Raw genomic sequence first — 142,521 nt, 5'->3', positions numbered from 1 at the left:
CCGAAGGGGCGCAACTTAGATTTCCAGTCAAGCGCACATACCTCGGTTGCAGGGTTGATCCTGACCGCGGTTGGGGTTTGTGAGAGAGGCAACCAGCGGATGTATCTCTCTCCCATCGATGTTTCCCTCTCTTGCTCTCTCCCTTCCTTCACCTACATCCTTCCATCCACTCTCTCTCCAAAGACCAATAGAAAAAAATCCTCCCGTGAGGACTTTTTAAAAAGAAGTATTATGACTGAGGAGTCCAGGTGGACTGTTTCACTGCATGCAGCAGGCCAGAAACATGCCACTAAGTGTTTGGAGAGGAGCAGGATTTAGTTGTGTGTGAGACAGGATGTCAGGGAGCCTGTCATTAAAATGGATGAGTAAGCGCAGCTGGTGTGGCTCAGTTGGGTGAGCATCATCCCATGAACCAGGAGATCACCTTCTGATTCCCGGTCAGGGCACACTAGTATGGGCATGCAGAAGACAGCCGATCCATCTTTCTTGTCATTGATGTTTCTATCTCCCTCTCCCTCCCCCTCTCTGAAAATCAATACAAACACATTGGACAAAAAAGCGGATGAGTAAGGAGAGCTGCCCCCTATATCAATAAACACCCTTGCTTAATAATGTAACCCATGGAAATGGAGAAGCAGTCTAAGACATCGACTCCTTGAGCAGTACAGAATGCTTCTCTCGTGCTACGTGGAGCCCTGGCTCCAGCTGCCACTCCAACACTTGACTGGAGTCTGAGCAGAAAGGGTTCACAGGGCCCTGATGCTGGTTGTGCTGGGGGGAATGTTGCCATCTCTCCTGGGCTGGACTGGATTCTGACTTCCCCAGTACATTTGGCGAATGTAGCGTCATTTGTCCATTATTCAGTTCATTGATTTGCTGTTTTCTGTGTTTTTATCCTTCCTCACTTGGTTATCCGGGATGACAATTTAGCAATGGAACAACGAAAGAGTGCCTTTTGGAGCAGAAAGAAGCATGTTGAGGTCAAAGACAAGCCTCCAGTGGCCAGCTCTGCTTGGTCTAACGCCATGAAATGCTGCATTTAATGCACCCACCCTCTCCTCCCTAACTTGCCTCTCCCTTTTTTCCGACCACGAAGATTTATAATCCTTTCCCTTTATCCCTGTCTTGATCATATACCCTTTGTTATTTTTAATAAGTAAATTTTATTTTTATTGGTTTGAATATCTGTAGTTTATTTAAAAATGGATAAAATTGGTAAAGTTTTGGATCCACACAATTTTTCTCATTTTTTAAACCAAAGCATATAACTTTTATAACACTCCTTATTCTTTTTTTTATTGTTTAAAGTATTAGACAGGGTAGTACATATGTGTCCATTTCCCCCCCCCGCCCTAGACAGTCCCCTAGCCTCCCCTATCCCCCAGTGTCTTATATCCATTGGTTATGCATATATGCATGCATACAAGTCCTTTGGTTGATCTCTTACCCCCCTACCTCCTGCCCCCGAACCCTCCACAGCCTTCCCGCTGCAGTTTGACAATCTGTTTGAGGCAGCTCTGCCTCTGTATCTATTATTGTTCAAGAGTTTATAATGGTCTCTGTTATCCATGAATGAGTGAGATCATGTGGTATGTTTCCTTCATTGACTGGCTTATTTCACTTAGCATAATGCTCTCCAGTTCCATCCATGCCGTTGCAAATGGCAAGAGTTCCTTTCTTTTTAGAGCAGCATAGTTTTCCATTGTGTATATGTACCACTGTTTTCTAATCCATTCATCTACTGATGGGCACTTAGGCTGTTTCCAGATCTTAGCTATGGTGAATTGTGCTGCTATGAACATAGGGGTGCATATATCCTTTCTGATTGGTGTTTCTGGTTTCTTGGGGTATATTCCTAGAAGTGGGATCACAGGGTCAAATGGGAGTTCCATTTTCAGTTTTTTGAGGAAACTCCATACTGTCTTCCATAGTGGCTGCACCAGTCTGCATTCCCACCAGCAGTGCACGAGTGTTCCTTTTTCTCCACATCCTCTCCAGCACTTGTCGTTTGTTGATTTGTTGATGATAGCCAGTCTGACAGGTGTGAGATGGTACCTCATTGTTGTTTTGATTTGCATCTCTCGGATGATTAGTGACTTTGAGCATGTTTTCATATGTCTCTTGGCTTTCTGAATGTCCTCTTTTGAAAGGTGTCTGTTCAGGTCCTTTGCCCATTTTTTGATTGGATTGTTTACCTTCCTTTTGTTAAGTTGTATGAGTTCCCTATAAATTTTGGAGATTAGGCCCTTATCAGATATGACATTGGCAAATATGTTTTCCCACATGGTGGGTTTTCTCGTTGTTTTGTTGATGGTTTCTTTTGTTGTGCAGAAGCTTTTTATTATGATGTAGTCCCATTTGTTCATTTTCTCTTTAGTTTCAAGTGTCCTAGGAGCTGTATCAGTGAAGAAATTGCTTCGGCATATGTCAAAGATTTTGTTGCCTTTGGATTTTCTAGAATTTTTATGGTTTCCTGTCGCACATTTAAGTCCTTTATCCATTTTGAGTTTATTTGTGTGTATGGTGTAAGTTGGTGGTCTAGTTTCATTTTCTTGCATATATCTGTCCAATTTTCCCAACACCATTTATTGAAGAGACTATCTTGGCTCCATTGTATGTTCTTGCATCCTTTGTCAAATATTAATTGAGCATATTGGTACGGGCCAATTTCTGGGCTCTCTATTCTATTCCATTGATCTATATGCCTATTCTTGTTCCAGTACCAGGCAGTTTTGCGAACAGTGGATTTGTAATACATCTTGATATCTGGTATTGAGATCCCACCTACTTTGTTCTCTTTCAGTATTGCTGTAGCTATCCGGGGTCTTTTTTTATTCCAAATGAATTTTTGTAGAGTTCGTTCTAGTTCTATGAAGTATGTCGTTGGTATTTTAATGGGAAGTGCGTTGAATTTATAGATTGCTTTGGGTAGCATGGACATTTTAATGATATTGATTCTACCAATCCATGAACACGGTATGTTCTTCCATCTGTTTATGTCTTCCTCTATCTCTGTTTTCAGCGTCCTGTAGTTTTCTGAGTAGAGGTCTTTTACGTCTTTAGTTAAGTTTACTCCTAGGTAGCTTAATTTTTTTGGTGCGATGGTAAATGGGATTGTTTTTTTAGTTTCTCTTTCTGAAAGTTCACTGTTGGTGTATAGAAATGCCTCAGATTTCTTGGGGTTAATTTTGTATCCTGCTACATTGCCAAATTCATGTATTAAGTCTAGTAGCTTTTTGATGGAGTCTCTAGGGTTTTGTATGTATAATATCATGTCGTCTGCAAATAAGGACAGTTTTACTTCCTCTTTTCCAATTTGGATGCCTTTTATTTCTTCTTCTTGTGTAATAGCAATGGCTAATACTTCCAGTACTATGTTGAACAGGAGTGGTGAGAGTGGGCATCCCTGTCTTGTTCCAGTTCTTAGGGGAAATGGTGTTAGTTTTGTCCATTGAGTATGATGTTGGCTGTGGGTTTGTCATATATGGCTTTTATTATGTTGAGGTATGATCCTTCTACTCCCACCTTGCTGAGAGTTTTTATCAAAAATGGGTGTTGGATTTTGTCAAATGCTTTTTCTGCATCAATTGATATGACCATATGGGTTTTTTGTTTCAGTTTGTTTATGTGATGTATCACGTTTATTGATTTTCGGATATTGTAACATCCTTGCATCCCTGGAATAAGTCCTACTTGGTCATGGTGTATGATCTTTCTGATGTACTGCTGGATCTGATGTGCTAAGATTTTGTTGAGGTTTTTGGCATCTATGTTCATGAGGGATATTGGCCTGTAATTCTCTTTCATTGTGTTGTCTTTACCTGGTTTTGGTATTAGGGTGATGCTGGCTTCATAGAATGAGCTTGGAAGTGTTCCTTCCTCTTGAATTTTTTGTAGTAGTCTGAGGAGGATAGGTTTTAGTTCTTCCTTGAATGTTTGGTAAAACTCCCCTGTGAAGCCGTCTGGTCCTGGGCTTTTGTTTGATGGAAGCTTTTTGATGACTGCTTCAATTTCTTCCATAGTTATTGGCCTATTGAGATTTTTAGATTCTTCCTGATTGAGTTTTGGAATGTTGTATTTTTCTAGGAATTCGTCCATTTCCTCCAGGTTGTTTTGTTTGTTGGAGTAGAGCTGTCCATAGTATTTTTTAACAATCATTTGTATTTCTGTGCGGTCTGTTGTTATTTCGCCTCTATCGTTTCTGATTTTGTTTATTTGGGTCCTCTATCTTTGCTTCTTGGTGAGTCTGGCTAGAGGTTTGTCAATCTTATTTATCCTTTCAAAGAACCAGCTCTTGGTTTCATTGATGTTCTGTATTGTTTTTTTGTTGATCTATGTCATTTATTTCTGCTCTAATCTTTATTATCTCCTTCCTTCTGCTCACTCTGGGGTTTTCTTGTTGCTCTCTTTCTGATTCTTTGAGTTGTAGAGTTAGATGATTTACTACCATTTCTTCTTGTTTTTTGAGATAGGCCTGTAGAGCTATAAAGTTCCCTCTCAGGACTGCTTTCATTGTGTCCCATAGGTTTTGGATTGTTGTGTTTTCATTGTCATTAGTTTCCAGGATGTTTTTAATTTCTTCTTTGATCTCATTGGTAACCCAATCAATATTTAATAGCATGCTATTCAGCTTCCAGGTGTTTGAGTATTTGGGTTGTTTTTGTTGTAGTTTATTGCTAATATTATGCCATCGTGGTCTGCGAAGATGCTTTTTATGATTTCAATCTTCTTGAATTTGGGGATACTTTGCTTGTGACCCAATATGTGGTCTATTTTTGAAGATGTCCCATGAGCACTTGAGAAGAATGTATATTCCCTGGCTTTGGGGTGAAGTGTTCTGAAGATGTCTATTAAGTCCATCTGATCTAGTGAATCATTTAGGATTGCGGTATCTTTGCTGATTGTTTATCTATAGGACTTATCCAGTGCTGTCAGTGGTGTATTAAAGTCCCCTACTGAGATTGTATTGTTGTCGATCTCTCCTTTGATATCTTCCAGGAGTTATTTTTTTAATTTGGGTGCTCCTGCATTGGGTGCATATATGTTTAGCAGGGTAATATCTTCTTGTTGTATTGATCCCTTTAGTATGATGAAGTGGCTTTCCTTATCTCTTGTTATGGCCTTCACTTTGAGGTCTATTTTGTCTGATATAAGTATTGCTACCCCAGCTTTCTTTTCCTTTCCATTTGCCTGAAAGATATTTTTCCATGCTTTCACTTTCAGTCCGTGTGAGTCCCTTCTAATGAGGTGGGTTTCTTGTAGACAGCAGATGTATGGGTCATGTTTTTTTATCCATTCAGCCACTCGATGTCTTTTGGTTGGAGCATTTAGTCCATTTACGTTTAAAGTTATTATTCAAAGGTACTTGTTTGTAGCCATTTCTTTTTTTGTGTGTGGCTGTTTTCTTTCTGAGCTTTTTATTCCTTCTTTTTATACCAGACCCTTTAGCATTCCTTGCATTGCTGGCTTGGTGGTGATAAACTCCCTTAGCCTTTTTTTGTCTGTGAAGCTTCTTATTTCCCCTTCAAGTTTGAATGGTAGCCTTGCTGGATAGAGTATTCTTGGATTCAGCCCTTTGCTTTGCATCACTTTGTAAATTTCTGTCCATTCTTTTCTGGCCTGATGTGTTTCTGTTGAGAAATCCTTTGATAATCTAATGGAAGATCCCTTGTTTGTGACTTTCTGTCTCTCTCTTGCAGCCTGTAAGATTTTCTCTTTGTCCTGAACATTTGCCATGGTAATTATGATGTGTCTTGGTGTGGGTCTTTTTGGGTTCACCTTGTTTGGGACTCTATGGGCTTGTGTGACTTTTTTCTTCCCCACCTCAGGGAAGTTTTCTGATAGTATTTCTTCGAATAGGTTTTCTAATCCTTGTTCATCTTTCTGTTGTTCTGGTACCCCTATTATTCGTATGTTGTTTTGTTTCATGGTGTCCCAAAGCTCCCTTAGGCTCTCCTCCTGTCTTTTAATTTTTGTCTCCAATTGCAGTACATTTTGCGTGTGTTTTGCTTCCTTGTCTTCTAATTCACTAATTCGGCCCTCCGCTTCTCCTAGTCTACTGTTAATACTTTCAATGGTGTTTTTTATTGCAGCTATATCACTCTTCATTTCTTCTTGGGTCTTACTTAAGTTGTTGATTTTTTCATCTGTTTCTTCTAGCTTCTTCCGTATGTTATTAATTTTTTCATCTGTTTCTTCTTGCTTCTTGCATAAGTTGTTGATTTTATCCTCCATCTGGTTTATGCACTCTAGGACCCTTATTCTGAATTCTTTTTCTGTCATGTTGCATGCAGTAGAAGCAAAGCCTTCTGAGCTCTGGTAACTGTAGGAACAAATGAAGAGATTGAGGACAGGGAACTGCAGATGCCTCCTGTCCCCTCCTCTGCAGCCAGGACTCTCAGACGGGAGAGGGGGACACACAGACACTGGGGTTAGAATTGGAGGGCTGAGGACTGCTCCCCTGGGATTATCGGGGCAGACTGGGAGCCCCCAGCAGGGATGCTGCATGTCCTCACTCTCTGGGTGAGTAGAACTCCAGAGGGAAACTTGGAGTAGGACCCCACACATGGACCCAGACTAGCTACTCCCTGAGCGACAATAGGAGATACAAAGACTCTGCCCCTGTTGCCAGAAAACCAAAACAGTTCCACCTCCCATCCCATATAACACCAATGGGAAAGGCACTGTGTTCATTTAAAGACAGGATTCAGTTCATGAGGCTGAACTCAGATATTAAATTGAGCTAAATATTTTCTTTTGCTCCTCTCCCCTCTATCCATTGGTGGGGGACTCAAAAGCAAATTCATTTAGAAATAAGTAAATAAGCTACAATTATTCTGCACATTTAACATACTGAATATATTTGCTACTTTGAGCCGTACTTATCTTTATTCATACAAAACTGCAACTATATCTGACATTTCTTCTTAAAGGTTTTTCTTCCTCGCTACAATGTGCAAAGGAAATTTCTTATTATAAAAATAGTGCTATTGTTTCAGCTGTTGTGTTTCTGTAAAGTAAGCTGACCTTCTTTCACTAGATACTGAGCAGGCGTCTTGTGAAAATAGCATAAAGGCTCTTGTGATGGGAGAACCCTTCCTACTATCTAGTGATAAAAGTAATTCAGAATTTGTATATATTTCTTAAACAGAAACCTTCAAAAGTCATTGCTGAATTCCCACTCAGCACTGGGGACTCTTTGGTCCTAGCACAGGCCTAGGCACCTTCTGAGAGGGAGATCCAGTACTGAAAAGGTCAGTTCTAGAAATGTCTGCAAAACATACATTTGGCAAACGAATGAACAAAGAAGCAAAGAAACACTCATAGAGAAGATGTTCCACTCTGCTGACTTAAAGTTCGCTTTCCAAAGGAGGTTTGAAGCTTCCTACTGTTTTTTCAGCTTCTTTGGATTTTTTAAAGGCAGGACCTTTGAAGTCTAATGGGAGAAAGACAAGAAAGTGCCCCCCACTGCGGGTCTGCTCATCCACAAATGGCCTCCAATGCTGGCCTGCTCGCCCCCAATTGCCCACAATTACCGGCCTTCTTCCCCCCTCTGCCTTTCCTGCTGGCCTGCTTGCCACCCAACTGACATCCTGATGGCCTGCTTGCTCCCAACTGCCCCCTACTGCCGGCCTGCTCCCCTCCGACCTTTCCTGCCAGCCTGCTTGCCCCCAGCTGCCCTCTCCTCCTGGCCTAATCACCCCTAACTGCCTCTGCCTCGGCCCCACTACCATTTTGGGGGATACCTTATGTTTACATTCTGTTGGTGTCATTTTCTATCACGTGTCTGACCTCTTTGGATCTGTTTTGGGGGACAGCCTCTATTTACATTTAATGGGGATTCATTGTCCATCAGCAGCCTGACCTCTTATAACATTTTGGGGGACACCTTATATTTACATTCTGTTGGTGTCATTGTCCATCATGTGTCTGACCTCTTTGTACCTGTTTTGGGGGGACACCTTATATTTACATTCCGTTGTTGTCATTGTCCCTCATGTGTCTGACCTCTTAGTACCTGTTTTGAGGGGACACCTTATATTTACATTCTGTTGGTGTCATTTTCTATCACTTGTCTGACCTCTTTGGACATATTTTGGGGGACAGCCTATATTTACATTCAATGGGGACTCATTGTCCATCAATAGCCTGCCCTCTCTATATCTTTTTGGGAAACATCCTATATTGACATCAATTGGCATCAATCTTTCTCCTGGGGTAGGGGTGGGCAAACTTTTTGACTTGAGGGGCACAATGGGTTCTCAAACAGGACTGGAGGGCCGGAACAAAAGCATGGATGGAGTGTTTGCGTGAACTATTATAAATTCAAAGTAAACATCATTACATAAAAGGTTACGGTCTTTTTTTTTTAGTTTTATTCATTTCCAACAGGCCAGATCTGGCCCACGGGCCGTAGTTTGCCCATATCTGTCCTGGGGTCTCACCTCTAGTGTGTATATGGCCGGTTTCCTGACACATAGTTTCCGGTTTACTAAGGTGCTCTCCTGGGATGGGCTTGGCCTGGGGACTGGGGCTCTATAAAGAGGTTTTCCTTTGGAGTTAATGTGCTGACAAAGAACTGGGTGTGCAAATGTGTTCTGTCTCCGAGTGCTGTGACATGTAATAATTAGCCATTGATTCTGGAACACAAGGATGGGTTTGTAATAAAATGAGTTGGAGTAGAATTGAGTCCTGGATTTCCTCACCAATCATCATGGGCAGCGATGTCTGGGCTCAGGGCTCTCCACGTCCGCCCCCGGGTCCTGGGCCCCTGGAATGCAGACCTCCCTCAGCCAGGAGGCCAGAGAATGGGAAACCAGGTTTCCTGTTTCCCAGGCAACCGATCTTCCCAGGACTTGGTGTATTTTAAGTCACTCTAAGCGGAATCTCATTTTGATTTGGGATTTATATCACAGCAGGAGCTCAGCTTACAATGATCCTTGGGTTTTCCAAGGCCATGCAACTAGGAAGAGGCTGAGGAGGGAGGAGGACGGCAGGTGAAGATCCCCCCTGACCTGACCTCATGGCGGCCCGTCCAGCTGCCGCCTGCGTGTCCCTCCTCCCTCACCAGCCTCTTCTTTAAGGTGCCTCCTGTGGCTTCCTTTCCCCTTCTTTCCCAGGCCCTGTCCCTGGGGGAGCCGCCCCCTCCGCGAGCTGCCTTCCCCAAAGCTGGGAGCCAGACTGAGCATGTGGACCCCTGCAGGCCGCCTCCCCTGCGCCATTGCCTGCTGCAGGGTCTGAACCTGACCGGTCACCCCTGGGAGCTTTCAGCCTCTGTCCCCTGATTCTCTCCCATCTGGGACAGCTCTTCTGGGCGCAACTGGCCGGTCCCTGGGCCCCCCCTCATCCTTTCCACAAACACTCATTGAAGCTCCCTGTGTGTTCGCTCCCGGGTTCCACCGTGGAGGCAGCCCCCTCCCTACCCCTCTGCTGGGCTGAGCCACCTGCTCCCCAGCACTGACTGCTCCTGAGCTTCAGGCCTGAGGTCGCTGCCTTAGACCCCCTGCCTGGGCTGCGGGCTTCCCACTCTCCCTGGCTCCTCTGTGCTCCCTGCTTATCCAAGGCCACCAGCTGTAAATCACAGAAGCCAAAACCTGGGGTGCAGGCTGGACCCTCCACTCTCTACTTCCCACAGGTTGTTGCTCCCCTGAACCTGGGTCTGGAATGCATCTGGAATGTGCCAGCCCCTCTTAGCTGACTGTCCTCATCGCAGGTCTCCCCGACACCCGTGTCCCTGGGTCTTGGCAGGGACTGGCCAACTGCTCTGCCTGCCTCCCACAACTTCTCAGGCCCCTGGCACCTCTGGCATCCACCCTGCTCATCTACCTTTGTGAACCTCCCTCCCTCAGCCTCCACACCAGCTACACCCGTCCTTCTGGGGACTATGTGTTCCATGTGACTCACTGCGGGGTGCACCCCACCCACTCCCACCCCCCTCCAGCCCCAGACAAGCTGGTCGTACACACAGCTTTCACTGCCATCTTCCCCAAAGGCTCCCAGCACTGCTAGCCCAGGCCTCTCCTGGGAAACCCAGATCAGTTCCCAGCTTGGAGGTCCCAAAGACACATACACCCCACAATGCTCAGCACACCGTTCACGCTCCTCCCCCACCAAAGGCTCTGTGCTCCTCCTCTCATCCGCTCTGACCCCTTCCCCCAGACCATGCTGGGCATCGCCCTCCCTTCCCCGTGTCCTATCCCTCACTCCCCCAGTTGCTCCCAACTCTGACTTCTCACTCACATACCACCCAACCCAGGGGGTGGTCCCCCCGGGGCGGTGCCACAGGGTCCTGTTGCTGAGGGAGCACCCAAACCAGGCCCTCCTGAGCTCCAGGGCCCCACCTCTCTGCACTGGCTGGGAGCTGTGCGCTCTGGGGGGTGGTAAATATCCACATGACCGCTCAGGCTCAGGGCTGAGGTCTGCCTGCAGAGAGGGCGGGGTCACCTGTGGCACCAGAGGGGCTCTCCCTGGGGAGAGCAGGAAAGTGGGAAAATGGGAAAAGGTCACACACACCTTGGGAAGGAAGCATCCAGCCAAATTTTATCAACCAACCAGAGGAAGAGGAGGGAGTATATTTATATGTACACACACACACACACACACACACACACACACACAAACGCACACACACACACAGACTCATACACACACACACAGGTATATAAACATGCAGATACACAGCCCATTGACTCCCTTGGAAAGCTCTCCTTCATTTTTGCCAAACAGGTGAATTTATAGCCACCTTATGCTTGCTCTCGATGACGGATGAGTGTCATTCCAATGAGAATGTTGGGTGATGCTTGCTGTTATGTTAGTAAGTCAGACAAACTGGAGGTGCCTATGAGATCCTCACTCTTTTGTTCATGATGTGAGTGACTACTCAGTCAGGTAGTGCTTTTCTGAATGCCAGCCAGTCCCTCAATTCTTATAATGTGTTGGCACTGCAATGCCTACAGAGGTCTTTTTAAAAAACAGAGAGACAATTTATGTGTCATAATATTCACCCAGGACACACTTTTAGGTTTAATCTTCACTATTAACATTTTGTTCATCACTTTCTCAAGTCTAGAGACAACAGGCACAGACCTCCCACCCACCCTTTTTAATAAATATTCCAGTTTTTCCTCAAATCTGCCAGCCCATGCAATGTTTAATCTTTGTAAATACTAGCCCCTGAAATGAGTCTACTGTTACCTGGCTTTCATTTAAATCCACTTCCTAAGAACTTTTTATGGCGATCATATTTCATTGCATGTATCACACTGTCGTAATCTCTTTTGCTTAACTGTCTGTCCAGAATATTTTACTATTTTTAAATGAATTTATTATTTTAACCAAGAGGAGGAGAGTGCAGACTCTAACACATATACTTGAATTTCACTCAATGATTTGAGTGACTTCTCTGCCATAAGAACTATTGGTTTTGAATGCTAGAAGAAAAATTATTTTTCTCAATTTTTATCCTATGTAGAATTAAAAGCCCACTTACTAGTATACAATATACTTATAAGTTCAGTCTGCATTGTTAACATTATCCATACTCTTTTTTAAGTCTAAGAATTCAATAATACATTAAGCGAAGTCTAGATTTCTAGTATTTGTCATTTTCCCTCATAAAAATATTCTCATCATTGTCTGTGTTAAACTGCTAAAATGATGGTATCGAACATGGATATGATAAGATTTGAATAGCACATCATTGTATCTTCTTTCCAATGTACTGATACAGTAGTGAAAAAATATGCTCAAGAAATTTTATAATTAAACAATAAAATAAAATAATTGGGAAGTGGCAAGTTTTATACATTTTTAAAAGGTTTTTTAAAGTACAATTGTTTTAAATGTACATTTTTTAAACATATGCTTTTGATGGTTCCATACATGCCTGCATCCCTGAAACCAAATTCATCTACTCTTCTCAGTCTTTCTTTCTCTGAATGTGGAATAACTGATGCAATGACAAATTTTGTCTTATATTTTGACATATAAGTCAATAAACTAATGATGCATTTGAAATATTTCCATGTAAAGAAAACACTTATGAATCATATTATAGACTTTCCTTATTATATGTCATCATGGTGGTTCTCCTGTCTATCTAATCTCAGGTACCTTAGTGGGTTATTTTGCTTAAAATCCCAGTATGTCTGGCCATGCGCGGATTGTGCAGTGAGTCACAGTCTCCTCTGGATAACCCCAACGCTGCAGATTCCATCAAAGGTGAGAGCAATTACAAGAATCAACCAACGAATCTTTAAAATCAGTGGAAGAACAAAGAGATGTTTCTCTCTCTCTCTCCCCATTTTCTCACTCTCTAAAATCAATATATTTGTTTAATTCACCCTGTCAATCCATGCACATTAGAACACCTGCACAGCCCAGGGACCCCATGGTGACGAGAAGCCAGGTTTCATGAGGGCAGAGCATGACATGACTGAGGGAACATGAAGGGAGGTACCTCTGCTGTTAGTGTAGCAGGTAGGGAACCGGGGTGAGCTACACAGTCACCCACAAGAAATGATGACGTCAGTGTGCTCCCTGGAACTAAAATCAAAGCAGCCAGAAGAAGCTCTGGGCCTGGACAAGCCCCTGTGGTCTCTGCACCCTCCAGACAGGTGTTGAGGTGGGGCTCTTTCAGATTCAGGTGGTTGAGGAGCCCAGATTGCTCTCAGGTGTCAAGGCTGGGAGCCACGGTGGCAGCTGGGCAGGTGGGTGTGGGCAGGCAAGAGCCCTGAGCAGTTGCCAGGGAGAGTTGGTGCTACGTCCTCGTGTGTGACTCTGAGGCCCTCTCTAGTCCAAATCCAGACTGCTGGCCACTCTGTCCCATGGTTAGTGCGAAATGGACTGAGTTCTGCTGCATGAGTTACAGACGGACCTGACCTAGGAGCCAGCATGTGCTCCAAATAAATCAAGGAAGGTCCCACCTATTCCACTGTAATAAATTGCTTCCAACATTGACCTGCACAGACTGATTACCTGACCAGCAGGAGGGTTGCTGGCTGCTGAGCCAAGTGAGCCTCTGGTGTGATGGAAGTGTCTTGAAGTTTAGCAACTAAAGGAGGCGATCAATCAAACTACTAAGAGAGAATGGCCCTGACCTTTCCTTACGGGGTAAACATCCACCCCAACTCGGCCAGTGTGGTTCAATGGTAAGAAGGTCATCCTGCACACCTGAGGGTGGCGAATTAGATTCCCAGTGGTGGACATGTACCTGGGTTGCAGGTTGGATCCCCAGCCCCGCTTGGGGTGCGTGGGAAAGGCATCCAGTCAATTGGTCTCCCTCACATCAATGTTTCTCTCTCTCTCTTTCCCTACCTAACTCCTACTTTCCACTCTCTGTAGAAGTCATGAAAAAATATCCTAAGTTGAGGATTAACTAAGAAAGGAGAGAGAGAGAGAGAGAGAGAGAGAGAGAGAGAGAGAGAGAGAGAGAGAGAACCATTTACCCACTGCCCTGAGATTGGATGTCTGCCTGCACAGCGCCCCCCTCCTCACTCTTTCCTGCCTTTGCTGGGGATGTTCCTACTGCAGTTGGCACATTGTCTGTCCCTCCCGGGGGTTGGCAGAATGAAGCCCAAACAGGTGGCCTGGTAGGAATTTGGGTTCTGTGTCTGCCTAAGAGGAGCTGGCCAGGCACCGTCTGTCTCCACTCAGTGCTCTCTCTAGCCTGCTCTTCCCCATCCCGAAGTCACCTGACCCACTGCGGCTGCACCTCCTTCTGTATGGGGGGCACCTCCTGATTCTTTGGTCTGATCGGTTCATCTTTGGAAAGTCCTGCCTACAACCATCCCACAGCACCACTGGAGTCGTTTGAGTCTCTGTTTTTGCATTCTGGGGGTAATTTCCCACTTTGACTTAATTAAAAATAAAGCCCTGTCCTTAAAGGTTCCTGGAGGTACCATGGATTTTCCAGGAAATGGTGCTGTTTTTTTTCAATGGCGGTAACATTCTGCAATACCAGGGTTTCTGGAAGGAGAGGCTTGGCCTTTACATCATAGCACATTGTAGGGATGCATTGTGGCTAGTGTCCCCCCTCCCTAGGTTTGGCCTGTGCAGAGCACACCCCTGATCCTGTAGTGAGGTGATGAACCCTGACCTCTAGGGGACAGTGTGCTGCTGGGCTGTGAGGTTGAACATGGTTAGTGAGGGCGTTTACTGCCAGCCCATGGGCCTGGGTTCTTGAGTGGGTGGGCGGAAGGAAGGCTCTAGAGACCAGAACTTGAATCGGGCTGGATGGAGGGGCACCAGCCAAGGGCAGGCACACATGAGATCTGTAGTGTCTGAGGGCATGGATGTTGTTGAGCCCGCCTCTTCCAGACTCTGGAAGTACTGAGTCTCCTTCCTTTGGGAGCTGGGGTTCTAGTGGGGGACAGCCCACAAACCATGGGCAGGAGAGCTGGGACAGAAGGCGGGAGCTCGGGGGAAGGTGGAGCCAGGGCCAGTCAGTGGGTCCTTCCTGAGCAAGTCTAGGAAGGGGTGGCAGAGTCCAGGTGGAGGGGCTTCAGGGAGCAGCCAGGCCCTTTTGGGAGCTGAAGGGTGGCCCTGTGGCTGGTTTGAACAACAGGATCAGAAGGTGGGGTCCTGGCTGGGCTGTGGGTGCTCGGTGAGGACTTCACTTTCCCCTCGGGAAGACTCGCAGTTTATCTCAGCCCCCGGCTGCCTTCAGAAGGGCTGCTGTGGGCACCTCCAGCAAACTCCATGCCCAGAGGTAACCTTGCAGGACTGAGTGCAAAGGGAAGGTCCAGGGGCTGAAACAACTTTCAGGGGCTGAAACACTGCCAAATTGTAATATCTCTCCCATCCTCTAGCTGGCCACTTCCATCTCTATTATGTGCTGCGACACCTGACTCCCACAAACTGGGAGCCAAGCAGGAAACCCAGTCCTCAGAGTGACACTCTCCTTCCCAAGCTACCATTCTCATCCTGAAGTGATTCCGCATTTTAAAGTAATCTACAGCTCAGGTTGGTGTGGCTCAGTTGGCTGAGCATCGACCCATTCACTGAGAGGTCACTGGTTGGAGTAAGCCCTGGTCAGTTCACTTGTCTGGGTTTCCTGCTCAGCTTCCAGTAGGGGGCTTGCAGAAGGCAACCGATCCTTGGATCCTGCTCATGGATGATTCTCTGCCTCTCTTGGTCTGCCTTCCTCTCTATCTCTAAATTCAGTAACAACATATTTTTTAGAAAAAGGTGATCAATACCTCCACTCTGGTCCATACACTCTCCACTACCTTTTTAAGAAATCTTCATCCTGAATTGCTCCTCAGAGTTCCAGACTCTGGTGAAATACCCTTAGTACTATGTTATACCCTAACAGCCTAAAAAATAAAGTTTTTATATCCCCAATGAACATTGCTCTACCTATACATTTACCCATCTCAGTTGGTGATGTCCATACCTCCAGCTGCTAAATCCATGACATCCCATCATCCCTGACTCTTACCTCTCTCTCTCGACCTCAAAATTAGAAATCCAAGTGGCCACACCTAAAACACTAATCCAGAAACTAACTGTTTCTTCCATCTCCACAGCCACCCTCCTGGGCCAGTTACCATCACACTAGCACGACTATCTCAGTAGCTAATTTCCTAGCCATCCTACTGCCTCCCTCACACCCACATTATTCATCATGCTGCAGCCACAGGAAGTCTAATGAGACCTGGGTCAAGTCACCGGTCTCCACTGCTCTATAACCCTCATTGCTCCCATCACCTGCAGCACAGACACCCAAGTAGTCACAACATTCGACTAGACCTGACTCCTGTCCCATTGTTAGCAGTTCCTATGTAAGAAAAATAAATGGACACTTTCTAGTCCCTGAATTAGTTCAGCCTTCACTCCAAGCCTTTGCACATTCTGGAACCCAGCCATGGAAGGTCCTATCACATCCAATTCCACTGAATTGCTTGCCAAAACCAGGGACCACTTATGTAACTCTAAACCTGGACTTAGGATTCTGGGCTTGGTGTCTCTTCAAGTTCCCCAGATCCAAGGACTGGAAGAGTGGTTGGACAGTACCAGGATACCACTATCTCAGAGGCAACAAGAGTGTGAGGCCGTGAAATAAGCTCCACAAACCAGTAGGTCTAAGCGATTGTGTATTTGCAGGAATCTGTGGAAAGGGAAAGGGCTGTTGAGAGCCTGGAAACCACCTCCTGGATCCATAGACTCAGGCTGCTCCTTACCCTTGCCCAGCCTTGGGCCAGGTGATCTAGAGATGACTGCATTACCTCAGGTCTCAGGCCTCAGTGCACACTCTTGACAAGTTCATTATCTTTCAAAGGACTTCACTTTCCTTTGGGTATCCTCTCTCTTCCTGTGTGTTCTTCTTCTGAGTGTTTTTGGGAAAAGTTTAGAACCCTACCTCAGACAATGTCCCTCTTTTGTTCACACCCATCAACTGCCTCAGCTTCCTGAGAATGAAAGGAAAACTTCTCGCACAAAACGTTGCCTCATCTTCTCTATTGCCTTTAGGCACAACACAGGCCCAGGATTCCCGAATTCTCCCAGCTCAGCCACACCAACCAAAACCTCATACATTGGCATTGCAACCCGTCACCCTCTTTCACCATGTCCCACTGTGTGCCACCCATGAGGAACTCACTGTTTTGGACAATGCGACCAGGACTGCAGGACCTGACAGGTGCCCACACCCGAGGCTGGAGGATAAATGGTGAGGCCTCGTTGAAGTCTGTAGGAAGAACGGAGACTCAGAGATGCGGAGGCCTCAGTCCCGCCTGTTTCAGCTTACCAAGCCTCAGACACACCGCTGCTCAGTGGGGACACTGCACCCGATGCCTCGTCCTAATGAGGACTCTGAGCGCTGGAGCCTCTGCCTATGATTACAGAACAAGGAGGTGAAATGACCACCAGGAGAAAGAGGAAGTCACGCCCAAACCAATGAGCCTCGGAATAGTGCACTGGTCCTGGGCTTTCATTGGCTAAACCCAGCCATCATTAGGCGCAGTGCCCTTTGGGTGATGTACTTATGCAGGCTCCACAGGTGGCATTAGGATCTGAGGCACTCACTCACTGATCATTGGAAATATTCATGTTGGGGTGCCCACCTGGTGTTGGGAAATAACTTTAGGTTTCAGGGACTGGGCACAGGTTTCTGGGAAGTGTTGTCTGCAACTGATCTCTTGATTTGAGATATTATTTCAGATTCTATAAAACTGATAATCCTCACTGAGTTCAAAAGTATTATTTCAATATTCCTGAAGGGTGCAAATCTAAATGGATATATAATTCTTAAGCTTTTTTTCTTTTAAATTTGACTTTTAGAGAGAGGAAATGAGAAGGAAAGAGAGAAACATCGATCAGCTGCCTCCTGTATACCCTCCACCCACTCCCTGGGCATCCAGCCAGGAAATCTGGGTTGTGCCCTCACCAATAATCAAACTGGCAACCTTTGTGTGCATGGGAAGATGCTCAACAAGCTGAGCCACTCTACCGGGCTGATTTTGTATATTTAATATAAAAATATCACATTATTAAAAGGAAAAGCAGGCTATGACAAAATATATGTGATCTCATCTTATTAATAAAAACAAATTTGAAAGGATACATAGTCCAAGTTCACATGTCGCACATTGTCAGAATGTCTGTAGTCAGTGCACATTGTAAAGCTATGGGGCTAAGAGTTACTGAATGTTTACCACATGTGCCAGGTTCTGGATTCGGTGCTTTACATGCATTATTATTTCAGGTAACCCTGTCTGCCACCTGAGGTCATTTAACCATCTGTTTTACAGAGAGGAAATCCAGGTTCAGAGACTCAATGTAAATTGCCTGATTGTAGAGTTAATACAAGGCAGGGCTGGAAGTCAAACCCATGTCTCTCTAATAACAGAGTTCTGGCTTCTAATGTGAGGCTCTGCTGGCTCCTAGAACTTAGAATAGGAGATGCGTAGCCATTAGGATGGATAGATGTTATTGTGGGTAACAAACAGTCCCAAAGCTTTAGTGGCTTATGGTATAGAAGGCATCTTTCTTGTTCATAACACATGCCCACCCTCATTCTCCTTGGAGCAGTTAAAGGAAAAGCCACCATGTAGGTACATGTAGGTATTATCAGAGATGGGCTGAGAGGGTAGGCATGCTCACTGGTTCCAGGCTCTTCTGTTACAGGTGACAGGCTTCCCTCCCACCACATTTCATTGGTCAAAGCACATAACAAGGTTGCAGCCAGCTTCAGGGGGTCAGAAGGAAAACCTGGCCTATTCGGTGGGCCCCATGAACTCGACCACACAGTGCCAACCTCTTTGGGGGCTGTGCAAGGGCAAAGGGGAGGAATGGGGAGTGGTAGGAAATGACAGTGGATATCAGTCAAGATGGTTTTCTTTCTCTTCATCCTCATGGACTTTGTCACCGAGCTTCCTAAAGCCTTCACTGGCAGGATTCAAAGGAGTGACCTTCAATGAGAGGAGTTTGGTCAGATGTCATTGGCAGCAAACTCAACCCACTTCCGAGTGTGGCCTAGTGTAAATAAATCCCTGAGAGCCTCAGTCCACCCACTATTTGGAGGTGAAGATGCACATGTTAGGAGTGTTGATTGGGTACAGGAATGCAAGCACTCGGCATCTATGTTCTCTTATGTCAACATTCAGTCACTACCTTGTCTCCAAGTCTCTGTTCCTTTTCCATTGCCAGGTGAGTGTTCCATCAGGTGGGGCTGATGGTAAGAATGCTGACTTTAACATCAATGGTGAACCTGGGTTTCCATTCATTTTGTGTGTGAACCTCTGCTAAATGTGGTCCCTCCATCTGTCTTCTCATCCCCATTGGAAAGAGAACTGCACCTCATTCTCCCTCGTGGCACCAGTATTTTCCTGTGGCCATGCACGCCCAGTGGATGACCAGATCACAGAGGTCAGACAGTGATGCCCTGTGCAGCCCCACACACCTTCCTCTATTAGGTGTCAGCCTAGCTTTCTCAGGGGCAATGGTGTTACCTGCTCTCCAGGGCCTGAGATTCCCACAGGACTCTCCCAGCCCTCTCTTGGGGTATCCAGTGTCTCAGTTTTAGGGGGGGACTTGGAGCCTAGGATTCTTCTCCCTCAGCTTTCCCCCATATTTGCCCTTCCACTTATTCCTTTCCAGGAATCCTGGATCTTCCAGCTCCTCACAGGTTTAGAGTCCTCCCCAAACACACACCTCCACACTCTAAAACTCCTTTCTGCCCTCTGAGTCTCCCACAATTCCCCACCTTTTCTCAGCAAGACCCTTTACTTCATCCATCCCTGGGGCCTGAGGTGGGTCCCCCTTGGGGACAACCTCGGTTTGGATGAGCAGGGGTAGAAGGAGCTCAGCCTGGAGGGTGGGGAAAAGAACATATTGTCCTCTCCCTCATCCCTCAGGAGATTGTCTATGCAGCTGCCTGTTGCCGGGGTGCATAGACGCACAAACTCACAGAGAAACAACAAACACAACAGGCACAGGAACACACAGTACAGAACACCCCCAGCCTCAGCTGGGCACTCAGGTGCAGGGCTTATGCCCAGGCTCACAGACCCACATTGTAGACATGTGCAACACCTTGAGGGGAACACACAGACACACAAACACACACCGACACAAACACCCTGGGCCACCCAGTCAGTACAGGCCATACCCCCACACACAATAGACACACAGAGGCACATACCAGAACAGGCATACACAGACACAGAACACTGACACCAAGAAAATACAAACCCACACAGATACAACCAGGAACACCCAAGGGTGCAGCAAATTTACACATACAACCAACAGCCACACATGCAGACTGACACTCCCCCAAATGCTGAGTCAAACTAATACTCTGTTCTGAAGGAAACATTAAGAATTAAGGTGCTGCCTGGCCAGGGGGTTAGATCCTTGGTGGGGCATGCCCGGGAGGCAACTGATTGATATTTCCTATGACACTGTTTCCTTTTATCTCTCTCTCTCCCCTCCTTATTCTCTAAAATAATAATAATAAAAAACATATCTTTAGTTGAAGATAAAAATAATAAGAATAAATAAAATGTTGACTTTTCAAAACATACCATTAAATCTAAAACAATCTCTCTTAAAACAGTTATCAGAATCATTTGAACTCAGGGCATGTGTGTCTCCTTTCACCTAAGAGGCTACTAGAATCCATATCATGGATCTCAGAAAAATCTCACACTATCAGTGTCATTGTCATGCTCCCCAGCTTGCTTTCATTTAAGCACTAACTCCCATGGTTGCTGAATAAAGTCATCTCTTTGTTTTTCATTTAGGTTAGACTTTGAGTGTTGAAAATTAACTTACCCATGGGAGAAGGTCATGCTGAGGGATCCAATTTGCTTTAGACACTGGAGTGTTAGAGCCCATAGTGAACTAGAAACTGTTTTTAAGAAGAGGTACCCAGGCCCTAGCCGGTTTGGCTAGGTGGATAGAGCGTCCACCTGTGAACTGAAGGGTCCTGGATTTGATTCCAGTCAAAGGCACATGCTCTGGTTGCAGGCTTGATCCCCAGTTAGGGGCGTGCAGGAGGCAGCTAACCAATGATTCTTTCTCATCATTGATGTTTCCATTTCTCTCTCCCTCTTCTTTCCTCTCTGAAATCAATAAAAAATATTTTTTGCAAAAGAAGAGACACCCAGGTTTCTAATGTGTAAAAGCACTGCTGTGACACAGGAAGCACGAGTCAGCCAACTTGCAGGGCTTCTTACAGCAGAGAAGCCCCTGGAGACCATGTGGAGGCTGATGCCGGGTTTGTAAGGATGATTTCCTGACACTGATGTACTGTAAATGTCTAAGGTTACTCATTATCTCAAATATGATTTCATCTATTGCATACCCAGCCCATATTTGTGACCTTTGGCCAGATTCTTTTTTGAAATTCTGTGGAAGCTTACCATTATTACTGGCTTCTCGTAATTTCTGCATTTGTCATTTCCCTTTGGAGAACTGTCCTTGAGGGGAATATAGTGAAGTACTTTACAGATAAATGTTTAATCATAATAAGCAAAAATGTTTAAGCCCCTGGCGTTATTATCTGCATTCAGGTCTGTGAATGTCCCTCTGGAAGCTGATTTTGCTGAAGGGGCCACATACCAGCCCTTCAGGAGGCAGCCTGGGGATCAAGGCAAACTGTGGGGCTTCCTGAGAAGGTCAAGTCCTTTCACAGCACCCACTGCCCAGCCATGGCCCACTTGCTAATCCTGGTTGTCCAAACCAGCCACAGGGACTTATCTCAGCTCCCAAATGTGCAGGGCAGGCTCCCTGTGGGCCCCCAACCTGCCCTCCGCCACCCTGTCCTGGACTCTCTTAGGGAGGCCCCCACTGACCACCCTTGGCTGCACCTTTCTGGCTGAGCTTCTCTCAACTGTGCTAGCTATACCACCCATTATCTATGGGCTGTCCTCCACCAGAACGCCAGCTCCCAAGGACGGGGGGCTCCATACTTCCAGAGTCTGGAACAGTCTGGCTCAACAGTGTCCATGCCCTCGCTCCTTACAGGTGCTGCCCACCCTTACCTGCTGCCTTCCATCCAGCCTGAGCCAAGTTTTCATCCCTAGGGCCTTCCCTCAGTACACCCACTCTCAGGCCCAGCTCCATGTGCTGGCAGGAAACCCCCTCACTGACACTGTCCAAAACCCCAACTTCTCTGCTGTCTCAACCACATCCCCCATTAGCAGACTGTCCCCCAGAGTCCTGGGTCCATCACTTCACCACAGGAGCAGGGGCCTGCTCTGCACAGGCCCATCTTAGGGAGGGGACACACCAGCCACAATGCATCCCCTTCATGTGTTATCTTCTTGAAACCAAGCCTTGCCTTCCGGAAACCCTTGTATTGCAGAATGTTCTAACCATTGAAAAAACTCAGAACCATTTCCTGGAGAGTCCATGCTATCTCCATGACTGGCTAGGGAAGGGGACCTTTATCCTATCTAATAAAGAAGGAATATGCAAATTGACCATAACTCTGCAACAAAGATGGGTGCGCTCACAGCCAATAAGGAGGGAATAAGCAAATTGTTGTGACAAAGATGGAGGCGGCCGGGCCAGGAAGCTTGTGACAAGGCAAGCGGGTGAGCAGCATGATAAGCGCCATCAGCAGGCCCATGCCGGCCGTCCACTGCTGCGACCACAGCACAGGGCCCTCACTGGCCGGGGGCAGCAGTGAGGTGGAAGGCGATGTGGGCACCAGCAGTCTCACTGTGGTGGCCATGCCATCAGGGAGAGGTGCGGCAGATGACAGGTTTCAGAGCTTGGAGGTGCCCAGGGCAAGCGCCCCCTGTGCCCATGTCGAGCTGCGGAGGCTGAGGGCGGGGGGTGTGGCAGGGTTGGACCGCGTTTGGGGAACATCCCAGAGGTCAGGGTGGCTGGGCCCATGGAGGGAAGTTATTTCACCTCTACCACCTGGCTCACCTGTACAGTGTGCATCAGTCACAACCCCTGCTTGCTAAGGGAAAATGAATTATGTCTTCTCACTTCTGAGTGATGAAATTATGAAAACTTCTAGCTCTTGGCAGTATCTTTATATATATATATATATATATATATATATATATATATATATATATATATATATATATATATATATATATATATATATATATTAGAGGCCTGGTGCACAAAAATTTGTGCACTCGGGGGGGGGGTCCCCTCAGCCCGGCCTGTGCCCTCTCACAGTCTGGGACCCCTCGGGAGATAACGATCTGCTGGCTTAGGCCTGCTCCCGGGTGGCAGAGGGCAGGCCCAATCCCTAGGTGCAGCCCCTGGTCGGGCTCAGAGCAGGGCCGATTGGGGAGTTGGGGTGCTGCCCCCTGTCACGCACAGAGCAGGTCAGATTGGGAGGTTGTGATGCCAGCCTCAGTCACGCTCAGGGTAGGGCCGATTGGGGGGTTGGGGCACAGCCCCCTGTCACACTCAAGGCAGGGTTGATGGGGAGGTTGTGGCGCCACCCCCTGTCATGCACAGAGCAGGGCCAATGAGGGGGTTGGGGTGCTGCCCCCTCTCACTCACAGAGCGGGGCCCATCAGGGGGGTTGAGGCTCTGTACCCTGTCACGCACAGAGCAGGGTCAATTAGGGGGTTGGGGAGCTCCCCCTCTCACACAAAGAGCAGGGCCCATCAGGGGGTTGGGGCGCCACCACTCTCACACTCAGGACAGGGCCAATGGGGAGGTTATGGCTCTATCCCGTCACACACAGAACAGGGCCCGTGGGGGTGGGGGTTGGGGCGCCGCACCCTGTCACACACAGCCGCAGGGCGATCAGGGGGTTGGGGAGCTCCCCCCTATCAGGCACAGTGCAGGGCTGATCAGGGGGTTGGGGTGCCTTCCCCTGTCATGAACGGAGCAGGGTGGATAGGGAGGTTGTGGCCCCGCCCCCTGTCACACACAGAGCCACAGAGCGATCAGGGGGTTTCGGTACTTCCCCCTGTCACACTGACCCCGATGCCGGGAGGCCTCACGGCTCCGCTGATCTCGGTGCTGGGAGGCATATTACCCTTTTACTATATAGGATAGAGGCCTGGTGCATGGGTTGGGGCCGGCTGGTTTGCCCTGAAGGGTGTCCTGGATCAGGGTGGGGCCCCAACTGGGGTGCCTGGCCAGCCTGGATGAGGGGATGATGGCTGTTTGCAGCTGGTCACACACCCTTCAGGATGGGGGTCCCCACTGGGGTGCCTGGCCAGTCTGGGTGAGGGGCTGAGGGCTGTTTTCAGGCTGGCGGGTGACTGAAGCTCCCAACCGCTCCTTTTTATCTTTTTTTTTTTTTTTTTTTATTCTGGGCCAGCTTTAGCTCTGAGGCTTGGCTCCAGCTCTGAGGCCTCGGCTGCTGAAATCAGGTATCTGGTTTGTTTGGGTTCTATAATCGAAACAATGTTTCAACTCCAGCTCTGAGATCCCGGCTGGCTGAAAGCAGGTTTCTGGGGTTTGTTTAGCTTCTATATTTGTAACAATGTTTCAAACTGCAAGCTCAGAGGCCAGCAGCGGCAGGCAGGGAATGATGGAGTCCTCCGTCACTGAAGCAAGCAAGCCTCATGTTACCTTCAAGCTGCCTGGCTGCTGGCCACCATCTTGGCTGGCAGTTAATTTGCATATCGCCCTGATTAGCCAATGGGAAGGGTAGCGGATGTATGGCTAATTACCATGTTTCTTTTTTATTAGATAGGATAATATACAAAGTAAATCTATTCCCAGATTGTAAATACAAAGTATTTAGCCATTTACAGGCAATAAACATTAACATTTCAAGAAAAATTATTTTAAACATAATATTACATGTCGAATGCTTTTTCAGTGTCTATTGATATGATCATGTGATTTTTGTCTTTCAATTTGTTTATGTGATGTATCACGTTTATTGATTTGTGAATATTGTACCAGCCTTGCAACTCTGGGATAAATTCCACTTGATCATGGTGTATGATCTTTTTAATATATTGCTGGATGCCATTTGCTAATATTTTGTTTAGGATTTTAAGCATCTATGTTCATCAGGGATATTGGCCTGTACTTCTCCTTTTTGTAGTGTCTTTATCTGGTTTTGGAATTAGGATAATGCTGGCCTCATAAAAAGAGCTTGGAAATGTTCCTTCCTCTTGGATTTTCTGAAATAGTTTGAGGAGTATACTGGTAGGTGTTAGTTCTTTTTGAATGTTTGGTAAAACTCCCTGTGAAGCCATCTGGACCCAGGCTTTTGTTTAGTGGGAGTTTTTTGATTACTGCTTCTATTTCATCAGTTATTATTGGCCTATTCAGGTTTTCTGATTCCTCCTGGTTCAGTTTTGGGAGACTATATTTTTCTAGGAATTTGTCTATTTAACCCCCATTGTCCAGCTTGTTGGCATAGAGTTGTTCATAGTATTTTCTTACAATCCTTTATATTTCTGTGGTGTCAGTGATTACTTCTCCATTTTTATTTCTGATTTTATTTATTTGGTTCCTCTCTCTTTGTTTCTTGATGAGTCTGGCTAATGGTTTATCAATTTTGTTATCCTTTCAAAGAACCAGCTCTTGGTTTCATTGATTTTTTTTTTTGTATAGTGTTTTTAGTCTCTATGTTATTTATTTCTGCTCTAATCTTTATTATGTCCTTCCTTCTACTTACTCTGGGCTTTTCTTGTTTTTCTCTTTCTAGTTCTTTATGTTGTAGGGTTAAATAGTTTATTGCTGATTTTTCTTGTTTTTTGGGGGGAGTTTTTTTCTTTTTAGGTATGCCTGTAGTGCTATGAACTTCCCTCTCAGGATTGCTTTTACTGTGTCCCAGAGATTTGGGGTTGTTGTGCGTTCATTTGCATTTGTTTCCAGGCAGTTTTTTCTTTCTTTCTTGATCTCATTGGTAACCTATTCATTGTTTAATTACATGCTATTTAGCCTCCATGTGTTTGAATGTTTTTCAGTGTTTTTACTATGTTGATTTCTAATTTCATTGCACTGTGATCTGAGAAGATGCTTGATATTATTTCAATCTTCTTGAACTTGTAGGGACTTGTTTTGTGTCCTACCATGTGGTCAATGTTTGTGAATGATCCCTGTGCACCTGAGAAGAATGTGTAGTCTGCTGCATTGGGGTGAAATGTTCTATAAATGTCCATTAAACCCATCTGATCCAGTGTGTCCTTTGGAGTCTCTGTTTCCTTGTTAAGTTTTTGTCTGGAACAACTATCCAGTGAAGTCAGAGGGGTGTCAAAGTCCCCTGCTATGATTGTATTGTCGTCAATCTCTCCGTTAAAGTTCTCTAGAAGTATTTTTTATATACTTAGGTGCTCCTATGTTGGGTGCCTATATGTTTACCAGGGTTATATCCTCTTGTTGGTTTGATCCCTTTAGTATTATGTAGTGACCTTTGTTGTCTCTTGTGATGGCTTTCATTATAAAGTCTAATTTGTTGGATATGAGTATTGCTACTCCAGCTGTTTGTTTTTTCCCCCATTTGATTGGAAATTTTTTTGTCTTTTGTTTTGAGGTGGGTCTCTTGTAGACAGTATATGGCTGGGTCATGTTTTTTTTTTTTTTTTTCAGCTACCTTATGCCTTTTGATTGAAGCATTTAATCCATTTACATTTAGGGTTATTATTGAGAAGTACTTATTTATAGCCATTTTAATTCTGTATGGCTAGGTTTCTCTCTCTGTTTCTTCTTCTCATTACAGCAATCCCTTTAGCATTTCCCTGTAATGCTGGCTTGGTGGTGATGTACTCCTTTAGCATTTTTTGTCTGGGAAACTCTTTGATTTCTGTTTTGAATGATAGCCTTGCTGGATATAGTAATCTTGGTCTCAGATACTTGCCTTTCATTACCTTGAGTACTTCATGCCATTCCCTTCTGGCCTGTAGAGTTTCTAATGAGAAATCAGGTGTCAGTATTATGGGAACTCCTTTGTAGGTAACAGTTTTCTTTTCTCTTGCTGCCTTTAAGATTCTTTGTCTTTTATTTTTGGCATTTTAATTATGATGTGTCTGGACATGGGCCTGTTTGGGTTCTTCTTGCTTGGGGTTCTCTGGGCCTCCTAAACTTGTGTGATTTTTTCCTTTACCAGGTTAGGGAAGTTTTTTGCCATTATTTCTTCAACCACCTTCTCTATTCCTTTCTCCCTTTCTGCCTCTTCTGGCACACCTGCTATTCTAATATTGTTACATTTCTCATTGTCCTACAGCTCCCTCAAGCTGTCCTCCTGTTTTTAAATTACTTTTTCTTTCTTTTTTTTTTGTTCTGTGACTGAGCAACATTTTCAACTCTGTCTTTTAATTCACTGATTTGATCCTCAGCTTCCCCTAATCTGCTGTGTATTTCTTCCAATGTGTTCTTTGTGTTAGGTCATTCTTTATCTCAGACTGTTCTTTTCTCATAGTTACTATATCTTTTTTCATGCTGTTGAGCATCTTTTTTTTTTTAGCAAACAATTTTTTTTTATTGCTTAAAGTATTACAAAGGGTATTACATATGTATCCATTTTATCCCCCCTCCCTAGACAGTCCTCTAGCCTCCCCTATCCCCCAGTGTCTTATGTCCATTGGTTATGCTTATATGCATGCATACAAGTCCTTTAGTTGATCTCTTACCCCCCTACCTCCTGCCCCCAACCCACCCTGGCCTTCCCGCTGCAGTTTGACAATCTGTTTGAGGCAGCTCTGCCTCTGTATCTATTATTGTTCAAAAGTTTATAATGGTCTCTATTGTCCATGAATGAGTGAGATCATGTGGTATTTTTCCTTTATTGACTGGCTTATTTCACTTAGCATAATGCTCTCCAGTTCCATCCATGCCGTTGCAAATGGTAAGAGTTCCTTCCTTTTTACAGCAGCATAGTATTCCATCGTGTAGATGTACCACAGTTTTCTAATGCATTCATCTACTGATGGGCACTTAGGCTGTTTCCAGATCTTAGCTATGGTGAATTGTGCTGCTATGAACATAGGGGTGCATATATCCTTTCTGATTGGTGTTTCTGGTTTCTTGGGGTATATTCCTAGAAGTGGGATCTCAGGGTCAAATGGGAGTTCCATTTTCAGTTTTTTGAGGAAACTCCATACTGTCTTCCATAGTGGCTGCACCAGTCTGCATTCCCACCAGCAGTGCACAAGTGTTCCTTTATCTCCACATCCTCTCCAGCACTTGTCGTTTGTTGATTTGTTGATGATAGCCAGTCTGACAGGTGTGAGATCGTACCTCATTGTTGTTTTGATTTGCATCTCTCGGATGATTAGTGACTTTGAGCATGTTTTCATATGTCTCTTGGCTTTCTGAATGTCTTCTTTTGAAAGGTGTCTATTTAGGTCCTTTGCCCATTTTTTGATTGGATTGTTTATCTTCCTTTTGTTAAGTTGTATGAGTTCCCTATAAATTTTGGAGATTAGGCCCTTATCAGATATGACATTGGCAAATATGTTTTCCCACACAGTGGGTTTTCTCGTTGTTTTGTTGATGGTTTCTTTTGCTGTGCAGAAGCTTTTTATTTTGATGTAGTCCCATTTGTTCATTTTTTCTTTAGTTTCAAGTGCCCTAGGAGCTGTATCAGTGAAGAAACTGCTTGGGCATATGTCTGAGATTTTGTTGCCTTTAGATTCTTCTAGAATTTTTATGGTTTCCTGTCGTACATTTAAGTCCTTTATCCATTTTGAGTTTATTTGTGTGTATGGTGTAAGTTGGTGGTCTAGTTTCATTTTCTTGCATATATCTGTCCAATTTTCCCAATACCATTTATTGAAGAGACTATCTTGGCTCCATTGTATGTTCTTGCCTCCTTTGTCAAATATTAATTGAGCATATTGGTTCGGGCTGATTTCTGGGCTCTCTATTCTATTCCATTGATCTATATGCCTATTCTTGTGCCAGTACCAGGCAGTTTTGAGAACAGTGGCTTTGTAATACAACTTGATATCTGGTATTGAGATCCCACCTACTTTGTTCTTTTTCAGGATTGCTGCAGCTATTCGGGGTCTTTTTTTATTCCAGATGAATTTTTGGAAAGTTCGTTCTAGATCTCTGAAGTATGTCGTTAGTATTTTAATGGGAAGTGCGTTGAATTTATAGATTGTTTTGGGTAGTATGGATATTTTAATGATGTTGATTCTACCAATCCATGAACACGGTATGTTCTTCCATCTGTTTATGTCTTCCTCCATATCTTTTTTCAACGTCCTGTAGTTTTCTGAGTAGAGGTCTTTTACCTCTTTAGTTATGTTTATTCCTAGGTAGCTTAATTTTTTTGGTGCAATGGTAAACGGGATTGTTTTTATAATCTCTCTTTCTGAAAGTTCACTGTTGGTGTATAGAAATGCCTCAGATTTCTTGGAGTTAATTTTGTATCCTGCTACATTGCCAAATTCATGTATTAAGTCTAGTAGCTTTTTGATGGAATCTCTAGGGTTTTGTATGTATAATATCATGTCTTCTGCAAATAAGGACAGTTTTACTTACACTTTTCCAATTTGGATGCCTTTTATTTCTTCTTCTTGCCGAATTACAATGGGTAACACTTCCAGTACTATGTTGAACAGGAGTGGTGAGAGGGGGCCTCCCTGTCTTGTTCCTGTTCTTAGGGGAAATGGTGTTAGTTTTTGTCCATTGAGTATGATGTTGGCTGTGGGCCTGTCATATATGGCTTTTACTATGTTGAGGTATGATCCTTCCACTCCCACCTTGCTGAGAGTTTTTATCAAAAATGGGTGTTGAATTTTGTCAAATGCTTTTTCTGCATCAATTGATATGACCATGTGGTTTTTTTCTTTCAATTTGTTTATGTGATGTATCACGTTTATTGATTTGCGGATATTGTACCATCCTTGCATCCCTGGGGTAAATCCTACTTGGTCATGGTGTATGATCTTTCTGAAGTACTGCTGGATCCGATGTGCTAAGATTTTGTTGAGGATTTTGGCATCTATGTTCATGAGGGGTATTGGCCTGTAATTCTCTTTCATTGTGTTGTCTTTACCTGGTTTTGATATTAGGGTGACGCTGGCTTCATAGAATGAGCTTGGAAGTATTCCTACCTCTTGAATTTTTTGTAGTAGTCTGAGGAGGATAGGTTTTAGTTCTTCCTTGAATGTTTGGTAAAACTCCCCTGTGAAGCCATCTGGTCCTGGGCTTTTGTTTGATGGAAGCCTTTTGATGACTGCTTCAATTTCGTCCATAGTTATTGGCCTGTTGAGGTTTTTAGATTCTTCCTGATTGAGTTTTGGAATGTTGTATTTTTCTAGGAATTTGTCCATTTCCTCCAGGTTGTCTAGTTTGTTGGAGTAGAGCTGCCCATAGTATTTTTAACAATCATTTGTATTTCTGTGGGGTCTGTTGTTATTTCGCCTCTATCATTTCTGATTTTGTTTATTTGGGTCCTCTCTCTCTGCTTCTTGGTGAGTCTGGCTAGCAGTTTGTCAATCTTGTTTATCCTTTCAAAGAACCAGCTCTTGGTTTCATTGATGTTCTGTATTGTTTTTTTTTGGTCTCTGTGTCCTTATTTCTGCTCTAATCTTTATTATCTCCTTCCTTTTGCTCACTCTGGGGTTTTCTTGTTCCTGTCTTTCTAATTCTTTGAGTTGTAGAGTTAGATGATTTACTACCATTTTTTCTTGTTTTTTTGAGATAGGCCTGTAGAGCTATAAACTTCCCTATCAGGACTGCTTTCATTGTGTCCTATAAGTTTTGGATTGTTGTGTTTTCATTGTCATTAGTTTCCAGGATGTTTTTCATTTCTTCTTTGATCTCATTGGTAACCCAATCAATATTTAATAGCATGCTATTCAGCTTCCAGGTGTTTGAGTATTTGGGGTTGTTTTTATTGTAGTTTATTTCTAATATTATGCCATCGTGGTCTGTGAAGACACTTTTTATGATTTCAATCTTCTTGAATTTGGGGATACTTTGCTTGTGACCCAATATATAGTCTATTTTTGAATATGTCTTATGAGCATTTGCGTAGAATGTATATTCCCTGGCTTTGGGGTGAAGTGTTCTGAAGATGTCTATTAAGTCCATCTGATCTAGTGAGTCATTTAGGATTACTGTATCTTTTCTGAGTGTTTGTTTGGAGGGCTTATCCAGTGCTGTCAGTGCTGTATTAAAGTCTCCTACTATGATTGTATTGTTGTCGATCTCTCCTTTGATATCTTCCAGGAGTATTTTTATGAATTTGGGTGCTCCTGCATTGGGTGCATATATGTTTACCAGGGTTATATCTTCTTGTTGTACTGATCCCTTTAGTATTATGAAGTGGCCTTCCTTATCTCTTGTTATGGCCTTCACTTTGAGGTCTATTTTGTCCGGTATAAGTATTGATACCCCACCTTTCTTTTCCTTTCCATTTGCCTGAAAGATATTTTTCCATCCTTTCACTTTCAGTCTGTGTGAGTCCCTTCTAATGAGGTGGGTTTCTTGTAGACAGCAGATGTATGGGTCATGTTTTCTTATCCATTCAGCCACTCGATGTCTTTTGGTTGGAGCATTTAGTCCGTTTACATTTAAAGTTATTATTGAAAGGTACTTGTTTGTAGCCATTTCTTTTTTTGTGTGGCTGTTTTCTTTCTGAGCTTTTTATTTCTTATTTTTATACCAGTCCCTTTAGCATTCCTTGCAATGCTGGCTTGGTGGTGACAAACTCCCTTAGCCTTTTTTTGTCTGTGAATCTTCTTATTTCCCCTTCAATTTTGAATGATAGCCTTGCTGGATAGAGTATTCTTGGATTCAGTCCTTTGCTTTGCATCACTTTGTAAATTTCAGTCCATTCTTTTCTGGCCTGATGTGTTTCTGTTGAGAAATCCTTTGATAATCTAATGGGAGATCCCTTGTATGTAACTTTCCGTCTCTCTCTTGCAGCCTGTAAGATTCTCTTTTTGTCCTGACCATTTGCCATGGTAATTATGATGTGTTTGTGTGGGTCTTTTCGGGTTCACCTTGTTTGGGACTCTCTGGCCTTGTGTGACTTTTTTCTTCCCCACCTCAGGGAAGTTTTCTGATATTATTTCTTCGAGTAGGTTTTCTAATCCTTGTTCATCCTTCTGTTGTTCTGGTACTCCTATTATTCGTATGTTGTTTCGTTTCATGTTGTCCCAAAGCTCCCTTAGGCTCTCCTCCTGTCTTTTAATTTTTTTCTCCAATTGCAGTACATTTTGGGTGTGTTTTGCTTCCTTGTCTTCTAATTCACTAATTCGGTCCTCCGCTTCTCCTAGTCTACTGTTGATACTTTCAATGGAGTTTTTCATTGCAGCTATATCACTCTTCATTTCTTCTTGGGTCTTACTTAAGTTGTTGATTTTTTCATCTGTTTCTTCTAGCTTCTTCCATATGTTATCAATTTTTTCATCTGTTTCTTCTTGCTTCTTGCAGAGGTTGTCGATTTTTTCCTCCATCCAGTTTATGCACTCTAGGACCCTTATTCTGAATTCTTTATCTGTCATGTTGCATGCCTCTGTATTACTTAACTGCTTTTCTGGAGAGTCCTCCTTCTCTTTCCTTTGGGGGTTTCTTTGTCTACCCATGTTTGATCTCACTGACATATCTAGACGTTGAGTCGTTCAGTGGTTGATCCCTTGGTGGCAGTGACTCCTTGGTCTGCCGTTGCTCTTCGGGCGGTTGCGGTAGCAGCTGCTCTTCAGTTGGCAGCAGCTCCTCTGGTGGGTGCTGTTCACAGCTGTGGTGGCTCTTATGCCTGGTGGGGCGAGGTTTCACGTACAGCTGCTGTTCCTCAGCAGAGGATGTGGTGCTCAGGAGGTTGCTGTTGCTTGGATCTGCTGCGTTGATTTAAAGGCACAAAATACAACACAACAAGGCACCATGTACCAGGCACTAAACACAAATATATTCACGATATTAATAACCCCAAATAAAGGTGACCACCTGAATTAAGAGAATTAGGGGATAAGGAAGAAGGAAGAGAAAAAGATAAAAGAGAAAAAAGAAAAGAAAAGTAGGGACCAAAAAAAGGAGTGCAAAAATGAAATTGGGAAAAGGGAGGGGGGAAAATAAGAGTGAGAAAATAAAATAAAAAAAAAAAAGACCGAAAAGAGAGAATGAAGTGGAAGAGGGGAAGAGACTTTTTATATGAGGAGAATACTCCTATAGAACAGCCATTAATCCCAACAAATTCCAGCAACAGCTCCCTGGATATGAATGCAAACTAGAAACAACCAATAATATAACGATGAAAATAGAATGGAGAACACTAATCCCAAAATAAAATAAAGAGAAAATAAAATGGCACTTTAAAAAATGGTAAAATGGTAGCAGTAATAATACTGGTTAAAAATAAGAAGGTAGTAATTAAAAGGGTAAAATCAGGTGATGGAAAAGGAAGAAACAAAAAAAAGAAAAGAAAAAAAAAGAAAAAAAAAGAAAAAAAATTGGTTTCTTAGTTAAAAGGTGAAAAAAGAATAAAAAAAATTGCAGTAGTGAAGGTCCTTCAGTTCTTCTATTCTTCAGTGTGGCTCGCCTTAGACCTGCCTGGTATTCAGGAGAGTGTTTAGTTTCCCTGCAATATACTGTTCCTCTGTGTTGTAAACCACAGTCCTTATTTTAAAGCAGTTCGTATTTGTTTCCCAGACTGCCTTATTTTGTGTTTAGCAAAGAGTCAGTTTGTGGGTCAGCCTCTGGGTGGCAGTGCTCTGGGGTTGGCCTCTGAGGCTATAGGGCCTCTCTGTCCAGTGGAAGTTCACTGCCTGGAGCTGACTGCGTAATAGTTAGTTACCGGCGCTATGTTGTTGCTGGGATTGAAAATCCCTCTATAGGCCAGACCCTGTTAACTCTCAGGGACTGATCAGGTTATTTTAATCCTTGATCTCGTACAGGGTGGAATCTGGGTGTGGCTGTGCTCCTTGCCTGGGGGCTGGAGGGAGGAGTCTCACTCTCCAGAGAGGATGGCTGCCCCAGTCCTGGGCTCAGGGGTGTCTCAGCACTCAATTCCCTGCCACCTCTCCCGGCTCCCCCTCTCTCCCCAGTCTCTCCCCAGATTCCACTCCTCCGCACACTCTCCCACTCTTCAGCACAGGTGAGTGTCTGTATCCGAAATGACCCATGAACAGGATTCGGTGAGAACAAACAAACAAACGCTGGCCGCGGAAACGGGGAAGGCTTGGTTTCTGTAAGCTTCTTCTCTTACCGGGACTGCATGGTCAGGTCAGCTCTTCAGGCTGCCCCCTTTAGGCTCAGTCCTCCGTGATCACAGAACCCAGCTCTCAATTCCCCTGGCGGCGCCAGGAATCCCGTGGTTCTGCTTTCCCCCCCGGCAGGGGCTGTGCCTGTCCCAAGGGATGCGGCTGTCTGCCACGCGGTCTCCCTGCGACTCTCTGGGCTCAGAGGTCTGGCAAACTTTCCTGCCCAAATCCCTGGTTTTTTTACCTTTCCAGGGGAGTTCTGCTCTTCCCGGCTGCAAACCGTCTCACCAGCTGAGCAATTTCACCAATTCAGTGTGGGTGTTACTAGTTTCAGCTGCTCACTCCATTTGCTCTGGGACACGACCTGGGACGCGTCTGCCTATATCGCTGCCATCTTCCGTCTCCCTCAATAAATCTTTAAGCAAACAATTTTTGATCGTTTACAAACAATGGGAAAGATTTTAAAGGAAGGAAAATGGGTGCCACATCAACTGAACGAAAGACAAATGGAAAACCAAAAAGTCATCAGTAAAATGTTGCTTCATTGCCATGAAAGAAAGAAAGTCTTTTTTGCATTGAATTGTGACTGGCGATGAAAAGTGGATTTATTTTGAGCATTTGTCCCAAACGCACAAAATCATGGGTTGATCCAGGTCAACCATCAACATCGACTACAAGGCCAAATCGCTTTGGAAAAGCTGTTGAGCATCTTTACCATCATTACTCTGAACTCTATTTCAGATAAGTTGTTTTTTTTTTTTTTTTTTTTTACCTTTGCTTCATTTATCTTTTCTTCTGGAGAATTTTCTAGTTCTTTCATTTGGGGGTTGTTTCTTTGTATCCTCATTTTGGGTGTCTGTTTGGGTTTGTGACTATGTGTTAGGTATAGCCTCTACACCTCTCAATCTCTAGTGCAGGACAGTGTTAAAGGCTGTTTCTGACTAATTAGATCAGGCAAAGACTCAAAGCCTCCTGAGACCACCTCTGCCTACAGACTGATAGGATTCCAACTTGAATTGCGCCCAGGCAAGTGTCCTCAGGTGTGGCAAGGGTTTTTGTTTCAACAGTGTGGGGCAGTTGCTTCGACCTGGAGGCTAATTGTTATTTTTAGTCTCTTAAGTGGCCTCAGGGAATGGTGTTTTCCAATAGGGTGTGTCAACTGTCTTCCCTGCAGGCAAGGTAAATGTCTATGTGGGAAAGATGTCCTTTGCTGCATGAGAGAATGACTCAGCCCATGAAATTTGGGGTATCTGCCTTCTGAGCTCTATCCTCCAAGTCCCTAGTCCTGACTTCTTCTCTCAACAGCTCCAGTCCACTTCACCCTCCCTCTACCAGAGGACAAGGTGGGTGGCTCCACAAGGAATTTTGTGTGTTGGCCCTTTAAGAGGGTGTCTTAATTTTCAGCTTTCATCTCCTGGCAGACAGCACCCTGCTGCTTTGCATTGTCAGATCTTATGGGCTACCCTTCTCAGTTTTGGTACTCACTGCTGGGGGACCCAGCTTGGGGATTAGATCCCAGAGTTGTCAGTGGCAACCCCCCACAGCTGAGATATCTCTCTAGACTTCAGTTGCTGTCTGTGGGTGCCTGGCCAGCCCGTTTTGCATCTCCAAATCTCCTACCAGTCTCTATGTGGTCTCCACTTTCGGTCCTCAGGTATCAGGGTTCTCTCTTGTGAATTTTCCATTGATTATTGAGGAAGTTTTTCTGTATTTTAGTTGTAATTAAAGTTTTTTCCTGGGAGCATGTCTGTGCTGTCCTTAGTTTCCATTGTTCTAGGACAGTGATGGAGAACCTTTTGAGCTCGGCGTGCCAGCAGTTTGAAAAACCCTAACTTAACTCTGGTGCCGTGTCGCATATAGAAATTTTTTGATATTTGCAACCATAGTAAAACAAAGACTTATATTTTTCATATATATTTTATATATTTAAATGCCGTTTAACAAAGAAAAGTCAACTGAAAAAATGAGTTCGTGTGTCACCTCTGACATGCGTGTCATAGGTTCGCTATGACTGTCCTAGGAGCTATATTGATAAACATATTGCTATGAGATATGTCTGTATGTTGCTGCCTATGGATTTTAAATTTAAAAAAATTAATTTCTAATTACAGTTTATAGTCAATATTTTTCATTTATTTTTTATTAAGAATAATGAATAGAAATCCTGCCAGACATTGAAGCCATCCCAATCCCAACCTAATTGAAGCCAGAATATTTTAAAGCCCAAAGACGGAGGACCTGCTGGGCCCATTCTCACAAGTGGCCTCTGGGGACAAGGCATCACATAGTTCCCTGGACCAGTGCTTCCACTGGCACAGTTTGCCAGCCAACCATGGCATGGTAAGCAGAGAAATGGAAAGATATTGGAAAATGTTATAGCAATTTGACAGATTATTTTTAAATATATTTTTACTGATTTCAGGGAGGAAGAGAGAGGGAAAGGGAGATAGAAACATCAATGATGAGAGAGAATCTTTGATCAACTGTCTTCTGAATGAGCCACACTGGGAATCAAGCCCACATGTGCTCTGACCTGGAATTGAACCATGACTTCCTGGTTCATAGGTGGTAAGTGCCCTTGACCAGAATCAAACCGGGGACAGCTTAATCTACAGGCTGACACTCCAACCACTAGCCAAACTGGCTAGGGCTAAAATGGTTAGTTTTATGTTATATGACCTCCATTTCAGTAAAAACAACAAATGAGAGGAAAAACCAGGCAATTCTTTGCCAGAGATCTGGGAGCATGGGAGTGGGCAGCGGTTCCCTTATTGGATTCCCTGGCAGCCTCACAGCTGTGGCCCATTGGCTCTCTCCTAGCATCATCCTGCTCCACCACCTAATGGCCAGGGCCTGGCCACCCTGCTCTGCGCCCGGGGCTGCTCATGCTGTTCTACCCTCCGTGTCCAGGTAAGGCAGCCCTGCCAGGGAAATGATGGGCATGCACTTTCCCTTCCCTATTGCTTGCATTTCCTGCCACTGTCCCCCTTCTGGCCTGACCAAACACAAGGCGTTTGCGTTTTTGTCATTCCTCCTTCCGTGGCCAGGGGCTTCCCCCTCACACCTGCTTTCCCACCTCCTTCATGGCCTGAGCAGTCCTCTCTCCCCTTTGCCTCAATCCTCTCTCCTCTTTGCCATTCTCCCTCACATTATGCATTTCTTACCCAGTGAGTTCCCACTGTGGTACCGTCCCTGTGTGGCACTCAGCACGCCCTCTGGTGATGTCCCTGAGCATCCACAGGAGTCCTGGCCCCTCTCCCTGAAAAGAGCCGCTGACATGATTGTTCCCACTGACCTTGGGAACCCGTGTCCATTGGAGTACCAAGCGTGGCCTCCAGGCTGCTCAAGGAGACGACCTGCATCTCTCCGGGGTCAGGAATTGAACCCGTGACCCTTACGTCCCTGGGCCAATGCTGTAACCACTGTGCAAAACCAGCCAGGGCAACAGTTTTTAACATCTAATGCATTCTACCACTGAGAATACAAAATTATTACAGCTCTTTGGATCACTCTTCATATCTACACTTAAAAATAGTGTCTTACATATAATAATTTTAACAAAATTGCATAAAAGCAGTGATTCAGTTGTATCAAACAAATGAAAATGACAGAGAAAAGACTGGAAAGAGACATATTGTGAAGTTAATAATGATGGTGGCTGGATGGACCACAGCTCATTCATTCTTGAACGTTTTTAATATCTCCCGACTTGTCTATCAGGTAAAGTTTTAAGTCTTTCAACATTTTAAAATAGTCAGTATGCATCTTTTGTTTCATTTTTTTTGTTAATCCTCACATAAGGATATTTTTCCATTTTTAAAAAATATGTTTTTATTGATTTCAGAGAGGAATGGAGAAGGATAGAGAGATATAAACATCAAGATGAGAGAGAATCATTGGTTGTCTGCCTCCTGCATGCCCCATGCTGGGAATTGAGCCCACAACCTGGGTACGTGCCCTGACTAGGAATCAAACTGTGACCTCCTGGTTCATAGGTTGATGCTCAACAACTGAGCAACACTGGCAAGGCTCCATTGGTTTTTAGAGGGAGTGGAAGGGAAGGAGAGAGGAAGAGGGAGAGAAACATCGATGTGAGAGACACATCGATCGGCTGCCTCCTGCATGTGCTCCGACCTGGAGCAGGGGATTGAGCCTACAACTGAGGTACATGCTCTTGACAGGAATTGAACCAACAACCCTTCAGTCTGGGGACCAAAGTTCTATGTATCTGAGAGCCAACGCTCTAGCCACTTAGCATCACCAGCTAGGGCTCCTTTTTATAATAGAAAATGTAAATCTTTAAAAACATAGTTCAAAATTGAGCCTCTGGCTCCAAGTGGGCTCTGCATATTCTTAGTGCACCACAAGAGGGTGTAGAAGAGGCAGGTCACATAGGAATTCAGCATTGGGACCCCTTGTGGGGCTGCGTGTTCTTTGTACCCCACAAGAGGGCACAGAAGAAGTAGCTACCATTAGGAATTCAGGCTGTTACACATAGGGGCTTCACATTCTCTGTGCACCAGAAGAGGGTGCATAAGAGACAGATCCCATCAGGAATTCAATCTTTGGTCCCTACTAGGGCTCCATGTTCTCTGTGCACCACAAGAGGGCGCAAAAGAGACAGCACCCATCAGGAATTTAGTCTTTGGTCCTCACATGGGGCTGCATATCCTTCGTTCACCACAAGAGGGTGCAGAAGGAATGGCTCCTATCAGGCGTTCAGCCTTAGGTCCTTTTGCAGGGCTGCAAGGTCTCTGTGCAGCACAAGAGGGTGCAGAAAAGACATCTCCCACCAGGAATTCACACTTGGGACCCATTGCGAGGCTGCATGACCTATGGGCACCACAAGAGGGCTTAGAAGAGACACTTTCCATCAGGCATTCAGACTTATGTTGCCACATGGGGCTGCTTGTCCTTCATTCACCACAAGAGGGCGCAGAAGAGGCAGCTTTGGTAAGTAATTCAGCCTTTCGAACTCACATGGAGCTGCATGTTCTCTGTGCACCACAAGAGGGCGCAGAAGAGGCAGCTTTGGTAAGTAATTCAGCCTTTGGAACTCACATGGAGCTGCATGTTCTCTGTGCACCACAAGAGGGCGCAGAAGAGGCAACTTTGATCAGGAATTCAGCCTTTGGTACCCACACCTTTGGAATACCTTTGGAATCCTTAGAACCTGATTTATGCTCACATCTTTGCCTAGGTCTCCATCATTCTATCAGTTGGAAAAATATACTTATCTTGGCAGAAATATTGCAATGTGTTGGAGTTGTAAGCCAGCTAGGTGTCTGTAGCAAAGCAAGAGTGTTTTGTGAGGACATTGAAGACACCTCTGCCATGTGACACCTTTAAACACAGCCAGGACTCCCTTTCACTGTAGAGAGGCTCTGCAGGGAGCTTTTGGGTTTGTGCTTCTGGAGTGGCATGGCCACAGACAGAGCCAGGGCATTGTCAATATGCTGCCCATGCCTGCACATTCCTTCATGTGGAGCTGATCCCAATGGGACAGGAATGGGGGGGTGGTGTCTGCATTCTTACTCTCTGTATTGACAGTCTGCCCCCAGCATCAACAGCCTCTTCTATTTGAGGATCCCCTACCTGAGGGGCACAGCCCCACCCCCACTCTAGGGGCAGGGCTTGGACAGCACGGAGGCTCGTCCCAGTTCTGCTGGTGTGTGCACAGGTATTCCAGTGAACACGGATGAGCACAGGCCAGTCTGCAGGGGCCGGTTTACACCCACAGCTGGTTCGCAGTGAGGGATAAGCAGGTGAGAAGTCTGGTTGCTGATCCACTTCTCCTGGTGATCGCCTTTCTCCAGTCTGGAGTCTCCAGGTGTTTGCCCCTTTGCAGAATCTGGGATCACCATAATGATGGTCTCAAAATGCCCTTTAATGTAAAGGGATGAAATGAGAGTGTCTTTTTTGAAGTCATGGTTTTCTTAGGCCATGTCTGCCATGTACACTGCCCCCACACAAGGATGGGCAAGGTTCCCACACCCTTTCCATCCATTTCAGGAGCAGATAAGTTTCAGGTAGCTGTGAGAGAATGTCATGCAGGACAGTGCACAGTTCTGCCCTCATGACCTTGAGAAGACATGTGACATCCCTAAGCCTCATCTGTATAATGGGAATATTTTTTGAGGACTCAACAGAGATAATACGCATTGTACAGACTAGTATTACAAGGAGGTTTGTTGTTCCTCAGTTTAAAAAGAATACCTAGCAGGTCACAATTGTAGGAACATCCCCCACCCACCGAACTAAAGTGGAACTTTGAAAACCTAGAACCTCATTCAGCCTGGGCCCTCCTGTCCCTGAGGGGCTGGGACTCCTGTGTGAGCTCCAGACCTCCCTCCTCCTGGGAATCACGGTGATGCCGCTGACTGGATGTCCCTCCCTGTCCCCTCAGTGTACAGCTGAGTTCACTCTGAGACTGTGTGAGGCCCGCAGGATGCGAGCCCTGCAGAAAGGCACCTTGGAGAAGGTGGCGGTGTCCCTGGTACCAGCTTTCCTGGCTGGAAACATCCCCCAAATCTGCACCCTGATGCCCACCACCCGGCCTTCTCCAGAGCCCAGTGGTTCCTGGACGAGCTGTTAACTAGGTGAGCACGGTCCCCTCTTCAGCACAGTGGGGCCTCTGCCCACTGCCAGCTGTGGGTCTTCACAATGACACCCTCATAGGGCTGTCGTAGGCTCTGATGTGGGGACCAGCCATGGCAGGGCCTACCTGCCGCCGGCTCTGTAGAAAGGGCTGCTGGACCGTCTATGGTTGTTCGTGCCAATTATGTCTCTCTGTCCCATGGAAAGTCCCCTGACACTCCCATCAGGGGCCTGTGGCATCAGAGTGTGGAAAAGCACATGGGGAACAACCTGTCAAGCAGTGAGAGATGTCACCTGGCTGTCCGTGTCCTGGTCCTTGGTGGAGCCACATGGGGGATGGCAGGGGAGAGCAGGGCCCCAGGCCCACTCCGATGCACTTGACACCGTGCGTTAAACTCTTACTCCCAGCAGGCAATTTTGGAGACACTTAGCCTGACTTAGTGAATGAAACAGACACAAACCTTGGGCCTCAGTTCTAGGCTGTGGGTCCAGCCGTCACGCTGTCCACCATCCATCAGAACTGATGCCATCAATGTGTTTTTTCCATCTGGAGGCACACCGCCTTACAATGACCAGGGTACACATTGCAGGACCAAGTCATAAAGTGAGTGGTTTCTGGGTCCAGAAAAGGCCCCCCTGTGTCAGTAGAGTGGGGAATGTGGGTGGGGGGAGAGTGCCTGGCAGAATCCTAATCTTATACATCATCTGTTTCCCAAGAAAGGCCTGGGCTCTGGAGTCTTCTATTCCAGGAGGACAGGAGTCAAAGATGACAGTGGGTGGGGTCCCGGGCCTTGTAGACCCAGAGGGGACGCTGTGCTGAGTTGTCCCTCACAGTCCCCTCCCACCCCCCCACAGACCCACCCCGCTCTGCCTGCCCCTCTCCATATCCATCTTCCCTGACCATGGTGGCCAAGCTCAGAACAGGATTGTGGTGAGCAGGCTGCTCACAAGTCTGTCTCAGTCCTCAGCCCAGATGCCCAGGGCCTGGAGGGTGGGGGTGGGCAGTGCACTGGACCTTCAGGGGAGCTGCCAGTGGGAAGAAGAGCCTCACACAGACTCTGTGTTGAACCTGCTGGATCCCACACCTGCTACAACCAGGACAGCCACACAGGGGCCGGGGGTGGCATGGGGCTGTTCCCTGGGTGCACAAGGGGGGCCTGCACAGAGGCTCAGATCTAAGCAACTGTGCCATGGGAGGGCAGAGGGAAGGAAACACCAGGACTCAGACTCTGCTGCCCACCTGCCTCTCCCCAGGGTCTTTGCTTCGATGGTGGGGACCTGGCTGGACCAGGTACAGGGTTTTGGGCAGCCCCTTCCTTTCACCTGGTTCAAGTTGAAGCAGGCCTTGGTGCCTGTCAACTCCCCTGCCTCACACCTGGTGGGCCACGCCCAAAACCTTTGGGTTGAGCTAGAGCATCTGGAGCCCATTGAGGCAACTCAAGAAAGTGAGGGGGACTGAACACCTGGGCAGATGATCTGGGGAGGGCAGGCTCATGGGCTGGAGTTCCCTCAAAGGCGGTGGCATCTTTCCTGTCCGTGGAACGTCATGGGAAAGCCAGGTTTGTGAGTAAATCTGTCTCTTCCTCCTGCTCCAGGTAAACGCCCAGAGCTCTGGAGCCTGAGGAGGGGCCTTCCCGGGAGCCAGCACCTGGTCCAGCACCCACCCCAGCCTGGCCTGGCCTGGCCTGAGGCAGTACCTGAAGCTATTATGGCGCCAGCTACAGTAGAAGCCTTCTCTCCCTCTGTCCTAAGAGTTCTAGGCATTACCTCATATAAATAAGAGGAATACACTATTTACTAGAGGCCTCGTGCACAAAATTCATGCACTCTGGGGTGAGAGGGGGTCCCTTAGCCTGGCCTGTGCCCTCTCACAGTCCCGAAGCCCTGCAATCAATCGCCCCAAAGAGGTAGGCCTCGCCCACCAGTCAGGGCTCCGTGATGTATTGCCCCCACAGAGGGAGGCTCTGCCACCCCCCGCAGCCCGCCAGTCAGTGTCCTGGGCCTCCCTCTGCAGGGCAATCATGGGGTGATGACCGAGCCTCTGACCAATTGCATCGCATCCACCTTTGCTGGCCTGGTGCCAGTGGGTGTCATAGCGTGGACATCTGGAAGGTCAGCTGGATGGTTGTTCTGCTGTTCAGTCATTCGGTCAATTTGTATATTATGCTTTTATTACAGACTAGAGTCCCGGTGCACAAACATTTGTGCACTGGGCGGGGAGGGAGGTCCCTCAGCCCGGCCTGTGCCCTCTCGCAGTCTGGGACCCCTCAGGAGATAACGACCTGTTGGCTTAGGCCTGCTCCCGTGTGGCAGAGGGCAGGCCCAATCCCTAGGTGTAGCCCCTGGTCGGGCTCAGAGCAGGGCTGATTGGGGAGTTGGGGTGCCATCCCCTGTCATGCACAGAGCAGGGCGGATTGGGAGGTTGCAATGCCACCCTCAGTCACGCTCAGGGTAGGGCCGATTGGAGGGGTTGGGGCACCACCCCCTGTCACAGTCAAGGTAGGGTTGATGGGAGGTTGTGGCTCCACCCCCTGTCATGCACGGAGCAGGGCCAATCAGGGGGGTTTGGGGCTCCTTACACTGTCACGCACAGAGCAGGGTCGATCAGGGGATTGGGGAGCTCCCCCTTGTCACTCACAGAGTAGGGCCGATAGGGGAGTTGGGGCACCGCCCCCTGTCACACACAGAGCAAGGCAGATCAGGGGGTTGGGGAGCCACCCTCTATCACCCACAGAGCAGGGCCGATCAGTGGGTTGTGGCACCACCACTCTCATACTCAGGGTTGGGGTGCCGCCACTCTCACACTCAGAGCAGGGCTGATGGGGAGGTTATGGCTCTACCCCATCACAGACAGAGCAGGGCCCAATGGTGGGGGGGGGTGGGATGCCACACCCTGTCACACATAGAGCAGGGCCGATCAGGGGGTTGGGGCACTGCACCGTGTCACACACTGAGCTGCAGGGCAATCAGGGGGTTGGGGAGCTCCCCCCTATCAGGCACAGAACAGAGCTGATCAGGGGGTTGGGGCGCCTTCCCCTGTCATGAACAGAGCAGGGTGGATAGGGGGGTTGTGGCCCCGCCTCCGTCACACACAGAGCCACAGGGCGATCAGGGGGTTTGGGCGCTGCCCCCTGTCATGCTGATCCCAGTGCCGGGAGGCCTCGCGGCTCCACTGATCCCGGTGCTGGGAGGCATATTACCCCTTTACTATATAGGATAGAGGCCTGGTGCATGGGTGAGGGCCAGCTGGTTTGCCCTGAAGGGTGTCCTGGATCAGGGTGGGGGTCTCGCTTGGGTGCCTGGCCAGCCTGGGTGAGGGGATGATGGTTTTTTGCAGCTGGTCACATCCCCTTCAGGGAGGGGGTCCCCACTGGGGTGCCTGGCCAGTCTGGGTGAGGGGCTGAAGGCTGTTTTCAGGCTGGCGGGTGACGGAAGCTCCCAACCACTCCTTTTTTACTTTTTCTTTTTTTATTCTGGGCCAGCTTTAGCTTTGAGGCTTGGCTCCAGCTCTGAGGCCTTGGCTGCTGAAAGAAGGTATTTGGTTTGTTTGGGTTCTATAATCAAAACTCTGTTTCAACTCCAGCTCTGAGATCCCAGCGGGCTGAAAGCAGGTTTCTGGGGTTTTGTTTAGCTTCTATATTTGTAACAATGTTTCAAACTGCAAGCTCAGAGGCCGGCAACAGCAGGTGGGGAACGTTCGCTTCCCCTGTCACTGAAGCAAGCAAGCCTCATGTTCGCTTCAAGCTTCCTGGCTGCCGGCCGCCATCTTGACTGGCAGTTAATTTGCATATCGCCCTGATTAGCCAATGGAAAGGGTAGCGGAGGTATGGCTAATTACCATGTTTCTCTTTTATTAGATAGGATGAGAGAGAGAAAGGGAGAGGCAGAAAAAGAAACATGGATGCAAGGTGGAACAGTTGCCTCCTGCCCATCCCCCACTGTAGATAGATCCCCCTAAACCCATTCATGTACCCTAACTGGGAGTTGATCTGACAACCTTTCAGAGCAAGGGACAGTGACCAAGCAACTGAGCCACATCAGCCAGGGTAAGACTAAATGTATGTGTGTATATAGCCTATATAATAAAGTGGTAATATGCAAATTAACCCTCATGCCATCATGCCATCACAAGATGGCTACACCCACAGCAGAGGCGGGGTTCCCGTAATGAGCCTTAAGGAGCTATCAGCAGGGTCCTGAGGCTGCATGGCACTGGGCTGGGGCAGGGGACCTGAAGCTGCACCTTCTGCCAGGCTGGGCTTGACGGGGGACCTCAGGTCATGTCCCTCACCCTGTGGGGTTTGATGGGGGACCTCAGTCCATACCCCTCACCCTGTGGGGTTTGATGGGGGACCTCAGGCCATTCCCCTGCCCTCGGGGCTTGATGGGGGTGGCCCGACTGGGTCTGGATCTTGCCCAATGGGGGTGGGGCCAACTGGATCTAGGTCTCGTGTGATTTCGAGGAGCACACAGGTGGGCAGGGACTTGACTCTGGGTTCCAAAGCACACTCCAGACTCTGACAGGAGAAAGATTTTCATATACAATTTACCAAATTTCTTTCAACTCTGACACTTCTATTATAGAGAAAGGGCAAATAACAATATTAAAATATTTCCTCTAATTAATTCCCTTTTAATGTCCATGAATTTCATGCACCAGGCCACTAGTGTATGTGTATATATCTATCTATATCTATATCTATATCTATATCTATATCTATATCTATATCTATATCTATATCTATATCATCTCTCTCTCTCTCTCTCTCTCTCTAGATATATCGAGAGAGAGAGAGAGAGAGAGAGAGAGAGAGAGAGAGAGAGAGAGGGAGAGAGAAAGAGAGGGGAGGGAAAGGGAGAAGGAGAGAGGTAGAAACATCAATGATGAGAGAGAATCATTGATGGGTTGCCTCCTGCATGACTCCTACTGGGGATCTAGCCAACAACCTTGGCATGTGCCCTTGACTGGAACCTCTAAGCTAGGGTGGGAGAGTGTGATGCTAATGAGGATCTCAAAGTGTGACCAGAGAAAAGGGGTGAGGGAGAGACAAGATTGGAAAAGAAGCTAAGGTCAGATCACGGAGGGCCTAGACGGACACGCTGAGGATTTTGGACTTATTTCTAAAGGCCATAGGAAACCATTGTTAGTTTTCATAAGAGACATGATCATATTTACATTTTCAAAAGATCCTTCGGGCTGCCGGTAGAGAATGCTTAGGGACCCGGCAATACTAGAGGTTGACAGGTCAGAGAGAACACATGGGATCAGGAGGCCCTGAAGTCAATGTGGCTTAGTACTCTTGGTGCAAACCTTGATGGCTTCACACTAGAATCGTTGTATCTGGAATGTCAAGGTGGAAATCGATCCCACTCATGGGACTTGACAGGTTATGTCTACAAGTTATAATAAGGTAAGAAAATATGCTGTATCTGTTCTCAGACCAAGAGACTCTGAGAACAACATGGAGAACTTGCTAAATACCAGGATTTACTAAAGTGCTAAGGAAAAGGGTGTGGACTCAGCTCAGAGATAGAAAAATAGGTCAGTGGCACCATTATAGGCACCAGAAACAAACTCACATCTAGAAACTTGAAAAATAAAGGTGGCATTGCAGATGGCTGGAGCAGACACGTATGAATCAATAAGGAGTGTGGGTGCCACTGGGGAGACATGGGAGGGTGAGTGACATCAGACCGAATCACAGTGATGGTGAAAATCGGTGCCATGTGCACAAGGATTAAATGCATACAGAAAAAAACTAAACATCTGGAAGAGGACATAGCATAGTGTCCTCATAATAATGTAAGGATTGTTTAAACAAAACCCAAAACAACTGAGAAATCTCACCAAATTAAAATGGAAACCTCTGTTGAAAGGACATGGTGAGGAGGGAAAGGGAAGCTTCCTGGTGCACAGAGCTAGAGGAGGCTAGAGCCCAGCATTTAGAAAGAAAGAACTAAAGTCCATCAGGAGAGAAGCAGAAAACCACTAGAGCAGAGGCTCTCAACCTTCTGGCCCTTTAAATACCGTTCCTCATGTTGTGCCCCAACCATAAAATTATTTGCGTTGCTACTTCATAACTGTAATGTTGCTACTGTTATGAATCATAATGTAAATATCTGATATGCAGGATCGTCTTAGGCGACCCCTGTGAAAGGGTCGTTTGACCGCCAAAGGGGTTGCGACCCACAGGTTGAGAACCGCCGCACTAGAGAAATGGGGAGGACCTAGCCACCAGTACCTCCCAGGAAAAGGTCCTTTTCAGTGGCTGAAAAACACGCAAAAAGATGCTCAACATGACTAGTGACCAGGCAATGGACACTAAGACCAAAAGGACGCCCAGTTTCACTCCTGCCAAGATTGGCAAGGATACTGAGCAATGAAGCACGGCCCCTGTGCTGATGCCTAAAGTAGAGCAATACTTGTGAAGCCGCTTTCCTCCTGTTACATCTGAAGCAGCCCCTGCCCAGGTGCCAAAGATTTCACGGACAGGAATGTTCACAGCACAGATCTTAGCAACAGCAAAAAGCTTCACATAACCCAAATGCCCCTCCGCAGGAGAACAAATGTGGTGCAGCCATAAATGCAATTCTGCCAGGAGGAGTTTGCTCCAGTGACAATAAGTCAGCTACAGCCATGAGCACTGAAGGTGAACAAAGCTGAGAAAAAGCGCAAGAAGCAGAGAGACACTCACAGCATGACCTCATTTACATAGAGTTGGACTACATTCATAATTTAATGAAGTATTGTATAGAGGTGCATACCTATGAGGTGAAACTGAAAGGGAAATCAAAGATATGGTAAACATAGTATTTTTTATCCACAATAATATTTTACTTTATTATTTATAACACAAATATTTCTAAATATTCAAAATTTGGAAATTATAGCATAGCCATACAATTGAATATGATGTTTTAGAACAATATATAATGACAGAAAGTGCTTAATGATCAGGTGACTTGGGTAAACATAATATTTCAAATAGTGGTTGCCACTGGTGAGGACAGAGAGGGCTGTGATGGGTAGGGGGCATTCAGGGTTTTAGGAGGGTAGCATTCTGTGTCTTACACTGGGTGCTGGGTAAGCATATGGCTGTTCATTTTTCAGTTTTGAAATTTTATATATACATATAAAGATACTCAAATAAATGTTCCCAGCCCTGGCCGATAGGTTTCGGGTTTGATCTCCGGTCAGAGCACATACAAGAATCAACTAAATGAATGCATGAATACGTGGAACAACAAATCAATGTTTCTTACTCGCACTCACTCTCTCTCTCTCTTCCTCTTATTCTGAAATCAATCAATAAAAAAAAACCACAAATAAATATTTCCTTGCAAAAACTAAATCAAGAAGTAAAGATTCTCAGGATTTTGTTTGAGGGACTAGTTGGTGTCAACACTGTGATAATAGCATCTAACCATCCAAATATGTTTTTCCTTGAGAACAAATCTTTCAGTCATGGGACTAACCATTGATGGACTGGCTGCAAACCCGAAGAGGACGTACAGAGGGCCAATCGACAAGAAAAGATGCTCAATGTCACTAATCATCATGGAAATGTAAACTAAACCACAGTGGGTATCACCTCACACCTGTCAGAATGGCTATCGCCAATCAGTCAACAAGTACCAAGTGTTGGTGAGGATGTGGGGAAAAGGGAACTGATGGTGGGAATGTTAGGACTCAGCTGAGCCATAGCACAGTGCAGAGGTGTCACTGAACGTGCAAACTGCCACTGCTCCTGTGTGAGTTGCACTTGATTTTGGACAGCGCACATTGGCATTATTGATTTTTAAAAAATATATATTTATTGATTTTTTACAGAGAGGAAGGAAAAGGGATAGAGAGTTAGAAACATAGATGAGAAAGAAACATTGATCAGCTGCCTCCTGCACACCCCCTACTGGGGATATGCCCACAACCAAGGTACATGCCCTTGACCAGAATCGAACCTGGGACCTTTCAGTCTGCAGGCCGACGCTCTATCCACTGAGCCAAACTGGTTAGGGCAGCATTATTGATTTTTGTTAGAAAAATACACGGGACATATAGTTGGCTGTGCCACCTTAGGTTGATATTTGCTTTCTAAGAGGGCATTGAAAAGGGGATCTTTCCTATTTTCTTATTCCCAATTTCTGCTTTTAACTTTGTAGACATACTGGGGACTTTATCTCTTCACATGTATTTATTTCATATATGAAAGGGTACAGACCTGTACAGTTCTTTCTTAACACTTTTACTTTATTAGTAACTTTCTCCAAGTAAGGGATTCTGACTCTTTTTTGCTTCTTACCATCCCCTCTTCCTCATCCCCTTTCAAAGCCCCACATGTACAGCCCACATATCTTAAGTGTGGAGATGTTTGCTTATGACTCATCATATGTTTAAAGCCTGTAGTTCAACTTTCCCCAACTAGGAGCCTGATTGTAGCGCTATATCTATTGATTAACAATCCCACGGCAGAACATTCTGAGGGTCTGACTCAGATGGCAGTAAAGCTGCTTGCATACTAGTAAATAAAAGAATTGAATTGTTAGTTTGGGTCAAGGTATTCTCTGAAACTATTGGGAATTTTCATAGGAATTTATAACTAATAAAATTTGAAAATTACCTTCTAAGATCTAATGGAGCCAATTTTCTTTTAATCCTAATCCGAGAATATATTTATTTATGAGAGAGAGAGAGAGAGAGAGAGAGAGAGAGAGAGAGAGAGAGAGAGAGAAAGAGAGAATATCTTCAATGTGGTGAGAAACATCAATTGGTTGCCTCCCATAAGCACCCTGACTGGGGATTGAACCCACAACCTAGGTATGTGTCCTGACTGGGAATCAAACCCACAACTTTTCAATGGAATGATGCTCCAGCCAACTGAGCCACAGCAGCCAGGGCATGGAACCGGTTTTCAGGAAAGAAAACCTTGTAATTACTCCTAGAATTTCTGCATACCTGAGGTCCAAAGTTCAGCTAAGACATTGGGAGTTGATGGAACACCTTGAGGCCTTTGTTGATTGACCTATAATGTATGCAATGTGCTCATCACTTGCCTGGCTTGCACTCACTCTTTTGTGGTTTCAGTCTGCCTGATCCTGTTTTCTATGTCACTGTTATGTGTTTTCTTTAAAACAGTTCTAGGCTCATAAATTTTGCTGCATTTCTCTGAAACCTTGACCCTGAAATTTGGAAGCAGAGAGTTTAAAATTTTAGCATCCAGTTACTATCTCATTGGCATAAGCTCATATAGTCAACAGTTATTGAAATCTTGATTCATGTAATTATAAAAGAAGTAATTTTCGATATATCAAGATTATTTAAATTGTATGTCATTTGCTGTGTTCTCAGTTCAGGTAACTACATTTATAAATTTGTTTCCTGTTTAGATCACATTTTGTTTTACATTATTTTAAATCTCATCATGCTTCCCACCAATGAAGGCTACTAGATTTATGTGGTAGGTTCTGTAAGATGAATTGATGTAGGTGATTATGAAAAAATAACACCTTCGGGAGGGGTTTTGTTTTTCATTTTTGTTCTTTGACTTTAAGCAATTTGATACTATTCATTGGAGCTGGATGGTTATTAAAAATGCTGATTGGTACCCGGCCCCCATCATAAGTCCATGTACTTAAATTTTTTATATTTATTTTTAAATTAAAAAAACTTTAGTTTACCAAAATAAAACCATTACTAGTTCAGAAAATAATTTAAACCCTTTTAGTTCATTTATTGACAGCCTAGATGTTTAAATTTTGTTCTGAGAATCCTGCATATCTGTTCTCTAAATGTCTTTTTTTTTTTAAATATATTTTATTGATTTTCCACAGAGAGGAAGGGAGAGAGATAGAGAGTTAGAAACATCGATGAGAGAGAAACATCGATCAGCTGCCTCCTGCACATCTCCCACTGGGGATATGCGCGCAACCCAGGTACATGCCCTTGACCGGAATCGAACCCGGGACCCTTCAGTCCGCAGGCCAACGCTCTATCCTCTGAGCCAAACCGGTTTCGGCTAAATGTCTTTCTTGCATGTGCTAGCATAATGCTCCTTGCACAGAAAGTTATGTACAAAATCTTTGTGTTGAAATATTTTCCAAATACACAGCTTCATTTTGTTCATGTTTCTTTCTTCTAAATTACAGATTAGCTAATATTCTAACAAATCGTTTTAGAACATTCGACTGGTGGAGCTTAGGTGTTGTATGAACTACTGACTGGAGCATCTCCTTTCACTGCCAATGGAGAGGAGAATTCCCAAGCTGAGCTACTAGGTCAGAATTAACAAAATAAAATGAATGGTTACCTCAAAGGAACTGATCAAATTTCTGTAAGTTGGCTGATGGAAAAAAATAATTTTTAAAATGGAAATTGGCAAAATTACGTTTAAGTGGTTAATTTCCACTTATAATCCTATAGGATGTAGATATAGAACCTTTATATTTCCTTATATCTTATGTGCCCAGAGAGATTTTAAATTTCATAGAGATTTTTTATTTAAATTACATAATGTGTGTGTATTCCGAAGCACTTAGCATTGGGTAGGAGCTGCCAGAGCCCCCGACCCAGCTGCGTTCCCTGCCAGAGCCCTTGGGAATATGGGGCCCAGAGCAGTTAGGAATACAGGCTCAAGAGCCCTTTGGAATGTGGGGTGAGGAGCCCTTCGGAATGTGGGGTGAGGAGCCGTTTCGAACGTGGGGCGAGTAGCCGTTGGCACTGCTTGGCGCAGAGCTGGTGGGCACAGAGACGGTGGGCCCAGAGCCTGTGTGCAGAGCGATGGACGGTGGACACAGCCTCAGGATGGACGTTGCTGTCCGCGAACTCATGGAGCTCTTTCTGCAGAGCCCGCTGGTGGCGGGGGTGAGTGCACCTGCCTCCCTTCCCATTGCGGGTGCCCTGGCTCCTCTCCCGCCCCCCTGGGGTCTCCACAGACCCCACCCGCCTGGGCCCTGGCAGTCCCGGGACTCGGGAGTCTTCCCGGGTTTCCGAGCTGGGGGCGGGGGTCCAGGCCTGGGGGCCTGAGGGGTTTCCTACTCTGGACCCCATGCACCGGGTGCAGGACCCCGTGGCGCTCCCAGCCCTGGACTGAGATGAGTTCACCTGCTCCTGCCGGGGCGCTAGGCTGCGGGTCCAGGAGCGGACGGGATGTGAGTCGTCACCCCGGCCCACGTGGCTGGACCACTCGGGAGAAGCACTCACTCCCCCCAAATACCCTGATGTAGTGTTTGAACTGAGAGCAGCCGGTGGATGTCCCTGACGGGTGAGGGTTGGGGGGGAGGGGTCTCCAAGTGGGAACGTGTACCGGCTGGGATGGGTGCAGCCCACAGGGCCCTGCTCGCCGTTTCCACGGGAGCCTCAGAATGTGCACATGGGGTGACCTTTCCTGCCTTTCTGTCCGCACCCCCCTCCTCGCAGGTGAAAACTTTGAGCCCAGTCGCCAGCGGCAACGATGAACACCTGTACATGCACTTGGTGGATGGCATTTTGTTACACCAAGTCATGTCGGAAATGTAAGTTGTCTTCACAGGCAAAGGACAAAACTTTGATTTAAGGGTGTAGAAACGGAAGCATTTGATTTAAGGTTTGATTTAAGGGTGTAGAAATGGAAGCATTTGATTTAAGGTTTGATTTAAGGGTGTAGAAATGGAAGCATTTGATTTAAGGTTTGATTTAAGGGTGTAGAAATGGAAGCATTTGATTTAAGGTTTGATTTAAGGATGTAGAAATGGAAGCATTTGATTTAAAGTTTGATTTAAGGGTGTAGAAATGGACGGTTGCTATGGGAGGGTTTCTCGTGGGCCAGGGGTCCCTCAGGATATGGGCCCTTTGACTGCCATTCGTTGGGGATGAACTGCAGGACACTGGGTTGGCAGTTTGTCTGATGAAGGATATTCAGAACTGAGGGACTGGCAAGCACTTGGTGTAGATGGTTCAAACTCAGCTATTAATGTGGTTTAAGCGATGACATTTTAAAAATAAAGCTTTTGGGGGGTCATGGAACTGCAGCGGACAGTGTCTGGCTACAGGAAATGTTGGGTGGGTCGGGAGCACTGAGCGTGACTGAGGTTTCACTCCTGGTTAGGACGCCGTGTTTCTGAGCCACGTCATCTTCCCTGTTCAGCTGCCCCTCAGGGAGTGCAGTCGGTTAAGTGGCTTCTCCCGTTCTGGATTGAAAGCCACTGTGTTAGGAGAGGCACAGGGGTCAGGATGCTGAGGGACCCATTTAGCATCTCAAACAGGGTCCGGTGGAGGTTGCACTTGTTAGCGTGCATGCGGGACCACATCCTCTCCTGCTGCTGAATTCTGCAGAGCCTGCCTGACTGCCAGCCTGCCCCACGGAGGTGGTGGCTCCTACCTCTGCACTGTGTTTCAAACTCAGAAACGGCAGGGGAGGTGCTGGAACTTAGTGTCAGTGTGGTTCTGAGGCACTTGAAGGAAAAGAGAACATCCCAACGTTCTCCTTGGAGCAACCTCACCTACTCACCTGCAGCTAAGCTGTCAGACTTGAGCGTAAACCCTCTGGCTAATGAGAATCAGCTCCATTTGTGGCCCACGCAGTGGGAGGAGTTAGCTTTGGCATATTACGTGTTTTAAATGGACTTACCTCAAAAGATCTGTTTAAGAATTTCCCAAGCACATAGCTCCTTCTGTTTTAATAAGTCATGTGCTATCATGCTGTGGGAGAGGCACTTCAGTACTACTGTGTTTTTTTCAAAAGCCCCACCAACCTTACCAACCCACCAACCCTGTGTTTGCTTAGATCATAAACAACAAATCCGTTAGCTTTGGCAGAACTTCTCTGAGAACACTGATGGAAATGAGTTTTCCTGGCATTGTCCAGGGGCAGAGTCAAGTTCTGGCAACCACCCTTCCCCCTCCCCCACCCATGGTGTTAGACCCTGAAAATTACTGGATTCCATTGGTGCGGGGGAGGGGGGGATGAAACTCCCACCTGCCCTTACCCAAGCCCAAGACTATTTAAAGAATGAGCAGCACCCCAGCCTCTTCCCTCAGCTCTGACAGGGGGAGGGAGGACGACAGCCCGGGGGCTGTGGCTCTTTCTTCCCTGGCTTTGGAATCCCTGAGCTTTCACCACTTGTTTGTGGATCTGGAGGAAAGAAAGCCTGTTGGACGTTCCTGTGAGAAATGCCAGCTCATCCCTCGTTCACACTTGGCCTGTGGCTAAATTCAGTTGGAAGGGCTTTTCCCCTCCCCTTGACAATTTCAAATGTTATTTTCTCCTCAGTGATGTGCCCAGGGAATCATCCAGAAGTGAGAGCCCACCCATTTGAGGGTCTTAAGGCCTTAAGCAGGGCTTCTGGGTCTTTCTGGTGAGGGCAGGCACTGAAGAGGGACAGCGGGGAAGCCCTCTGGGTGGCGTTCCAGAAGGAGGAAGTGCAGGCGAGAGCGGCCCCAGCAGCAGAGCTTACTGCTTGGGGAGGAGCATGACCTGCTCCAGGTGTGGACATGAGGACATTTGTGGCCTTTGGAAGTGGTGGGAATTGACTGGGAAAGGGGTGCAGGAGAACTGGGAGGGGGAGGGGTTTTCTATATAATGACTGGAGTATGTTTCATTTTTAAAAACTCATCAAGCTGTCACTTAAGATGTATGCACTTCACTCTATGTAACAATCCCCTCAATTAAAAAAGAAAAAGAACCCCAGCCCTAGTGTCCACACGTAGGGAGCCAGCGGGGCCTGAAGTCCAGGTATCTCGCTTCCTAGCTCCCTGATGCTGGGCGGGGCGCTCATCACCTCAGTTTGCTCATCTGTGAAATGGGAAGTGAAGTGCCTCCCTTAAGAGATGGTTGTGAGGATTAGATGAGATGATGTGTTAGCATGTAGCGCTGTGCCTGCCACGTAAAAGGTGTTAGTGTCAGTCACTCACTTATGTGTATACCCTCCTTATCCAGGAAGGATTTGAGGCACCCCGTAAGAATTGTTTTTGTGTTTCTTCAGTCTTCCTCCCACATTCTTAGTTTCCTAGATGATGATAATTCATAGCCTTAGCCCTCTCCCAGTGAGGTCTAGGACAGAACTGGACTCTGGGACCCACGCCCTAGCCCCACATCCGACACTGTACTGAAGCTAAGCCTGTTTTCACTTCTGCCAAGTGGAGAAATGTAACTGCCCAGCAGGGAAGGCTGTTCTGCTTTCCCAAAGCCCGTGCTGGGAGCTTCGACTGAGTGCTGTTCACCTGTTTGGACCAACTCTCCCCAGGTTGATGGGACTGAGGACAGAGAGCAGCAATCTGCTCACTGGCTTGCTGGAGCTCAGATAAGAGGTGTGTTACCTAATGCTTCAGAGCCACCAGGCGGCTGGCTGGAGCTCAGGTGACTGCACCTGGGCACTGAAGAAGGCTGAGGTAGGGCAGCAGTCTCTGGGCCGTGGCCTCCCAGTGACATGAGAGCCTGGAAGCAGAAAAGCCCTGTGAGCTCAGCTTTCTGGGGAGGCCCTGGTCTAGGAGAATCGCTGAATGAACATGAGGCGTTGAGGGGCGTGGATGGAGATGCGTGGGAAACTTGCTGAATTGCTCCCCTGTAAATGCAGAATCTCCGGGTACCCACTGATACCCCAGGGAAAAGAAGGGGTCTGATTCACGTTACACACATTTTTCACTGTCTTGTGGGAAAGTCATCTGAGAGCTTTGACTCTGGCATCAGGCAGGCACATTTTAATCCCCCCTTTGCCACTTACTAGTTTATTACTTTGGGCAAATTCCTTAAACTCTCTATGCCTCCATTTCCTGATCTGTAATAAGGGATGGAATTTTATAGACTTGGGGAGGATTAAAAAGATCACATATATAGAAAATGCCCAACAAATGTCCATCATCATTGTCATTAGAGTGAGGCCCAGAACTGGTGTGTGTGTGTGTGTGTGTGTGTGTGTATGCGTGTGTGTGCGTGCACACCCGTGTGCCCGCATGCCTGTGCTGGTGTGCATGTACTTGTGAGAGTGAACACCATTTTGAGTTGGCCCAGATTGGAATCAGCAGCATTAGATCTGTTTTTCCCGCAGCAGGAGAGGAGGGGGTTACACATCCTGGGCAAAGTGGGATAGACTTTCCTTAGCAATAGTTGGCTTGTTTGGATTTGGTTCCAAATAACCTTTCTCTGCCTTGAGAGCCTTAAAGGAGGGAGTACTGATGGATGATCATGGTAATTAGTCTGATTGCTCAGGTAGGAAATGCCAGGGCTCTTTGGAGTGGAGTTTCAGTTAGTACTGCTCTTCAGAGCTTGTGGGAGAAGCAGGGAGTGAGAGCCCCGGCCCCACCCTGGTGCATGGAGTGTGCCTGTGTGCTGAGGCCCTTTGGTTCCTGGCACTCCTGGGGAGTTCCCGTGTGACTCACTACAGAAAAAAAATGAAAGCTCCGGCGACAGCAACAACAAAACAGGAAAAAGCCCTGCATGTTCCCTAAGCTCTGGTATGTTAAGAAGCACATTTGTCAGTTTATGAACTTGTTTCTTATTTCTTAACTAGAGGCCTGTTGCACGAAAAGATTTGTGCAACAGGCTTTCCCTTCCCCTGGCTGCTGGCACCAGTTTTCCTCTGGCACCCGGGAACCAGACCTTCACTCTGGCCACCGCCTTCCATCTTCGCTCTGGACACAGTCTTCTCTGTGGCTGGAGCCTTCAGTCTTTGCTCCTCGTTCCGGCGAGAGTCTTCAGTTTCTGGCCAGAGCTGCTCCTGTAGCTCCTTCCGCCCTCCACCCTCCCCCTCATAGCTTGATCGCGCCTGCAGACCTCACTGTGGGGCTCCTGTGTCCCGGGGGTGCTGCCTTGCCTGCGGCCCCGCTTTTGGATCACGATCAGGATCACGGGCCGCAGGCAAGGCAGCTCCTGGGTCCCAGAGGTGCTACCTTGCATGCGGGCCAGCTTTCCATCGTGATTACCGGCTAGGGGGCAGGCAAAGGCAGCCCCGGTTCTCCAATCCAGGGCTGGGAAGCAGGGCAAAGGTGGCCCCTAGAGCTGCCTTTGCCCTGTCCCCTGGCACTTGCCTACCGCCTGGGTTTCCAATCACCATTCTTCCATCCTTCCCCTTTCTCCTCCCATCATTGCGCCTACGTATGCAAATTATCTGCCATCTTTGCTGGCGGTTAACCGCCATCTTTCTTGGCAGTTAATTTGCATATAATCCTGATTAGGCAATGGGAAGTGTTGCGAAGGTACGGTCAATTACCCTTTTTGTCTTTTATTAGATAGGATGTGCTCTCATCCAGGGAGAACTGCACCCTGCAGGTAAATCATTTTGTGATGCCAGGCACACTTCTGCAACCAAAGAGCCTTTGTGGTTCGAATTCTGAAAGCCGCCTTTGTTCCTAAATTAATTTCCACTGAACCGCTCACCTTTATTTCCTCGGTAATGAATGGCTCCATGGGAAACATGTAACGTGAAGGTGGCTTGGCCAGACTCTCCTACTGTGTGGGGTCAGTAAGAACTGTTGTCACCTGACAGTTGAAAAGCGGTCCTCTTGTTTCCTCATGTGACTATTTTCGGGGACCCAGGGCAATTGAATGAAGCCCTTGGCTGAGTATTGCCTGCAATGGATAAAGGGGTTTGCATACATGCCATGCAAGGTGGGGACTCCTAGTGTAGCTAACAAATATGTACTTCATGGCTGCAGTTAATTTAATTAATCTAGTTTTTAACTAAAATGGTGCCATGTTAAGACTTTGAAAGAACCAGGCAGGAAAGATTGTCAATCAGAAGAGCCTCAGCCTTCTCTTCAGACAGAAGATTGCCAGGCTCCGCCCCTCCCCAGAGGCCCTTTGTTGCGCCAAGTCTTTCTCAGATTTTTCCTTGAGATTCTTTTCTTCTCCTGTGTTTTCCTTGACCTATAGGACTCTTCTCGCTCTCTGTGTCCAGCACTGCAATGATGTATGCAGGGACACGTTCAATCCAGGGGGTGATGACATGTTCAGTGGCATCTGCACACCTGTTGGTTATCTTCATAGCTTCATCCCAAGTCACTAAGGAAGGCTGCCAGAGGCCAGATCCACCAGTAGTCCCATTGCTTTGGCATAATTCCTCACTTAATTTCGCCAATTGTTCCCCACCCCTGGCTAATCTCGTCAGTTCATAGCTGTCAGTTCCTTCATGGGCATGTTCAAATACTGGCCAAGTAACACCTGCTACATCCTCTTTCTTCCCTCACATGTTCACTTGGGCTTTGTTTACATCTTGGTGCTCAAGTCCCCTGCTGTGAACTTGGCCTCAGTGAGTGGGAGACATATTCTCTCATTACTTCACCCATCAACATTTAAGTCTCTACAATCTTTAGAATCTGTGGGAATCAAAGGTGAAGGCATGGGATTCTTTCTTTAGGAGGTTTATGACCTGTCGGTGCTCCTTTTAATCGGGCCTTCATCATGGTCTGTGCTATTTGCCAGGGAAAGATTTCAATTCGGTCTTTGCAGACACTGTATCTCATTCGCAGACATTCTGAGGGTTACTGTTTTCTCAGGTTCCCAGCCGGGCAGTGGGGGCTGCCACAGCCCCAGCCCCAGTGTCCTCCTCTCCAAGTCAGCTGCTTGTGTCTTGGTTGACTTTCAAACAGCTTGTGGTGGTGGTGGTTTTTAAATTGTACTTCCAGTGACATCTGACATGTTTATTTGTAGATATTTTTCCTATTTGTCAATTTTGTATTAATTATTGGCTTCAAATGAGCAGAATGGCATTGATATGGATTTCCATGCCTCCCCCATCTCCCCTTCGTTATGGAGGGGGGCAGGTTACTGCAGAAAGAGGAAGAGGCCTGCCTCTCTTCCATCAGACCAGCTCCCAGGAGGCTCAGTGCCCTCATGAACCCAGGAAGACAGCCCTCATTTGAATTATCACCACTCCCTGTGTCCTGGGACAGTAACTATTGGGGGGGTTGTTATAAAAAGCAGGCAAGGTGGCAGCTAAGGCCTCCTGTTGAGTCTGTTCTCTTCAGATAGGAAAACTTTTTGAGCCTGAGAATTTTGAGAAGTATCCTGAAAACATATCGGTGGATGAAGTTATATGTCGCTTGATTGAGATTTCCAGTTTTATCACGACCAGACCTGACTTTTGCTGGAGAGTGAAAGTTAATAATGCTTTGGGGGTTCCCACATGAATTGCTTGTCTCCACTGCTAGAATGTCTCCTAGGCGGCGTTGTACACCATATAGTGCCACAGACTGATGGTGTCGGTTTGTCCAGGTGGAATTGTGTCCCTAGAATGTAAAATCACAGGACCAGCCCGAGACCCAGGCTGGTGACAGAGAAGGGGAACCCATGTGAAGTAGAACATTAATGATTTTATTGATTTAAGTTAGAAAATGTACCATGTTTTCCCTTTTTCTTTCTTGATGGTTCATATATTTTGGCGTGTTCAGTTCCTAACACTCATAATCTTTAAATATATTTTGGGGTGGATTATTGATTTTCACACAGTGTAACCTTTTGGGTCTGCACTGCATTTGGTGGCGGTTTGTGGGTGCTGCCAGGAGTGGGATCGGGATGACTTTGACTAAGGGCCTGAGTAGGGTTTGCCGTGGGGTTGGGAGGGATGTGTTTTGTCTAAGGTCCACAGCTCGGCAGGGGCAGGATTAGGGTTTGACTTGAGCCACACTGGTTTCAGCCTCACACTGACCTAGGCTTGGTGAGGGCTACCCAGGCTGGGGAGGGAAGTGTGGCAAATACTGGGAGATGCCGTTTCCAGTCTCGTGTTTCTTCCCCTAGAGACCCCAGGCCTAATCAGCACTTCCACCAGCACGTGAACAACGATGTGAACCTCCGTATTGAGAACTTGACCATCTTGGTCAGACACATTGAGAACTTCTACCAGGTAAGGGCAGCTCTCTGTGCCCCAGGACTTCTGTGTTCCTGGCAATGTCGTCACTCAAAAGGTTTCCCCGCAGGAAGCCCAGAGGAAATGGTGTTCACGGTGAGGCAGCTGCTCGCTGGCACTTGGGGGTTTATCACTTCCATCTTTTATTTGCCCCCGCATTGTGAGAAGGGTCAGATGTTGGATTGCTTTACTTTGTCCAGCTAATGTCCTTTGACCGGTGTGCATGGCATTGGGTCTGGTGCTGTGAGGGCCTCAGAGATGAGTCGCCACTGCGGCCCCAAGCACCAGGCGCATGGGGAGTGTCTGGAATGGACTCTGGGAGGGGCACGCTGATCTGGTTATTGTCCACAGGTCAGCGAGTCTTTGTACAGCAGTAATTCAAGGTGTTGACGGAGCTATGGGACCACAGAGGGTTATGTTGGGTCAGGATCATAATGGATGAGCCCCCGGGTGCAGATGGCAGCACTGGAGTTCAGCGTGTAGAGTGTTCACTTGTCATGCTCTCCATGTCTCTATCTCAGATAGTCCATGGCAGGAGGACCTGATGATGAAGGGCTGTTAAAATCCCCACCCCAGCCTTGGGAAGGTGGGGTGAAATCTTTGATCTTTATGGTCTTTATATGACCAGCACAGATGCCATATGGACTGAAACTGCCCTACTGGGCCCTGATTTTCACACATTTTCTGAGCATCAATATCCCCCCTATAAGTTTTTTTAAGATCTCAGGTGAAGCCCAATGACTCTGATTGACTTGGGGGTTGGGGAACCCTAATGCCCTCTGCTCAGCCCCTTCCTTTTCCCCTAGGCGATCTCTGTGGGTTCTTGGGACCTCAGGGAACATGGTTTAAGAACCACTCATTGGCCTGGCCTGTGTGGCTCAGTGGTTGAGCATTGACCTATGAACCAGGAGGTCAATGGTTCAATTCCTGGTCAGAGAATATACCTGGGTTGTAGGCTCGATCTCCAGTGTGGGGCCTTCAGAAAGCAGCCAATCAATGATTCTCTCTCATCTTTGATGTTTCTATCTCTCTCCCACTCTGAAATAAATCCTATATAATAAAGAGGGAATATGCAAATTGACTGTCACTCTGCCACAAAGATGGCGGTGCCCACAGTCGAGGCGGGGGGTGGGGGTGGGGATGGGGGAGGGTTCCATAACACAAGAAGGCTGCACCCAGAGTGGAGGCCAAGTTCCTGTAATGAGCCTTAATGAGCAATCAGCAGGGACCTGAGGCTGCATCCCCCAAAACCCTCCCCCATGAGGCTTGACAGGGGTCCTCAGGCTGCCCTCCCCCCATGCCATGCCAGACCTGAAGCTACGACCCCACCCAGCGGGGCTTGACAAGGGTGGGTCCGGCCAGGTCTGGATCTAGCCCAATGGGGCAGAGGGCGGCCTGGTCTGGGTCTCACACAATTTCGAGGCGCACGTGGGTTGACTCTGGGTCCCGTGGTGTGCCCCAACTATGACAGGAGGAAGATTTTCATATACATTTTACTAATTTTCTTTCATCTCTGACACTTCTATTATAGAGAAAGGGCAAATAGCAATATTAAAATATTTCCTCTAATTAATCCCCTTTTAATGTGCATCAACCAGGCCAAGAGAGAGAGAGAGAGAGAGAGAGAGAGAGAGAGAGAGAGAGAGAGAGAGAGAGAGAATATATATATACTTTTAGAAACACTCACTGCCCAACAAGTCCCAGATTTATGACTGGGTTTCACTGAGATCTTGGCCAGACTCCGCTTCTGAGCCCTGTCCCCAGCATGCAGCTGTACTCATTCCATCGCCTGTTGGCAACAGAGCACCATGACTATGAGCAGCCTCTGGGCAGGGCCTTTGACAGCTCAGATGATGGGGCTGAAGTGGCCTTGTTTCTTTGTCTGTGGGGAGCCACACTCAGCGCCGGGCATGCTGTAGGCTGGTGGGTTTCATCTAGTGCTGCCCACAGGCAGGGGGCAGGGGTGGTGCTGCCATTGAACTTGGGTCTGGGTGTGGAGTGGCTTGATTCCTGGCTGCAGGCACCATTGGTGGTTAGCAGGTGCTTTTGATGCTGTGTGCTAAGTGCCAGGGAAGGCGGATGGTGCCAACAGGTCAACAGACAAGACTCCTAACTCAGGCTGCGTGGGGGCAGTTGGGCCGGCTTCTTGGAGGAAATGACACCTGAGTGGAGTGACGGTGCACAACTGAGTTTCCAGTTTGGAGGGTTGTGGGCGGGAGACGGGGGAAAGGGCATTGAGGGGCAGTAAATCCTGTCCACGTCTGTCATAGTCAGCACTTGCCCCAGTTGCTGGGATGACGGCCTGTTTTCCTGGTTTCACATGAATCAAAACCAGGGAGATGCCAACGTGAGACTCTGGACAGGCAGGCCTCCCGCCTCAGGTGTGGCTTGGAGGACAGCACCTCTCCCTGGGGCTGCGATGGAGGCTTCAGGGGCGGGGAGGTGTCTGAGGCTCTCCGTGAGCAGCACAGAGCAGGCAGGCTCGGGCGAGCTGTGTGGCCATGAGCATGCGGTCCTCTCGTCTCGGTGGCCGTGGAGGGTGCACGCCACTCGGGTCTGGGCTGGACAAGGGGGCTCAACCATGTGGAATTGCAGGCAGTTTGCTGCTCTTGGGCACTGGGTAGCGCTCCAGAACACGGGAACCGTCCCAGGAAGGAAAAGACAGCCAGTCTACCCTCAGGGCCCAGAGAGAAAGGCAGGTAGAAAGAAGGACCCTGCCTCCTGGCCCGGCTTCCGCACTGGCAGCTCTTTGAGGGCAGGGCAGGTGTGCATGGCAGCCTCAGCCCCTCGGCCTGAGAGTGAATGTTTGCTGCAGCACTTGCTAAGGGCTGCAGGGCGTCCCTGCCTCAGTCCTTTTCATGCTGAAAAAGCCACAGGCCACTTGCCTCTGGGCTGACACGGGCAGGTGCGGGCAGGGTTGTGGTGTGTATTTCCTTCTGATTTATTGGAAAATAAAGCTAAGTTCTGCCCATATAAGTAATATGTGCTTCTTACAAACAGCTAGGAGAACATACAGGTAGTAAGAATAAGAGCCACCCAGAATCCCACCACTGAAAGACAGTCACTATGAGCGGTGTTAGTGTTTCCCCCCAGTTTCTGCATGAGTAGTTTGTGTTTCACTCCCTGCCTTTCATAGTCTGCCTTTTTCCCTCCCAGCTGATATGATAGCATATGCATAACTGGTTACTGTCGTGAAGTGACAGTCAAGAAAGTTTTTCAGAAGAAGTACCACCCAGCGTCACCTTGTTGTGAGGGCTTGGACGAAGCGAGACAGTCATTCCTTACTCTGACCGGGGAGGGTGAGAGGTCACCCCCACGTAGAGTGGGATCCCTCTGCCCATGGCTTTTCAGTGAGACACGTCACAGTCACAGAACTCAGGCCTGGTCTTGTTTGCCAGGCAACACTTCAGCCACCCTGGCTGTCCTTCTCTGAGGCTTCAGGGCAGGGCACTTAGGAATACCAGGGGCCCCTCTGAAAAGCACCAGCTATTCAAGAAGCTCAAGTTTTGCCTCTGAAAACCTGGGGAGACTTTGTCCTTGACCTTTTACAGAGGACAGGAGCGGGTGAGAAGCAGCATGGCCAGGCTCACCTGAGCGCTGGTGTCTCAGCCAGTGTCTCCGGGCCTCCTCCTGGCCCGCTGCTTGGACTCCTCTGGGCTTGGGGCCAGGACTCTCATAACCAGCCGGTGTGGCTCAGTGACTGAGCATCAACCTATGAACCTGGAGATCATGATTGGATTCCCAGTCAGGGCACATGCACGGGTTGAGGACTCAATTCCTCAGTCGGGGACGTGAAGGAATCAGCCTATTAATGGTTCTCTCTCATTATTGATGTTTCTCTCCCTCTCCCTCTCCCTCTCCCTCTCCCTCTCCCTCTCCCTCTCCCTCTCCCTCTCCCTCTCCCTCTCCCTCTCCCTCTCCCTCTCCCTCTCCCTCTCCCTCTCCCTCTCCCTCTCCCTCTCCCTCTCCCTCTCCCTCTCCCTCTCCCTATGAAATCAATAAAAACATATTTAAAAAATTAAAAAGACACTCACACCTGATGCTGCTGTCCTGGCATGTAGCCTATCTTCTTCTTCCCAGGGTCTCCGCTCATATGCAGACATAATGTTTATTTGATTATGATGAGGATTGGAAGTCCAGGTAGCTCTGACTTTTCACATTTATTTATATTCTAACTATTCCTTCCTCTTACATAGCATGTTCCCAGTTACCTTGTAGTGGCTGTGCGCTCACCCAGTGACTGGATAAGCTGTCATTTTGTTAGTCATTCTTTATTTTCGTTTCCTGTTCTCAGTGGTATCTCTCCTCTTTGTTTCTGTAGGAAGTTCTCCAGCAGCGGATCGTAATGAGCCTGCCGGATGTTTCAGTGATTAGCAAAGACCCGCTGTCTGGTGAGTGAAACCACCCCCCCCCCCCCAACCTCGGCGGGCTCGGCCAGTGCCAGTGGCTCTGGGAAGCTGTTGGACACAGAGCTCTGGCTGCCAGCTTGGAGCCAGCAGAGTGAAAACACGTGATCATTCCGGTGAGATTTTGAAGGGAGGGTGTTTCCTCTGAGGCATGAAGCCAAAGCCCCTGCTTCGGTGGGCTTAGGGGCCCGAGTCTTTGTGGCCTCTCTGGGGGTCTCTCCTCCTCAGTAAATGTGGGGTCAGGGCCACCTTCACAGGGTGGGTACCTTTTGGTAAGAAAGGAGGAATCTGTGGAGGAACTCACATCTCTCTTCCACGGGGACCCTGTGATGCCCTTTTCAGTCCGTGGTGGGTCTCACCAGGAAGTCCTGGCATGTCTGTCACTGGGCCCTGAAGCCGGAGAGGGCAAGGGTTCCAAGTCCTAGCCTCGGACATGCGCTGTGACCTTGAAAGACAGAATGAAATGTGCTCCTGGACATCTTCCAGAAAGTCAGAGTTAATTCATGCTTGTCAGGTGGCTCCCTGGGAGTTAAACAGGGCGGCGGATCTCCTCCCGCCCCATCCTGTGTCTCTGCCTGCACCACGGCTCCTGGACAAGCACCCTGTTCTCTTACCTCTGGGCCTTTGCATGTGCTGTTCCTGTGCCTGCAGCGCTCTCGTCCCTGTGTCCTAAATCTCCCCCCTCACCCTGTGGGTCTCAGCTCAGAGGTCACTTCCTTTAAGAAGCCTTGCCTGAATCTCACTGCAGACTAGAGGTCCTTCTCTCAGGTTCCCTTTCCAGCTTTTCTTTGTGGATTTTCTTGGTCTGAGCCAGAGGACTGTGTTGATTACAACAAAGCTCCCAGCAGCCAGAACACATGGGTGCCTGGAAGGGAGTTGTCTGTAGGTTTGTTTCTTCTTTGCCTGCTTAAATGTCCCTGAGCCAATCTCACTGACAGGGACCCACTATCTTCTCTATGTTTGAAACTATTCAAAACCCACAATCTGGTAGATTTAAGAGAATAACAGTTCTTCTTACTTTAAATTCCTGAGAGAAATCAGCCTCCCATAAGGAATTAGAGAACTTCTGCTTTCTCTCTCTCTCTCTCATAAGTTTCATCGGAATCTGTGTAGGGATAAAAATCACAGGGTGCTTTGTTTGCACCACATGTTTTATTCCACTCACCTGGTGAGAACAAACAGAGCACTGCTTCACCCGAATCTCCTAGTGCCCTGTTTGTTGCCCCAAAGCTTATTTTAAATCATTTTTTCCATGAAGATTTTTTCTAAAATTAATTCTCTACCTTTAAAACCTTCCCCCTCTAACCCCGTGTTAACAAAACTTAGCAAACAGAAATTCTATACTTTTCTAACAGTGCTCTGGTTCAGATTTAGTTTTGTCTTAATGCCTGATGGGTGTGAACGAATGAATAGAATGAATGAATGAATGGCTCATGGTTGTCATGTGTGTAACTGCTGGTGCTGAGGAAGCGGAACCCTTTGCTCTTTCATTGAGCCGCCTCACACTGTAGATTGAGCTCATGTGTGTCTGTGTGTATCTGTGTGTGTCTGTGTGTACAGGGTTTCTAGTCTCCTCCTTGCTTATGGTCTTGCTACTAGCAGTGGGCCTATCCTACATGTGTTTGCACTTTTAATGCTGTTTTCCTCTGCTGTGACTGGGAACAAAGATTCTCAGAGCTGTTGGAGTTATTCTAAAGTATGGTACACTTAGACCCTCTGCTGTGAACATCAAGATTTTCTGTGTGAACTCTGCCTTCTGTTTCTGCTGTCTGAGCCCTCCAAACACGTTCTTGCTTATGTGTCAGCTCTCTGGTGGCTACAGCACCATGTACAATCCTGGGGGAAGTGAATTGCTGTAGGAAGAGCAGCTGGTGATGGCTGGGAGGGTCTGTGCCTGTAATATCCACCAAAGGGCTTACAAGAGGCACTTGCCTGTCATGTGGGGACTGACTGGGGGGACCCTGGGTGGGAAGGTCACTTGGGCACACGGGCTGGTGGGCGAGAGCACTGTGGCCATGGAAAGGTTTTAGTGGGACTGTTTGGAGGCTGTTAACACTCCTATGCTCGTTCTCTTTCTTTTTTATCAAAACTGATATTGTGGCTGATCATCAGCTCAGCATTAATAGAGAAGTGAGTCAGGGCTGTGATTCTATTTATGAATGACTATGGATTGGAGCCTCTTGGGGCAAATGAAATGCCTCAAGTGAAAAAACAATCATAAGGCTTTGAGAATTATTCCATTTAAACACTGAGAAGTTCTACTCTTACTAGCAAAGGGAGTTTTTGACCGTAGTAGTTGGATCTGCAGCACCCACCCTTACTGAGCATATTGCAAAGAGCTGGATCTGGATGGTCTGAGGGGACCCTGTGTGATTTTTTTTTTGGTCCTGATTGGCAGGGCTGAGAAGGAGAAGTGTGATAGTGTTGGTCTGGGTCTGGGGAAATCGGGCTTATCATACGTTGGTGTGAGAGAGTGAAATGGCAAAAGCCTTTCCTCCTGACAATTTGGCAGTAGGAAAAGCTTAAAGGATGAGTTTTCCCTTAAGAGGTAAATAAGAATCTGCTTTATAAACCAGCAGCCAGGGGTGGGGAACCTTTTTTCTGCCAAGGGCCATTTGAGTATGTATATAATTCGTGGGCCATACAAAATTATCAACTTAAAAATTAGCTGCTATATTTGGTCAAACAGTTCATTAACTCGCTCCTAATGCCTTGGGAGGGCCAGACCAAATGATTTTGGAGGCCTTATATGGCCCTTGGGCAGGACATTCCCCACCCCTGCTTCCAAGCCCTGGCCTGGGTGGTTCAGTTGGTTGGGCATCGTGCCATGCATCAAAAGGTTGCTGGTTTCATTCCTGGTTAGGGCACATGCCTGGGTTTCCGGCTCTATCTCAAGTTGGGGGGATGGGGGTGAGTGGGAGGGGGTGTGCAGGAGGCAGCCTGTGCATCTCTCTAACACCGATTTGTCTTTCTCTCCCTTCCTCTCTAAATTTCTTTTTAAATAAATTGCTCTTATTTCTTCTAAAACCAAACAAACTAGCCACTGAGATGTTGTTTAGCATCATTTAGATCAGCGGTTCTCAACTTGTGGGTCGTGACCCTTTTAGCGGTCAAAGGACCCCTAAGACCATCCTGCATATCAGATATTTACATTACGATTCACAACAGTTGCAACATTACAGTTATGAAGTAGCAACGAAAATAATTTTATGGTTGGGTCACAACATGAGGAACTGTATTTAAAGGGCCAGAAGGTTGAGAACCACTGATTTAGATTAAAACATTGAAAACTTGAGCCTCTGGAAGGAAACTGGTAAGTTTGTGGCCTTTGTACAAAAGTGACGCCTTACGTTGTCTGGGTTTTCTTTGGAACATTCCAGCCAAACACTGACAGAAACAAACGGGAGGAGGAGGGCGGCGGGACAGATGTGCAGGATGTTGGCAGCGTGAAGCTGGGGGATGCGTCGGGGCTTGTCTATTTGCAATGCTGCAGGATGAACAGGGAGAGTTGTGTGCACCTCACCTTAGAGCCCACTCAGCACTGCCTGCGGAGACGCTTCTCTGCCACTGGGCTTGCTTCCCGCACACACTGACAAGAGATGCTGACGCTGGAGTTCCTGGATTATCATGGGACAATATTTATGACATATTTGAGTGGGAAAGGACCACACATACTTAGGTATAGAATTCTCATTTGGCTTAAATAATATACAAGCCCATACATAGAAAACAGATGGCGGGGTACACCCAGGTTGAAATGATTTTTTTTAGCTTATCTGATTTCCCCCGCAACAGCAGAGTGGTGTATCACCGGTGAGATTTCATGAGAAGATGAGTCTATTAAATATGTTGCTCTTTTGATTTAGGACAAAGTATGGAGGAAATGGAGAAGATGCTGATGCTGGTGCTGGGCTGTGCTGTCCAAGTAGGGCTTGGGCAAGGGTGGAGCGGGCCTGCCCTTGGCCATCTTGTGTGTGGGTTTGTGGGGATAAACTCCCCCTTAGTGAGTGAGGTAGGAGGGACGCTGCCTTCAGTCCAACATGACACATCCCAGCTTCCCGAGAGAAGGGACCACTCATTAGGTGGCAGCCGATTCTACTCCCAGGGCACCTTTGGCAAGAAGCAAGTGGGGATTCCTCAGCCCGGGGTGCCCTTAGCAAATTGTCCCCAGTATAGGGACACCTAGACCAAAGACCAGAAACTCCATCCAGCCTGGGGGCCCCATCTGACCACCCCCTGATTTTGGAAAAAACTTTCATGGGCACAGGGCCACACTCAATTCTTCCTGTATTATCTCTGGCTGCTTGCACAGCACATGGCAGAGCTGAGACTGAATGGCCCGCAGACTCCGAGATGTTCCTACATCCGGCCCTTTGAAGACAAAGGTTGTCACCCCTGATGCTCTTGACCTTTATTGGTTTAAGAGTCACTGGAGCTTGTTTAACGTGCAGACTTCTGTGCTTCACCTCCAGTGTTTTCAACCTGATGGGCTTTTTGAAAACAAGTTCCCCCGGTGATTCTGCTGTGGGTGGTCAGAGCAACTTCTGGAGAAACCTCTGTCTAAGGGACAGGAGGGAAGGCCAGCTGATGGTTATAAAGGAGGAAGCCAGGGGCTGGGTGGGCAGCTCATTTGGAAACTATTTCTGTGGCTGTGGTGGGCCCAGGTTGCCTCACTTGCAGAATGCTCCCATTAACACGCGTTACCTCTGCAGTGCGACAGGAAAGGGGAGTTTATTGAAAAAATCCAACAGCTTGACATTGAGACCCAGGTCAGGATCCTGGCTCATATCCGGCAGGTAGGTGTGAGGCTGGCTTTGTGGGGCTTAGCCGTGGAACCCTCTACCGTGGCAAGCAGGAGGCAGGCTCTCACCACCAAGGAAAAGTTTAAAAACTACATCACCCACTAGTGATTTTCCTAATTTTAGGTTTCATACACGAGACATATTGAACCTGTTTGGAAAGGTAGTCATCAGCAAGCTAAAACAAAATGGGGGAAAAAATTTTTTTTTAAAAATTTATACACCCAAATCAAGTCTTCATTTGCCTCCTCTTCTTGCCTAATATGGAGCCAGACTGGTTTTGAGTACTGTCAAGGGGCTTGGGCTCAGAATTTGATGTGCCCTGAAAATGTGTTCTGGTCAATGTGGCTCTGCTTCCCATGGCTGATCTTCCTGGGGAAAGGGTGTCCGTTTCTGTCAGGGATGTGGCAGAGAAACAGGCTGCCAAGTCCCAGAAGGGCTGTCGCTGTAGACTGGGCCTTGGGGTGGGGTCGGGAGGGCTGTGCACTGAGGGCAGCCCCTCTGCATGCACCTCGGTGACATCAGAGAAGTGGTTTCCCCGGAAACCGGGCCTGTGGGGGCAGCACTGACCTGAAAGTATATTTCCCTGACACCCCCCTCCTCCCTCCAGAAGAAGCCTTGTATGATTTAGTTATCTTAGGGGATGTGGCTCAGCCTTCAGTCTGATTGGACAGCTGAGATAAAGGCATGAAAAAGGCATGAGCAGGAGCACAAAGGAGCAGGTGTGGGTCTGGCAGGGGCCGCTGCCATACCCCAGGCCAGAGCCAGGGACAGGCTGGGCTGATGGGCACCATGGGTGGTGGGTGCTGAGTCAGCACTGGAGCAGGAGTGAGAAGCCACTGGTCGCAGTCAAGGGGAAGTCTGCATTGTCCTAAATACGCTCAGCTATTCATGACGGTGAGCGGCCACCTGTTAGCCTGAGGACCATTCTGCTTTTTATTTTTTTTAATCCTCACCCCAGGATATTTTCCCATTGATTTTGAGAGAGAGAGGAAGAGAGAGGGAAAGACTAAGAGAACTATCAATGTGAGAGAAACACATGAATTGGTTGCCTCCTGAGTGCTTCCTGACCAGGGCCTGGCCAGGGAGGATCCAGCAACTGAGGTACATGCCCTTGACCGGAATCTAACTCGGACCCTTTGGTCTGCAGGCCAATGCTCTATCCACTGAGCCAAACTAGGTAGGGCTATTCTGCCTTTTAATTATCCTTGTGTGTCCTTGTGTTTTGAACATGTATGTATCTGGGTACTAGGTCTTTGCTACTCACTGTTTCCCTGCTCAGCCAGCAGGATAATTAAAATAAAGGAGGGGGGAGGGTTTATAATGCAGCCAGAGGGTCTTGAGTGATAATCACATTTAGGCCTGGCCCTGCGAACGGGGCTTCAGAATTATTGGTGCTTCTCAAGCATTCAGGTGCCGGGCCCCATAAGAGACCCACCGAGTCAGAATTGGGGGAGGAGCAACACGAGCCTTTAATTAAGCTGCTCCTGTGGCCCAGCTGGTGTTGCTCAGTGGTTGAGTGTCAACCCAGGAACCAGGAGGTCATGGTTTGATTCCTGGTATCAGACTCCATCCCCAGTAGGGGGAGTGTAGGAGGCACTTTCTCATCAATGTTTCTCCCTCCCTCCCTCTCCCTTCCTCTCTGAAATCAATAAAAACATATTTTAAAGAAGTAAAACATTTTTTTAAAAAGCTGCTCATGTGACTGCTGTGTGGCTGGGTTGTGTCCCAGGATCCCCTGGGACATGAGAGGCCTTTCCCCAGCACTGGGGCGGGGAGGCCTAGAGCCCAGCCTAGGAGCCCCACATCCCTGCCTTTCTGGTGCCTCTCGCCACAGGCAGAGATTTCTCTGAATTCTCTGAGACCCGCTGAATCCCAATGTTTCCTTTGTGAGGTGGGAAAGGTGAGAAAGTGGATGTCAGTTGAGGAACTGAAAGGTCCTTTTTACTTGTGTTTTTTTTTTTTTTTGGTGGGGTTTTTTAATCCTCATCCAAAGATATTTTTTACTGCTTTTTAGAAAGGGTGAAGAGGGGAGAGGCAAAAGGAGAGGGAGAGAAACACATTGATGTCAGAGAGACATAGACTGGTTGCCTCCCGCATGGGGCTGGGGATCAAACCATCAACTGAGGTATGTGCCCTTTGACCTGGAATCAAGCAGGAGACCCTTAGGTCCACAGGCTGACGCTCTAACCACTGAGTGAAACCTGCCAGAGCAGGGTTTTTTTTAAGTTACTCTCCACCTCCACTTACCCCTCTGGAAATTGTGAGAACGTTTGTGGTGCACATCACTCAGTGGATTGCCATTTGTTTTCCCCTTTTGAGGCCCACGTGCACAAACACTCACCTTCCCAAACTGAGAAGACAAGGATGGAAACAGCCCTTCTGCCTCCTTAGCAGGTCTGGGATCAGGTTGAGAAGGTGAGGTCAGGCCGCAGCCGATTTTGCTCAGTGGTTAGAGTGTCAGACTGCCAACCAAAGGGTCACAGGTTTGATTCTCCGTCAAGGTCATGTACTTGGGTTTCAGGTTTGATCCCTGGCCATCTTCACGTTAGATTTTATTTGGAGAATAAGATGCTATCCCTCCTCACCCTCCACTCCCAAGGCTTACCCTCTTTGTGTGACACATGGATAGATGTGACTGAAATCCCTGGGACAGTTGAGGGAGCTCCCACCCTGGGAGGAGTGCTGTCTGGTGGGAAGTCAGTGTCCTCCTCGAGCTAGTGTGAGAGCAGCAGTGGTGTGTGAGGAAAGAGCTGGGCTGCAGAGTGTGGCTGCACTTGCTGAGGAGCCTGCCCGCCCCCACAGGAACTTGGTGGCTGAGGGTTAATAATGTCAGTGAGGTGGGTCAGCTGTGGGAGAATGGGGACTAGGTCCCAGGGGGCGTGGCCTTGGTAGGTGGGTGCTCTCGGGGACCCCAGCGCTGCTCCCTGCCCGGCCTCCGCAGCACCTTACCCTTGTGTGCCCACAGGTGACCCGCCACCAGGAGAGCCTGTTTGACATGCAGAGGTTGGAGGTCCCAGACATGGCCCTGGAGGAGCTGGAGTCTCTCTCCAGCAACACGACTTTTTGCCTCAGGAGGCTCGTAACTGAACGAGACAGTTGCAGGGAGGTGTGTTTGCGGGTGGCCCAACAGCCTGGGGGATGGCTGGGGAGGGGCCTGGGTCCGGGGCCCTAGTTATGGCCGCGCTCCTCATCCTGACTTCCTCTCAAACTGCACACTGTCTGTCCTCCTGGTCCATTTCTGAGGGGGCAGGGCGTGGGCACTTTCCCTGCAGGCCCAGTCCCCTGAGACACCTGTGTGAGGACAGAGGTTGAGCTTGGGGAGCCTGATCCATGCCCTCGGCCCTTCTGTCTCACTAAATATATCCTCGCTTCTTAAAAACTCCCCACCTTCTCCTGCCTCCCTCCTGGCTTTGCAGTAGCGGCTGCCATCTTCTCTTTTACTTTCTTCCATCTTTTGGTCATTCTTTACCACGTTCTAGTGCGGGCACTGTGCCGGGCACAGGAGCATGCCGGTGAGACCCCTCTGTCTGCCCTCCTGTAGCCGGTCGTGACCATGACCCAGGAGTGGAACACCAGCAGCCGCCCCAGCGAGGACACGCAGCCCCTGGCTGTGGAGCTGGCGGACACCAAGGCCACACTGCACGGCGTCAGGCAGGAGCTGTGAGTCCCCCAGTGACCCGGTCTTTCCACTCTTGTGCCCTGTGTCACCACCCGTTGCTCGCACATGTGGTTCACTGCCATGCGGTGCAGCAAACGGGGCAGCTCTCACAGTGCCCTGGGGTGACGGGGCTCTGAGGCTCTGCTTTGAGCTGGGTCCCTGTTGGGCCTGGGCTAGCGCGCCCCCTCCCCTCCCCAGGCCTGCACATCAGGGTTCTGCTGGGCCTGTAGGGCTCCGTCCGGTCCAGACCTGGCAGACTAAGAGCAGCAGCCGGCCGCTCAGCCTCGGGCCCAGTGTGGGTGCTCTTGGCTGGAGGGAGGATGTGTCTCTCCTGTCCCGTCCAGTGGGCCTGCTCCCCCTTTCCTGCAGCTGGTGATGGCACCATGCCCGGTATCTGGGAAGCTGCCCCCTTCACCTCCCTGCCAGGGGGCCTCCCTGCCTGCCTGGCTGTGGAGGGAGCAGTGGCTCTGGGGGCTCCTTCCCTGTCCGCACCTCAGAGGAAAGCTCAGGTCTGTGGTGTAGTCTGAGAGCTGAAGTGACAACTTAAAGCTCACCTTGGACTCCAGAGCGTTATTGCAGCCCCACGTGCAGACGCCCTCCTCACGCCTAGAAGCCAGGACCCCCTCCTTCCCTGCTGTGGTCTCCCAGGTGGTGGGCTTTCCGGATGCTTCTGAGGAGCCCTCACCACGTGTTCTCATCGCCCCCAGGGAGGAGAAGACGAAGCAGCTGGCGGACGCCAGGCATCAGTTGTACCAGCTGGTGCTGGAGCTGCAGGAGGCCCGGCGCAATGTGAGCAGGAGGCCTATCATGTGGGCCGGGGGTGGGGGGCTGGGACGCCCCAGTCACCGGGGCCACAGGCCCAGGAACATGACCTGGGACACCTCTCCCTCCCGCTCAAAGCAGCGCTGCCTGAGAGCCAGCTGTCCTGGGAGCTGCTGGGGGATGACATGCTGCAGTGAGAGCATGTGGGGCCCCCACACAGGGGCCTGCACACGGACCAGCTTGGCCGCCCCTGGCTTCTCCTGGGGCTGCAGGGACTTGGGCCTTTCCCCAACCCCGACGGTGCCCTGAGCCAGGTCCCCTGCCTTTGCCCACCTCCCAGAACATGGAGCTGGCAGCCAGAGCCCAGGCTGCCCGTGCCCCCCTCCCTGAGCTGGACTCCCTGAGGGAGAAGGCGAGGCACGTGGAGAGGCTGGAGATGGGCCTCAGGCAGAAGCAGAAAGACATAGACTTCTATGCAGCCCGCATGAAGGTGAGTCTGACCCAGGTTAGGTGGCCGGTGGGCACTTGGGTCCTGGAAGAGTGGAGAGGAGCCGTGATGCCTCCCCAGCTGGCCCTCTCCCTGCACTGCAGACTGTCTGCCAGACCCCTGGGCTCCCTCTGGTAGTGGAAGGAATAGGATTCAGATTGTGGCTGAAAGGCCCTGATTCTTCTAGGACTTTTCCTTCTCCTCCTTCATGCTGTAGTGATGACTTTCTATTCACTAATCTTTTTCTTTAAGACTCCTTGTAATTTCTATGACTAAATCTTACCAGGACTGTTTCCTCATCTATAAAACAGAGATAACTGTGCTAGTCCGTGAGGTTTATACAGTGAAATAGGAAAGATATATGGTATTTGGGCAAGTCCCATATGAAGCTCTCCGTGGTGTAGCCTACTCAGATCTCAAGGTTATGGGTCTGTTCAGGGGAGGGTGTCAGGGCTGAGGGGGGGGATGGAGACCAAGACCCAGGCAGGGTTACTGACACTCTGACCATGCATCCGACGGCTCACATCACCAGCGGGTTTGGGACCCTCTCTTTGAGGATTTGGGAATGCTGCTTCCTCTGCTGAGCCCAGGGTTAGAGGCAGTCTGAGGGAGTGGTGTGAAACCAGGATGTCAGCACACACTGAGTGGGCTGCTGGGTGGTAAGAAATCATCCCGCTGCCAGCAGGAAGCTTGTGAGGGGAGCACAGGTCTGGGAGCACAGGCTGTCCGTCTTCTGGCCAAGCAGCTGGTAGGCAGGTGCACTTGGCCAGGCAGTTTGGCCGGAGACTTCAACATGCTCTCCTGCTGCGGACCGGCCCAGGGGTCCCGGGGCCAGGTGGTGCGGGTTGGGGATGACTGTGGTCCAGGCTTGTTGGTTCCTCCCACCTACTCAGGGTGTGTCTGTTCCCCCAGGAATGTTGGTGGCTCACTCCCCTACCCCCTGGGGAGAAGGCGCCCTGGGTGCTGTGCCCAAGCAGCCCGGCCCAGGAGAGGTGGGGGTGGGAGGCCAGCTCTCGGCTTTGTCCTGGAAATGGTCCCCTGGCCCTACTGGTGATGAAGGGCATCAATCTGCAGCACAGACAGGTGTGGGGCACGGGCACCCTCACTCACAGGTAGGAGGGTTGCGGAAGGTCATGTGCAAGCTTCCCCAGGCTGCCGCCTCCGCAGCCTCCTGCACACGGGGAACCTAAGGCAGGCCCACATCTCAGCCAACACTCTGCCCCGTGGATGGGGGTAGGTTTCAGGGCTCAGCCTCTGTCTCTGTGTCTTTTCTGGGCCTGTCCAAGCAGCCTCGCCCAGTCATGCGGACGCAGTGACTGAAGGCCTGTGTGGCGCCAAGCCCTGCGCCAGGAGCAGGGGATCTAACACAAAGCAAGACTCGCTCCTGGCACTGGGGAGCTTCTGGGCTTTTGCAGGGTTTCCCGTGGGAACCCCTTTTTCGTGTTCTCAAGGTGTGTGCCTCTGGATAACAGCAGCAACATTTCTCATATTGATTAATAATTTTGCTGTGAAACTAGTAATGCCTTACACATGGCATTAGTAAATGAATTACAAGAGAAATAGAGTGGTCCGTGAAGGCCAGGCCACATAGAGAATGAGTCACACTGTTCTCCGAGGCCCATGTGCCGGGGCCCAGGGATCAGCAAGGACAGTGCTCACGCCCCCAATTCCGGCTGGGTTTTGAAGGCTGGGTAGGAGTTGGTTGTAAGGGTGAAGGGGCAGGCTGTGCTATGGAACTCAGGGCCTGGGATTATGGTGATACTGGTGAGTACTGGTGGGTAGACCGGCTGGAACACTAGATCAGAATGCTGGGGGCAGTGGCCAAAGAGGGAGAGCTGGGCCTTCTTCCTGCGTGAAGCCCCTCCATGTGCTCCAGCTCACATCGCTGATACTAGTCCGGGCTCCTTGAGGATGGGGTGCAGGCTGCTGAGGGCAGTGAAGAGACAGGTCTGGAGCTCTCCAGCCTGAGTTCAAGCCCAGCTTCACCCCTGGCTGGCTTTGTGACTTGGGGCTCATTCCTTAATTGACCCAAGTCAGCCTCTTCGTGTGTAGGAAGGGACTGTCCCTGCCTCCCTCTGGGGGCTGTTGTGCAGAGTGAATGCGGCAGAGACAGAGAGCACCTAGTGCAGGGCCAGGGTCAGGCAGAGAGGGGGCCGCCAGGTGAAGCCAGAGTCAGTCACCAAACCCTTCCTGCTGCCAGGCTTTGACCAGAGCTGTGTCCACTGGCGGTAGGTATACGGTTTCCCCTCTACCAAGAATCCGGGGTTCTGGCCCGTGTGGGGAAATGAACACGTGATGGATAAGCAGGAGCTACTGGCCCGCACCCATGAGTGGGGCAAGCCTTGGAAAACTGCTCCCTGAGAGAAACAGACACATCCATGTGTATCTGTGCTCACAAACTGTGAGGACATTCAGGGGAGACTCAGCCCCCTAAGACATGAGTGGCGCTGGGAAGACTCTGGAGGGCAGGACCAGGGATGAGGGGAATGAACTGCACGGTTCCCCTGTGTGCTGGGCACTGGGATAGGAGTAAGTGCCATGGACTCCTATGAGGTGGCCTTCGAGGGCCCAGCCACTGCGTTCCATTCCCAGCTTGTGCCTGACACACAGAGGCCCATAGTACTTGTTTGTTGTGTCTTACAGACCCCTCATTTCCAGGAAACTGCTGAGAGTAGGTGTGTGAAATGTTCAAATAGGAAGTGCATATTGAACAAAAGCTCATCTGAATTTTGTTCCAGAACCAAGATCAGTGGAGTGACTGTGAGAGGCCTAGCCTCAGTCCTCAAACCCAGGACTCTCAGCCCCACCCCTTCCTTCTTAAGTAAAGGGGCTCAGCCAAGTCCCACACTTGTCCAGGTGCACTCATTTAACCACCCGAGGCTGTACATGTCAGACACTCTCACAGTGTTCCCTTCCCGAAATTAAATAGTGTCTTGCTTCGGGGATTTTTCCATCTGGCTTGGCCTAATGGAGAAGGGCAGGGGCTCAAAAGTGGAGACAGAACTTCCCATGGCAGCAGGGTCACCACTAGGCTGTTGGTTTGGGTCCAGGTGCCTGGAAGAGCCCTTGTCATGACCAGGGGCCTTAACCTCATTGCTCTCATGTGTGTTCTTGCTGACCAGGAGCTAATTGAAGACAACTACACCTTAATGGACATCAAGAGCCTTCTCCAGGAGCAGCTGACTGTCGCTCGGTCCCGGGTCGATAAGCTGTATGAGCTTGAAGAGGAGAACGTGCAGCTGAAATCAAAGCTGCACCGCCTACATTTGGTAGGACAGGCTGTTGTCGCCACGTGTAAAACTGTTGGGGCAGTTTTCGGTTCATGTTGTGCCCTTCTCTGATGTTCAGCTACTGTGTCGGTGCTGCTGCCAGCACAGTGACTCGCTGACGGTGGAGAGTCGCTTGCTAGGTTCAGTGGCTTGAGTGGGCACCACTGAAGCCTCCAACACAGAGAGGGCCTGACGCTGTGTTGCTTTCTTGTGAGGATGGAGGGATTGGGCCTCTGTTGCAAAAAGGGTCTCCTCTGGCATTTATGATGTGGGTTGAGCTGTGATGTGTGAGTCCCTACGGCCTTTCCAAGGCGTTAGGCCTGCTAAGGGGCGACGGAGCTGCCATCATTATAGCATTTGCTCTAAAGCCCTGTGCTGTACGTCACTTTGTTCAGACACCGCTCAGAGAACTTCATCCCCTAGGACCTAGTGCTGGGGTGGGCAACCCCTGGCATACGTGCCAAACATGGCACGCCAGTAACTTTTGCTGGCACGCGAAACCCTCTCTTATAATCTTTCATTTACAATTGTGAATCTTTGTTCTCAGTGATGAATTTTGTTAAGTCTCATAATAGGAGTAGCCTGACGGATGAAAGTAGTAGCTCATGCATATCTCTGAAGGTCACGAAATAGAAACCTGATGTAAAATCTCTGTCATCAGTGATGCAGCAGCAAAAGTTCCACTGATAATATCAAACAGAGTCATAACATTTTCTGTCAGACTATCAGTGTACATGTATACATTAAAAAATAAATGTATTTTTCATCATCATATACTGTGTTTTTGTTACTCAAATGAATTTTATTATTTCTTCAAGGTTCTTCACATATGTGCACCTTAAGAGATACCAAGTAGGCATAACATGTTCTCAAAAAATTAGGGTTGGCACACAGAAGAATTTTGAGTCAGAGATTTTGCTGGTTTTGGCACGCACTCACAAAAAGGTTGCCCACCCCTGACCTAGGGCCTTGGTCACTGGGTCAACATACTTTTTAGTGGTTGTAACTCTCACAGCTGGGCCGTGTGTTGGAGTCATTTCTGTGCAGCTGTGTTTTTGGAAGTGAGCAGGGGCATGGAGGCCCTTCATCCTGGGGAAATGAGGGCAGATGCACAGGGGCCGGGATCTGTCCAGAGCGTGCCCCAGTCAGCATCCTCACCCCACCCCCTTTTCTGCACATTCAGGCCCGGGACACAGACCAGCAACACCTTGAGGAGCTGCGGGAAGAGAACTTGGCCCTCAAGGCTGCACAGGGGCAGAGTGTGGAGGAGTCCACCCACCTGCGCTGGGAGCTGGAGCAGCTGTCAGAGGGTAGGCAGCAGCCGATGGTGCCATGGAGCCAGCCTGATTGAAAACAATTACACTTTAATGGATACCAAGGGCCTGCTCCAGGAACAGCTGACTGTTCGGCTTCTCCATAAGCCAGGGAGCTGAGCCCTTGGCTCTGAAACTCATATGTCAGCCCAAGTAAATAGGGTTTTATTCAAGGGCCATTTGAAACTGTTTCATTGCAATTCTCTCCAAGAACATGAAGGGCCTGGCAGCCTTGAAGTCAGGACATGAAATGCAAAGGAAGTGCTGCCAGATTTCTCAGTTCCCATTCAGCTAGACACAGGAGCTTCCAAATGACAGCACGCTGACACCCAGAGGGTGTCTTAGATCTCTCCGTGGAGCACTGGAAGCTCTGGATGCAGGAGACGTCCCCAGTGGTCACTCGCCTCCATTATAGTTGTACCCGGGGCATGGTTTCCTCCATTGATTTCATCATCGGACAGATGGGTGTAGTCTGCTCTCCGTCTTCCTGGGCTGGGGCTGCTCAGTGGCTGCTGTTCAGGGGACCCAGGCCTCTTCCACTTCCTCTGGTGTTTTCCCCCTCCCAGCCCCCAGAGGAGGTGAGGGGTTGGCCAGGGAAGGTGGGTGGGGTGGCCATGCAGCAGGAGCCTCAGCACCCAGCAAACAACAAGCCAGTTCCTGTGTCCAACAATAGCACGCGTGCACCTGTGAGTGCAGGTTAGGCTTTGCTTAGAGCCAGGAAGGCCTTTGGCTGGGTTGGGGAGGAACTATTTCTCAATTCTGAGCAACATTCCTCAGCATCATGGAAAGGCTGTTGAAAGCAGCTGGGTATTCCTCTCTTCAAGGTGTCCCATCAGCTCCAAACCTAAAATCAGTTCATTGAACTATGAGTCTGTGTGAGAAGTTAGTTCTTTCTGTGGTTTGGTGTCTCCTCACTCCTGGGAACCCAGGCTCTGGGAATTCAGGTTCCTGGGGAGCACCACTGCCCCCTGGTGGGACACAGAACTGGTGCTGGCTGACAGGGAGTGGCTCAGACCAAATGTGCTTGTTAGAGACCAAGGTGGCTGATGGGGTTGGAAAGCCTCCCTGATTCAGATGCTCAGTGTAGCTTATGAGCCCTTTCAGGTCAGTGACTGACTTCTTGGTGTTCCCAACTCCTACTGCTTAGCTGGGAGCTCACGAACAAAGTGTGTATACTTATGTGTGGTTGGGGTGGTGGCTTCTTGAATCAGAAAGGCCTGGTTTAAAGTCCTGGCTCCTCTACTTGTTAGCCAGGTGACCTCTTCTGCACCTCAGTTTTCTTATCTGCAAAATGGGGGTAATGAAGCTGCCTCACAGGATTGCTATGGGTATCTTGTGAGAGAAGGCAGTGAAGCATTAGACTGTGCCTGGCCCGCAGGGTGCCAACAAAGGATGGCTGTTCTTCTCGCCCTTGTCTTATCCAAAGATACCCATTGCTCTGCTTCTTGGGGTGCTCATGAGCAGCCCTATTAGCAGTACAGTGTGATAAGGCTCCCAGGGCTGAGTGTGTGGCCCTGGAGGGACAGGTGAGGGAACAACCCTGACCCCTCATACATTCATGGTTTCCTCCTGAACAAGCCCTGGGATTTATCCAAAATCACGCACCTCCTGGTGGCAGGGCGGGGCCAAGAACGCCCGTTCTTCTCAGGTCTGTGCTCCCTTTTCTGTTCTGCATTCAAGCTGTTTAAAAGCAACAGAGGAAATCTGCCTTTTTCTGGCTTTACCTTATGTTTTCATCTCGCTTAGAATTTTTTAAGCAATTTGGATATATTGTCTCATTCTTTTTATTTATTTTTCTTAAATTTTGCTGATGAGAATGAGCGGAAGAACTCGTCAGGGGAGGACTCGACCTCGCTTGGCTGAAAAGGTGGTGCGGGCTGATCCACGGAGGGCTGTAGAGTAGATGCAATCGGCTGTGGATCTAAGCAAGGTGTTAAGTCAACGTGGCCTTGTGGTGCACATGTTGAGACGTACGATGACAGGCTGAGTCGACTTATGTGCCTCTTAATGTCAGCTATTTCTTCCTGAATGTCCTTTAGGTCTCTCAAAACATGGTGTATCATTTCTATAATGACCTGAAATTGAGGAGCAGATGCTTCAGGAGGTTTCTTTAACATGTGGATCAGCTGGAGAAGCGCGGTTCTAATGCTGCAGCCTGATTCTGCAGATTGAGTCTGGGCAACTGACAGCATGCCCTGTACTTGGCTAACTGTTTGCTCCATTATCTCAGGATTCAGTGTCACAGATTCTTGAGTAGTTGCTATCTCTATTATTTCCATTGTTTCGGATTCTGATATAATCTTTGTGTGGCTGGATCGCTTGAGAACCTTTCCTTGTCTCCACTACAGCAGCATGTGCTATTTCCTGGGATAATTTGGTCTTCTTCTGTCTCCTGGCAGCTCTCACTCTCGTCACTGGATTGGACATCGTAGTGGCTGGTCTCTAGTAGCCTATCGGCAATTATCGCAAGGGCGCTAGTGAGAACTCTTAACGACATTGTGTCCCTGTCTCATTCTTTTTCAATGCAATTGTGAAAGTACAAAATGAAATCTCTGACTGAAGGAATTTACCCAGAGGTGGCAAGTACTGGGCATATGTGCCCCATAGCCTCTTCCACCCACAGACATGCGGGTCAATGATCGTGTCCCCCCTAAACTCCCGGACACCCACCACTCTGAGGCTGGCACAGAGAACACACTCTCTTTGCCATCTGTTAGTCTCTGCAATCCTTGACTTGATGGTCAGGTTACAACTTTGTAAAAAAGTGGTTCCAGCAGTTCCACCATCTTGAACTTTTGCATTGGCTTCTCTCTGCCATCACCTGCTTTCTTCTAAGTTCTGCTTGCTCCCCTAACAATCCCAGCTGAACCAGCAGAGGGGCCATAACCGCCCGAGGAACCCTCATGTGCAGACAGCAACAGCACCCTGGGAAAAAGGGATGGCACCCAGCTGACACGCCCAGCCCCCCAAACCCAAGGCTCAGGCTAATGGCCATCTCAGCGCCGGGGGCAGAGAGCAGAAGCTGAGGCCCCTGGAATATGGGCTCTGACTCCACTTTGCTCTTCAGCCTCCAGTTGCTTCCTGAAGCTGGACCAGGAGAAGCAGAGCCTCCAGGGCACCATCCAGGGGCTGCGGGACGCCTCCCTGGCCATGCAGGAGAGCAGCCTCCAGCGCCAGGAGCTGGAGAAGGAGAACCAGCAGCTCAGAAAGCAGGTACCCGTGGGTGCTGTCCGGAACATACGGGCATATAAGTGGCCAGGGGGAGCACCTAGGTGTTGGTGAGCATGCACAGCTGGGGAAAGGCAGAGTCCAGTGCAGCCACGGTTATGGTAGGGGGACAGGAGGCCTCCTGGAGAGGCGTCACGAGGCAGCATGAGGAGTCCCTGCAGCAGTGAGACCGCACACGATGGACCTCTGTGTGCCTCGTTGCCTTCATCTGTGAAATGGGGTTAGCGATGCACCCACCAGTAGGTGTGGTGAGGATGGTGTGAGTTAGTGCAGGCAGAGGGTCCCGCGTGTGGTAAGTGCCTCATGGAAGGAGAGCAGCGCCCTGTTAGAAAGCACCGGGCGGGGCCCAAGTGCGGGCCGGGGTCACACAGTGGCCGGTCACTCACGCAGCGTCCTGCACCCCGAGCTCCGCAGCAGGTCCGGTTCTGCAGGGGGCGGGGCGGGTACAGGGAGAGTCTCACCTCGAGGCCTTGGCACCGCCCATCTGGGTCCCTTCCCTTTGCTGAGCATCATGGGCTCCAGCCGCTGCCAGTCTCTCAAGGGCTCTGGTCCAGATGCCTGGCCATGTCCTCTGCAGAGGAGGAGGTCCCCGGTGGGTCGCCTCTGTCCTGGCACGAGGGCGCTGTCTGCAGAGACTGTCGCCGGCCCTGAGGCCAGCGGGCTGAGGCCATTGAGGGGAGCGCGAAGGGCCACCGTGTTCCTGGTCACCAGGCACAGGGACCCCTCCTTCAAGGCCACCTTCCAAGGCGGCCGCTGTGTCCGTCCCACGTCCCTCGGTCCAGGGAGGCTTCCGCGCTCCAAAGGTCAGTCCAGCCGGTGTCGGGCACGCGGACTCCGGCTCCGCGAGCCTCCCTGGGAGCCATGGCCTTCACAGAGCGCTGTCCTCCGAGCTTGCGCACTCGGTCAGTGCACTTTGACGCAGGCCAGAGGAGCGTGATGACGTTTACGTAGGCGACGCCTGGTGGCCGAGGACCTGGGCTCTGGAGAGTGCGCAGTGGGAGCGTCAGGAGGCCCCCCTTGGCCTCACACGGGAGGGCGGCGCCCGCAGGGGCAGTGGCGGAAGCGGATCTGCTCGCTTAGGTGGCGACCTGGACACTGCAGTGACCGCGGGGCTCCTTTTCCCGCCTTCCCGCCAGGCGGGGCCAGTGATAACAGTGAAAATCCCAGAAGGTAGGATGGCAAAGCAAAGCAGTTTGCATTTGTGAATCTCCAACATGCATTATCTGTTCTTTATGCAACGCATCTACTTAATGCAATAAAACTCTTTGGAAGGCCCAGCAAAACCCAGTTTCTCAGGAAGTAGCCATGCCTCCCAGCGTCATGTGAGAATTCAAGCCCGGCCTCGACATCTCCTCACAGACACGGAAGGGCCTGGATAACATGGCTCCATCGCCACAGGCAATTGAGAGATCTCTCTCTTCTCCAGAAAACGTTCAGAAACAAGCAGTGATGAACGTTCTGAGACAGATGTCATAGGGCAGGAAATGTGGTTCTCCACAGCTGGATCAGTCAGGATTTCCCCATCAGCTCAGTCACACAATCCTGGTTATCACGAGTCTCCAAGCTCCCAATGGCGTCAGGACACACCGTCATCGCTGCGCCAACCAGGCAGAGCTCTCCTCCCTGCCCAGGAGCAGACACGATAGCCGTGAGCAGCACCCAGAGGACACGGAGATGGTCACTTCCGTGAGGACAGGAACCACCTGGCTGGATCCATGGCCCCGACAACAGAAGAGGCAGCAGGAGAGCTGGGAAGGGGCTTCATCTCCAAACGAGCAAGTGTCCAAAGGACAGTGTTTTTATAGGGTCGCCCTAGGCTGAGTTGGTCTGTGAATGTTTCGTTAAAACTGTACAGAGCAGTTTTATAAGTTGCCACATTTCTTTATAAAATTTTTTAAACATATAGCTATATTCTAATACAGAACTGAGAAGACTTGTGATGGCAGCTTTTACATGGATAGCCTTTCACCTCAGGGTTTCATGAAGAGGAAAGGGTTTTATGCAAAAGAAAGTTCCACAATTCCTAATCGTTTTAGAAATTGAGGAAGGCGCGTGTTCTATGTATCGGTTGTATCATAAAGAAAATATTTTAATGCTCTGTTATCTATGGTATTGCAAGAACCTGCTTATTAGTGAATCACATTTTGTGTATATAATAGAAAACATTCAAGTTGGTAGTCTAAAATGCAGTAGTATTTTGTTAACAAATGAGAAAATGTCATTTCAGTGATTCATTTTACTAACATTTGAGAAAGATTATTGGTGAAGTTTGGTATTAATCATATTGTTTAACTTCATAGAGAATGTAAGTGTAAGTTCTGTGACATGCTCTTTGAGTTTTGCCCTAATTGGTTATCAAGTGTAAATCTTCACTTCCTATTTCTTTCTAAAACATTAGAATTTTCTTGTTAAATCATATTTAAATAACTGAAGTCACTCAGGAAGTTAAATATCTCTAAATGTATTTTTTTAATTAAAAATTCAGTGCTAGTGTAAATTCTCCTTTTCAGGAAGAACAAAAATGCAAATGCGGAGTCAGATAAAATGATTTACTGAAAGTATGGTTGTTTGGGAAAAGGTTCACAAAGCCTTTCAGTGCTGCCTCTATTACTGAAACTTTTTTTTTTTCTTTTTATTACTGAAACTTTAAAAGTTTACATTTTTTAAAGTCCCTAGGGTATGTGTGCAAGGACACATTTTATTATAGGGATTATGCATGTTGTCTTTCTGTTTGAACATTTGAAAGAGTTAAGACTTATACACGTTCTAGTTTTAAACATTTTAAATCCTGTTAAAGCTTTTATGTATCAAGATGTTTCCCTTAAATTGTAGAACTAGTTTATAAAGGATATATTTGGATCCTGTTTAATAACTATAGCATTTTGTACTGTTACTTTTTAATATATTGAAAACATAAAACAAACAAACAAAAAATAAAACAGAAAACACTGGTGGGTCCCGAAGAGAAGCCGGGGTGGAAGACTCGCTCCCGTGTGGAGACCATGGATGGGCCGTTTCAGGGTTTGGCTGCTGGTGACAGGAGTGCAGTGCCCACTCTCTCCTTTCGGTTGAGGGGATGAGGAAGAGGAGATGGCGGGACTGCATTGCCTTTCTGGACAAACCAGGTCTTCCCAGTAGCGCAGTAGAACAGACATCTGGGAGGACAGACAGGCTTCCCAGCCAGGTTCATCCTACAGTTACCAGGACCCCATTCACATGGCAAGAAGGGCCCCGAGAGGCTAGCAACAGCCTCCCTGTGCAGGTCATTCTGGGTCAGAGGGCCTCAGTCCATGTAGCCACCACGGGTGACAGAACTGCTTTGTGGGCTCTGAGCACACCTTGTCGGGTGCCTGGATTCCGGATGAGGGAGGCGCAAGGGCACTCTTTCTTGCTGACCACCTGGCAGGACTGGTGCTTTCAGGTGTCTGGTGTCTCTCCTGACCTGCCCAGCGGTCCTGCCAGCGTCATTTGCTGAGGCGGCCCCGGCAATGGCAGGGACGTGGGCTGCAGACCGGAGACCTGGGTCCCGGAGGTCATGGCTCTGCTGGAACTTCATCTCTGGGTGAGGCTTGGGACCGCCTCTCCTCCTGTGCAGTGGTTTCTCCAGGCCTCTTGTGGGACATCTGAGGTTCGGTGACTCAGGCTTCTCGTCCTTTGAGGCACCGTGTGTCTTCTCCCCGGGGGCCAGGAGGAAGCCCCTCCTCATGCCGTGTCTCTCTGTGCAGCACAGCTCAGGGAAAGCCACCAGACAGTCTGGGTTTTAGATTCATGTGGGCGGGGCACAGGGTATGTCTCTGTAAATGGCAGCCTGACCTTGGCCGAGATAGAAAGGCTTGACCTTTAGAAAGATGAGAACCTCCAACGGGGCGGGTCCTCAGGGGTGAGCTGCAGAGGCCTGCACTGTAGCCTCTGGCCCAGCTCTCAGCAGGCCTGAGAGATGACCCCTGACGCATCTCCTGCCCTCGGGGTCCACTTGGGTCCCTCCTCCGCACACACAGGACTGGTGGTGGGTGCTGCCTCCCCACATGACTCCTTAGCCCTGTCTCTCAGGTCCCATCCCCACTTCCTCTCCTGATCAGTTCCCTGTAGGACCCCAGGGCAGTCCTGCTGCAGCCCTTGGGAGGCCTGTCTTGGCTCTGAGCCCCTGGTGGGAGGGAGGGGCTCCCTGTCCTTCTTAGCCCATTCAGGGCCTGGCTGCATCATGGGTCCTCCCTAATTTTGGATCGATGGTGCATCTGGGCCATCAGCTAAAAACCACAGGGGACATGGCCTGACATTGACCTCCCTGGAGCCAGGGCAGGCCCAGCCTTGGACACGTCCAGACAACATGGCCCTCTGGGTGGTGTCTGAGAAGGAGAGACAAGGGTCAGCCAGGACAGTCGGCCCGGAGTTCCAGGCCCCCCCGGTGCCAGCTCGGCTCTCCCACCGCCCAGTGTCGCCCAGGCTGTAGGCTCGCTTTGGTTTGTGTAAACCTTAGTTTCCTAAGTTCTCATCCTTCCCTGTAACTCACGACCCTTCTGTGGACCATAGAGAGGGTGCGTCCCCCACCCTTACTTGGCACTGACATCTAAGAGTTCATTCCTTCAGGCAGGAGTCCTGATTTTGAGAGGAAGAGGGCAGCCCTTTGGGGCGTATCATGGGAACACAAGCGCAGCACAGGAACTGATGGGCAGGCCCCTGGCACCCCAGTGCTCTGGAGACCTGGACCTCCCCACAGGAGCCCTCGGCCCAAGCCTGGTGCTTTGAGGATGATGGGAAACCCATCTCAGCCTAGAGAGCTCTCACTAGGGGAAGGGAGGGCCTTCAGGGAAGGACAGGAGTGAGGGCTCCAGTTCCACGGAAAAAAGAAGCAGAGAAGATGGGGGTGTTCAGCGGTGGGGGGGAAGGCGGGTGGACAGGGGGCAGTCACATTTTCAGACCAGAAGCAGCCACACCACATATGCAAAGGTTGGACATAACATTCCTTTCACTGGGACAGACAGGGCGGCAGGGGAGAAGAATTAACAGTAAGATGGGGAGGGGGGTGGACAAGGGAGGAGGTGGGGGGCACACACCCCAGGCCCCGTCTGAGAGAGCAGGCCTGGGGTCGGCCCACTGCGGTGCGTTTGGCTCTGCTGCATCCTCACTGTGGGGCTCTGGGCAGATCACTGGACTCCCTGGGCCGGTGTCCTTCTCTGAATGAGGGGGAGTGACAGCTGTGCAGGGCCTTCCCCCTCAGGGCCAGCTCCAGAGTAGGCGATGCCATCAGGGCAGATGCCTGCTTCCTGCTGAGCCCAGACCTGGTGCTAGGAAGTGAGGCAGCGATCAGGAAGGAGAAGAAAGGTGTTCTCACTTGTGAGAAAGACTCAGACACATAGCTCCTTGCAGCGCCTTTTGCTGTTGACCCTGGCTGGGTGGGGCTGCCCCGTCCTCGGGTCCCCATGTTGGGGCAGAGGGCTGGGTGTGCCCACAGGGTGCTGTGAGGGCACGGATATGAACTCCACTGTGCCTGACCCTCCCCGTCATGGGCAAGAAGCTGCCTGCCTGCTGCTTCCGAGGAGTCTGGAAACTGTGCCCAGACCTGTGAGATAAAGGCTGGGCGGCCTCACCCAGGAGAAGTAGGCAGAGCTGGCATTAGAGCAGCGATCCTTCCGGGAGTTTGTCAACCTGCCTGTGCCAGGCCGCCCACAGCCAGGTGAATGGAGCTGGCTCTAGGTCCTGCTGCTCACAGGGTCGCTGGACGTCTGAAGGTCCTGCCCCCAGAGGTTCTAGTCGGTGGCTTGAGATCTGGGATGTTTAAAAGCTCTGAGAGCCACCTGATCTGGATCGTGGGGCTCCTCTGTTTTAGTTTTAGAGCCGTCATCCCAAACCAGCATCAGGGTCACAAGTCAAATGCAGGCTCTTGGGCCCCAGCCCAGAATGACCATGTCAGAAGCTCTGAGGGTGGGAGGGGCCTGGCGCTCTCAGGAGGGTTCATCTCTTGTTGTACCTGCCTCCTGCCAGGTGTGAGATGAGCACGTCACCCTGACAGAAGCTGGCGCCCATGCCTGCTGCTTGCTGGCCCTGTCAGTTACAGAAACCCGCTTGTGGTCACAGTGTTAGCAGGGAGCAACCCTTTCCTCCTCCCGTGTGGTCATGAGTTTGGTGTCAGTGGGAAGGGACAACAGCACGAGCCTCGCCTGGGAGTTGCACCTCAGGGCCCACCCTGAGACTCAATCTGCATCCATCACGGTGTTCAGGTGTCAGGCACAGAGTGTGAGACGTGTGGGTCCAGGCAGTTCATGTTCAGGGAGTGGGCACTGGTGGTTCCCGCAGAAGAGCTCCGTGTCAGGCCGCTGATTGGGCAGTCGTCCAGGCAGGATGGAGCTGGTCTGGCCTGGGCGCAGTGGGGTGTGGAGGGGGAGCCACATGGGGAATGAGGACAGGCCTTGGTGGTCCATTTACTTGGAGGGGAGAGGAGGGAGAGAGATAGCAGAGGACCCCTGAGAGCAGCTGGATGAATAGGAATGTCACCAACTGGGTGAAGTCCCTGTAGCACATCCAGTGGTGGCTGCTGGCCCCAGGAATGTGGCCTTACCCTCAGGACAGTAGTGGACACGGCCTAAGACAGAAGCAGTGAGAGTGAGCAGTGGAAAGCTGGGAGGGAAGCTGACCGACTGGTGTCCATGGCCTTTTTCTCTACCATGAGCTGGAAGTACACACCATGGGCTGAGAGGTGATGGTCAAGGGTATGGGGAGCTCACTGCCCAACTAGGCCTGACCTGGGCAGCGGCTCAGTGACGCCACCCAGGAGCCAGGCTTCTCCCTTCCTGCTCTGCAGTCATGGCAGTGGCTGATGTACCTCCCCAAGAAGTGGGCAGGAAGATTTTCCCCTTGAGAAAAGGCCTGATAAAGTGTTCCGTGGGGCTGACAGGTTTCAGGTTTGCTTTAAAACACAGTTCACTCCCTGAAACGGACTTTTGCATGGGCTGGGTCTTTGGCTCTGCAGATTGAAGACTTGCGAGTCCAGGTGGAAAGAGAAAAGCAGACCAGTCAGGATCTGGAGACCCTCAGTGAGGAGCTGATGGAGGAGAGAGAGCAGCTGCTCCATGACATAGAGACCCTGAAGGCTGAGAAAGCCCAGGAGGTAGGCCCTCCAGCACCCGTGCCTACGCTGGCGCCTCTGCCTGAAAGAGGGAGAGTCCAGGGTCACAGCCATGTCCTGGGAATCCAGCAGTGATTCCTGGGTTACCAGTTTCCTTGTCAGCTGCAGTCTGGCCAGCAATTCCAGCCACAGCAGGGGGGCAGGGATAGTTATTGCCCCCAGGGGCACTGGCCATCTTGTTTTTGATTGTGATGACTTGGGGGAGGAGAGGGGAGGTGCTCCTGGCTGTGGTGGGGAGAGGCCAGGATGCTGAAAATGTCCTGCTGCACACGGGACAGCCTGCAGGACAAAGAAACATCCCCCTTTAAATGTCCAGCATCACTGAGAACCCTGGCAAACCTCCAGGGTTGATCCACCTCACAGTAAAAGAAGTCCCAGGGTAGGCCTCCCAGTGCTGGGTCAGGGGTTCAGGGATGCCAACCAGGCTCTAGGCTTCTCCCTTCCTGTTCTGCAGTAAATCAGAAGAAGCCTTAATCAATAAGCCAAATTTATTTGGAGTCCTATTCATTTTCGCTAGCACTAGCGGGCCCAGAGGAACTCTTGCTTCTCAAATCCTGGGGCCCAATATGGTGGAAGTCTTTTCAATTTATATCTTTTTCAGCTCTTTGTTTTCCAAATTTGGAATGAGACTTCAGGACCTTCTGAGAAAAAGTCGTGTTTGCTGGGACAGGGCTGTGAGACCATATCTCAAGGCCTGGCTTGGTACCAACACTGACTACTCTGTCTGGGGCATATTTTATGGCCTCTCTGGAATGGGAAGTAGTCTTATTTCCCTATTATTTAAGCAAGTAAATGTTTACAGAGTAGCAGGGTTAGTTTTAAACAGCAGTTTTTACCCAAGATGAAAGTTACTATACTTCATAAAGTGTTCCATGGGGCTGACAGGTTTCAGGTTTGATTTAAAACACAGTTCACTTCCTGAAACAGACTTTTGCACGGGCTGGGTCTTTGGTTCTGCAGATTGAAGATTTGCGAGTCCAGGTGGAAAGAGAAAAGCAGACCAGTCAGGATCTGGAGACCCTCAGTGAGGAGCTGATGGAGGAGAGAGAACAGCTACTCCATGACATAGAGACCCTGAAGGCTGAGAAAGCTCAGGAGGTAGGCCCTCCAGCACCCGTGCCTCCCCTGGCACCCCTGCCTGCAAGAGGGAGAGTCCAGGGTCACAGCCATGTCCTGGGAATCCAGCAGTGATTCCTGGGTTACCAGTTTCCTTGTCAGCTGCAGTCTGACCAGCAATTCCAGCCACAGCAGGGGGGCAGGGACAGATATTGCTTCCCAGGGACACTGGCCATCTTGTTTTTGATTGTGATGACTTGGGGGAGGAGAGGGGAGATGCTCCTGGCTGTGGTGGGAGAGGCCAGAATGCTGCAAAATGTCCTGCAGCACATGGGACAGCCCGCAGGACGAAGATCCCCCTTCAAAGGTCCAGCTTCACGCTCAGAGCCCTGGATAACCTCCAGGGTTGATCCACCCCCACATTACAAGAAGCCCAGTGCTGGGGCAGTGGCTCAGGGACGGCACCCAGGAGCCAGGCTTCTCTCTTTCTGTTCTGCCAGTCTTGGCCGTGACTGTAGTACCTCACCAAGAAGTGGGCAGGAAGAATGTGGAGGGTGAAGAGACAGAGGGAAGGCCTCCCGGGATCCTCTGTGGACATCTCATAGGCCACACCTGACACATGACTAACCATAGCTGCAGGGGAGGCTGGGTATCAGGTACTTGAGTTCTTCAGCCTCTCTAGTATTGCAGAAAAGGGGGCTTGGAGTGGTGCTGTGTATACTTAAGAGACATGCATCCACCCTCCCCTGATACGGCTTCCAGTCTAGCAGGTTCAGTGATAGATGACAAGCCAGGTGACTTCAGATCTGTGCTATTGAGGGAATATACATGGGTCCAGGGCGAGTATTGTTAGGTGCAGGACATTTAGAATCGTGGTGCAGGGCTTCCCTGAGGTGCAGTCAATCATACTGAGACCTGGATGATGAGAAGGAGCCAGAGAAGCTGGAGGCTGGGGGTGCAGGCAGGTGAGCATTCACAGCAGAGGGAAGATCATGTGCAATGTCTGCAGGGGAGAGTGGCGTGAAGAGCCGCCACTGGGGAGGGCGGCCAGCTTGTCGGGCCCCTGTGGACCAGGGTAAAAAGCACCAAGGAAATCAGTTTCATTGTTTTAAGTAAGAGAAGATGTGGTTTCTGTTTCTAAGTCATCTGGCTGCTGTGAAAGTGTTTAGACTTGAACTGTCTGGGTGAGGATCTCCGTGCCCTTCACCTTGTGTCCATATCAGCCCTTTGGGGAACATTAGGACGTCTTTTGGGTCCATGATGAGATGGTCATTCCAGACCTACACTTTGGGCTCCTAGTTTGGACCGAAATCACGCCTGTGTCCTTTCCATTGTGTTTTCCTGAAGATCAAGGATCTTGAACAAGTGGTGTGTTCGCTGCGGGAGCGTTCACAGGCCAGCAGTGAGGCCTGCGTGCAGGACATTGAGAATGAGAGCAAAGTCCTCCACCAGACGGTGATGGAGACCAGCAGCAGAGTCAGCAAGCTGGAGCGGGAGCGGCAGCAGCTGCACCAGGACCTGGAGCAGGTGAAGGAGCAGGCGACGCGGGCCCAGGAGCTGGAGCGGGAGCTGCACTGGCTGCAGGAGGAGAACGAGATGCTGGCCATGGAGGTCAGCGCCCTGAGGACAGCCCCTGAGAGGGTCCACGCCCTGGAGCGGGAGAGCCCGGACCTGTTGCTGGAGAACCAGAGGCTGCAGACGTCTCTGGACACCCTGCAGCCCGAGGGTCTGGAGCGGGACAAGCAGCTGGACACCAGGGTAATTCTGGCCTCAGAATGAGTTAGGACGGATTCCTCCCTGTCAACTTTCTGGTGGTTTGAATGCGGTTGGATGGGTGTTGTGTAAATATCGGAGAAATGGGTTGGTAGTGCTGTTCAGGTTCTCTATGTCCTTACTGATTTTCCATGTACTTTTCAAAGTAGTCAGAGAGGGTACCCAAGGAGCTTATCCAGAGAAAGGGCATAAATTGCCAAGAAAGGTCACAGGGGCATGGAGGGGCCCAGGACTAAGCTTAGGCCCATGTGACAGTCTGTTTCTGCCCTGGCCTTCCCACAGCAGTTCCTTAAGTGCAGGTAGAACTGTCCTCAGCTCAGCTGGGTGTTGCCTGTCCTGAGGGTCCTGCTATTTTGGTGTCCACACTTGACCTGCTCTTGGCCCCTCCCTGCATGTGGGGATGTGGGGTTCTGGAGTCTGTGGTCCCCCTGGGCCTGCACCTGGTGAGGCATCATCCCCTTCTCCCTCCCGGCAGGTGGAAAATTCCACTCTGAGCTCCCAGAGCGCCTTGCTCACTGCGCTCACAGAGCAGAACACGCAGCTCCAGCACCAGCAGCTGGTGGCAGCCCACGAGGCCCTGCAGCGGGAACACGCGTGCCTGGGTGCGCTCCATGAGCACCTGTCTGGGGAACATGAGGCCCTCATGGATGAGTACAGCCGCCAGAAGACACTGCTGCGACGGACCCTGGAGCTGGAGAGCAAAGCTCTCAATGACAGGTGCGTGCCTGCAGTTGGTGGGTGACTGACGGGCTCCCCTAGGCTCCTGTCTCCTCTTCACTCTGGCCCCTCATGTTTCCTCTGGTCCCGCTGCTTCACATTGAAGAGAAGTAAATAAATCCACCATCACCCTCAGCGATGTGGAGTTGGTGCGCCTGGAGGCTGAGGGGCAGGAGGATACCCCAGGGGAGAAGGGTGTGCCCACTAATCCCGGCTCTGGGACACCAGGTGTCAGCATTGGCGTCCCAGCTCCCCTCAGGATTCCTACCCCCTCTTCCTTTTTTCTCCAAACCAAGGACAAGGAGGGGAAGGTTCACCTCGGCTGCCTATGTTCAGGGGCGTGCCTTACCGAGCTCCCCGGGCCTTTTCCCTGTACAAGTCTCACAGTCTTGGCTTCTGATTTTCTTTTTTACTTTTAATTTTGGAAGCTTTGGAATATATGGACCCGTACGGGATAGTATAGTGAAAACCCCATGTTCCCCTCACGTGCAGCAGAATTACCAATACTCTGTCATTCTCATGTCACCTTCACCTCTGACTCTTCATACACCTTTTTTAAAGGTAAAACTGATGTACCTTAAATGCATAAATCTTAACTTTGTGCTTTTGCCAAATCAGGGCTTTGTGTGCATGTAGTCAGCCAACTTCGGCTGAGCTCCTGTCCTGGCAGATCCCTGACTGCAATGGCCCCGGCAGGTGCAGCAGGACCCAGAGGCTGGGGGAGGTGTGTAGTGCACAGGGCTCCAAGGCGGGGGAGAGAGAGGGAGAGATGCACTACAGAGAGGCTCTCCCACACTTGGAGCAGCCCAGGAGGGAGCTGTCCACTTCCTGTGCTTGTGAGTTGTCCCTGCTGAGTACTTCTCTTGCCTCTGCCTCAGCAAGATGCTAGGCAAAGGTTGGGGCTTCCCTGGGAGCAGCTGAGGTGCAGGGATTTGGCATCACAGGGACCAGGAGGGCACTGAGCCTGCAGAGCCTGCAGAGGGCGCCTGCTGCTACTTGATCTTGGGGGCGATGATGTTCATTTACACACTCACCCAGTGCTTCCTGTGGACTCTCTCTCCTTAGCCTTCCACCCCTTTCTCCACCCAGATTCCCATCCTTTGGGGGTGCCGAGACGTCTGCTCCTATCAGACTCTCGTTCTTCCAGCCAGAATGAGCATCTTCTGCCTTTGGCATCTCCATCTCTGCCTCCTCCGCACCCATCCTGTGTTCACGAGACGCTTAGTGAGCACCCACTGGGCGCCTGGTGCTGTCTAACATGGTTTGAATGCACCCAGCTGACTACTGATGGGAGCCTCCTGTGGTGCCCACCCCTCACCAGGCACTGCGGGCCCTACCCTCAATGCCCTATGATAACCGTGTGGATATATTCTTATGGCTGTTAACATGGGAAGGTTTGTGCAGGTGGCATTTGACTGGTCTGAGGGAGGAGTTCATTGCTCTGCCTATGACTCCTTGCTTGGTGGACCTACTGTGTGATTCAGTGGTTTTTGCTGGTTGGACAGATACCTGGAGGCCCTTGGTGTGTCTGCAACAGGGCTGCAGGTTGGAGGTGGAGGTGCCTGGAACACTGGCCGGGGGCTCTGTATTCATTTCACCTGACACTTGCCTGGGACACTCGCTCCTTCGTTTCCCTGGTGGACATGCACTGGGTGTCAAGCCTCGTACCTGGGAGTCAGTGGGGAGAAGCACTCGCAGTTTCTGCCCTGCAGGAGGGTGGTTACTAATGGTTGCAATATGCTTGATCCTGTGCTTTTCCAAGACACAACAGGGAAGCAGGAGGTGGGGACCCTAATGGTCCATAAACTGTTTGTCAAACCTGAAAGCCTGATAGAGCCTCCACCCCCACCTTCCACTTCCCACATCCCGTCCCAGCAGCCTCCACCCATGGCTAAAGGCCACAGGAAGGAACGTTTGTCTTCCAACAGCCACCTGAGCAGGTGTCTGAGTCTGACTCCGCACAAGTGTTGGCTCCAGGCAGATGGTACAAGTACAGCTGATATGGGGTGGGCTTGGATGGAGGGCTGCAGGCAGGGGCTGAAACCCTGGAACCTGGGTGGTCTCTGCCAGCCTGTCTCTGGGTGTGGACACCTTAGGAATGGGGTCTGGAAAGGGTTTTGCCTGCCTGGGGAAGATTGAAAGGTGATGACTCAGTCTCCACTTTGGACCTGGGGGGCCCCCCGAGTCACCCTGAGCAGGGAACGTTCCTGCAGGACGAGGCACAGACTGGGACTGGTCAGGGGCTCCCTCTTGTGTTCTGCTGCCCCCCAGCGAGGACTGTGGGGGACCCTCTTCAGACTGAGACAGGAAGGAAATAAAAGCCCGAGCTGAGGGGGAGGCTGTGGGAGAGAGAGGGCAAGGGCTGGACTGGGGGTGCCTTGAGGAGCAGGGTGCGGAGTTGTGTTCCTGAGCTGGGGTGGAGAGCTCACCCAGGGCCCAGTGAGGGGGATCAGCTGTTATGGGCGGTGGAATTCTGCTGTATTTGCAGTGGTTTCTTTGAGAAGGGCATGGAGTTCAGAAAACAGTGGTTTTGTTCCCAGTGGGATGAAGGAGGGAGGCTGCTTTGACAGGGACTGGAAGGGACCATGGAGACACGTCGGGTGGGAGGAGGGGGACTTGCCTCCTGGGCTGGAGGAGACCCCCAGAGCTGGCCCAGTGTCTGTCCCCTCTCTCTGTCCATCCCCGTCCCCTGTCCATCCCCTCTCCCTCAGCTCTGCAGAGAGAAGTCGCTCACCCAGGCTTTGAGGTCTCCCTGGATGTCCATTCCTAGCGGGTGTGTTTCCCTTCAACAGGTACAAGGACCAGCTCCAACATAAGGCGGCGCTGGAGCAGCTGGGGACGCTCTTGACCACCGAGCGGGAGGCTCTGCAGCAGGAGCAGAGGACGAGCGCCATGGCCGCCGAGGAGAACCAGAGGCTGCAGCGAGAGCTGGACAGGTAACCACCAGGCCCCCTGCAGTGCCTCTGCCGGGATGTCATTCAGACTCACTCACTCAGCACCCGCTGAGCTGAGCTCAAGCGAGACCCCTGGTGATGGTGCATTTTTACCAACCCTGCCCTGGAAGCAGCTGGTGGGATCAAGGTAAAGGGGCCTCCAGCTGGTGGCTGGAAGGAAGGACTCGGCAGCTGGGATGGGGCATTGTCTCGGTTTGGACAGTCTCCCCTCCCACAGTTATGATGCTGATGACTGTCAGGCAGGGGCACCTGCATCCTCTCACACCAGCGATTCCGTGAGGGAGAGAGGCTCGGTCCTCAGCATTCACGCATTCCCATTTGTGAATTCACCTCCTGGCTGAAATGTACTGGTGACCCCCAAATCAGTGCCCGTGGCCTGTCATGGACGTGCCCAGAGTGGGAGATACTGGAGTCTCCTGATGTGCACATTTGCAGCTGAGGTTGAACAAGGCCTTTGACTCCAGACTTGTTTCAGCTCTCACCTACCAGCGTCCTCTTCATGGGCCACTGAGTGCCATGGTGTTCTAATTTGTGCGCTTTGGTGGCGATTTCGCTGTTTGAAATGGCCCCCAAATGGAGTGCTGAAGTGCTGTCTAGTGTTCCCAAGTGCAAGGCTGCGCTGGGCCTCACGGGGAATATTCGAGTGGCACACAAGGGTCATTCAGTCCCAGGTATGGTGCTGTTGGCTCTGAGTATATTACACGAGGCATCTTTATGTCTTCATCAGTTGACAAAATGTGACCAGAGACTGTCAGGAACTGGTGGGAAAGTTTCAGTACTCACTAATTCAGGGTTCGCGTGGCTGGGTAGAACATTATACTGCAAATCACGAGAATTGACTGAGCTATTGTTATCCTTTAAAAAAAAAAAAAAAAAAAAAACAACCACAGCAACAGAGGAGGAAACAGGCTCAGGGAGATTAAACAACTTGTTTAAGGTCAATATTCCTAGTTAGTGACACAGGCAGGATTCAAATCCAGATCTTGCCTCAACCCAGAAGTATGACCACATGAACCCTTCCTTCCCACAGCCCTGATTTAACATGTGCTGTGGGGCTGTAAACTCAGCTGCCTGCAGTGGCCAGGCAGGTCCAGCAGGTGGGGAATTAGAGTCAGCAATAGACCAGGCCCTGGTGGAGAATACACCTCAGCTAGAGGCTGTCAGCTGGGAGGCAGGCCTGGCTGCCAGGTCATCCTTCTTTATGCTTTTTTTTTTTTTCCTGAGAATAAGATATCTGAATGTTGATGGGAAACTTAAAATTTTTGAATGCTGGTAAAATAATTTTTTTTAAAGCTGCTTTCTGGGGGCGGGACAGAGCACCGGGAGGACCTGGAAACATTTTTGAGGCTCTGGACCCTTAAACCTAAACCCAGCGATTATTCACAGGACCACAACAGAAGAATCTTTTTATCTTTTTCTGTTTCCTTTCTTTGTTATTTTATTTTTTGTAGTTGACTTTATTGGAGAGACATCAATTAATAAAACCATACATGCTTTAAAATGAAATAAAATAGGATAAAATAAGTAAATGTTAAAAATTAAAAAAAAAAGCTGTGTGAGCCAAACTTGACACACCTGTGTTCAAATTGAGTCCATGAGCCTCTGGTCATATGAGCTTTTTGGTATATATCTTCCCCAGGAATCCCACTCGGGTAATGATGATGGTGATAATTTCAGTGGGTTTAGGTAACAGTCCAGAATCTCCTATTTTATTTATTTCAAGTGTTGAAATTAGAAAGGGGCTTGGAATTGGAAGAGCAGGACATAGACATAGAGTCTTAGAGCAAAAATGGTCTGATTCAGTATTTAAGTGTTTGAAACAAAGAACCCTTTTCCAAGTAGGCAGATGTGCCAAAGCAGAAAAGCAGAAAGGACTTTTACAGGGATGCTCTGTTGCCGTGGTGTCCGAGCCTGCCTGTCCTTCTCCCCCAGCCCGCAGTGGGGCACCTGGGGTAGCCTCCTGAAACCCCAATGAACACAGTTTGAAAAACGCTGATTTTGTTCAACCCTTCATTAACACATGAAAAAAACTGAAGCCCAGAGAGGTTGCAGTTTAGATTAAGGTTGCACAACTGGGACAGAGCCTGGGAATGCGCCTCAGCCCTTGGCCCTGTGTCTCTCCACCCCTAGGGCCAATTCCCTGCACCAGCAGCTGAAGGGGGAGCAGGAGGAGCTGCAGACCCACAACAAGAAGCTGCAGACCTCCCTGAACGACACCCAGCTGGAGGTGAACCGCTGGCAGGCCCTGTACGAGGGACTGAAGGGGAAGCATGAAGAGCTGCAGACCCACAGCAAGAAGCTGCAGACCTCCCTGAACGACACCCAGCTGGAGGTGAACTGCTGGCAGAACCAGTGCAACTGGCTGAGGGAGGAGCTCCAGAGCACGGACATCTCGCTGACCGAGCAGGACAACCACTGCCAGGTGAGGCCAGGGCTGGAGGCCCCAGGACCCTGGGTGGGCCTGCTCCCTGGGCTGATGCGGTGGGCTCAGCCAGGTGGGAATGGGTCCTCATTGGCATCTCTGCTCGAAGGGTGTGTGTGAATGTCACTCAGAGGCAGAGAGGAAGCCAGAGGCAGTTGACTGGGACAAAAACCATGACTGGCAGGGGTGTGCTACAGAACACCTTTCACCTGATTTTTGCTTTTTGTCGGGGAGGTGCATGGAAACAGTCAAGTACCGTTTTATCTCTGTCCTCTCGGCTGAGCACTCTGCTCTCTATGTCATCTCATTTAATTCTCACAATGATCTTGTGAGCTGGGGTTCCCATCCTTGTCCCTCTGAAGTAGCGGGTTGGAACCACGTTTGTCTGAAGACAAAGTTTGGGACTTCCTGCTACACCAACCGCGATGATATTCTAGAGCAGGAGCTGGCCAGCCTCAGCCCAAATTTCAGGTCCAGTTTCATGCCTGTTTGTGTACAGCTGAGAACCAAGAATAGCTTTCACAGATTTTAATGACGGGGGAAAATCAAAAGTAGGATAATATTTGGGGGCAAGTGAAAGTGACATGAAATTTAAATGTTGGTGTCCACGAGTAAAGAATTTTGGTTTGTTTTTTTAAACACAGACACACCCATGCATGTGCATTGTTTCTCTGGCTCCTTTCCTGCTGTAATAACAGAGTTGAACAGTTGCAATGGAGACCACTGTTGGCCCGGAAAGCCTAACATATTTAGTACCTCGCTCTTTACAGGATAAACGTGCCAACCCTGCCTAGAACAGAGAGGTGCAATAGGAATATAATGCAGGCCACCACATGTAACACTCAGCTTTCTAGTAGCCATATTCAAAAAGTAAAAGGAATCAGGTGGGATTGATGTAGGGGTCTGTTTTATTTAACCCTTATATCTAAAGTATCACATGTAACCCCAAAAGCTTATTAATGAGATTTTTTTATAATATGTTTTTACTGACCTTTTGAGAGAAACATCCATCAGCTGCCTCCTGCATGCCCTCTACTGGGGAATGGAGCCAGCAACCCAGGCATGTGCCTTCCTCAGGAACTACACTGGTGATTTCTTGGTGCATGGGATGACACTCAACCAAGCCACACGCACCGGGCAGTTTATTAATGAGATATTTTACTATTTTTTGAATCACTATTAAGTCCTCGGAACCTATTATATATTTTGCACTTATGGCTCATATCAGCTCAGACTGGCTGCGTTTTCAGTGCTCAGTGGCCACACGTGGCCAGTGGCTGCCTGATTGGACGGTGCAGCGGCAGAAGGCTTGGCCATCCCCATGGCATTGGCCGTATTGGTCATGCCAGCTGACGTAGATCATACCAAAATGGCCATCTTTGTGCACGTGGCCTTTTTCTCTTTTTGGAAGTCGATTCTCAGCAGTGGAATCATGGGAGCGTGTGGTGTTTGAGACATTGTCCATCTGTGTTTTAGCTGGTCTCCCGCCTCAAGGGCAACTTGGAGGGAGAAAAACGTGACCTGCAGAGCCAAATCCAAAGGCTGAAAGAGCAGAACCAGAGGCTTCTCCAGGAGGATGTGGAGAACAAGGACCAGCTCCATGAGGAGCAGCAGCAGTACGTGTGAGGGGTGTGGGCTGACGGACGCCCGTCAACAGAGGGGTCGTGGCTTCCAGCTCCATGACTAGACCGCGCCATTCTGGGCAGCAGAGTACCCCCTGGGTGCACTGGTGTCCCAGGCAAGGGGACAGACTATCTTACCAGCACATCTTTCTCATTTTCCGGGGAATGGTTCTAGATTTCTGCAAATAGGGGTGGTTGGCTTTGTTGGCTTTTCAGAGACACTGCCCCCTGCCAGACACTTCTTAATCTTCTTTTGGGATCAAGTTCACTTTGAAAAATACAACAGTGATAAAGAGAGGCTCCTAGGGAAGGACTTCAGTTCGCAGGCTGAGCCCTTTCTGGGTCTGTTTTTCCCTTAATGGGCTGGAGAGTGGGTTGTTGGTGCACAGTGGCTGTCCTCCCTCTGCTGACATTGCCTTTGCTGACAGGCCTGGCCTTGTGAGGTACACATAACCAGTTACCCGGTCTTCAGGAACCGGTAGGGGTGGTGGGATGTGAGCAGAGCTATGTGCACACAGAAAGATGCTGAGGAGCTTCCTGGAAATGGAAGGAAGCATGGTGGTGGGAGTTGGAGTTCTGCTGCTGACAGGGATGGCGAGAAGGCTAGCCAGTGTGTCGGGGGAACAGGGGGTGGAGAACGTCAAGGTGGAGCTTGGTGTGGTCTGGGTGCAGGGAAGGTGCAGGGAGTGGCAAGAAGGAAGGCTGGGGGAGGCAGTGCTCAGCCATGGAAGGCTTCCATGCCCGGCTAATGAGTAAGATTCACTGGGAAGTGGGTGATTAAGGGATGCTGGTGTACAGGGCCTAGGAAGCTGCCAGAAATGAGGGCAGGAGGAAGAGCCTTGGTGCTGGAAACCTTGTGGTTTGGAAGTCAAGTGACCCGAGATGCATCTTGTGGGTCCAGGGTGGTCTTCACCCCTCGGGGCTGTGCTGCTGGGACTGTCCTTCCTTGTGATCAGGAATGGCTGGCCAGTGTGGGACAGAGGGACATGGCCACAGTGGCCACTGGGGCACTATCCCAGCTCCCCAGGGTGACGATTCTGCTCACTGATCTCCCAGATTCATCTGCTCTTCTACAGGGGGCTCAACACCTACCAAGGATGGTTGACATGGGAAACCACACTGTACTTTTGGGGTAGAAGTGAGAGATTGTAGCCTGAAGAGGGCTCTCTCTAATGCAGCTGGTAAAAATTACCAGCAGAGGCCGGGCAGGTGCAAACTAGAAGAGTGGGGACCTGGTACCCTGGGGATGATCTGATGATGGTTTTGCATTAGAAAGTGTCTGTAGGAGGTCAGAGAGAGGGTAGGCTTCCTGAGCCTGCTCCGAGCAGAGTCTGCCCCAGTCTGGGATAGCTGTACCATGAGTTTGTGGGGCTAGGGGACAGCTGTGGGAACACAATAACACAGACTAGAAGAACAGAGTCCGAAATGAGGGCGCTGGGAGCAGAGCAGGTCCGTGGCCAGGGACCCAGTGGTTTGCAAGCGATCACTTCTCGCGGGTGCTCACTTCGTGGTGAACTTGTGGGAAAGCCCTTGGATTAGGGGGCCTGGTCACCTTCTTGACTGAAGGAACCTGAGCAGCTGCCTGGATGCCAAGGACTCATTTTCAGGCAGGAAAAGCAGGGGTCTCAGCTGTCAAGGCCACATGGGTGAGGAGACAGGAACAGGACAGGCGCTGGCCGCCCAGTGGGGGCGCTGTATAGCGAGCACTGCGTGCATGGCTCCTAGACAGACAACAGGAAAGCATGGCATGCCTTCTGCTTCAGGAAGGACAGGCTCCCTTTCCCAGGAGCAGAGGTGGCCTCTGGCAGCCCAAGGTTTAAGAGGTGTCTCTCTGGTCCTTTCTGTGTTTTATAAATGTGAACTGACTTCCCACATTTAGGAATTAAGAGATTGTGCTTCAGAGCTGGGGCTTCTGGATCCTTCGGGAAATGCAGTCAGAAGCTCTGCCACATGGAGAGCGGCGCTTCGTTTGCAGGCCCCGCGTTAGGTCCCAGGTGGCACCAAGCGCTCAGCCTCGCCACAGGCCCCCACTCCTCCCTCAGGTCCTCCCAGGCCGCTTTGCTCCTGACCTTCTCTGTCTGGCTCCCAAAAGGCTTTGAGTTTGCTTCACTAGAAGTGTTAGCAGAAGCCCAACATTGGAGTGGGCCCTGGTCGGAGGTCTGACTTTGCTAAACTGACCTTTTTAACCTGATGCCCGTCTAACTCACCGAGGGCAGACCCCTCCCCACCACTAAAGGTATCGTTGGTCTGCACCCGCAGGAGCTAGCCTAGCCCTGGGTCTGACCCGAGTGCCCAACGTCCTGAGCTGACATGGCTGGAACCCTCGGGGTTTCCCAGCTTGAGTGTCAGATGGTTCGGGGTCTCTCTCCTGAGGTGACATCCAGCCTGACCCTCGGTGTTCAGCCGTCTCCTCGACGTGTTAGGCTCCTGGACCCACGTCACATGCTTCCATCCCCGTATTCCCAGCTCAGGGGTCATGGTGGTCATGAGCACCGTGATGTCTGAGTCCCAGAAACACACTGGCTCCTTCTGGGCCAGGTCCCAGGCGGGTGTGATGCGTCAATTTATGTGTTTTATTTTAAAAACCAGATTGTTTTTTCTCTCTCCTCTGTTAGAGACAAATTAAATGCCTTACAGAGACAAAATGAAAAACTGGAAGAAAAAAGCATGGCTCAGCACAAGGTCCAAGATCCAGCGCCAAGGAAGTGAGTTGATTTAAGCGTCAGTAGCTTACACACAGGACAGAAAGCTTGCTTTTTCACGAGTGGGGGAAGCTGTAGCACCTAGAGCAGTGGCCAGTTTGTTGGGCCCGTACCTTCCGCTGTATGGCAGGTCCCTGTGTGCAGGTCCCTCCCAGCATGGAAAGAATTTAGAGTTTCTTTCAGTCCCGCCCTCAGTTCTCAGGGTTATCCTATGAGGGATGGTGAATGCTGCTGGCCAGGAGCCTGTTTAAGGGCAGAGTCTGTGCTTTTAGAGCCACTAAAGCAGGCATATCAGCTTTTGTCTCAAGATTGCCGGACCTAGAAAATTATGCTTCAGTTTTGGGAAGGAAGCTTGGGGCAGATGCCTGGACCAGCACCCCTGTCTTCAAGCACAGGGACCTTTTGTTCTGCCCTCCATTCCTCTGGGTTCACTGGACCCCACCCCCAGGGCAGGTTCACAAACACGTTCCCTTCCACAGAGAGCAGCAGCCCCGTTGGTGGGCCGGCTTGGTCCCCGAGACTGCCGGCCTCCGTCAAGCAGGGCTCCCCCTGGGCCAGGGCCTGAGCCCAGGAGCTGCACCTTCCCATTGACCTGTCCCAGCCCAGCCTTGAGGTCAAATCACATGAATCCGGCAGGGCCTCTCTGTAGAAATCACAGAACCACAGAATTTCAGAACCGCCACCTGACCCTTCTGTTGACAGGGAAATTGAGGCACGGGTGAGGAAATTGAGTGACTTGTGTAAGAACAGTGCTGTTTCGTGGCAGAGCCAGGATCAGAACCCAGCTATGGTCCCTGTTAGATTAGAATGCTTCATTTCCTGTTAGCTGCAATGTATTACACTTTACATTCACAGTTTTCATTTATTTACTTATTTTTTTTAATCCTCACCCAAGGGTATTTTTCCCATTGATTTTTAGAGAGAGTAGAAGGGAGGGAGGGAGGTGACAGCAGTGGGAGAGAGAGAGAAAAAGAGAGAGAGAGAGAGAGAGAGAGAGAGAGAGAGAGAGAGAGAGAGAGAGAGAGAGATGAGAGAGACACATCAATTGGTTTCCATCTGCACACACCTCGACCGGGGCCGGGGATCGAACCTGCAACCCAGGTATGTGCCCTTGACGGGGGATGGAACCCACCACCCTTCAGTGCTCAGGCTGATGCTCCAACCACCAGGCAACCCGTCCAGGGCTCACTGTTTTTACTTTAAGCGGCCCACTCTCCTGCCCTCTTCCCCTCACCCAGATTCCTCAATGCTGGGAATGGGCAGAGTATGCCAGCCTATTTCACGTATTATTACCGCTAGCAGAAAGTGAGGAGGTCCCTGACTCTTTCTGAAAATAGCCTTTTGGTGGAATTTTGCTAACCAGCATGATTAGGTCAGCACAGCACCACTTCCTGCCCTTTGCACAGTAATTAAGAGCTGAGAGCTGGGTTTGAAGTTCTGTTTTTCCGAGGGGCTAGTGTGGGTTCCTGCATGATGAAGGCTTCTACCACCCCTGGGTCTGGGCGAATTAACTGCCCATTGTGTGCCACCTCCTGAGCCTCAGGTGGGATGAGCATGGTGATGGCAAAAAGCACCCTCATTCTGAACCAGATTAAGCGCCACCTTCTCAGGCTGGTGATGGAAATCCCAGCTTGCATAGGGCATCTGAGACACCTGCTGGAGGGGCAGTGAGGGTTGGCTGTATCCTAAAAACCTACTTCTTACAGGAAAAAGCACTGGATTGGAGCTAAATTCTTACTCAAACTCATCAAACTAAAGAAAGGCGGTTCCAGAGAACGACGAAAGTCAACCCCAGAGAGGCCTCCCTGCCTGCTGGGGTCCTCAGACCAGGCCTCGCCCAGTACTTCTCAGCCTCTTCAATCGCAGCTGGAGCCCCTCGAGGCCACCCCATGCTGCTCAAAGGGGACAGAAGAGCAAGGCACCTGCAGGGGGCCCAGGGGAAAAGGTAGGAAGGGCTTACTTGGCTGCAGGCAGGAAGTGAAGGGGGGAGGATCTTAGGTCTCCCTCAGGGATGGGAGAACCAAGGAGACTGCGTGCTAGGTGTGTACATGTGTGTGCGTGTGCGTGTGTGCATGTGTGTGTGTGTGTGTGTGTGTGTGTATGATGCTGAAGGGGGCGTGCTCCACACATGCACATCTGTCTCCTTTGGTATGTGAACATCCAAGTAGGAAATATAACCCCCAGTGTTGTTGTACTCTCATCCCAGAACAATTCAGTTCCTTTAGCATGAGGAGCCTCATGCCTCATGGACACTGTGGTAGGGACTCGAATATCCAGACCTGGTGTCCACACAGTTACTGCAGAGAAAAGCTCCACAGCAGAGGATTTTTGGGTTCCCTGTTTCCTCCAGGCCTACAACAGGCCATTTCTGTAGGGAGATCCGCGGTGCACTTAACACGTGATTGACAGTTGCAAGGTCTTCAGCAAGGCCTCTTGTGGCTCTGATCTTCCTGTCACTTTGACAAGTGGGTCTGGTTTCCTTCTCTAACTTGATCTGGCCTTGAGTCCTGCCACCACGGGGTGCACTGTACCTCATCATTCAGGGTTGTCATGTGGAATTGCCATAGGTTCTGAAGCGGATTCCTAGTTGCATGTGCTGTATGTATTTAATGGAATCTAAGAGGCAGTCAGGACAAGGGTGCTCACATAAGAAGATAAATGGGTTGTGGCAGTGACGATTTTTTCATAATTGCCACCTGGCTGACAGTGACTGTGAGTCAGGATCGAACCTGCATCCTGATTTCAGAGATGTTAAGGTTTGGGAGAGGGGCTGTTGGGGTCCAGCCCCAGCAGGTCCATGGGTTCCCAAAGGTGTGGATGGAGTCGGGGAAGAAGGAATGACACGGAGACAGCGTTCAGTTGATCAGCAGCCTAGCCAGGTTCTTTAGTCAGGTTCTCCAGCCAGGTTCTGTCTTTATTCTCCTGTTACATCTGTATTTATACCAGTTGATTTTAATCCTATCTATTCTATTCCAAAGGTTAGGGCCTTTTGTTATCTCCATTCCAAGGTCACTACTCTATTTTTCTGTTAAGCTACAAGGAAGTAACTGAAGGAGATTATCCTAAGTAAAGATTATGTAGCTTAATCGTGATTGTTCATAGTTAAAGTGATTAACTACCCTCCTGGCACTTAGTTAAGGGGTTTTACTGATTTATTCCCTTCCTTAGTCCTGTTAATTTCTAACTCCAGGGAAAAATCCCCACCTGGGGAAACAACCTTTCTCAGAGAGGTGACCTTGGTTAAAACACATACTGCTAAGTAGGGGAGCAAACATATTAAAAACAGTATGCCATATATGCCAGGTCCCTTGAAACATATGCTGTGCAGATGTTTCTTCCCTGCAGCGACTGTGTCAAGCAGCAAGGATGGACCGGCTTCCGGCAAGGGGGAAAGTGCACCTTACTTGCCTTAAACTTGGCTTAGTTTTCAATTAAGTTTTAAATATCATTTCATACATGACTTACCTATAAACCTGCCAAACATGCACCCTGAGAATTTAAATTTTATGAAGGACACCTGGACTTCCTGAAGAGCAGCCCAGGCCTGAGACTTGTGCCCTCTCAGGGGCGGCTGTGACAGCACCAGAGCCCGTGACAAGCCGCCTCCTGAGTGTGACCTGTGTACATGCCTTTCTGGGTGACATTCACCACTTTAGGACCTCGAAATGCAAAAAGCAAAGTGTGCACAAGCATCCATACCAGTGTTTGGGGACTAATGCTCTCATTCCCAGTCTTTACAGGAGGTGGATTAGGTCAAATGCTCACATGCAGGGAAATGATAATGAAGCTTATTAACATTTATCTTGAGGCGTCTGTTGCCACGGGTGCTCATGGGGGCTACATAATTTTTTTTACATTCACCACCTCCCCTTGTGTTATTGTCTAAGTTGACTTAATTAATGATAATCAGCCTAATAGAGCTAGCAAAACTTTCAGAGAAAAGATGCTTGACTGCCCTGGCCAGTTTGTCTCAGTGGTTAGAGTGTCAGCCCTCAGACTAGAGAGTCCAGGGTTTGATTCTGGTCAAGGACACATGCCTGGGTTGAAGGCTCAATGCCCGGCCCAGTTGAGCTATGTGGGTGGCACTGAATCAATGTGTCTCTCTCACATAGATGTTTCTCTCTCTGACGCTGCCCCTCCCTTGTACTCTCTCTGAAAAAAAAAATATTCTCAGGTGAGGATTAATAAAACAAACAAACAACTGTTTGGATCCCTGAATGAGGAGGTCAGTGGTAGATATTAGTAACGACAGCCATGTAATGGGGGCTCTTTCTGGGCTCAGCACCCTTTAGCTAGTTTCACATTTTACGTCTCTCCTTTAGTTCCAAGTGCCATGTGAGGCAGGCACGATTCCTATCCCCTTTTCGGGGCTGGGAAAGTGATGCTTGACAAGAATAAGCACTTGCCCAGAGAATAAGGGGTGGTGCTGGGATCTGAACCTGTGCCTGACAGATTACAGAGCCTGAACTCTTAACCACTCTGAGCACTGCCTGCAGTTGAAGCTGCTTTGGTCCCTGAAGGTGTTGACCAAGCCTGGGGCACCAGCATTGCATAGTGGGTTCTTTCTCCTGTGGTGTGAGCTGTGGCCACCAGGTGGTGGTGTGGACAGAGAAATAACAGCAGGCCTGCTATGGACTTGAATCCTAAGTCAGAAATAGGATAAATCAGTTATGCTCATGTACATGACATGTTCAGGAAGTTAGGCCAATTGGCTGCTCCGATAAGACTCCATAATTTAAAGGTAATGAAGCGTAGGTTTGCAGTAGAGGATGCGTAGGGATCTAAATGGGAATAATTCTTGATGTTGACAGTATTTTGATCTGAAAAAGATGAATTTCAAACTCATCCTTCCATAAGAGGCTGTTTGAGATGCACAAGGACTACTAGTGAGCAGTTCAGGTGGCCTGTCCCATTGCAGCAGCCAGAAGCACCCCAGGAAGTGTCCCAAAGTGTTTGAACAGGAGCAGGAGTTAGTTGTGTGAGAGCCAAGTTGCCAGGGAGCTTGTCATTAGGGCCTAGGAGTAAGAAAAACCTAAACTAGTAAACATTCTTATTTGATAGTTTAACACATTGACATTGAAAAATAGTCTAAGGCATCGGCTCCTAGAGCAATATAGAATCCTCCTCACGTGCTAAGTAAATCCTGGGCACAAGGATGCCACTAAATTAATTAAGTGGAGTCAGAGCATAATGGCTCACTGAGTCCTGATTCTGGTTGTGCCGTGGGTATTGTTTCCAAATCTCCTGGACAGGACAGGACTCTGATTTCCCAAGAACATTTAGCTAATGCAGTCATTTGTTATTATTCATTTCATTTATTTGCTGTTTTGTTTTGTTTTTCCTTCCTCTCTTGGGTTATCCAGGGGATCACAATTTAGCAACTCAGCACAAAAAGAGTCACTTTTGGGGAAGCAGAACCGAGGAAAAGCCCAAGTCTCCATTGTCCCGTCTGGCTTTCTGTAAACGCCTGAGGTTCTCCTCTTCCTCTGACATCGAACCTGCTTCTAACTAACCCCTCCCTTTCTCAGACACTGGGGATTTCTAATCCATCAGTGTCTTCACAATGTACCTGCCTTCATGTCTGAAATTCAAACAAACAAACAAACAGAAAAACAGTAGCTAAAGGCCAGATGACCCATAGTGGACCCCTCCTCCTGACCCAAATTCCAAGCCAAGCTTAAAGTAGCCAACCTGGATTCTGACTTTAAAGGAAACCAGTTGTCCCAGCCTCTGGACCTGACTCCAGCACAGGGCAGTGTTAGGGGAGCCTCGGGGCATCCACGCCAGGTCCCTGGGCCAGGGTGTCTGTGCTAAGTGAGGCCCTGGCCCCAGTGCCGCCCCCCTCTCGCACCTGCAGGCTTGTAGACCATGCCCCTGTGCAGCACAGAACTAATCAGCGGTCGCTATGCTTCCGAAACTATGTGGCCCCTGTCAAGTGAGATTTTTTCAAGACTTATTTTTGGGCAGCTAACTTTAAATCTGCTGCCCTTGTCTCCACTTTCTGTGTCAGAGCGCAGAATCTTGGCAGTCCCTTTTTAGATGTGTTCTGTGTTTGAAGAATTGACTGCTCCACTCAGCATCTCAAATAATCGGATTGATGTTGCCAAGCCAGGGTTCAGCCCAGAGTGACGTTTTAGGACCGTGCTGAGGTCCTCTGACGTCTTGGATGCTGCTGTGAGGGCAGCAGTGGACAGACAGGACATCAGCTCACAGTCACCATCAGCTGGGAGCACTGGTCCACAGAAGCCTTTAGCTACTGCATTGTTTTCTGTCTTCAGCATCCTCATACCATCTCCATGATTTTGCAAAGTCTATTTCACCTGAGTGATACTTACATACTTTCCCTTGAATCGACTTGTGGTTTCCACTTTATTTTAAAAAGAAAGATTGTTATCGGTACTGTGAATGGAAAACCACTATCATATAAACACAAGGTCACCGTAAAAGTAAAGGGGTGACTCTCACACTGCTCCTGTCAGTTGATGTGGCACTGACTTTGTCACATGAATCCCTCTGATTCCTGGGCTGCCGTGTGCTGGTCCCCTGCCTACCTGCCCAGCATGCTGTTGGAAACGCACGCTCTCTGCCCTGGCTGCTGTCTGGCGCATCCGCCTCCCTGCTGCTCCTCAAGCTGACTTCACGCAGTGGACGCCTGTCAGATTCATTCCACCAGACTTGAATCTTGCTTCTCATCAAGGTTATCTTTCAGAATCCAAATCTCCCCTTGATTTCAATTGCAAGGCTTGGGTGCTTAAAACTTCCCCATGAGTCCAGACACTGGGGGTTTGAGGGGCAAGGGGGGCAGGTCCTGGGAGAGTGTGGAGGGCCCAGAATCCCCACAGTGGGCGTGGCTCCGGGACCATAGCCCTCCGGCTGCCTGGAGCAGGACACTGTGCAAAACAGCCTTGTCCTGATGCTCTGAGGAACTCCAGCCGCATTCGTTTTTCACTTGTATTTGGTTAGCCATCCCCTTTCCTACTACAAGGTAGTTGAAGATATTTTAGGAGTGTTTTTCCTCCCAATGTTGTTGTTGTTTTTATTAGGATTTTATTTAACTTTGACTAGAGTATATGTTCACAGTAGAAAATTCAGAGATTGCCAAACATACAAGGTAAAAATCATTCTTGCAGTCAGTCACCATGAGAGATGAAGACTTCTTAAACAGATGACTGTTAGGGTGGCAGTGAACTTCTTTCTCAAATCATAAGGGAAGCCCTTTGGCAGGGTGCACATCTTGGACCTGGAGGGCCTGGCCCACAGGTCGGGAGTGGACCTGAGCAGCCACAGGCCAGGTCTACTCACTAGTGAATCAGGGATTGAGGGACATGGTAGGGGGCCCAGTAGCTAATGTGTTGGACTTTTACCAACATTTTGCTGAGCCTCCTGAGCTCACCCTTTATTTTCTCCGGGCTGTTGGAGGCTCACACTGTGAGCCATGGTTAGAGCCAGGGCCGGCCTCCCGGGGCGTCCAACTCAGGCTGCCGCCAGGGCCCCCCCTTAGACCACAGCCTGTGAGGCACACAGCCCCGCTTTTGTCCCTGGGCTCCCTGGCCCTGCTGCCTCTGCTTCTAGGCCTCAGTGTGATCGCCCCACCTTGGCATGGGATTTTACAGCCTCATTTCTCACTGTCCTTCTCTGCCCCAGGCCCTGGGGACCTAATACCAAAGGGAGTGGCCCCACCCAGAGGCAGCCTTGACCGCATTCCAGGAGATGCCTCCGCTGACCCAGCCACCAAGCCCCGGCCATCAGAGCTGGGCTCCGGGGCCTGTTCATCCTCAGCCATCACTACAGCTCCTTCCAGCTCCACCTCCACCTCCCGCCACCCAGGCCGCACCCACGGTGAGTCACGGGTCCCTCCAGAACCAAGAGAGATGAGCATCTCGGCCCGAGGTCCTTCCCAAAGACCCCGGCTCACAGGGGCAGGAGGTGCCTCTCAGACTGAGAGGTGGTCAGCAGGTGGGTGACGCTGTGGACAGGATGGCGTCCCACACACACAGGTTCAGAGCTCAGCTCCACCTACAGCTGTGCACCTTTGGGAGGGTAACTCCGCCATCTGGACGACTGGGCCTGAGCCCTGAGACCCACACCACTGCTCAGGAATTGGTGGCACCAGGTGGCTTCCTAATGGAGGTGAACCAGAGTTTGGGCTAAAATCAGGCAACATTGGAGGTTTATTCTCCAGGGAAGAGACTTGACTGGGTCCCTGCATTGGAGGTCGGTCCATGGCGTGGAGGGCAGGTGTCCCAGACTGAACAACAAGGGGACTTGGGGAGGATTGACAGGTTGGATGTCTCCTAGATGCCAGTAGCCCAGCGTGCTCACACCTTAGATGGGACATTACAGTCCTCTTCAAGGCATCGGATTAGTGGGAGACACTCCCAGCAGGGCAGTCGGGTCACATCTTGCCAGGGGGAGCCCATGAGAGGTCAGGGTCCCCAGACACCTCAGGAGCACCTGCAACACCAGAGACAAACCGATTTGAGAGCAACAGGGTCAGCGGGCATTGTTACAGAGACAAAAGCTTTAAAATGCCCGTCATGACATCAGAGTTAGCCACTTTGCAGGGTGCAACCAGAGCAGGATGCTGTGAAAAGGAGCATCTGGGGATGAGCACTGGGAAATTTAAAATATGCAACAGAGGGGAGAAATACAGCTTCAAACTTAAAAAGACATTCTGCTTATGACCTAGAGATGACAACGTCTGAGGACAGCAGAAGAGCTGGAAATGACTGCCCTGGAGGTGTTAGAAACTGACGAGAAAAGAAGTGATTATGATTTTTCATCATCTTACCTCCCACTGAACCCTGGAAGCTATGACAAGCATAACTGTGATTTGACAAGCCCAGCAAAGACACACAGGGCCTCTGCCCTCAATGCTGCCAGGCTCAGCTTCAGAACCTGGCCCCTGGTTTACAAATCAGAAGCACCCCTGGGAGAAGGTGAGGTGAGTGAGCACAGGGCAGGAGGCAGTCCCTCTGTGCTCCTGGACAGACACTGAAACGGCAGCCACTGACTGATGGGTGTCAGGGGTGCTGTGCCCTGCGTGGCTGGGGTGGGCTCGCTCTGTGTTCCTTGTGGCCACTCAGCAGTCGGCCCAGTCTCCCAGGCTCTGCAGAGCGGAAGCCCTGCCTGGGCTCCAGCAGGAGCTGGGAGCACCACCTCCCCTGGGCCTGCCAGCAGGCTGTGTGGCTCTAGGCCCGGCCCTCCAGGCGAACCCTCTGGCTGCCTCAGCCTGGATCCCCACTGAGCCAGAGCCCAGGCCTGTTCAGATGCCTGCGGAGCCTGCCCGAGGGCCCTCAACACTGCACACCCAGCACTGCCCACGGTGATTCCCGGCAGCCCAGTGCTCACGCTCAGGGGGACCTAGAACTGTCTGCAAAATGGAGACCCTGGTGTCTGTTTGGAGGGGACCCAGGGCTGCTGTCAGAGAGCAGCTGGCAGGCCTGAGGCACAGGGCATCCTAGTCCTTCTCAGGGAAGAGCAGTGACTGGTGGCCCATGGATTCCCGACGTTGCTGGTGAGGAGATGCTGGTGCAGGCTCATTCTCTAGGGATCCCGCCTCCTCCCTCAGGTGGTGGTTCTTTCCTTTACCTTCTTCCAGGCCCCCCCAACCCCCCCCTGCCCCCTGCTGGAGAGCCCAGGCCCCTGGGAGGGGATTGCTCTCAGGGCCCTGCTTTGGGTGCAGCTGGCCCTGGAGGTGGAGGTGCTCCCGGGATACTAAGTATCAGCTGCCTTTGCTGCATGGCCCTTAGGCCAGGACACTGCTGTCCTTTGGAGTCCCAGTCATTGCGCAGGAGGAAGAGTGATTTAAAGTTAAGTCAGAGAGAGTCCCCAGTGTGAGGCTGTCCCAGCAGGAGAAATGGGAAGAGATAGGACATGCAGGGCATGTACTCCCTAAGGGCAGGGTCCACCCACCCCTCCCTCCTCCAGGAGCTGGACACGACCACGACTCAGGGCTGGGCCAGAGTCAGAGGTGGCCGTCTGGCAAAAGGCCCAGGTTCCCCGTGGATGTTCCAGGTCCGCTGACTCACCAGCATTATGTTCTCCACGGGCTAGAATTCAGATGACAGCCCCTGTGAGTGGTTCCCAACCACAGGCAGCACGGGGAGTGGGCGGTGCATGGTCCCCTTCAGCCTGGATTTCAGACCTGTTTCCACCATCAGTGCTTTTCCTTCAAGCTAAGGCCTGTGTGCAAGTCCCACACACAAAGGAGGTGAAAGTGGAGGTGTTATGCTGAAGCAGGAATGGGGACCCGCAGTTCCTCAACACCCCTTCCCTGTCTCCCCGAGGGGCCTAAGCATGCAGCTGCTGCTTCCATCTCTCCCGTGATGGGGGGTCACTCTTCTGGAGGCTCGGACTGCCCTTGCCTGAAGGAAGGCCTAGTGGCCCAGGCAGAGAGCACTGGTTGCAGGAAGGTCTCACCTTCCTCACCTGGAGTGGAGTTGCCCAGAGCAGCTCCCAGTGGTAAATTTCATCTTAGAAATTGGTGGAAACTCTTGCCATCTCATGGAGGCAGAAGGGAATCAGGGAATGAGACCAGCCTTCTCGACCATTAACAGGCGCTTCGGGTCTTTATAATTTCCGAAGAACAAAACCCTAGGAGGGTGGGGAGCTAAATTTTTAATTAAAACAAAAACTGAGAGCGTTTACATTGGCTTCGGCGTCTGAAGTATCAACAATAAGTGCAGGAGGAGCCCTATCTCCCACCCTCCCATTGCCTAGAAAGCTCCATGGTGCTGGCATGGGCTCCTGCAACTTATGGGCAGAGACAGGCTCTGTGGGGGGCATTGTGACACCGCGGAGCCCTCCCCTCTTCACACTGGGTGGAGGGTAACACGACAGGAGGAGTCGGCCACTGTTCTTGGAAGTGTCACCGAGGGGCCAGATTTATGCTGAATCCGCTGAGGAAAGGGATTGTCTTCCTAAGTGTTCTGATTCCTCGAGCTTCTCTCATCAAGAGGCAGAGGCGAAGGGGTGGGCAGAGCAGGGCTGGAATGGACGGAGGCTTTGGGAGCCGCTGATCTGTATCACAGTTGCCTTTCAGTGACACGTCCTTTTCCAAGAGGAAGGTGGGTTTTTTTGTTCAAGTTTTTCCTTCTCAAAGGGGGGGCTGGTTCTGCTTCTGTGCTCTTCATGGGAACCAAGTACTTGTTGGCTAACCCCAAACCCCAGTGCTAAGAGGCTTTATCTGATGCTTGCTATTTGGGGAGCGCTCGAGGGCTGGGGACCTGGGAGCCCTGTGCCCCAGTGAGTCCAGAGCAGACTGCTTGGCGGGGCGGGAAGGAGATTAAGGACAGCATACAGCCATGGAAAGCCAGCACATTCTTTCCTCCTGAGACCACAGCATCTGCCCCTCGGACCACCAAGGGGAAGTGGGCCCTGGAGCGGGCTCAGGCTTCATTGGGCACACGTGGCGCACACACTCTGCCCTGTCCTGGCTCCCGCCCTCACCAGGTGCCACTGTCCTGGTCCAGGCAGGGTGTTTCCACGTGTTCTAGAAAGCTCCATGTGTAGTAAGGGTGGGCTCCTCACCCCTCTAACACTTCGCTTTCTCAGAGCCGCCTTGTTTGGTCTAAACAAATTTCCTTTGTTTGAGCCCAGCCCCAGACCTCACAGACACAGAAGCACAGGCTGTCATCCCGCACAGCTCATGCCCACTGTGCACAGGGCCAGGCACTCAGGGGAGGTGGGTCCCCTCCTGGGGCATCTCCAGAATCCAGGTCTGTGCTCCTGGGGGCGCTCCCCTGAGCTGTGGCAGAATCGCTCTGTTATGTCCTAATGGTCATAGTGGAGGGCTGAGTCTGGGCTAGAGTGGGTCATCGGCCCTTTCGGTTAAGGATTGTCCTTTCCGCTCAGGTCCCAGCCAGGCAGCTTGGAGAGCCATAGGGATGCATCCAGTGACAGCTCACCTCAGGGCCTGAAGGGTAAGTTGGCTTTCCTTCTGGGCACTTTCCAGTGCCCTTGGATCTGGGCTCTGAGCTTTGTGTTGTTTGTGTGATTTAAAGAAGACAATTAGCAAGTTCTTCACAGCATGATGGGTTTGCCTCCATAGGGCACATCATACAGTTTCAGGCTCAGGCCTGGGAGTTTTCACGGATTTGGGTTCAGATCCCTTCTCCTCACTGACTGGCTCTGGGCACCTGGGTGAACCACCCATCCTATGAGTCTGAGTTCCTGCAGCTTCCGGATGGGTACAGGGCCGGGAGTTCCAGTCCATCGTGGTCAGAGGACACGGGTGAGTGTGATTCCTTTACAGCGTTTAAGTTTGTTAATGGTGCAGAAGATGGTCTGTCACTGTCCCAAGGGCTAAGGAGTGTGGTGCCTCACAGCTGTTGCTAATTTCAGCTTTAGCAGGAGCTCTGCACTTCCCTCCCACATTATTTTGTTTTTAACCCCACTGTGAACTTCTAGAGAATCCCAGCATGTCCTTGCCATCCCCAGTGCCAGCCTGGGAGAAGTGTGCTCTGGGCTCCCCAGCAGGGCTCCCTGTGTTCCGTGAGCCGGAGGCAGCACAGAGCCCACTGGAGGTAGGTGAGCGAGAGTGAGAGACTGACGTGTGTCCCTCTGTGTCCCCTTGCCCTGACACCAGGTTCCTCCGACCCCACCGGTTCCACCACAAACCCAAGAGCAGTGAGGACCTGATGCCCAGCAGGGACACAGCACTCTGCCCCGCCCCGCGATGCCAGCACCTCAGGACACACTACCCTCAGCCTCCAGGAGTATCTGCCCCCCAGGATGGGCCTCTCCACCAGGAGGCATCCAGAAGAGGGGTGTGGCCCAGCCCCAGGCTTGGTGTGGACCTGTGCCCCCTGGAGCAGAGGATGGTCACCCTGGGGGAGTTCCTCTAGGAGCTTGATCGGGCTCCCCCTATGCTGTGTGAGGCCGGGAGTGCTCTTTACTCTCTCTCCCCTCAGATGGACCTGGACCAGAGGGAGACCTGGACAGCAAAGTCACAGAGAGGGATGGGGTGGGGCTGGCGCCACCTGGCTGCAAAGCTGGCTTGGATGGGGGACATAACCACTAGCCAGAAAGTGACTGTGCTGGCAGCCCGTCCAGACCTGGGAGGCTGTTCTCTCCATGGATGCAGGGAGCGGGCAGAAAGGCCAACATGGAGGGCCTGGGCCATGCAGTTTCTGTGCAGTTACTCTACGCAGCCGCTGGGCAGGAGGCGGTCCTAGACCCTCTGTCAATAAATAAACAGGAAGGCTGTGCTCCAATGACCCTTTACTTGTGGACATTGTCCTTTGAATTCTATAGAGTTTTCACAAAAGTCTGCTTAAAAAAAATTAATCATTTAAAAATGTAAGAAGACTGCTTAGCTCATAGGCCATACAAAAGCGAGTGGCAAGTCCCAGCTGGCTTTTCTCAGTGGTTAGAACATCAGCACATGGACTGAAGTGTCTCAAGGTGGATTCCAGTCAAGGGCATGTACCTCAGTTTCAGGCTCAATCCACCAATTTTGATTGGGCATGTGCAGGAGGCAACCAGTCATTGTGCCTCTCTTACATTGATGTCCCCTCCCCCAACGCTTAACCCCTTCCACTTTCTCTCAAAATCAATGGGAAATATACCTCCTCAGTTGAAGATTAACAACAACAAAAAGAGAGAGTAGATGTTAAGGGGCTGTAAAAAGTCCCCAGCACACTCCGGCCTGTGGCAGCAGCTCATACGTCCATCCATCTGCTGCCCTTTCTGCGCACTTACCCTGTGCCTCCCTGGGCTTGACACTGGGAAAATGCAAATGCCAAGGTCACAAACCCTGGAGACTGGAAAGAGGGAATGACATCAACGCCTCTCATGCTGGATGGAGAGATTCTGGCCCTGTCTCTGGGGCCCAGCCTACTGTAGTGGTTTTTGTGGGCAAGAAAGACAGCTATCAGTGCAGCGTCTCAGATCAGCTTTCCTTGAGCACAGGCCATAAATCACCATTTTCTAGGTCCTAGAAGGTTCTGGAAAGCAATTGTACTTCATTTTAATTAAGTGATCTGGGTGCTGTGCACAAATCCAATGCCTGGTGGTGTTTGCTCCTGCCAAGAAGTAGGTATCTCAACACCGAGAAACACAGCAATGAAAGGAAGCTCTCGCAGCTCCTCATTCAGGTGGAACATGTTCGAGGACCTTTTCCCCAACACCAGAAAGGTGACACTGGGCAGCCCCGAGTCCATGGAGAGGGCTTTCCCCAACCTCGATCCTTATCATGGAAATGAATTTATTCGAGAGACCATGATTGCGTGTGATTAAGCCAATTTACTAAAGCAGTTAAAGCAAGCACCTTTATTAAAGAAGCAGGGCGAGCAGACCTATCCATCTGGCTTAGGAAGTGCAAACAGGCTCTCAGCTAATCTGAAGAGCCGGTTGGGTGGGGGTCTGAGGCGTTTTACATCCTCCTGATTGTAGGTCTCAAAATTCCTCTGCTGACTGTTTGGTGCCTATTCATTCTCAAGGCCCCTCTTTACTTTGGCATGGCCTTCCCAGAATTCATGAGAGGCACCTGGCAACTTGATCTTGCCAAGCCGGAGACTGCTGGCGTGTCTGTTAGGGAGTAAAAACAAATAAAACTGCCATTTTCCCTTTCTCCTCCTCTCCTTTTCTTATTCTCTCCTTAGGGAGGCTTTTACCCATTTGCTCCGTGTCCTTGGCTAGAGAAGATAATGGCTTGTTATTCATAAGCTGGTTGCAAATGGCCCACCCTGCTTGGCCTTGTTTTAACTTTCCTGTCTCAGTTGCCCATTCCTCCTGCCCTGGAATTGCCCTAGCTCCTTGCTGTGTAACAAAGGCGCGGCCAGAGGAGCAGCCGGAACCCACAGGCCACTCTGATCTTTAAGTAACTGGTGCAGACGCCATGCTATTCTGTTTCTGAAAAGTGAAGCATGAAGCAAAACGAACCTTGTTTTAATTGAAGAGTAGAGTGTGACAGGCTCTAGATATGTTTGGACATCTGTAAACAGAGACTGTGGGCTACAACAGAGGCGGAGAGACCGGGCCACCAAGTGCTGTGTACAGTCTCCCGCTCCCCTGGACTATGCAATGTGGCCGCCCTGCCAGGACTCGCTGCACGAAAGGTTCTACGCGGCAGGCACTGTGCCCTGGGAGCCAGGGTTCTGGATCCAGCTGCTGCTGGGCTTTCTAACACACACTTCTTCCCCATGGGTTAAGATAAGGTGAGCATGATCCTGGCAGGTCAGGACTCCATTCAATTCCTGACTCAGGCACTCAGAACAGAGTGGCCTTAGACCAGGGGTGGGCAAACTTTTTGACTCGAGGGCCACAATGGGTTCTTAAACTGGACCGGAGGGCCAGAACAAAAGCATGGATAGAGTGTTTGTGTGAACTAATATAAATTCAAAGTAAACATCATTACATAAAAGGGTACGGTCTTTTTTTCCAATAGTTTTATTCATTTCAAATGGCCAGATCCGGCCCGCGGGCCGTAGTTTGCCCACGGCTGCCTCAGACTATTCACCAAACCTCAGAGAATAAAACTACTTGGGATGAAAAGAGATTGCTCCTAAGCACCAAGGGCACAGTGAACATTCCAAAGGGAAGAGCTACAGACACAAGGGTATTTGGAGTGGACAGGAATAGTAACAGCCAACATCTATTGAACCTAATACGTGCTGGGTGGTGAGCTGAGGGCTTTACCTCATGCAGTCATCTCAGCCCCCTTTGAAGCCTTGTCCCACAAGGTTTCACCCACGAGGACCCAGTACAGAGAGGGTTAGGGACTTGTCCAGGCCACCCTCCTAGTAGGTAGCAGAGGTGGGATTCAAAGTCGTGCGCTATGGCTTTCAAGGCCAAACTCTTAACTGCTTTCAGTTCAGCAATGTTTAAAAAGCACACGTGCAATTTTATGGCATGAATAGTTAATTTGGAAAATTCCATTCCTGAATATTTTGCAAGAAGGAGAAATTTCACAATGAGGACAAGCAGAAGAGGTTGATCCAGCCCCAGAGAAGAGCCTGCTGGGAGGTTGCTGGGCGAGTGCTCAGCAAGAAAAGCAAAACTCCCTGCTGTCCCATCCACCTGCTCCCTCTGCCTCCCTGCCAGCTGCTGGGGTATCTTCTGCCTTCTTGCCACTGTACATTTCCTTCCAGAGACTCGCCTCGGGCCCAGTAAGAAGGCATGGAGTTGGAAGCTGCCCAGAGGAGTTAGAAAGTGAGACACCCACCTCTGCCTTTACTTCCCTGCTGCACTCCAGCTGCCCTCCATCCCTGCCCCTCCAACCTGTCCTGACAACCAACTCCTGCAGCGCCCAACCCCAGACACTCATTCTCAGACAGGAGTGGGGCACCCTGCTGTGAGCCAGGCACTGGGGGGAAGGAAGGCCATGCAGAGAGACAGCTGTGGGACAGCGACCCCACTGGGCAGTGCAAAGAATGCTGGGAAGGGAGTCAAGGGAGCATTGAGGGCCCGCAGCACAGATTGCCTGGGCCAAACAAGACACTCCATAGGGGAAGTCACTTTCCTGTCTGAAAACTGGGGCTGGCGTTCAAGAGGTCTTTTGAGTGGAAAGGGTCACGGGATTTGATAGAACAAGGTGCTGAGTGTCCAGCTCAGGGTGGTTTAAGATGGGATACAGGTGGTGATGATGGCTGTGGACTCACCTGCCTGGGTGTGAATCTCAGTGCCTCCATTTATTACCTGTGTGACTTTGGGCAAATTACCTGACCTCTCTGTGCCTCATTCCCTCATGTGTATAATGGGGATAAAAGTATCTACCTCAGAGTGGTGAGGATCAAATGAGCTCATGCATTTCAGTGCTTAGAACAGGGCCTGGCACAAAGTGCTCAAAAACTGGGAGCTCTGTCAGAGGGAAGCTGACAGAGATGGGAAGAGATCAACCAAAGAACGTGTACCAGTTTGCATATATGCATACTCCATGGCCACACTCAAAGGGGTGGTGAAGGCCTGGGTGGGAGAGAGGAGCGGGTTTGAAGAGGTCAATAGGAGGAAAAATGGGACAGATGTAATACTTTCAACAATAAAGATCTAAAAAACAACTGGGAGCTGTGAATATTGTTATTGTCATTTTGAGCCTGGGGGGCAGAGGCTCCTAAGGCCTCCGTGAATTCTCAACAAGACCAGTGGGAGGTCCTCTGTGCTGTCCCTGCCCACCCTTGGATCTTCTTGTTCAGGCCCTGGGAAGTGGTGAGAGTGCAGGCTTGGAGGAGCTGCTCCCCCAGGTGCAGGCACGCTGGAGGGAGCACTGCCAGTGCTGAACAGCAGCGCGGGGCATCCCAGTTCCTCTTCCGGGTGGGGTGTTTCTTCTGGTTTAGCAGCCACCCCTCTGCTGGCACCGTGACCACCTGGTAATTAGTTCCTAACACATTCTATGAGGCCAATATAACCCTGTGGTCCTCGTGGGTGAAAAGACAGTTAACCATTTCCTAGAGCTCCTCCGCACAGCTGACCCAACACTTCCTTGTCTTCCTGCCAGGCTGTGTGTTCCCTGTTCCCTCTTAGGCCAAGGGCAGCTGTCAGGCACAGGGAGGTGGGGGGTGGGGGGTTACAGTCCAAACAAGGGCTTGAGCCTTGGAGGAGGATACAGCTGGCCTATGAGTGGGCGGAGAGCGCAGGCTGGGGTCGCTGGTGGGTAGGGCCTCCTGGCTGGCAATGGTGTGGACACAGGTAATCCTGTAGATGCAGGTAATCCTCAAGCCAGAGAGCGATGCGGGTGGAGAGGGCGTGGGAAGGCTCTTGGGGATTTAGCAGTGGGCAGAGGAGAGACCACTGACTTGGAGTCAGTGGCTTTGCGCAGGTCACTTGCTGTAGCTGGGACTCTGTAAAATGGAGATAAATACTAGCCATGGCCACCTCCCAGCAGGCTTGTGAGGACAAAAGAGAAGTGAGATGGTTTAAGAATACAAAACTGAGATGCTTTGCTCTACACGTCCCTTTCTCCCCCCACCCCTGCGGCTTCCAGAAGACAGGAGGGAGAAGAAGGGAGTTTCCCAAGGAAGCAGGCTGGAGCAATGTGGGCACACTGGACCACATGGATCAGAGCATCTGCCATTGAGAGCTCAGTTCCAGAACCAGATGGCTTGGGTCCAAATCTTGGCTCCATTAGAGCTATTAACTTGAGATAATCATCTACCCTCTTTTTAAGCCTCAGTATCACCTTCTTTTTTCATTTCTTTTCCTAAAGTTTTGTTGTTAGTATATAGGAAGGAATGGATTTTTGCACATAGATTTTGCATCCTGTAATTTGACTGTGTTTATTGTTTCTCATAGGTTTTTGGTGGAATCTTTAGAGTTTTCTATATATGGAATCATGGCATCCACAAAAAGTGACAGTTGTCTTCTTCCTTCCCTATTCGGGTGCCTTTTATTTCTTTCTCTTGCCTTATTGCTCTGGCTAGACCTTCCAGCACTGCAGGGGTATTGAATAGGAGTGGTGAGTAGACATCCTTGTCTTGTTCTTTATCTTAGAAGAAAAGCTTTCCGTTTTTCACCATTGAGCATGAGATTACTTGAGGGTTTATCATTTATGGCCTTCATTATGTTGAGGTACTTTCCTTCTTTTCCTATTTTATTGAGTGTTTTAATCATAAATGGATGCTGTATCTTTTGAAATGCCTTTTCTGCATCTATTGATAAGACCATATGATTTTATCCTTTCTTTTGTTAATGTGGTGTATTACATTGATTAATTTGTGTATGTTTAGCCATCCTTGTGACCCTGGAATGAAACCCACTTGATTGTGATGTACTGTTTTTTGGGGTGTACTGCTGTATTAGATTTGCTAGTATTCTCTTTAGGATTTTTGCATCTGTGTTCATCAGAGATATTGGTCTGTAGTTTTCTTTTTTGTTTTATCTTTGCCAGGTTTTGGTATCAGGATTATAGTGACTTCATGGAATGTGTTGGGAAGGTATTGCCTCTTCTTCCATTTTTTTTGAAGAGTTTGAGAAGGATAGGTTTCAAATCTTCTCTGAACATTTGGTAGAAATCACTGGTGAAGTCTTTTGGCCCTGGACTTTTATGATTTTGATGGTTGTTTCAATTTCCTCACTGTTGATTGGCCTATTTAAATTTTCCAATTCTTCATGATTTAGTCTAGGAAGCTTACACATTTCCAGAAACTTATCCATTTCTTCTAGGCTATTGAATTTGATAGCATATAGTCTTTCATAATATTCTAGTATGATCCTTTGTATATCTGTGATGTCTGTGGTGACTTCTCCTCTCTCATTGCTGATTTTGTTTATATGGGTCTTTCCCCCTTTTTCCTTTATGAGTCTTGCAAGGGGTTTGTCAATTTTATTAATCTTTTCAAAGAATCAGCTCTTTGCTTTCTTGATTTTTTGTGTAGTCTTTTTGTTCTATATTTTATTTAATTCTGCTCTAACTTTTATTATTTCCTTTCTTTTGCTAACTTTGGGTTGCTTTTGTTCTTCCTTCTCTAGTACTTTAAGATGTGATGTTAGGTTGTTTACTTGGGATTTCGCTTGTTTCTTGAGATAGGCCTATAATGACATAAACTTCCCTCTTATTACTGCTTTTGCTGCATCACAGAGGTTGTGATACGTTATATTGTCATTCTCATTTGTCTCTATATATCTTTTGATCTCATCTTTTATTTCTTCTTTGACCCAGTCATTTTTTAGTAGTATGTTGTTTAATCTCCACATATTTGTGGGTTTGTTTACTTCCTTTTTGCCATTGATTTCTAATTTCAATGCATCATAGTCAGAGAATATGCTTGGTATCATTTCAATCTTCTTGAACTTGTGGATGCTAGTTTTGTGACCTACCATATTGTCTATCCTTGAGAATGTTCCATGTGCGCTGGAGAAAAATGTATACTCTGATGTAAGGCTCCATAAATGTCAATTATGTCCAATTGGTCTAGTGTTTCATTTAAGGCCAATATTTCTTTCTTGATTTTCTGTTTGGTTGATCTGCCTAGAACTGTCAATGGAGTACAAAGGTCCCCAACTATGATTGTGTTTTGATCTGTTTCTCCCTTTAGTGCTGTGAGTAGTTGTTTTATATATTTCAGTGCTCTCTGGTTGGGTGAATATATATTAATAAGTGTTATGTTTCCTTGCTGTAGTGTCCCCTTTATCATTATAAAGTGTCCATCTTGTTATCTTGAAATCTATTTTTTCAGATATTAGTATGGCAACACCTGCTTTTCTGTGGATGTTGCTTGAATCTACCTTTGTCTTTGCAGCTTAGATATGTCTCTTGTAGGCAGTGTTTAATTGGGTTTCGTTTTTTGATCCACTCTACTACTATGTGCCTCTTTAGCGGTGAATTCAGACTATTGACATTTAGGTTAAGTATTGATGTATGAGGATTTCCTGTAGCCAGTTTATCTTTTGTTTTCTGGTAGCTCTGTGCCTCCATTGTTTTGTGTTTGTTTGTTTTTTTCTCTTTATGTTCCTGTCAGTTGTTTTTGTTTGGTGGTATTCTCTTTCCTCTTTTTTTAGCTATATGTCCTGGTTTGGTGATTTTTGTATGTGGTTACCATTAGGTTCATAAAAGTGAAGTTGCACATATACCGTACTTTTTTTTCCCTTTTGAGTGCATCTGACCTTCATCTTCCTTTGCCAGTTCAGACCTTTCCTTCCTCCCCTTTTATGTTTTTGTCACAAATTATCCCTGCTTATGCTGTAGGTTTTTTGGTGATCTTACTCGTAGTGTTGTGACCTTATGTTCTTTGTTTTAGGTAGAATAACTCCCTTGAGTATTTCCTGCAATGGAGGTTTTCTGGTGATAAAATCCCTCAGTTTCTATATGTCATGGAACATCTTCATTTCTCCTTCATATTTAAAGGATAATTTTGCTAGATATATTATTTGTGTGGGGTAATTTCTCTCTCTCAGGCATTTGAATATTTAGTTCCACTCTCTTCTGGCTTGTAGCGTTTCTGTGAGAAGTCTGATGAAATTCTGATGGGTTCTCTTTTGTAGGTCATGCCCTTCTTTCCCCTGACTGCTTTGAGAATTTTTTCTTTTGTCATTAATTCTTGACAGCTTCAATACCAAGTGCCTTGGAGAAGGCCTCTTTGGATTGAGGTGACTAGGTGTTCTGTTTGCTTCTTGGATAGGAGGATCTAGTTCTTTCCCTAGATTTGGGAAGTACTCATAAACTATTTGTTTGAATAGACTCTCTGTACCCTGCTTCCTCTCTTCCTCCTCTGGAATGCCTAAAATTCAAATACTGCTTTTTTTCTGATGGAGTCATATAGGCCTTCTAGAGCTTTCATTTTTCTTTATGCTCATGTCTCTCTCTCTTCTTCCTTCTGCATCATTTCTTGATTCCTATCTTGGATATCACTAATTCTTTCCTCCATCTGGTTGGTTCTATATTCTCTGCTCAGTAGTTCATGTTTAATCTCTTTAACTGCGTGCTTCATTTCCAAAATTTCTGATCAGTTCTTTTTTAAACTTTCAATCTCTTTAGTAAAGTTCTTATTTTGTTCATTGATTTGTTTTCTGAGTGTTCTGCATTTTCTGTCAGTATTTCCTCACATCTTGTCAGGTATTTTCAGAACTACAATCATGAAATCTCTGCCATTTATATCACATATTTCCAGGTGTTCCAGCTCGCTTTCTGGGTATTTTTCATTTTCTTTCTTGTCATCCTCATTGCTGTGGCTCTCCATGGTGTTTGCTGTCCTTCTTTGCTTAAGCATTTATCTCTGAAGAGGTCTTTCTATTATTTTCCAGGAGAAGGCCCTGAATCATGAGACTTTTTACCTCTGTGGTCTCCCAGTCTTGAACTTCTGCCTCTTCTGTAAGACAGTACAGCTGGGCTGCTTGGGGGTGCAGTTTATTTTGCTCTTACCATAATAGTGACCTCTGACTTCTGTGAGGTTCCACCCCAACCACCCCTCCTGGGCATCAGTCACAGAGGGAAACAGCGATTCTACTGCAACAGCTCTAGGTTTACAGATAATATACCCCTGGATCTGGCTCCAAGGGCAAGAGGCAAGTTTCGGGCGTCCAGGGGGTGCAGGGCTCTGTGGTTCTGTTTCTTTGTCTGACACACCACCATCAGCTCAACAGTGGAGAGCTGCACAGCAGAACCCCGTGAAAGTGCTCTGTCAGGCGTCTGCTGACACAATCACTGTTTGCTTCCTCGCCACTCTCCCTTTGGGCTGCCCCCTCTACCCACCCCACCCCCCGGGCAGCTCTCTGTTCTTCCCAGCCAAAGGGCTAAGCCATAAGCTCCCAGCTGCACAGTTGCATTAAGGGCCATCACCCCATTTATTCCCATTGCCCACCTTTATATGTTTTAGTGTGTGGATCTCTCAGGCATGCATCTGTGTTGAGCAGGGATTTCTTTGTTGAATTATAGCTGATTAACTTGTTGAAATTCCTGAGAGGAAAAGGTGCACTCTCAGGGTGCCATTCCTCTGACTTCACCTCTGGTGAGGTGTCTTGAAGATGAGGGAAGAAGCTGAAGGTCAGACACCTGACGTGAGTGACTGGGCAGGCAATAGACTAGTGGAGATGGAAGCGGGGCTGGCCTCACTGAACATGTCCTATGTGATAGCAGGAAGCTGGTTATGTCAACTTTCCCCCGGGGAGGGTGGTGCAATCTGGGCGTCCTGAGAGGGTAGAGGGGCTGAAACTACAGAAGAGCTGCTGTCCCACAGAGAGTATAAAGTGACAAAAACAAGCCAGCAGTAAATGTGAGTGTGAGGGACGTGCAGCAAGCACCCACCATCTACTGCCCAGTAGCAGTCCTTTGTGCCTGTGGCCTTCCTGTCTTACAGGACTAAAGGCTCCCTGAGGGCGGGAGCCATTTCTTCCTTAACTCTTGGTCTCCTGTGTCTAGTCTGCTACTGTGGACATTATAGCTGCTCACAAATACTTGTTGAATGAAACCCAGAGGTTCTGGGCTATCGTGTAAGCCATTCCATCTTTTTAGGCCTCTGTTTCCTTGTCCCAAAATGGGGAAAATCACAAGGCTGTTGTGAAAGCCGGGCAAGGGGGCAGAGTTTATAACTGTAAAAGATTTTGCAAACACAAAGTGTAAATGCAGTCACTACATTTTGAAATACAAATTCAGTCACTATATTTTGAAAACTTGAATCAGGCTTTGATCTCCCAAAGGCTGTGTCCTAGTTCTGGCCACAGGTTCGGCTGGGTCTCAAGTTCCCCTTCTAGCCGCCTCTGCTCCCCAGCCTGGGAACTCATGTAGGACACTTGATCAAGAGCAAGCCCCAGACCTTCTGGACCTTTGAGTCCTGGCTACTCAAAGTGTGGTGCACGGGCCCGCAGCACTAGCAGCACCTGGGAACTTGAGGCAAATTCTCCATCTCCATCTCAGACCCCTAGGGTTGAAACTCCAGAGGTGGGGTTCAGTAACCTGTTGTAGCAAATCTTCCAGTGACTCAGAGGCACCCAAGTTCAAGAACCACTGTCTAGAACAGGGGTGGGCAAACTTTTTGACTCGAGGGCCACAATGGGTTCTTAAACTGGACCAGAGGGCCGGAACAAAAGCATGGATGGAGTGTTTGTGTGAACTAATATAAATTCAAACTAAACATCATTACATAAAAGGGTTCAGTATATATATATTTTAGTTTTATTCATTTCAAATGGGCTGGATCCGGCCCGCGGGCCATAGTTTGCCCACGGCTGGTCTAGAATGTCAAAACTATCTTTTTGCTCCAAAGTGAACAGAGGAGGTACTTTAATCATAGTAAATGTTTCTTCTTTGTCCTGTAGGCTTGACTATTTGTGACTTTGGTTGCCAGACTTCACTTATCATTGGCCTAGGAAAGAGGCCACCACAAGCCATTGTTCATCTCCCCCCTCCCCGACACACCCACCCACACACACACACTTTTATATACAACAACAATAAACAACAATAAACAACTGGCTTTAGGCCTGGGGATTCTCAAGGAATTCTTAAGACCTGAAAGGACGTGTTTTCGCTGTGTCTCATTTGCCCTGTTTTATTGGCTTGTGAGGGTTTATGTTTATGAATGAATTTTATCTTCCTTTGGGCGGACTGAATCTGGACTATGGAGAACCTGAGGTCCTGGGCGCGGTTTGGGGACCTGTGCTGTTGTTGACTTCCTCGTATGTAAGCCAGGTGAACTGTTTGGCCCCACAGGTGTCACAGATAGGAGAGCGAGCAAGAGGAGGGCAAATAGGGCTGAATTCTGACTTGCTGAGTTGTGTGGGCACAGTTTAGGGGTCACAGCCTCCCATTCTCACCTTCAGAAGATGGAAGCAAAACAAAAACACAAAAAGCAAAATATAAGAAAAGTCTGGCCACTGTGATGAGAATGTAAGATGGTGCAGCCACTGTGGAAAACAATGACGGTTCCTCAAAAAGTTAAACATAGAATTACCACAGTGTCCTGCAACTCCACTTCTGGATGTATACCCACAAAAACTGAAAGCAGGGACTCAAATAGATATCTGCACACCCATGTTCATAGCAGCATTATTCACAATAGCCAAAAGGTAAATACAACCCAAATGTTCATTAACAAGTGAATTAAAAAACAAAATACAGAATATACATAGAGAAGAAAGGAAGGAAACTCTGAAACGTTACAACATGGATGAGCCTTGAGGACCTTATGCTAAGTTAAATAAGCTGGTCACAAAAAAAGATACTGCCTGACTCCACTTCTACGAAGGACCTAGAATAGTTAAATTCATAGACAGAATGTAGAATGGGGAGTGCCAGGGTTGGGGGGTGGGGAGCAGAGGGGAATGGGGAGCTAGTGTTTAATGAGGATAGTTTTTCAGTTGGGGAAGATAAGAGCTCTGGAAGGGGGTGGTGGTGACAGTTTCACACAGTGTGAATGTACTTAATGCTGGGAACAGTGCACTGAAAAAATTGTCAACATGGTAAATGCTATGTTATGTACATTTAACCACAATTGAAAACAATGATAACACTCCACTACCCTCACTGGAATGCCAGGAGAGGAGAGGGCAGAGAGGTGAGCCTGATGGAGTCTTGTCTTCCAGGTACTGAGAGGTTGCGGGTAAGTCTCAGGTGGGAACTGAAGGTGGCAGGGAGATGGAATGTGGAGCAAGAAGACCTGGATTCTAACACCAACACTTCCTTCCTCAGGTTGGCTTTGGGTGAGTCACTTCCCCTTTGGGACCTCAGTTTCCTCACCTGTGAAATAGGGAGTTAGCATTCACTCATTCCTTCCAGAAGTGTTCATGAGTGCCTCTGTTATGCCAGGCACCATTCAAGGTACACAAGGCCCTTGGAACTTACATTCTCAGATCATCAGCAAGCCGACAAGTCAATAAATGAACCCAATCTCAGATACTGATGGGTGCTCTGTGTAGCAGTGGAATAGGATGGTGAGATGGTGACTGGGGAGAGGTTGATTTCAGCAGGGTGGTCAGGGAAGGCCTCACAAGGAGGAGGAGGCGACCTCTAAGCTGACATCTGGCAGCAAAGGAGCCAACCCTGAGGTGGAGGTAGAGTTGGGGTGAAGGCAGCAGCGCTCCAGTAGAGCCAGCGGCTGGTGTCAAGACCAGGAGTGAGGCTGGGTGACCAAGGCACAGAAGCTGGCCAGTGTGGCTGGAATGTGGTGGTGATGGGCAAGGTGTAGGGAGCTGGAACCATGTTGGGCCTTGTAGGTCCCATAAGGAATTTGGGTTCTGCCATAGGTGTGATAAGAAACCATCTCAGTGGGTTTAAGCAAGAAAGAGGTGGTTCTGGTCTGCATTGTAGGTGTTGGGTGGATAACGGTTGGAGGCATGAGGGGGAGACCTTGGCTATAGAGAGAGAGCCACAGGGAGTCCAGGTGAGAAGGGAGCAGTTTTGGACCAAACCCATCTCTCACCTATTTTAGTGACATTTAGGAAAGCTGCAGGGCCCTTTCCCAGAAAAAATGCACATCTATATGATAAAAGCCTAAGTGACTATTACAGCGGAATGACCAGAACGACCAGTCACTATGATACGCACTGACCACCAGGGGGCAAATACTCAACACAGGAGCTGCCCCCTGGTTGTCAGTGCACTCCCACAGGGGGAGCACCGCTCAGCCAGAAGCCAGGCTCATGGCTGGCAAGCACAGTGGCGGTGGTGGGAGCCTCTTCCGCCTCCATGGCAGCACTAAGGAGCAGCGAGCCGAGTGGTAAGGAGCAGCAAGCAGGCAGGCAGTAAGGAGCAAGGGTTCCCGGACTGTGAAAGGGTGCAGGCCGGGCTAAGGGACGCCCCCCCTCCAGTGCATGAATTTTGTGCACCGGGCCTCTAGTACTTATATAAGATTGAGAATTTGATTTCCAGGGAATGCCTCAAGTTTATCCTCCATGAAGCTCAGGGAGGGTACTGCTGGACTGATGTCTCTGAGCCCCTCCCCAGCACACTGTACCCACTTCATGAGCCCTGGCTTGGGAGCCACAGGTCCAGCAGGAACCATGACAGAGCCTGTAGGATGTAGGTTGTGGAGAGAGGGACTCTGGCTTCCAGGTTGAAAAGCGAGGAGCCCCAAGTTGTTAAGGAAGCTCCACTTGACCTTCCAGACCCCTAACTCACCTGGAGAGGAAAGGTCCCCCCAGCCAGGCTAGTCTAGCCAGAGTCACCCATGTGTGGACTGAAGTGAGGCCTGGGTTTGCTGGCCAACTGCCACCTACTTTGCAAATCCGGGTGCCTCTAACTGCTGGAGAGACAATGGGCCAGGGTCCCTGCACCCCAGGCCTGGGCTGTGGCAAGACCTCTCTGGTTCCAGGGAGCATGCTGAAGAGTGCTGGACCCGATGGGGTAAGCCAGCCCACTCCTGGGTATCTTCTGTTGCAGGAGGAAGACAGTGAACTGTCACCTGTAAACTCCCCATTGAGCCCCTTCACTAAAGATCAACCTAAGGAGCATACACTATATTATGTTCAAATTTAACTTTAAAAAGAGAAATTAGAATTCTTTAGACATCAAGGAAAATTCATGCATAAAAGCCACTCAGGTTGAATGAATGTTTTCAACACACAAGTGGAATTATCCTAAATAATTAAGAGGTAATATACAAATGGACAATCACACCCTCACAAGATGGCGGCACCCACAGCAGGGGTGGGGCCAGCTGCTCCACACGCCTGCCACCGGGGTCACCTCAGCTCTGCCAGGAGCCTCGGGTCCTCCTGCACCCCCCACTGACTGAGGCTCAGGCAAGCAGGGCTGGCCTGAGATGCAGATAAGCTGCCGATGGTGGCTGCCCAGCTGCCCAGGGCCGGCCCGAGGCTCAGTAAACAGAGCCAAGCGCGGCTTGCATTGCCAGCAGTGGTAGCAGCAGAGGTGTGATGAGTCATTGCCTTCCCCTGATCGCTGGGTCACCTCCCACCCCTGGGGACCCCTGGACTGTGAGAAGGGGCAGGCTGGGCTGAGGGACCCCCCTCCAGTTTAATTATATCAAATTTCTCAAATTTCATATTGGTGTATTAAAAAATAACTTAGTATAGCATTTAAAAATAGAAATACTGCTCACGTTGCTAAAGTTATTTAAGCACATACATTCATTCTGATGGAATTTTAACACAAATCTGGATACTGGAGAACCTTCCTGGCCCTACAGAACTGGAGTTTAATGGGCACAGCATCGGGAGAGCTCATCGCTGGGGCACAGGATTCATGGGATGCCATTGGCTGAGGCACCACAATGACTTCCCTGGAACCAGTCATTTCTGGTGTCCTTCATGCCATGAGTGAAGGTTAAGTGAGAAGTGGACCAATAACTTCTTACCAGTATTTTCACCTCCATTGAATTCTTGACCTGCTGTAGGTGGTCAGGATCTATGGCTTTAACTACAACTCTCTGAAATTCTGTCCCAACCAGAACCATTTGGTTGTGGAGGATCTCAGTCTGACACAGGAGTGGGAGCGGGGGAGGCTCTAGGAAGCCCTGGTACAGCCCCGAATCCTGGCAGCACAGGGCACAAGGAAGGCGCCCGGGCTCTGTCACACTCTGCAGGGAGGAGCGGGCCAGGCCATGGTGAGGATGAAAAAGAACCTTGACTTCAGAAGGCCAGCTCCCTAAGCAGCTGGTACCCACAGAGCGGGAGCCCCCAAGCCAGGAGGGCCCGGAGCCCGTCCTGCCCTATGCCCTGCCCTGCCCTGGCCACCTTCTGGGGGAAGGGAATGTACTACCTGCAATGAGCACTGCTGGGGCTGGCCCTCAGAGGTCCCAGCACAGACTCCTCACCATGGCCTTAGCCGCCCCAGGGCCCACACCCCCTCCGGGCTTCCAGAGGCCACTTGGTGCGGGTAACCACCAGCAGAAGCTCCCTGACCTGTGGATGCAGCGTCCTCCACAGGTACCAATGCTGAATTCTGGCCAGGCAGGATCCAGGCAGGGAGCAGCGCTCTGCGAGGGGTGGGGTGGCGCCCTCTGCTGGCAGGAGGGTGGCAGTGCCAGAAAAGGCTCAGCAACCTCAGTATGTCTCCTCTCAGAACACTTGGTCCCCTGACGTGGTGGTGAGTGCAGGGATATGTTCTCACTTCGTACAGGAGATCCCTACCAATTATGGACAAGAGGCCTCTTCAGAAACTGCCACCAAAGGAACCCTGCTCGTCAGCAGGGCATGAACCTTTTCACACGTGGGCTCATTTACCTGGATGCCCATCTACCCACAGGAAAATGTGTTGAGTTATTCTTGCTTGTGTTTACTAGTAGTTAAGGGGTATTTCATACTCAGCTTGCTGCTTTGAGACTTGTGTTTCCACTCAACCCCAGGCCTCTGTCTCCTTCGTGTGGCCTGTGATACCTCTCCTGGGGTGTGTTCTACAGTGTCCCCAACCCATGCCTATGGGAATAGTGGCCGTGACCTTATTTGGGATAGGGCCTTTGCAGATGTAATCAAGTTCAGAGGAGGGCTTGGATTGGGTGGGCCTTACCTGCAATGACAGGTGTTCTTCTAAGAGGGAATTTGGACTCACTCACAGGCCATGTGACTGGGACTCAGGGGTGGGTGGGGGGATGGGTCTCCAAGCCATGGACCAAGGCTAGCTGGCCGCCACCAGCAGCTGGGGTGGACCTCGACCGATTTTCTCTTGTGGCCCAGAAGGAGCCCACCCTGCCCGCACCTTGATTTCTGGGGATGAGTATTTCACAGGCTGAGGTGGGAGCCCTGGATGCTGGACGAGCTTCAGTGTGGAGAGCTCTGGTCACTGCCCACCTGCCTGGACCACAGTCTCCTAAGCTCCTGGAGATAAGTACCAGAGGGGAAGGGACTCCCAAACAACACCCCCTGTCTGGGGGTTTGGAGGAGGTGGGGTGCCTGAGGCACTGGCCTGCCCTTGATCCCTGGGTACCTGACACCCATGCTGACTGGTGGGCCATGGCTGACTTCTGCCCGGGGGCCTGGGGACCAGTGTGCAGGGCTGTGCAAGGGAGAGGCAAGAGCATACACACGGCCCTTGGTGAGGATGGCGGGGCTGGTGCAACACAGGGTCAGGGAGAAAAGCCAGATGGCACGAGGCAGCCCCTAACTTCACCAGCAAGAAAACAGACCCAGAGAGAGAAATGGCTTTCCACAAACTCATCCACTCAGGACAGGTCACACCTGGAAGCCTGAGCACAGCCCACTGTTTCCTTCTGTTCCTCATTTCCCGCCCAGAAGAGGGGGAGGCGGAGCTGACTGGGCAGACTGTGCTCTGTCCTCAGTCCACCAGCTCAGGCGCCTGGCGAGGGTTTCATCTTAGGCCACAAGGAAGAGAAATGAGTGAAGCCCAGCCCCACTCAAAGCCCTTGCAGCCACCTAGACCCTTCTCCTGATCTGGGAAAGGGGGTGGTGGGAAGGAACGAGTGAGGCAGGTGAGGGGAACTCAAGGCTGAGGCTGTGCAGGGGATGGCCACCCCACCACTTTTCCCTTCAGGCTGCCCCCCGCTGAGCAGCGTGCCAGCTGGGCTTCCCTTTGGTGACACAACCAGTCTTGTCCCACCACAAGGGGGATGGGCAGAGCCCATGGAGGCCCAGTTCTGACCCTGCTCTGGGGACTGCCACCTTCTGTCAGCACCTCCCAGCCTGTAGCAGCTGAGTGCAGGTGTTACAGAAGACTGGAGAAGAACCAAGCAACGCTTAGAGAGATGGAGTTACATTTATTATTACGCACGGGCCCAGAGAAAAATGCCTCTAGAATTCTGGGCGAAGTCACACAGGAAGTTGTATTTATACCTTTTTACCCTCTTTGTCTCTCAAATATGGGGTTTTCTGGTCACCTTTGTGAGTTATTAAAGAGCCTCTGTTTTCTGGGGCTTTGAGACCTCAACCAAAGGCTTGGCCTGGTGCCAGAACTGATAAGTTCGTCGGGGAAGGTTTAATGGCCTCTCTGGAATGGGAGTAGTCGTATTTTCCTTATTATTTAGCCAAGCAAGCATTTACAGAAGCCAAATAGTAGGGTTAAAATTTCAAACAGTTTTTGTATAAGATGGATACTTCATTCCCCACTGGTTTTATGTACATGAGTCAAATCATTGACTCTTTTGTGTCATTGTTGGGGAGGGAGTTATATTGATCCCTGAGAACTATAAGCTTCATAGAATTAATTCTCTGCCAAATAAAGTCAGTGGGCCTGTTTATAAGATAAGGGCCCAGAATGAGGGCCAGGAATAATCTCTACAGCAGTGGTTCTCAACCTGTAGGTCGCAACCCCTTTAGCGGTCGAACAACCCTATCATAGGGGTCGCCTAAGACCATCCTGCATATCAGACATTTACATTACGATTCATAACAGTAGCAACATTACAGTTATGAAGTACCAACGAAAATAATTTTATGGCCGAAACCGGTTTGGCTCAGTGGATAGAGCGTCGGCCTGCGGACTGAAGGGTCCCAGATTCGATTCCGGTCAAGCGCATGTACCTGGGTTGTGGGCACATCCCCAGTAGGAGATGTGCAGGAGGCAGCTGATCGATGTTTCTCTCTCATCAATGTTTCTAACTTTCTATCCCTCTACCTTCCTCTCTGTAAAAAATCAATAAAATATATTTTTTAAAAAAAGAAGAAAATAATTTTATGGTTGGGTCACAATATGAGGGAATGTATTTAAAGGGCCATAAGGTTGAGATCCACTGCTCTAGAGGGCCTGAAGAGTCCTGGACTCTCTATTTTGCCTGGTTCTCTTAAGCTGGCTGTGGTAAAGACACTTCGGGATCCCATCGAACTTGATTGCCATGAGGGTGGTCCTTTTCAGGTAGGAGTAAGTCCTTGGGTGGCAAATTTCTTTATCTAAACATAGTCACCGGGTTTGAAAGGATGGACCAGATCAGAAGTTGATACAGGCAGAGCATCTTGCACGTGCTTCTGGACTGCTTTCTGGGGGGAACGTAAAGCCTGTAAGGACTCGAACAAAGATTGGTTATGGATTTCACATTTTTTAGATTGGGTAGGTCAGGGTCTGGAAGAGTCACTAGAATCTGTAGAGGCCCCACAGGTTTTAGGGCAGCCTCCTAGGCTGCTTCCTCTGTGGCCCTGTTCCCTCTTGCTTCTGTGCAGACCTGTACCTTGTAAATAACATTATGTACGTGAGCCATTGCAAATGAGTATCTGCTATCAGTATAAAGGGGCTCAATGGGCAGCCTGAGGAGCTACAGAACTACACACAGGAACGGCAAAACTCATTGAATGACAGACAAAGGGAGGTTAATGGCTTCCATTCTTAGTGCAACTGGCTAATAGAGGAAGAGTTTGAGCTGGAGACCCACACCAAGGGAGTGCAAATTGCCAGAAAGGCACACAGCTGGAGCTAAAGTGTTTGTCTGCCCAGTGCAATTGGCTGAGCAAGGAGCAGGAGGAGCTGCAGGTCTACACCCAGGAACTGCAAACCTCATTGAATGACAGGCAAAAGGAGGTTGACTACTTGCATTCTTAGTGCAGCTGGCTAAGAGAGGAAGAGTTGGAGCTGGAGACCCACACCAAGGGGTGCAAAATTCCCTGAAGGGCACACACCTGGCGGTAGAGTGCTGGACTGCCCAGTGCAATTGGCTGAGGGAGAAGCAGGAGGAGCTGCAGATCTACAACAAGAAACTGCAAACCTCATTGAATGACAGGCAAATGGAGGAGATCCACTGGAAGGCCCAGTTCAAGGGGCTGAATGGGCATCAGGAGGAGCTGTAGATGTACACCCAGGAACTGCAAACTTCATTGAATGACAGGCAAATGGAGGTTAACTGCTTACATTCTTAGTGTAACTGGCTAAGAGAGGAAGAGTAGAAGTTCGAGACCCACACCAAGGGGGTGCAAACGTCACTGAAGGGTACACAGCTGGCGGTAGAGTGCTGGCCTGCCCAGTGCAATTGGCTGAGGGAGAAGCAGGAGGAGCTGCAGATCTACACCCAGGAACTGCAAACCTCATTGAATGACAGGCAAGTGGAGGTTAACTGCTTACATTCTTGGTGCAATTGGCTAAGAGAGGAAGAGTAGGAGCTCGAGACCCACACCAAGGGGGTGCAAACTGCCCTGAAGGGCACACACCTGGCAGTAAAGTGCTGGCCTGCCCAGTGCAATTGGCTGAGGGAGAAGCAGGAGGAGCGGCAGATCTACACCCAGGAACTGCAAACCTCACTGAATGACAGGCAAATGGAGGTGATCTGCTGGAAGGCCCAGTTCAAGGGGCTGAATGAGCAGCAGAAGGAGCTACAGTTCTACACCCAGGAACTGCAAACCTCATTGAATGACAGGCAAATGGAGGTTAACTGCTTACATTCTTAGTGCAACTGGCTAAGAGAGGAAGAGAAGGAGCTCGAGACCCACACCAAGGTGGTGCAAACTGCCCTGAAGGGCACACAGCTGGCGGTAAAGTGCTGGCCTGCCCAGTGCAATTGGCTGAGGGAGAAGCAGGAGGAGCTGCAGATCTACACCCAGGAACTGCAAACATCATTGAATGACAGACAAAAGGAGGTTAACTGCTTGCATTCTTAGTTCAGCTGGCTAAGAGAGGAAGAGTTGGAGCTGGAGAACCACATCAAGGGGGTGCAAACTGCCCTGATAGGCACACAGCTGGAGGTAAAGTGTTTGTCTGCCCAGTGCAACTGGCTGAGCGAGGAGCAGGAGGAGCTGCAGATCTACACCCAGCTACACCCAGGAACTGCAAACCTCATGGAATGACAGGCAAATGGAGGTGATCCGCTGGCAGGCCCAGTTGAAGGGGGTGAATGGGCAGCAGGAGGAGCTGCAGATCTACACCCAGTAACTGCAAACCTCATTGAATGACAGGCAAATGGAGGTTAACTGCTTCCATTCTTAGTGCAACTGGCTAAGAGAGGAAAGTAGGAGTTGGAGACCCACACCAAGGGGGTGCAAACTGCCCTGAAAGGCACATAGCTGGTGGTAAAGTGTTGGCCTGCCCAGTGCAATTGGCTAAGGGAGAAGCAGGAGGACCTGCAGATCTACACCCAGGAACTGCAAACATCATTGAATGACAGGCAAATGGAGGTTAACTGCTTGCATTCTTAGTGGAACTGGCTGAATGGGCAGCAGGATGAGCTGCAGATCTACACTCAGGAACTGCAAACCTAATTGAATGACAGGCAAATGGAGGTGATCCCCTGTCAAGCCCAGTTCAAGGGGCTGAATGGGCAGCAGGTGTACCTTCAGAGCTACACCCAGGAACTGCAAAACTCATTGAATGACAGGCAAATGGAGGTGATCCCCTGGCAGGCCCAGTTCAAGGGGCTGAATGGTCAACAGGGGGAGCTGCAGATCTACACCCAGGAACTGCAAACCTCACTGAATGACAGGCAAAAGGAGGTTAACTGCTAACATTCTTAGTGCAACTGGCTAAGAGATGAAGAGAAGGAACTGGAGACCCACACCAAGGGGGTGCAAACTGCCCTTCAGGCGGTAAAATGCTGGACTGCCCAGTGCAATTGGCTGAGGGAGAAGCAGGAGGAGCTGCAGATCTACACCCAGGAACTGCAAACCTCATTGAATGACAGACAAAAGGAGGTAAACTTCTTGCATTCTTAGTGCAGCTGGCTAAGAGAGGAAGAGTTGGAGCTGGAGAACCACACCAAGGGGGTGCAAACTGCCCTGATAGGTACACAGCTGGAGGTAAAGTGTTTGTCTGCCCAGTGCAACTGGCTGAGCGAGGAGCAGGAGGAGCTGCAGATCTACACCCAGGAACTGCAAACCTCATGGAATGACAGGCAAAAGGAGGTGATCCGCTGGCAGGCCCAGTTGAAGGGGGTGAATGGGCAGCAGGAGGAGCTGCAGATCTACACCCAGTAACTGCAAACCTCATTGAATCACAGGCAAATGGAAGTGATCCACTGGCAGGCCGAGTTCAAGAGGCTGCATGGTCAATAGGGGGAGCTGCAGATCTACACCCAGGAACTGCAAAGCTCACTGAATGACAGGCAAATGGAGGTTAACTGCTTGCATTCTAGTACAACTGTCTGAATGGGCAGCAGGAGGAGCTGCAGATCTACACCCAGGAACTGCAAACCTCATTGAATGACAGGCAAATGGAGGTGATCCACTGGCAAGCCCAGTTCAAGGGGCTGAATGGTCAACAGGGGGAGCTTCAGATCTACATCCAGGAACTGCAAACCTCACTGAATGACAGCTAAATGGAGTTGATCTCCTGGGAGTCCATGTTCCATTGGCTGAATGGGCAGCAGAAGGAGCTGCAGATCTACACCCAGGAACTTCAAAACTCTCTGAATGACAGGCAAATGGAGGTGATCCGCTAGGAGGCCCAGTTCAAGGGCCTGAATGGGCAGCACGAGCAGCTGCAGATATTAAACCTAGGAACTGCAAACCTCATTGAATGACCGGCAAATGGAGGTGATCTGCTGTCAGGCCCAGTTCAAGGGGCTGAATGGGCAGCAGGAGGAGCTGCACATCTACACCCAGGAACTGCAAACCTCATTGAATGACCGGCAAATGGAGGTGATCCGCTGGCAAGCCCAGTTCAAGGGGCTGAATGTGCAGCAGGAGTACCTTCATATCTACACCCAGGGACATCAAATCTCACTGAATATCAGGCAAATGGAGGTGATCCGCTGGAAGTTCCAGTTCAAGGGGCTGAATGCGCAGCAGGGGTAGCTGCAGATCTACACCCAGGAACTGCAAACCTCATTGAATGACAGGCAAATGGAGGCGATCCGCTGTCAGGCCCAGTTCAAGGGGCTGAATGGGCAGCAGGAGGAGCTGCAGAAACACAGCAAGGAGGTCCAAACCTCCCTTAACTCCAAGGATCTAGAGGTGAACCTCTGGCATGCCCTGTACTAGGGACTGAAGGGGGAGCAGGAGGAGCTACAGACCTACAGGAAAAAGCTGCAATCCTCCCTGAAAGGCACACAGCTAGAAGTAATCTGCTGGCCTGCCCAGTGCAATTGGCTGAGGGAGGAGCAGGAGGAGCTGCAGATCTATACCGAGGTACTGCAAACCTCATTGAATGACAGGCAGCTGAAGGTCAACCTCTGACAGGCCCTATACGAGGGACTTTCGGGAGAGCAGGAAAAGCTTCAGACCCACACCAAGGAGGAGCAAACCTCTCTGAACGACACGAAACTAGAGGTGAACCACTGGCCTGCCCAGTGCCATTGGCTGAGAGAAGAGCAGGAGATGCAGATCTATAACAAGAAACTGCAAACCTCATTGAATGACAGGCAAATGGAGGTGAACTGCTGACAGGCCCAGTTCAAGGGGCTGAAGGGGCAACAGGAGGAGCTGCAGACCCACTCTAAGGAGGTGCAAACCTCCCTGAACGACACGAAGCTAGAGGTGAACTGCTTGCGGGCCCAGTGCAACTGGCTGAGGCAGGAATAGGAGTCTCAGACCCACAACAAGGAGGTGCAAACCTCCCTGAAGGACAGGAAGCTAGAGAACCGCTGGCAGACCTTGTACAAGGGACTGAAGAGGGAGCAGGAGGAGCTACAGACACGCACCAACAAGCTGCAAACCTCCCTGAATGGCACACAGCTGGAGGTGAACTGCTGGCCCACAGAGCACAACTGGCTGAGGGAGGAGCAGGAGGAGCTGCCGATCTACACCAAGGAGCTGCAAACCTCATTGAATGACAGGCACCTGAAGGTGAACCTCTGACAAGCCCTTTATGAGGGACTGTAGGGAGAGCAGGAAGAGCTGCAGACCCACACCAAGGAGGTGCAAAACTCCCTGAACAACTGGAAGCTAGAGGTGAACCGCTGGCAGGCCCTGTATGAGGGACTGAACGGGGAGCAGGAGGATCTGAAACCTACACCAAGATGCAACAGACCTCCCTGAAGGCACACAGCTGGAGCTAAACTGCTGGCCAGCCCAGAGCACATGGCTGAGGGAGTAGGAGGAGCTGCAGATCTACACCAAGGAGCTGCAAACCTCCCTGAATGACAGCGGCTGAAGGGGAACTGCTGGCAGGCCCAGGTCAAAGGGCTTAAGGGGCACCAACAGGAGCTGCACACCCACACCAAGGAGGTGCTAACATCCCTGAATGACACTAAGCTTGAGGTGAACCATTGGCAGGCCCAGTACAAGGGACAGAAGGGGGAGCAGGAGGAGCTACAGACCCCACCAAGAAGCTGAAAACCTTCCTGAACAGTACAAGGCTAGAGGAGAACCGCTGGCAGGCCCTATACAAGGGACTGAGGGCGGAGTAGGAATAGCTGCTGACCCACACCAAGAAGCTGCACACCTCTCTGAATGAAACACAGCTGGAGGTGGACTGCTGGCACACCCAGTTCAAAGGGCATGAGGGACAGCAAAACAGGAGCTGCAGACCCACACCAAGGAGGTGCTAACCTCCCTGAAGGAAACACAGCTAGACCTGAACTGTTGGCAGGCCCTGTACAAGGGACTGAAGGGGGAGAAGGAAAAGCTGCAGACCCACACCAGTAAGCTGCAAACCTCTCTGAAGGAAACACAGCTGGAGGTGAACTGCTGGCACGCCCAGTGCAACTGTCATAGGGAGGAACAGGAAGAGCTGCAGATCTACACCAAGGAGCTGCAAACCTCCCTCTATGAAAGGCAGCTTGAGGTGAACCGCTGGGAGGCCCAGTTTAAAGGGCTGAAGGGGCAACAGCAGGAGCTGCAGACCCACACCAAGAAGCTGCAACCCTGCCTGAACCGCACGAAGCTAGACGTGAACCGCTGGAAGCCTTCTAAGAGGGACTGAAGGGGGAGCAGGAGGAGCTGCACACCCACTGCAAGGAGGTGCAACCATCCCTGAACAGCAGGAAGCTAGAAGTAAACCACTGGCAGGCCCCGGACAAGGGACTGAGGGGGCAGCAGGAGGAGCTGCAGACCCTCAACAAGAAGATGCTTACCTCTGTGAAGGACACACAGCCAGAGGTGAACTGCTAGCAAGCCCTGTGCAACTGGCCGAAGGAGGAACAGGAGTAGCTGCAGATCTACACCAAGGAGCTGCAAACCTCCCTGAATGACAGCGGCTGAAGGGGAACTGCTGGCAGGCCCAGGTCAAAGGGCTTAAGGGGCACCAACAGGAGCTGCACACCCACACCAAGGAGGTGCTAACATCCCTGAATGACACTAAGCTTGAGGTGAACCATTGGCAGGCCCAGTACAAGGGACAGAAGGGGGAGCAGGAGGAGCTACAGACCCCACCAAGAAGCTGAAAACCTTCCTGAACAGTACAAGGCTAGAGGAGAACCGCTGGCAGGCCCTATACAAGGGACTGAGGGCGGAGTAGGAATAGCTGCTGACCCACACCAAGAAGCTGCACACCTCTCTGAATGAAACACAGCTGGAGGTGGACTGCTGGCACACCCAGTTCAAAGGGCATGAGGGACAGCAAAACAGGAGCTGCAGACCCACACCAAGGAGGTGCTAACCTCCCTGAAGGAAACACAGCTAGACCTGAACTGTTGGCAGGCCCTGTACAAGGGACTGAAGGGGGAGAAGGAAAAGCTGCAGACCCACACCAGTAAGCTGCAAACCTCTCTGAAGGAAACACAGCTGGAGGTGAACTGCTGGCACGCCCAGTGCAACTGTCATAGGGAGGAACAGGAAGAGCTGCAGATCTACACCAAGGAGCTGCAAACCTCCCTCTATGAAAGGCAGCTTGAGGTGAACCGCTGGGAGGCCCAGTTTAAAGGGCTGAAGGGGCAACAGCAGGAGCTGCAGACCCACACCAAGAAGCTGCAACCCTGCCTGAACTGCACGAAGCTAGACGTGAACCGCTGGAAGCCTTCTAAGAGGGACTGAAGGGGGAGCAGGAGGAGCTGCACACCCACTGCAAGGAGGTGCAACCATCCCTGAACAGCAGGAAGCTAGAAGTAAACCACTGGCAGGCCCCGGACAAGGGACTGAGGGGGCAGCAGGAGGAGCTGCAGACCCTCAACAAGAAGATGCTTACCTCTGTGAAGGACACACAGCCAGAGGTGAACTGCTAGCAAGCCCTGTGCAACTGGCCGAAGGAGGAACAGGAGTAGCTGCAGATCTACACCACGGAGCTACAAACCTCCCTGAATGACAGCAGCAGGAGGGGAACTGCTGGCAGCCCCAGTTTAAAGGGCTGAAGAAGCAGCAGCAGGAGCTGCAGACCCACGAAAAAGAGGTGCTATCCTCCCTGTATGAAACAAAGCTGGAGGTGAACCGCGGGCAGGCCCAATGAAACTGGCTGAGGGAGAAGCATGAGGACCTGCAGATCTACACCACGGAGCTGCAAACCTCCCTATATGACAGGCAGCTTGAGGTGAACCCCGCTGGCAGGCCCTGTACAAGGGACAGAGGGGGGAGCAGGAAGAACTTCAGACCCACAGCAATTGGCTGCAAACCTCTCTGAACGAAACATAGCTGGAGGTGAACTGCGGGCACACCCAGTTCAAAGGGCATGAGGGACAGCAAAACAGGAGCTGCAGACCCACACCAAGGAGGTGGTAACCTCCCTGACTGACACTAGCTGGAGGTGAGCCACTGTCAGGCACTGTCCGAGGGACTGAAGGGGGAGCTGTAGGAACTTCAGATCCATACTAAGGAGGTGCAAACCTCCCTGAACGAAACGAAGCTAGAGGTGAACCGCTGGCAGGCCATGTACATGGGACTGAAGGGGGAGCAGGAGGAATTGCAGACCCACACCAGTAACCTGCAAACCTCTCTGTACAAAACACAGCTGGATGGAGGTGAACCACTGGCAGGCCCTGTACTAGGGACTTAGAAGGGAGCAGGAAGAGCTGTAGACCCACACCAAGGAGGTGCTAACCTCCCTGAATGACACTAAGCTAGAGGTGAACCACTGGCCGGCCCTGTACTAGGGACTGAAGGGTGAGCAGGAGGAGCTGCAGACCCATACCAAGGAGGTTGAAACCTCTCTGAAGGACACACAGCTGGAGGTGAACCACTGGCACACCCTGTCTGAGGGACTGAAGGGGGAGCAAGAGGAGCCTTTGCCACTTTAGGACCCAGGCACAGCTTCTCGGGGTCTGGTCTCTCTCACTTCTGCGGTGGTGGGGTGTGCAAAGCAGGTTTAGATGTTTCTGCTGCCTAATACATGGGGAAGGCTGACACCCCCAGAAAACTGAGGCACCTTGGAAGAGTAGCTATAAATCATTTCGTTCCATGCTGTACTCTGCTTCTGGACACTTGTCCATCCCTGCCTTTCCCCAGGTCTGTCAGGACCCAACTCACATGGCACCTCTGACTCCCCCTCATGGTGTGGTTCAGCTGACAAGGGTCTCTGAACACTTCTGGGGGCCCCGTGAGAACAGAAGTGCACAGGCCTGTCCTGCAGGACTAGCCTTGGGGTGGGGGACAGGCCAGCTTAGTGTTGCCTCATAGTACGCACTCTGGGTGCCCAGCATCTGACTCAGTGGGTGGGACAGAGTGGATCTGAAGTCCTACTCAGAGGGTGCAATTCCGGCTGGGTTTTAAAGGCTGGTTAGGAGTTGGTTGTAAGGGCGAAGGGGCAGGCTGTGTAATGGGAGCTCAGGGCCTGGGATTATGGTGATACTGGTGAGTATCACCAGTGGTGGGTAGACCGGCTGGAACACTAGTTCAGAATGCTGGGGGCAGTGACCAAAGAGGGAGAGCTGGGCCTTCTTCCTGCGTGAAGCCCCTCCATGTGCTCCAGCTCACATCGCTGATACTAGTCGGGGCTCCTTAACCACGCAGGCTCCATAAGGATGGGGTGCAGGCTGCTGAGGGCAGTGGAGAGACACAGGTCTGGAGCTCTCCATCCTGAGTTCCAGCCCAGCTTCACCCCTGGCTGGCTTTGTGACTTGGGGCTCATTCCTTAATTGACCCAAGTCAGCCTCTTCGTGTGTAGGAACGGACTGTCCCTGCCTCCCTCTGGGGGCTGTTGTGAAGAGTGAATGTGGCAGAGACAGAGAGCACCTAGTGCAGGGCCAGGGACAGGCAGAGAGGGGGCTGCCAGGTGAAGCCAGAGTCACTGACCAAACCCTTCCCGCTGCCAGGCTTTGACCAGAACCATGTCCACTGGTGGTAGGTGCATGGTTTCCCCTATACCGAGAATCTGGGGTTCAGGCCCGTGCGGGGAAATGAACATGTGCATAAGCAGGAGCTACTGGCCCATCTCCCAGGTGTTAGAACCCATGAGTGGGGCAAGCCTTGGAAAACTGCTCCCCAAGAGAAACAGACACATCAGCGTGTATCGGTGCTCGCAAACTGTGAGGGCATTCAGGGGAGACTCAGCCCCCTAAGACATGAGTGGCGCTGGGAGGAATCTGGAGGGGAGGACCAGGGATGAGGGGAACGAGCTGAATGGCTGTGCGTGCTGGTCACTGGGACAGGAGTAAGTGCAGTGGACTCCTCCTGTGTGTGTGTGTGGGGGGGGGGGGGGCTTTGAGGGCCCAGCCATTGTGTTCCACACTCAGCATGTGCCTGACACACAGAGGCCATAGTACTTGTTGTGTCTTATAGACCCCTCATTTCCAGGAAACTGCTGAGAGTAGGTGTGTGAAATGTTCAAATAGGAACTGCGTATTGAACAAGAGCTTCTCTGAATATTGTTCCAGAACCCAGATCAGTGGAGTGACTGTGAGAGGCCTAGCCTCAGCCCTCAAACCCAGAACAGACTCTCAGCCCCACCCCTTCCTTATTAAGGAAAGGGGCTCAGGCAAGTCTCATACCTGTCAGCAGGTGCACTCTTCCAACCACCTGAAGCTGTACGTGCCAGACAGCCTTCCCGAATTTAAATAGTGTCTTGCTTCGGGGATTTTTCCATCTGCCTGGCCTAATGGAGAAGGGCAGGGGCTCAAAAGCGGAGATAGGACTTCCCACTGCAGCAGTGTCATCCCTAGGTTGTTGGTTTGGTCCCAGGTGCCTGGAAGAGCCATCGTGATGACCAGGGGCCTTAACCTCACACCAAGAGCCTTCTCCAGGAGCAGCTGACGGTCGCTTGGTCCCAGGTCAA

At 49.7% G+C, this 142,521-nt stretch overlaps 1 protein-coding gene and 1 pseudogene across 1 annotated transcript; both read left to right on the top strand.

Annotated features, from left to right (window-relative positions):
• The first annotated feature begins 50,943 nt into the window (after nucleotides 1–50,943).
• LOC132213914 (protein Daple-like) lies at nucleotides 50,944–115,493 on the top strand. Its single transcript, XM_059660794.1, has 25 exons — nucleotides 50,944–51,003; nucleotides 51,559–51,653; nucleotides 58,850–58,955; nucleotides 63,280–63,349; nucleotides 67,231–67,289; nucleotides 68,077–68,160; nucleotides 71,132–71,272; nucleotides 71,708–71,826; nucleotides 72,532–72,613; nucleotides 72,927–73,076; nucleotides 76,196–76,342; nucleotides 77,526–77,652; nucleotides 80,723–80,868; nucleotides 87,851–87,988; nucleotides 90,410–90,820; nucleotides 91,311–91,552; nucleotides 94,345–94,488; nucleotides 96,637–96,783; nucleotides 96,889–96,928; nucleotides 98,405–98,550; nucleotides 101,166–101,255; nucleotides 102,959–103,197; nucleotides 108,897–109,091; nucleotides 113,433–113,487; nucleotides 115,352–115,493. The coding sequence occupies exons 1-25, from the start codon at nucleotides 50,944–50,946 to the stop codon at nucleotides 115,491–115,493; spliced, it is 3,375 nt and encodes a 1,124-aa protein (XP_059516777.1).
• On the top strand, nucleotides 81,745–82,583 carry LOC132213857 (RNA-binding protein 7-like; annotated as a pseudogene).
• Nucleotides 115,494–142,521: the final 27,028 nt, after the last annotated feature.

Source organism: Myotis daubentonii, chromosome 12, assembly GCF_963259705.1.
Source record: "Myotis daubentonii chromosome 12, mMyoDau2.1, whole genome shotgun sequence".
Classification (NCBI taxonomy): domain Eukaryota; kingdom Metazoa; phylum Chordata; class Mammalia; order Chiroptera; family Vespertilionidae; genus Myotis; species Myotis daubentonii.
This window is presented reverse-complemented; position numbering and strand designations above follow the sequence as displayed.

Excerpts from the sequence above, each read along its gene's own strand:
- LOC132213914 (XM_059660794.1), top strand. The coding sequence starts at position 50,944 with ATGGACGTTGCTGTCCGCGAACTCATGGAGCTCTTTCTGCAGAGCCCG. Across the intron at positions 71,827-72,531 it reads CACGGCGTCAGGCAGGAGCT|GGAGGAGAAGACGAAGCAGC; the intron begins GTGAGTCCCCCA and ends CATCGCCCCCAG. Across the intron at positions 113,488-115,351 it reads ATCGTGGTCAGAGGACACGG|GTGGAACATGTTCGAGGACC; the intron begins GTGAGTGTGATT and ends CTCCTCATTCAG.